The 105,018-nt window shown below is 42.7% G+C and overlaps 3 protein-coding genes across 3 annotated transcripts; 2 read left to right on the plus strand and 1 right to left on the minus strand.

Moving 5' to 3' along the window:
• The first annotated feature begins 5,721 nt into the window (after nucleotides 1-5,721).
• SUPT20H (SPT20 homolog, SAGA complex component) lies at nucleotides 5,722-32,829 on the plus strand. The gene is made up of 22 exons (XM_084274783.1): nucleotides 5,722-5,820; nucleotides 7,593-7,628; nucleotides 8,746-8,804; nucleotides 8,889-8,955; nucleotides 10,299-10,428; nucleotides 11,064-11,167; nucleotides 11,711-11,827; nucleotides 11,960-12,013; nucleotides 13,150-13,289; nucleotides 14,525-14,681; nucleotides 14,764-14,820; nucleotides 15,811-15,882; nucleotides 16,784-16,941; nucleotides 18,121-18,153; nucleotides 19,810-19,918; nucleotides 21,507-21,615; nucleotides 21,854-22,012; nucleotides 23,782-24,094; nucleotides 25,139-25,293; nucleotides 27,604-27,659; nucleotides 31,141-31,228; nucleotides 32,670-32,829. Exons 1-22 carry the CDS (start codon nucleotides 5,818-5,820, stop codon nucleotides 32,768-32,770), a joined length of 2,277 nt encoding a protein of 758 aa, XP_084130909.1. The 5' UTR covers nucleotides 5,722-5,817; the 3' UTR covers nucleotides 32,771-32,829.
• Nucleotides 32,830-33,201: 372 nt separating this feature from the next.
• On the minus strand, nucleotides 33,202-44,485 carry EXOSC8 (exosome component 8). Its single transcript, XM_084274772.1, has 11 exons — nucleotides 44,467-44,485; nucleotides 42,268-42,304; nucleotides 41,149-41,212; nucleotides 39,378-39,451; nucleotides 38,796-38,841; nucleotides 37,639-37,744; nucleotides 37,506-37,551; nucleotides 37,168-37,264; nucleotides 35,832-35,952; nucleotides 33,741-33,847; nucleotides 33,202-33,344 (listed from the first exon to the last, which is right to left on the minus strand). The coding sequence occupies exons 1-11, from the start codon at nucleotides 44,481-44,483 to the stop codon at nucleotides 33,229-33,231; spliced, it is 831 nt and encodes a 276-aa protein (XP_084130898.1). The 5' UTR covers nucleotides 44,484-44,485; the 3' UTR covers nucleotides 33,202-33,228.
• A 274-nt stretch (nucleotides 44,486-44,759) lies between these two features.
• On the plus strand, nucleotides 44,760-68,259 carry ALG5 (ALG5 dolichyl-phosphate beta-glucosyltransferase; the record flags this gene model as incomplete). The annotated part of the gene is made up of 10 exons (XM_084265786.1): nucleotides 44,760-44,831; nucleotides 45,798-45,969; nucleotides 46,893-46,939; nucleotides 47,577-47,645; nucleotides 48,915-49,007; nucleotides 50,519-50,632; nucleotides 51,908-51,967; nucleotides 55,112-55,263; nucleotides 66,580-66,665; nucleotides 67,839-68,259. The coding sequence occupies 10 exons, from the start codon at nucleotides 44,760-44,762 to the stop codon at nucleotides 67,949-67,951; spliced, it is 978 nt and encodes a 325-aa protein (XP_084121912.1). The 3' UTR covers nucleotides 67,952-68,259.
• Between the last annotated feature and the right edge of the window lie 36,759 nt (nucleotides 68,260-105,018).

The raw sequence follows: 105,018 nt of genomic DNA on the forward strand, positions 1-105,018 counted from the left end.
CAATCTGCACAATCCCAAAACCATCACCACAAATCATAAAATCCTTCCAGGAGAATAAGAACTTGGATTGAATTCCCAAGGGATTCTTGCTACATATTTTTAATAGAATTATGAGGAAATTAGTAGTTCTTTATTTACATAGATGTTTTATAACTCTAGGTTTAATGATCTTGTTATTGTCATATATGTTATGTTTAGCTAGCTAATTACACTGACAAATTACCTGCAGTGAAAAGACTAAATTTCAGTAAAAGATCTATGACTAATGTATATCAAGAAGGTAAAGTAACAGTAATAAACTTAGACAATGGCATGGGTTTAAAACACTGTAATTACAATATTCTTTAGCATTGTGTAAAAGCTGGCCATATGTTCATCATGTATTCCATCTGCATACAATAAGGAATACATGTTAATTTGTTTCTGATACGGGTATAAGGAGGGCATAAAGAAACAATATGTTTAGAGAATATGCAAAACCATCTGTGATTCTAAGACATCTAGTTCCTTGTTTGAGAAGAAAGCCCATTTCCAAATCCAACACTGAGATGCTTTTGTAAACAAAGGGTCACACTGAAGTAACAGCAATATGCTGTTTCTCAGACACCACAGTGTTATCTTAGGCAAGCCAAAACCCACACACAAATAGGTAGACTGTGGCCAGACTCTTCATCGTAGACATAACCTAGCTTGGAGGTAGCTCCAAAGGAAGGTTATAGGCCCTCCAAAAGGCCGAGCATAACACAGGTTACTGTCCAAGTCTGAGAAGACACTTCTGGCTTGGATATAAGGTATTCTGGTGAGTCTTCAGGCGTTATGCATCACACCACTCTTGAGAAGCTAGCAGAAAGAAGTGAACTTTAACAGTGTTCAGAAACACAAGAGCTTTCTGCAGATCACCACTCAGGTGATGAGTCAACACTCTACAACATTGCTCTAATTCAGCTGAGATGAAATGAGATGTTCAACTCTGACAAGTCATATTTAAATACAGCAAATTACAGACTTAAGCAGAAACACACACAAAAAAAAAATCCTTTCAAAACAAAGTCTAGCTAACAGTTCAGCTCACATTCCCTGTGTTATTCAGCTCACAGAAAAAAGCAATGAAAACCAGCATTCATAATGACAATTATGTTCTGGTAACTTTTACAGTTACTGGGTAGTGTGAAGCAGACAGCATAGAGCACAGAACAACAGAAAGAAAAATAAGTTGAAAAGTAGTCCAGCTGCCTGCTGAAAAGTGGATTAGCTTCAAAGTCGGATCAAATGCAGTGGCAGAACCACCGTACCATGCATCTATTAGGTGCCTGGAAGAACTGCCACCTGCATTCTTTTATGCTTCATCATCTCTTCTCTGGTGTTCAGGAAAAACACGGGCTCCTATCAAACCATTGAAGTAGCTTTTCACATGCTGAAATCAGGTGCTCATTTTGTTTGTCTTCATATGTGAAAACATTGATCCCATCAGTGGACAGGCTGGAGAGCTGGGCAAAAAGAAACCAAATGAGGTTCAATAAAAGCAAGTGTAGACTTGCACCTGGGAAGGAATAACTGCAGGCAGGGGGATGACCTGTTGGAGAGGAGCTCTGTGGAGAAGGACCTGGGGGTCCTGGTGGACGACAGGTTGGCCATGAGCCAGCAGTGTGCCCTGGTGGCTAAGAGACTAAATGGGATCCTGGGGTGCATCAAAAGGAGTGTGGTCAGCAGGTCAAAGGAGGGGATCCTCCCCCTCTACTCTGCCCTGGTCAGGCCCCACCTGGAGTATTGTGTCCAGTTCTGGGCTCCCTGGGATAAAAAAAGGCAGGGATCTCCTGGAAAGAGTCCAGAGAAGGGCTACAAAGATGATTACGGGCCTGGAGCATCTCCCCTGTGAGGAAAGGCTGAGTGAGCTGGGACGGTTCAGCCTTGAGAAGACTGAGAAATAGGGGGCCTTTTTCAGTTGTCTGTGGGGACAGGACAAGGGGCGATGGCCTCAAGTTGGAGCACAGGGAGTTCCACACCAATCTGGGGAAGAGCTTCTTCCCGGTGAGGGAGCCCTGGGACAGGCTGCCCAGGGGTTGTGGAGTCTCCTTCTCTAGAGATACTCAAAACCAATCTGGACACCTACCTGTGTGACCTGTCCTAGGGAGCCTGCTTTGGCAGGGGGATTGGACTCGATCTCTGGAGGTCCCTCCCAACCCCTACAATTCTGTGAATCTGTGAATCAGAGGTTTGTATTGTATATACTGAGAACCTCTGAGAGAATCTTGACATCATCAGTAATTACCACTAACTATGACTTCCAACATTTTGGCAGCCCAACAACTGTGAGACACAGGAGAGCTAAAAAGAATTCGGTGCTGAAACCAATACAGTGTCAACAGGAACAAGATAGAGTACCTGGGTGGTCCTACAGGAAACACTCCAGCATCGTTCTTTGCCCAGAGCTTCCCATATCTAAATTTCCTTGAGTTTTCAAGTCACCCCTTGTCAAGACATGTCAAGACTGCAAGGTTAACAAAGGCACTGAAGGGTAGTGCTAGGTGTGATCTCACATATAGGACTTGCTGCTGAATCATGGGGTAGCTCACTTGCTCATTGCTATGAACAAATAAAATTATGACTCAGACAGAAATGCTAGAAAGGCCTGGGAACAACAGGGAACACATTGTGTAACTGCTGAGACCGTGGACAGTGTGTGCAATGCATAGTACGCTTATACCTGGGAGAGCTTGGAAATAGAGAGTATGGATACTCTGAGCCCTCCTGCCACAGAAATGACCTATCACAGCACTGTAGGCATCTCACGTGAACCTGACAGTACTTTATCTTGGCCACATGTGTTGGTTCTCCTGTCCAGGCTGAGGGATGATGAATTTAAAATATCTTTTCAATTTTGAAATACTGATCCTCCTTAAAACTGTTTCCCTAACATGATGTTGTTTCAATCTTTTATCACAAATTTTATCAAGTGATTCTGATACTTGCTAATCTGTAACAACGTATTATTTAGTTTTGCTTGCAAACAGATGTGATCATTGTTAGGCAAAGATCTGCCAAGAACAACACAGGTGTTAACCTCTCTGCCTCCAATCCCTTTGTTAATGACTACGTAATTACAAGAAATTCCCAATATGTACATGACACATGTATGAAATCTGCTGGGCATTTCTGCTTTGTCTTGTCTGACTTGACAGTAAACTGAACATTCCAGAAAATCAAACAAACTTCCAAAACCAGGCAGTCGCTTTTTCACTTTACAGCCAGCAGGCTTTTAATGCAATATTAAAATTAGCTTTTATCACTTCAAGCTAATGAGTTCTTGCACAACGATCTGCTGAATCACCCAGCAGCTCTACCAAGTCAGCCAGAAGCAGCTCTAAAACACCACTCGCAATAACCTATTACTGAGAAGAGACGCTTAAGTGTTCCCAGTATAACTTTTTAGATTAATTCCTGTATGCCTCGGATGGGAATTATGAAAATATAGAGCATTATGATCGAGTAAAATTCCCATTCAGGCACTGAGCTTCCCCAGCCATGTGTCCACCGTACCTTTCCCAAGCAATCCTCTGTCATCGAATCGCTGTCACACCCTGTGACACCACCCACAACCCACCACTCCCCTCTGCTCTCAGAGAAGCGTTTCCACAACGCCCTGTAGCCCCAGAGCCACGAAACCTTCAGATATCCGTGCGGCACCCCTGAGGCACAAGGAAGCCCGTTTAGATCCTCGCAACAACTTCAAACCTCCGACCTTCAGAGGTATCCCGACACTTCACTACCGCTAAACGGCTCACGCCTCTCGGCTTTGTAACGCTCCCCTCCCTCCGCCGCCCGCTCCGCCGCCCGCTCCGCCCCAGCGCTCCGCCCCTCCCCGCTCCGCCTCAGCGCCCGGCCGCGCCTCTCCACAGCGTCCCGCCCCTCCTCGCCTCAGCGGCCAACGGCTACTCCCGGCGCGCGCGGGACCCGCGGGTTCCGGAGTCCCGCCCTCCCGTCTCTGTAGCGACGCTTCAACTTAACCCACCTCGTCGCCATAGCGACGGACCCGCCCCTTCCGGGAGCGACTCGGAAGCGGCGGGGCGGAAGTGGCCGGGGGCGCGGCGGTGGGCTGAGGCGGGGGCGGATGAGCGGGCGGCGGGGGCCGCTGTGCGGGGGGCAGGGCCCTGCGGGAGGCCGGCAGGTAACGGTGCTCGGCGACACGGCTTTTCCTCGCCGGGGCGGGGCGGGGAGGGAGTGGATGGTCGGGTAGCTGCGGTCCCCTCTGCGCCCTGCCGGACCGGGCCGGACCGGGCCGGGCCGAGCCGGAGTGGGCCGCGGGAGCTGGGGGCCCTGGCCTGCGTCCTTCGGTTCTGGCCTGCGTCCTTCGGCCCTGTCGCAGCGCGGCCTTGCGGCTTGGCCCGGCCCTGTCTGGCTGTCAGCTGTGGTCGGTGGCTCCGTGCGGTCGCTCTCCGCCCTCGCAGGTAGGCCCGTGACCGCGGGGGCGGTGACAGCTCTGGCGGGGCAGAGGTGCGGTTGGCCTGGCCGTCCGCCTGGCGGTGCTCGGCGGGGCACTTGCAGCAGGGCCTGGGCGATTGGATCGGGCTCCCAGTCCTTCCCGAGGCTTCCACCTGCGCCTCGCTCGCAGTAATGCTGGGAGTTCTTGGTCTCCTTGTCCTCGGACCTGGCTTCAGTGTGAGCCGGGGCGAGGGTGGGTGGATAGGCTTCTCGGGAGGCCGCTGGGCCAATCTGTGTAGTCTGTCTGCTTCTTTGCCATCTGCTAGAAGCCAGTAGGTCTCAGCCTTGCGGGGACCCTTCAGTCATTGTTTTGTTTGTTATTCTTCCTATTAAAATTGGTTTCAGGCTGAAGCAGCCAAGTAATGTTTAGGGAGGTGTGAAATAGCCGACGTGTGATTTAAAATCTAGGAAGGTGCTTGGGGAAAATCATGGCTGATGTGGAATGTAGCTGCAACAGAATTCTTAGTGCAGATTAAAACTATATGTGGTGGAATATCTTAAGTGAACTTTTTAAGTGTGGGGTGGCACCGTAATGTCCAAATGCAAAAGTAAAGTTTACCTGAATTTTCACACTTCTTCATTGGGAGTGATATGAAGAACTAGATTTAAAGATTGGGGTGTTTTTGAGCTAGTGTTTTCTTCATACAACTATCTGGCTAAATTTAAAAGTGAAATTGCATAGGAACATAGCATCTGAGGGCAAGGATATCAAAGGAAGGCGCTACTGCTGTGCGGAGTTTAGCCAGTTCATAATTGACAGCCTACTGTGAGTCAGTATTAAACTAACATCTCAAAATAGTGCTAGAAGGCAGTGCTAGTGGAGGTTTTGTCTGTAGACTAATACACTCATAAAAGCAAAACAAAAAAACCTAACAGGCTATGCTAAATATTCTGGTTGCTTGTCATTAAATGTTCTAGCCTTCTCTGCATCTGTGGATATGTTTGGAGTGTGTAGGTAAACTTCTGCAGTAGAGTACCTGGCTAAATAATTTTAATTATTTTGGTTTTGTTACTTTATTATTTAATATAACTACCCTAAACTTATTGCACAAAGTAGTACTGGAATAGTCAATAGAATAGGAACCTCTGCACTCACACTGAAGGCAAATTTTATTTCTTTGTTTGGAGGAAAGGATGCTATGGAAATGAGATATAAGTACAATTAATCACTGAAAGTGTGGTGTTTAAATAAAATGTTTATTTAGTTTCTTAGTGATTTTTATTTCCTTGATATTTTTTTTAGTACCCCAAGAGTGACCATAAAATATGATTCTTTGCCTGCTGCACCAAATTTATTAAGTTCTTCATTTGCCATTTGGTCACCTGGCTTCAACTACAATGGTAAGTTATGACTAAAATAATATATTTTCAGATTCTTTTGCTCTAGTCTGCTAGCTCTGTGGATGATGAGAATACCATTAACGTTTCTCACTTTCTTAAAAAAAACCCCAAACTTCTACTTGTCACTCCTGAACTCTCATACTTTTTTCAGGGATGTCTTCCTTTGTGGCTTCTAAACATTTAGTCACTGTCCAGTGCAACGTAGGAAATTTAGAGGTGTTTTTTCAGACAAGACTGGTGTTAGACAGTTCAGTACACATAAATCCTGCCTCCACGTAGTATTTTTCTATTCACAGGAGATAATATCGCCATAGAATTTTACCTAATGTCAAGCAGTCAGTGAAGTGAATGTCTGAAATCATGCAGTTATGCACTAGACATATGTAGAAAGCATGAGTCTTTGACATTTTCATATAAACACCCAGACATTTGAAAATTTAAATGTTCTGCAGTGGCAGGATCTAATGACTAAATAGCATGTTGTTAAGTGCTGTTTTTTTCTAAGAACAGGTAAGAAAACTTTTATTACACAGCAAGTAAATGGTGAAAAACCTGAGGTTTTCTGCTGTATATTTCTTTGTTGTTATATTTTTCTCCTCTGAATTCTATTCTAATGTATGAAAAAAAAGGATACTGCCAATGGAGGCCATAGCTCATATGCCTTCTCATCATGGAGATTTGAGTAAAGGTATTTGCTTTCGTGAACAGCTAATGGGGTGGGTCAAGCAGAGGAAACAACACAAATATCTATGTTGGAAGTACCTCTTAGAAATGTTTATAAGCTTTACTGAAGAGTTGAGTATTCACCAAGACACTCTTTTTTTTTTGTGTATAGTGTAGCCTATTTAAAAGATTCTGGCTGTAGGCATTACTTATAAGTTGGTTTTTAAGTAAAAATGGGGGTTTTGCTGTTATTAGAGCTTGTCATCAATACATTTTTAATGACTTTATCCACCTGCCACTAAAGTGAACGCATTGCTGCTCCTGACTTACCTTGAGTTGAATCAAGTCCTAAGCATTCTCCTAGAAGACTTTGGTTCATAGCATTGTCCTTTCTCTCCTCTCTGCCCCGAATCAGTTTCATTGTCTGGTTCATTCAGCTGCTGCATGTTATTCCTGTGCAAAGGAGATGTCCAAGCTGAAATGCCAAAGAAGGACAGTTAGGGGCCAAGAGAGACTGTCTCTTATTTTGCCACTCATGCTTGTTTATTCTGATTTGAAACATTTGTCAAATTTTAGTCCAAGAACTAATTACTCTTATCTACAAAGCTGTTTGCTCTTCTTGAAATACATTTATATCAACTGCAGGTATACTGAAGTGAAAGACATTCCAAAGGAGCGAAAGACATTAAAGTAAATGCTATTAAGTATCTTACACTGTGGGATATGGAGTGTTGTGTTGACCTAGGGTTAGGCATACTTAGCCTGCCTTGGAGGAAATCTGGAGTGGAGGTTGTATTTGTTTCTTAGCCACCTAATATCTATTGCTACTTTCATTAAGTGTAATCGCTATTCCTATTTTTAATTCTAATTGCCTTTCATTGTTATAAGACTTCATAATGTAACAAAAACCTTGCAAGTGTAGTGGGATTAATTAACTGTTGATGCAGCTGAAACATCATGTAACTGCAAAGTTTAGTATGAATTGAAGAATGTTTCAGACAGTCTTCTAACTATAAATTCATATCAGTGGTAATAGTGTTTTTGTGGTGGATATATGTATGAGGATGTTTAAATAGTTAATGTAATTTCACCCTTCATAATTCTTGCAGCAACAAGCTTTGGAACTGGCATTGGATCGTGCAGAGGTAAGGAGTAGCAAGCTGCTTGTTTGCACGTAATATATTGGTCTCACAGTTAAATTACTATTGCATTTTTATATTTCTTCTGAAACGCAGTGGAAGAGCATCTTATGTAACTATGTGTGTGTGCACAAATAATTGCCCATACATGTAATGCTGGTTTTCAGAATTCTCACTAAAATTGCTACATCACATACTTGCCTCTTACCCATTCTACGGAGAACATCATCAAGTTGCAATGATGATGGACTATGTGGGACTTCAGTTTTCCCCTTTAAACCAGGAAATGTGTATGTTAATGAAATAAGCAATGCTGTACAGTGGTGATTGAGACAGCTGGCAAAATCCTGTTTGTGTTTTCAAGGATAGCCCAGTGAAACAAAAAGGCAAGTGCCTTTGTGTTCGTGTGCTTTCATGCTGATATAATGGTTACTTAGAATCCTTTTATGGGTAACATATATTTGTGGGAGAACCTCTCTTCATGGAAATTGTGAACTAAGTTGTTCATCAAAATACTTCAGACAGACAATATAGATTTGAAAAGAAATGACTTGTTAAGGTATAAATTACATTCAATGTAGTATCGTGGATTTTTTTCTTTTTTCATTCAAATGGTTGATGTACGGGAATTATATTTATAGTGCAGAACTCTACAGAGAAGAGTAGTGTAAATGCAAGAGGCAAGGGGAAAATTCCTGAAGTTTGTTTTCTTGAGGAGTGCTTGATTTGTAAAGTTTAGACATCACTGATTTGATTGTCTTAGTATGTTAGCTTCAGGATGTTGTCATGTTAACTTCTGTAGTGTTAACTAAGTACAGTAATGTTACCGCTGCAGTAGTGTGGTTTGCTACTATAATTAAAAAGCATGAATGTAAAATCAAGGCTTTGCATGCAACTCATGCCACAGACATGAAACACATTGTACAGTTAAATTGAGCTGTGTCCTTGTTGATGGCTGTAACATACAGCGGGTTGTGTGTAGTACCCTTCTGAAACAGTCTGTACCATAATTGTTAATTACCTTCTGCATACATAAGACACTGGCTGCTAATAATCTAAAAGTTGCACAGTAGTTAGAATTAAATTGCGTTGTAATATATGGGGGTTTTGTTTACTTTTCTAGTATATCATCGAAAGTGCCCGTCAGAGACCTCCCAAAAGAAAATATTTATCCAGTGGAAGGTAGGAAGAGTTTTAATATTTACCTTTTAAATAACATTAATTTGATTTTTATTTTGGTTACATTTGAAACTCTTTTCATTTCAGAAAATCTGTATTTCAAAAACTCTATGATTTATATATAGAAGAATGTGAAAAAGAGCCTGAGATAAAGGTAAGAGGAAATTACTGTCTAAACAGGCAACTGCAGAAAATACTTTTTTTATTTCGCTTACTTCCTTTGTTAAAAAAAGAGATTAAATGCTGGCTACTGTAGCAGTTACCTAAGGCTACAGGAGAAACAATTACCCTTACTACTGGGGACTAAACTGTGTCATTTCATAGCTCCATCCTGGTTCCGTTTTAAATAAAAACAAGGTGATGGGAGGGCCAATGGCAATCTTTTCAAAGGTAATGAAATCGAATGCTAGCTGAGGATTGTAAAGATTGTGCTAGAGGTGCTTTTCTGCATATGGAAACAGAAGTTTGAAAGAATGATCTGGAATGGAGAGGTGTATCTAACAGGTTTATTAGATAGCAGTGCTATTAAAATAACTGCGTGATGATGTACAATGGATAGCAAGGCATAGGCTGGTTTGAGTTACCTGTCTTAATACTCTGTCACTGAAGAAATTTGTGGTCAAGTTCAGAGCCATTATCAATGCCACATGCATTGTTGTCAGTATCATGTTTCAGAATCAGTTGCTTATCCTGACTGCCGCTGAGGAAAAAAGGAGAGATTTGGGTGGGGTTTTTTTTAAATCTGTACTTTGTTGTAAATTTGGGTTTATTTCTTGGTTAATTGATAAACTGTAGGCAATGATTCTGCTTTCTATCTTCTCAATATCTCTGGAAAGATCAGCTTGTTCAGAAAGAGATACCCTGCTACCGCTTATTTGGGTGTATGTGAAATGAGTAATTGGGCAGCTTACTAAAATGCTACTGTTAACTTCCAATGAATGGCTCCACCCAGAAGGTTTAGAACTAATTGCTTAAAGCTCTGAGGGGGCTTTTAAAATGTTAACATTTTTAGGATGTACATAGGGTCTTTAAATCATACTAATTCTTTTTAAAATCTTATGTGTGGAAAAGATCGTTCTTAAAATTGAATAAGGGAACAGTCTCTTCGAAAGGAATATCTGCTTCTGTTAGGAATATTTGAAAGTGCTGAATATTTTGTTGTTATCAAACAACATATACCATTTGGTATAAATGATGATGATGGGAATGCTACAAAATGCATTGTAGATTTACAGTGTAGCACAGAGTCATTCTTGTTAACTGTGTTTTCTGTGGACTTACAATGAAAGGGTTTTTCCTTTAAATGAGTGATTTTGAAAAAAATTATATAAGTAATATGCAATGAATATACACTGCTGAATACAGCCAAAATAAATGTAACTGGGCTTGTTTAGATATAGACTTCAACATTAAATAGTATTCATGTTCTAGCAATTGTTTGTATTGCTACTAATTACTTGATAGTATTATGTTCATGAGCAATGTTTACTTTTAAAGCAGAAGCTGAGGCGAAATGTGAATTTACTTGAGAAGCTGGTTATGCAGGAGACGTTGTCATGTCTGGTAGTGAACCTCTATCCGGGAAATGAGGGTTATTCACTTATGCTCAGGGGAAAAAATGGTTCAGGTAATATTTTTGCTATTTAATGGTTTTGAAAATAATGGGAATACTCTATAAATAGTTAGAATGTGGTGTTGCTTACATTGAACTGCTTTGCTTGTAATGTAATCCCAAAAAATGTACAATTCAATTAAAAATTCGCATAAAGCTGTGAAGTGCTTATAAGGAGTCTCTAACTGTGCAATATAAATCATTAGCTGTGAGTCTTTTTTGATAGCCTTCCAGTAATACTTCCCTTAGCTTACTATCTATTCCCTTTTCGTTGAATTGCATAGCTGAGTTTGTCACCTCTGTTTCCTTTTGTCAGATTCTTTCTTTCACTGCTTCCTGAATTTAGGTCTGACTAAATGCATCTGTGTTGCAGTGTGGTTGCATCTTCATGCCATTGTGACTGTGATGTGCAATAAGAGCATACAGTTTATCAGCTGGAAGCAAGAATTTGGTTGTGTTACACTATAAAGGCATGTTGTCTCGAGAACAGAAATGGATTCTAAAAATTAATACTATGCAGAAACCCAGCCTGTTCAGATATGTTTCCACCAGCCCTGCTTTTTACTGGGGCAAGCTTGGTTTTGATTTCACACTGTTAAAAGATTGAACTTAAAAGACAAAAGGAAAGCATTTGTTTTGTTTGCATTCAGATTCTGAGACCATTCGTCTGCCTTATGAGGAAGGAGAGCTGCTTGAATATTTGGATGCAGAGGAGCTACCACCTATTTTGGTTGATCTTTTAGAAAAATCTCAGGTTTGAAAGTTTGTTTTCAAAAACAACTCGTGTTTTGTACCCAGATAGACCCTGATTTTTTTTTTTTTTTTAAAGCTTCATATAGGTGATTCCAACCACAAGGTGTAAAACACCTTGTATTTTAAGAGTGTAAACACCTTGTGTATTTTGAACTGTAATATCTTATGCAAATAAGTATTTCTATTGATATATAGGAAAAAATAATAAATATTTGGGAGAAAGGCTAAAAAAGATATTTCTGTAGTTACAAACAATTAACGGTGTGCTAAAGCAAAATATCCTTTGTTCTTTGTTATTATGAGACACAGCATGTAGTTTATTAAAACTATGTTGCTGGCATATGCAAACACTACATTGAAAGCTTGTATTTTTGGTCTGTCTACATAGTAAAGACCACTGGTCTCTTAAAATTAGTGATTAGTTTTAATTCCTAGTATCAGTGAATATATGATATATAACAAACTTATTTTTGTAGGCAGGGGCTGAGGCAAGTTGGTGAATATTTGTTTATCTACAAATTGGGTTCTTGTTTGTTTCAACTAGGTTAATATTTTTCATTGTGGATGTGTCATAGCAGAAATACGTGACTACAGGCAGTCTGGTAACATGAAATCTCCAACCTACCAAAGCAAGCACATTCTCTTGCGTCCTACAATGCAGGTAAGAAGCTCTTTAAGTCCTTCCTCGCTCTCACAGTAGTTCCAAGACTGGATATGAATTTAACAATTAATATATGTTAAGAAATCCTATTAATTAGTTGATACCTAATTACTAATATGTCTTTTTCATCAGACTTTAATTTGTGACGTGCATTCTATAACAAGTGACAACCACAAATGGACACAGGTGAGTCAGCAGTTATTTTAAAACTTTACACTGATGTGGTGAATGCACTTAGTTTAATACAATCTGATAACACTGATGATATTTTTGATTAATTCAAACTGTCAGTGATGTGCATAGTGCTGTATGGTATATGCTTCAGACAGCTGCCAATTTAACTTGTTAATAGCATCTTCCCATAAGACGCCACTGAAAAAACAGGATTGGCTAAACATTTCTTAGAATCAGACCTTTATTTTCTGTAATGCAGCATTACAGTAGTGGAGTTACTCTGACTCATTTACCATACTTCATCTTCAACGTGCAACCCCTGAACAGCAGTGACACAACTGCTCCTCATTTGAGCAGCAAAGCTGGTGAAGGATCTAGAGCACAAATCATATGAGGAGCAGCTGAGGGAACTGTTTTTTTTTTAATCTGGAGAAAAGGAGGCTGAGGGGAGACTACCTTGCTCTGTAAAACTCACTGAGAGGAAATTGTAGCCTCTTCTCTTAAGAAGTGACAGGACAAGAAGAAATAGCTTCAAGTTGCACCAGGAGAAGTTTAGATTGGATTTTAGGAAAGATTTTTTTCACTCAGTGTTGTCTGTTGCTAGAACAGACTGCCTTAGGAACTGGTTAAGTCATTGTCCCTGGAGGTATTTAAGACTGTATATGTGGTGCCTAGGGACATGGTTTACTGGTGGTCGTGGCAATGGTTGGATCATCTTAAGGGTCTTTCCTAAGCCAAACGATTCTGTGATCCCTTTGCTATTGATACTGTTAAAAAAAAAGTAAGTAAATAAAATTGTGCAGTTGTAGTAGTTGCAGTTAAATGCTGAATAGCATGGTGTACCTAATGAGCTCGTTGGATTTCAGAACTAAAATCCATTTCAAATTGTCATCTGAAGTCCTAGGTGATGTTTATGGCCAGTCCATCAGTCTACATCATTGACAGAAAATGGATTTCATTGCCCCTACTACCGTATTAAACCTCACAAACAAACAAAAAATAACAACTCAAAAAAAACCCCAAATCAGAACACTCTCTATACTCTTCAGAAGAAAGCCACACAGATTTTTTTTTTTAAGGTAATGTGTAAGTATCTATCAGTGCAAAAGTCTTCATATTTTTACATTTCTTAACTGTGTATATTGCAGGAGGACAAACTGTTACTTGAGAGCCAACTTATTTTGGCTACAGCAGAGCCTTTGTGCCTCGATCCTTCAATAGCAGTGACCTGTACAACAAACAGACTCCTGTACAACAAGCAGAAGATGAACACTCGCCCCATGAAACGGTAGCTTTCAGTATGAAGCATTTTGAAACTCTCTGAAATGTTATGAAGCGTTTCAAATACACAGCAAAGCTTTATAGGAAAATGTGGCTTCTCATATGCAGTGCTCAAAGAAATATCTACTGAAGTATTAGGAATATGAGGAAGAGTTAAGAAATTGTAACTTTTAAGTGCTCAATTTTGTACTATATTTCAATGAGTAGTGAATACTGTAATATGCTTACTTTTGTATATTGGAAGAATGTGTATATATATCTTACTTTAAGGTAATATGTTACATTGCACTTCTGATTTTGTCCTTTTTTTTGTCCAACTCGGATGTAAACTGAGTCAGATGGCAGCTTAATAACGTAAAACATCTAAACAGATACGTTACGTGTTGTATCCGATTCTTTAAAAGCCGTGCACAAGTTTAACCCAAAATGGGGAAATCAAGGGAAAATTACTTATATACCTCACATTTAGGTTAAACAGAAGTCTATACATATTAGAATCTTAAAAAACTTAGAAGCCATGTGGAATGCATTATATACAAAATATTGACATTTCACTTCTGTGCACTCTTTTCTATAAAAGCTTGAGAAGGTTTGCATTTTTGGTAAAAGTTACGTTCACTCTATAGAATGAAAAAGTACTAATGGTGTGTTAGAATTGCTGAAATATTTAAAACTATACTTGCATTGAGATACTGTGCTAATATACAACCAGTGGCAATACCTAAAGAAATATAAACAGTACAACTGACCAAGCTGCTCTTAAAATTAGATCTTGGTGGTCAACATTCTGTTAAAAATAGGCAAAGGTGTTAAATGAATGTGTAGGACAGCATTGATGTACCAATTGCATCGGCATGAGACAAGGAATGGAAGGTAGTTACTATGTTTATAACTTTGTAGTAATTAAGCTGTTCTGACATACATGGCTCTTCTGACAGAACTGAAGTCTGTGCTGATCTACAGGTATTGTTAGCTTGGTAGATTTTCAGTTAGTTATTTTGACAATGCACTTCAATGGTGCATTTAAAAAATAACCCCCTCTTAGTGCTGAAACATATGAACAGAATAGTAGTTAAAAAATATATATAAAACTAAGAGTTTGAGTTGTACAGTAATCTGGCATAGCAATTTTAAATGAATGCTTCAACACCTGTCTTCTAGTCTCGATTTAAGTAGCATTTCCCAGGCAGTGGGGAGTTCAATTTTGATGGTTTTACAGGCTTATCTATCATTTTACCACAGGTGCTTCAAAAGGTACTCAAGGTCTTCTCTGAACAGACAGCAGGAAGTAGCTCACTACTCAACTCCACCTCAGCTCAGAGTACTTGACTACTTACAGAAAAGAAAGGAGAGGAAAGGAACCCAGCAGTATGACCTCAAAATTTCTAAAGCTGGAAATGTAAGTGTTCTGAGACATAGGTGGGTATGCCTCTAACTGTTTAGAACATTTAATACATTAATACTGCTTTTTCATCTTCCAGTGTGTAGATATGTGGAAGCAGAATCCTTGCTACTTGACTGCACCCTCTGAAGTGGATGTAAGTCCAGTTGTTACCATTAATAGTTACTGAATACTGTATTATATGAAGAAGTGACTAAAGAGATGAGTATCAATGAGTGACCTTTAAAGAGTGGGAGTGACTAATATTTAAAGTTATTTTTCTGTACTGGAAGGTATAAATGCAAGCTAAACCACATTGGAGTATGTTGCAGTTGTAGTAAGATAATTTGGGTGAGATAATGTGAACAGATTTAGCATTCATCTGTGTGTTGAATGAGCACATGTCTGTTTGAAGTTGTCTGATTATACAAAATATAGAAAAATAAATTAGGTAAGGAAATTATTTTTAAAGCACTTCTCGGTTTGGTAGAAATTTGTCCTTTTTTGGCACGTTATACTATGGGATATAATAGTTTAATAGTTAATTGCTTATACAGAGAATTCTAGTTGGGACTTCTGATCACACTGTGTGCATTCTTCTATCTGGGAAATCCGCGTTCTTGGTTTCTGGCACTGCCAAAACACGTCACTAGCATACAGAAGGGACTCAGTATGTAGGCAAGATTGTAGTGTTGGACTTAGTGGGCTCTCTTGTCTGTCCTGTTACGCTCAAAATGATGCTCTAAGTTTGTAGAAACCTTTTCTCCCTTTGCACTTCTACAGTATTGTACCTGACCTGATGAGAGTTTTTAGAAGCTATGAGTGTTGTGAAATTTCTTAACAGTTCCCCACTGCAGGCAGCCATTTCAATCTGTTGTCTTTAAGCAGTGCTTCACACTTACATTTCACCACATTTGCTATGTGAAGTTTAACAGAGTAACCAAAGGTTCTCCTATTTACATTTTCTGAATGCATAAGATAAAGGGGGGGGACACTGTGCAAAGTATCAAGCCATCCTTATCTGTTTCTTTAAGTTGCTTTTTAAGACCCCCATGCTCTTAAATAAAAAATCTGTGGTAGATTGACTTTTACTCTGGCCCAATATGACAGTTTTTCTTTCTTTTCTGATATCTCCATTTTCTTTAAGGTGGAAAAATATGCCAAAGTGGAAAAGTCTATCAAGCCTGATGACTCACAACCAACTGTCTGGCCAGCACATGTGAGTAGTTTAAACCTTTCGCCGAACTTCTTTGTAGTTAAAATGCCTCTTATTTCAATAAAATCTAACTAATCTCCTCCAATTTAATCTTTCATGTGTTATAAAGACACAAAGTTTACCACGGATGCTTGTAATTTCATACAGCACATCATGCATGTGATCAGTGTTGTAATTTCCTCAGGTTTCCCCCAAATCTAAGGAAAAGCAACATTAATCTCCCACATAACACATGCTGTTGCTATATAGTAAAAAAAACATAATAACTCACAAGGAGGAATGCTCTGCTCAACAAGTTGCTTTCTTCACTCAGATACTCAAAGATAGATGGAGAACTTCTGTTAAAATCCAGATGTTAAATTTGGGAAGAGATGAAATAATACAAAATAACTCTTACAAAAAGCTTTTTGTGATATTCAAATAAAACATTAACATTTTTGGCACAAATTGCATGATTTGATAGGAAGTAGTCATTTAATTAGCTATAAATCAGTTCATTAATTCTTTGTCATTTTGGAGGCAAGATATTCTCTTTATCAATATGCTCTATTACGATGCCTTTGTGGTTTCATGTTAGCAAAAAGTAATACTTTCCCATAGAACTTCATTCTTAACTTCCAATATTTTACTCAGAACATTAATTTTGCATTGTCATAATTTATATAAAACTGCCTTTTCATATCTATCCTAGTTGCTTAGAGCTTGCAGTATTTTTGTATTTTTGAGAGATTATAACCTTTTTCCTCTCATCTCTTTAGACAATTTCTTTTCAAATCACTTTTATTCTAGGTAATGTCCTTGTTTCTAGAGTGTTTCACACTGTTTTGTATAGAACTGGCATATCTTACTGTTACTGGTATCACTTGTTTAAAACTTAGTTGGTTATTTTCTTCTGCGTTTTTAGGAAATAAAAGATGATTATGTGTTTGAATGTGAAGTTGGTAATCAGCTTCAGAAAACAAAACTGACCATTTTTCAGTCTCTTGGCAACCCCTTGTACTACGGTAAAATTCAGACACTCAAAGGTGATGAGGAAAATGACAACCTATTAACTCCATCACAGTAAGTTTTTTTGTGTTCTTTTAAAGTGTGCTATGATCTGATAGAGGAAGACAATCAGTACTTACCATTTTGAGTCTTAAGAATACTCCATAGCTAGAAATCCGTTTTAAGAGGGTTTTTTAAAAAAATTCAGCTAATTTATCTAAACATTTTTAACATTATTTTTATTATCTAGTCTCTAATTCCTATTGCTTTTTGTTAAAATCTTGAAAGCTTAATACTCAAGATGTTTTATTCCCTAGACTCTGAGACTTACTACGCTCCCTAGAACAGCAGTGAAATAAGCCTGGGAATTAGAAGGATTTAAAGGTGCTAGATGCCTGGGTTTGTCTGGGTTTTTTTAAATCACTGTTCTAGTCTATTATTTTTAAGGCATTACCAGTTGAAGTTCATCAATGTTTAGGTATTTCCTCCTTAGAAAACTGTCATATTAAATGAAAGGTTCAGAAGACATTTCTGTTGTTCTACTGTAAAATAAAGCAATGTGGGGTTTTTGAGCCAGAAAAACAGATAAAAGGTATGTATGTTTAAAACAAACAAAAACCAACTACAAAAACACCCACCCAAAAACATAAACAAAAAAAGACCAACCCCAACATGCCAAAAAAATCCATGACTGAAGTACCCAGTTTGCAGACGTAAGTATTAAGCAAAAGAGAAATGCTTAGTTAAGAGTTACAGAAACTCATGAGGAATCTGAATTTGCCTAAGTGAAATCAAACAATGGAAACATAATATTTGTTAAAATATTACAGATGGGGCTGGTTTTGACATACACAACCTTAAATGTCCCATGGGTTTTGGTGCAACTACACTGATACATTGATTTATACATAGCTTGCCCCTTGCTCCTTTTCACAATAGCAATTCTGTAGCAGTTACTTCTATTTTTTAAAAGTACAAAATATAAAACTTCCATTTTCTGGCTCTATTTTTGTAAATTTATGCCTAAAGGAGACCGTATTGGGCTGTGTATAGTATATGTGGTTATGAAGCCAAATTTGTATTTCAAGTACTAATTAATACCCAGTCTGTTAAGTGGATATGGTATATCCTGTATTAACAGCAGGTCTGAAAAAAGAGGAGCGTTGTCATTCTTTCCAAGTCTTGTGATGGTAGAACCAGTTATTTTATTCCAAGCTGTGGACTGAAAATGTATTACATGTTTTTACATTTCAGGTTCCTTATTGGTTCCAAGACTGATGCTGAAAGGTAATTTAATTTAATATGTGCAACCATTTGTCTTGGTGACAAATAATTTTGTTCCTTTTAGCCATTATGACTGCTAATGTGGTTATGGAAACATGCAGAAAAGATGAGGAAAATTAGATGAGGAATTAATCATCATATCAAGTAGGATATAATGTGCATTTTCTATATTTAACAGGCAAGGAAGACTCAAGGAAGGCAAGTATGTGAATATAGCTTGTCCCACTCTCTAAATTCTAAACAAGTTGTTGCTGTTAATTGCAGTTATTTTTGATAAAATTCTGAGAGTGCTTAGCAGGAATTTCATGTTGACATTTGTAGAGTAAATTAATAATCATAGAAGTTGTTCATGCAATCTAGGACTTGTATATACAACTTATTTTTGTGTGTTGCACCTTATTTGATTCAGCTTTCTTAGAGAAGCAAGTGACCAAAGAAGCTTTCTGGTCTATTTTAGTTGTGTGAAGAGTGAAACAGTAATACAGGGGTCTAGGTTTAACTGGGGTTGGTTTCCTGATGATGTTTGCCACTGAGTTGCACAAATCCTTCTATAAGGATAAGCAGTTGGATTTCAGGAACTAGAACAAGAAGAAACAATAGAGGAGGAAGGAGGGCAGGGCTACCTTTTTGACTACACAGCATTTTATTACTCTTAATTTCACTGTAGTTTTAAGGCAGTCTGAAACCTAATGCTGAAAAAGTACACTATACCCTTTGCCACTTTTCTTGGGAGCCTTGCTTATGCCTGCATTAGTCATGCAGCAGCATATGAAATCAGTGCTGCAGCAAAATCAAGTGTAGCACATAACATTTAGGTGTAAGCTAGTGTCAGCCAGTTTCTTATTCAGTCTGCCAGAATATAAGCGACAGCAGGTCTTCAGCTTGATTTTTCAAGTCTGCAAGGTCACTTTGTTCATTCTGCTCATGTTTGTGAAACAGCATTCCCTCAACTTAGTGTAAGAGTAGATATGTATTTGATTGGGTAGAACAGTATTTTAAACTTGCTTGCCTGATGCTATTGGTGCTTTAAATACCTGGATACATCACTGCTCATTAATGGACTGTCTGTCCTGGTACTCAGAGAGGAGCGATCGGTGTAGCTGTGATACCTAGTTCTTGGATGTACATTCAGCATGGACCTCTTCTTCATCCCTTGCTTTCAGAGTCCTTGTCTGACATAGGCATCAAGTTTAAGGAGGGTTAACACAGGGAACATAGGCAGAGGACAGATCTCTGCGTAGAAAGTTCTGGACCCCTGCAAGGGGATTGGGATTCTTACTGATTGACATCCCAAAGAACTGCGATTGGTTATGGGAACTGTTCTGTCTATTGTTTTCTTGTATTCCTCCAAAAGAGTGTTTCTTCAACTTGTTTCCTAAACAAACTGTATTTTGCCTTACAAAATATGACAGTGATTAAAAGAAAAGTTAAACCACAACAGATTTAAGAGAAGAGCCAAAGAACATAAAGCAGAAAAATACACAAAGATAGGGATATGTTTGATATATATACATCTCTCTATAGATATATACTTAAACAATATATATAAAATACATATTATATGACTATGGAATATATATAATTATGTCTTTACAGATATGTATCTACTTTAGAAATTCAAAGTTATTAATCTTTTTATGTCCTCATTATTTGTTTCAGAGTGGTGAACCAGTATCAGGAGTTAGTACAAAGTGAAGCTAAATGTCCTGTGAAAATGTTTCATAATTCAGTCAACCTTAGCCATCTTTCTCCAGGGAAGGAAATGGAAGTGAGTTTATCAAACTTTACATTTATTTGCACTTGAATTATTTTAATCTTTGCTATCCACATTTGAAAGTAAAATAACCTAAAAAATTCATCCTGGATGATTTTTAAAATGCTTTATTGTCATAAGCAGTCAGTGGGAGTATATTGCAAAAGTTAGAGGAAAGCACTTCTGTTTTCACTGTTCATATTTAGCCATGTCTTTTTTTTTTAATCATGCATACTATAGTTCACTCCAGGTTTTTGTTCTACCATATTCCCATTCATATGAGCCTTTCGTGGAGCAGTCTTATAAAATGCAGCTATTTGTTTTATTTTACAGGTCAGTAGACTTAGAAGCAGATGTAGTGGTTGACCTTGTTTTCTTTTACCGTTAGAAATTATAAAAATTATTTTGGCTTTACTTTGAAGGGGAAAACTTGCAAAAAAAAAAATCCAACCAAAAACCCCAAGCCAGCCCCAAAAACTTTCAAGTCCATATGTTTGCCTGCACACATCCAGTAGGAATTTCCTGCATTCCCAACTTTGCATGCCTGTTGGCATTGCCTGGTGTCAATGCTGCTTCTAGCTTTCTTGCTCAGATTCAGTCCTCTAGTGGTGAGCTGTTTCTAGGCTCCAGCTAGTAAAGGACTTATGTATTCCTTGACTATTTCCTTTGCTGCATCTGTGCCCTAAATACCAACTTTAAAGCTGCAGCAGCCTTGCTCTGAAAGTGGTAGTTCTTGGTGTCAGCCAGAAGGCCATGAGAAGGCCAGCAGTTGCATTAATGGAGAAGAATGTTTCTCCGTACGTGTATATACATACGGATGTGTACATCCACGTGTGTGTATGTTAACATTATAAAATAACTTAGGGTGGGGAGGTACTTCTGGAATTCATCTTGTCTTGCTGTCAGGTAAAGATATATGGACTACAACTGTAAAGGCGTTTTGTTGTGGAGTTTTTTGATGGTGTCAGCTATTGGAATTATGGATTTAGGGTCTGTGACTGAGAACTACAGACTTGATTTGCTGACGTTTGTTTATGTTCAAACAACCTGAATTTTAGGTTGGCTGCAAGAACAAACAAAACTGGAGCAGCTTTCCTCTAAAAAGACTAGTGAAATTCTGGTCCCACTGAAGTCAATGGAATTTTCCTGAGTGTATTTAAATTCCTGCTCTCTGAATGAGGAAATCTCATCCTGTTCTCTAAATCCATATTAGGTGGAAATGGCAGATACAGACAGGTGTTACATGAATGAAATTATGTAATGTTTCAAGTAAGACCAAACTGTCTCGTTATCAAAAGTCACTCCTGCATTTGTGACAGTTACTAAGAAGGATTTCAGAATTGCAGAGAAAAGTGTAACTCCAGAATCTCTTTTCTTTCTTGGCTTGAATTTTACCAGCTCTTTCAAGCTGCTTCTTGATGGTAAGCATTTTATATGAAGAGAGTCAGTCTTAGGTTATGTTTTTCAAAAATAATAATAAAATCTGGGGAATTTTCTCATGGTTTTGAGAACTCTGATACAAATGAATCAAATAGTATTTTCTGTCAAATATGTGGAAGCTCAAGTTATTGCTGTGGTAGTGTTAATTTCTCTTTCCTCCTAGCAGCCAGAAAGTATATCAGGCTCTGTTCAGTCTTCAGTATTGGGGAAAGGTGTAAAACACCGACCTCCTCCCATCAAATTACCTTCAAGTTCAGGAAGTAGCTCTTCAGGTAACTATTTATTGACTCGGGCATCTCCTTTTTATGTGTTCTGCCTATTGTAAAATGACACAATATTCCTTTAGTAAAGATTTAATAATAATAATAATTAAAAAACCACAGTATTTTATCTGTGAAAAGTGCATATTTATTATTTCTGACTATACGGTTCACAAATTTGTGTCCTAACAAATACTCAACTTAACATGTACTCACAGAACAATAATGTGTTTTAATTATGCTTTTTCAGGTAATATTTTTAGTCCACAACAGTCAAGTGGCCATCTAAAATCCCCAACTCCTCCTCCTCCTTCTAAGCCTCCTGGTCTTTCTCGGAAACAATCTATGGATCTTAATCAAGTTAGCATGCTCTCTCCAGCTGCCATGTCTCCTGCGAGTTCTTCACAAAGTGAGTCACGACCTAAATTCTCCATTAAATCTTAGGCTTTTGCATAAATGCTTCCTGAGATAAACTTCTTAACCTGTGGAATGATGAAACTTAAGTGTACAGTGTACCCTAAATTGTATAAATTGTGCAGCTTTAGGCAGGTCTCTTGTTCACTGTATGTACTTTGTTTATTGTAACTGTGTTCGTTTTATCTGTATATATATATGTATGCACCCTCTGTGTATACGTTTTAATACATTTTATGCAATTAGTGTGCTCTCCTCATTTATGAAAGGCTGGTAGATGATGTGATGAGATGAAATTCCAAAGTGTAGATTATTATTTTTTCCTCCAGTGTAAAAACAGTATGTCAGATCAGCTTGCCTTTACGTAATTTAAGCATCTGGTTTTTTAAATGTTATAGGAGCTGGTGCAGTTGTATCTCTATGTATGTATATAATCTGATCAGTTCCAAGGTGGTGATACAATAAACGATGAGATGATTTTTTAAAACACTCCTACACTGTTTTACAAATCATTGCTGATTGCAAGTGTGGTGGTGATGCTGATGATGATAGCACCATATTCTCAGGTGTTAAAATGTAAAGTTCAGTAATAAGTTACATCATAGTTTAAGTATTTTCATTAACACTGACAGGAGGATCATTGTAATCATAGCTACAGATCATAGTTTATATATCATAAACATTTTTTTAAGCTATGTATGCGTCTTGAGACATGTTGTGGACAGATCTGTACAAAAGAGAAATCACAGCTGCAGTTTCTCATTTTGCTATACTGCACATCCCAGTATCCTGCACAGTATTATAATATGCTTTTTGCATTAAATAATTTAAACTCTGGATAGCTCAAAAGGTGCAAATTCTCTGCCTTCTTGCTTTGCACAAAGAAAGAAAAACTTAGGAAAGTTCTAACATTTACTCTGTTTTTGTGTTAGTGCTACAAATTGTGTAATTCTGCTGCACACAGTTGTTACTTTAAGGCTCCGGTCACAACAGCTGGACAGTCACACTTATTTCACTTATTTCCTTTTTTTCTGCAGGACATGAAAGCTAAAATGATTAGAACAAAACAAACAGCCCACCTCATGCTTTTTGGGTTTTTTGTTTCAGTTTTGTATTGATAAACTGTGGTTGCTGCATCCACACAAATATTGGTGTACGTGCTACATTTAGGCAGAACGAATTACACAGTAACTTTTAAAGATGCAGTATTATCCTCTGGTGCTTAAATATTAAAAAGCATTTTTATTTGATCAAAATTTGGCAAATGGGAGTTTAGCTACTAGATGAAGTTTAGATGAACCCTGTGATTATTTAAATGTTCTTTGTTCAATCTGTTGTTTTCCATGATGTTTTTAACACGATGCTGTTGTGCAGACAGTGCATATAGACTGTGTGTTTAACATTTTGGGAAAAAAAAACATTAATTAGGTTAAAATGTTCCCTAAGAATTTTTTTATTTTGATGTAAGTATTTCCAAATGGAGTTACGACTTAATGTGCAGTAACTTATGGAAGGACTTAATGAGGATACAGCCGGGTGTGTGGCTTAAGGAGTTAAGCATGGAGAATGGTTTTGCTGTGTGATTACACTGCATCTTTAACCATGAGTGCGTGCTGCAACACTCGTGTCGTGTAGAAATTAACCCTCTCAGTCTGAAAAGTGGAACGAATTGTCAGTGCTAAGTAAGACTCCATTAACCTTATTCTACAAAAAGGACTGGCCTTTTATAACAAACTAGCACTTTTTATTTTTCTCAATGAGCAGGGTCTGGAACTCCTAAACCATCTACTCCTACTCCAACCAACACCCCTTCATCGACCCCACACCCTCCTGATGCTCAGAGCTCAACTCCTATTACCCCTTCTGCCACCCCTACTCCCCAAGATTCAGGCTTCACCCCTCAGCCCGCTTTGTTAACCCCGTTTGCTCAGCAGCAAATGTCTCTGAGCCAGGCAGTGCCTGTAATGACCATTCCTCTTTCCACCATGGTAACATCCATTACTACAGGAACAACCTCCACCCAGGTCATGGCAAACCCCGCAGGACTTAACTTCATCAATGTAGTGGGCTCTGTGTGGTAAGTTATGATGGTTTCTTAATTTGCCCTGGGTGGGGTGCTTGGTGGGGTGGGGAGGGTGGGAGTGGTACAGGGCTGTTCAGTGTCCATTAGGATAGATATTTTTTGGATTGGCGATACAAAAACCATCATTCACTTTATAACTGTAACGTGAAGAGCCACTGGAAACTATTTGCATTTCTCAAATCTCAGACAACTACTGTCAGAATATTGAAAAGGTCTGTTAAGAAAAATGTGCTTTCAGCTTTCTGGATGCATATAGCTGAATTTCATAAGGCTTAACCTCAATTGAAGTGGTTTCTAAGGTTTTACTCATAAAGTGTGAAAACATTTTCCTTATTGATCAGAGGGGATGTGTAAGATCATACGCAGGCCACTCTAAATGAAAAATGCAAAGAGATTTTATACGAAAGTGCCTGTGAACGAAAGGTTGTATGTAGAACACAAATGTGTTCTCTAACAATTTAAACATTGAGGTTAAACATTCTTTGATACTTAAAACTCCTTTAATGATTTTCAAAAGATAGTAAGTGCTGCTGTCAAGAATAGATTGTATGGTATAACATCAGCTGCTTTTTAGACCAGAGGAAATTTTGTGATCAATGTTAAGATGGCCAGTGCAAGGCACGTAGTGTGCTTCAGTGCAAGTATCAGACACTTTGCTCATCTAAGGTCTTCAGCAGTTGATCAGAGAGCTTTTTTTTATAGTGCAAAAAGAAACCATAAACCTATTTTTTAACTTTTTGTTAAGATAATACATCGCTTTTGAAGACTTGGTCTATCAGTATTTCTAGATAAAAAGAACCACTTGTGTTTTGGTGCACAGATTGCACCAAACAAAAAAAGTTTATTCCCAAGACTGGATTTATGTATTTGTTATACTTTAGGCATAATGATGTTTTTCTAAAATGCCTTGATGCTTTATGCATAATCCCATTTACAGCAAACAGTTAATTTACTTCTTATGGGCAGAGGGCAAGAATATAGTTACTCAAGTTTGCTTGTGCCAGTTGGGTTTGATGTGTTGTCTTTCCTCTTCTACAGTGGAGCGCAGACACTGATGAGTGGTTCAAACCCTATGTTGGGGTGCAACACTGGTGCCATAGCCCCTGCAGGTATAAATTTGGGTGGCATTTTACCACCAGGAGGTCTGGTACCAAGCGCGCTGCCCGCTGCCATGCAGTCCGCCTCGCAAGCAGGTTAGTGTGAACAAGCTGAAAAGCCACCCTTCAGACAGGGACAGTGTGAGAACAGTGGATGAAAGCAGCTGTTGTGTGACTGGATTGTGTCTCTGATGGATGGAGATTGGCAACAACAGACATGTTTTTGCAGTCAAAGTGTAGGCTGTGTTTGTGATAATTTGCTGTGGATTTTGAGGAGCTGTTCTGGGGGGAACATGTGGTAAACCTGGATTGTTTGGTGTGCTTAGTACGAAACTCCAAATTCACATAGATAATGATGACTGCCAGGAAAAAAAAGTATGACTAAACACAGAGGCATCACTTTTTAAATGCATGGGACATTTTATTCTGTCACTGGTACTGCTTTATTCTAGTAAAACATCTCATTCATTCCTTAATGCCTTCAATGTGGCTGTGTAAATTGTATGCCTCTGTTTATTAAAGCAGCATTTAAATGCTTAGTTTATATTTTATGAAAAAAATATTGAAGACAAAAAAAAACCTCTAATGTGTAATAATGGAATCAGGACTATAGAAAAGACTTCAGACTATTCATCCCTCACACCAAGGCAGAGTCATATCTGTCTAAAGGTTCAGTCTGTCATCAGTTCAGTATGCTTATCTAAACTGGCTTTCAATACCTTTGCTAAAGAAGATTCCAATCTCCCTTGCTAGCTGTTTGGAGTAGTTCATTATCCGTACAAAATGTTTACTTCTGATTGCAGCACATCTCCTTATTGTGAATTAATTATTTTTTCCCCTGTTCCTTGAAGACATTAAAAAAATAGGTGTTCACCCTTTCTCTTTACCTTCTAAGTATCAAATGTGCTGTCATGTCCCACATTTGTCTTCTCTTTCTGATAGGTCGTATTTTTCAAACCTTTCATAATCCTGTCACTCTCTTCTAGACTGTCCAATTTGCTTACATCCTTCTTAAAATGTGATAACCAAAACTGGACACAAGCCTGAGCATGGCTGATTTACCACTGTGGAGCACAGCAGAATAAATGCATCTCATCTCTTTCACAACATTCCTGTTAACATTTCCCCAGATGAGGTCTACCTGCTTTATATGTGTGTTTTTCACAACGGCTCTACTGCTTTAGGGCAAAAATCCCTCCAGTTTATATTCTGCCTCTGACAGTCATCATTAGAGGATACTTAAAGAGTTAAAGACGAGGCGAAAGTGTGAAGTGAAATATTCCTGGTATACTGCTGTACCTCTCCTGGCAATCTGCAGCTTTGAGACGATCTCAGCTGAAGACTATCCACGTGGATCTTTGTGCTTAGTATCCCATGCTAGCCTTCTAGTCTGTGGATTTACCTAATTCGGTTCTGAACCTATTTATATTTTTGGCATCTACAGCATCTCGTGACAGTGAGTTTTATAAATGTAAATTCTGTAAAGAGGTTCTTTTGTGTGTTCTGTAGCTTGTGATATGGATGATCTGTCTATGTTTGTGACTTGCTGTTTCTCACGTCCCTTCTCGCTGTATCGACATGAAATTAGTTACAGATTTTTGTACATTTTCATTTGTCTCTTGTTTTTTTAAGTCAGCGTTACTGATTCTTGGACCCTTTCTTCAGTTCACTAGGATCACTTCTAATTCTAATCCTGTCCTTTCCAGCACTCTCAGCCTGTACATGTTTAGAGTCAGATTTCTACACACTGTGCTGTCGCCTACGTGACAGGTGGGCGTAGTGAGCTGAGCTAGATCCACGGCAGACCTCTGGGGGATTCTCTTTGACAGCCAGTGTCTTACTGGAGCAATTTATCTGTTCTATATATAAGCTTACTACATATACATCTCTTTTTTTAACATAGTTTTGGAGAGCTCTATGTGGGATAATACCAGAAGCTCTACCAATCAGATACATCTTGCCAGAAGCCCCTGGGGGGACGGGCAGCTCCTGGGTAGGATTATTTCCCATTAATGATTGAGAAACCAAGAGCCTGTTACTTCATTGAGCCCTTGGACATTCCTGGATTTATACAAACAGTAAAACTTTTTAAAGCCAGAAGAAGAATCACTGAAGGATAACTACTGTGGTATTCTCCACTGTTGTGTAAATGCATTAACTGGTTATAGGTTCTGGGGTACAGTGTTTAGTAGAGATACAATTTTCTTTCCCTTTAGTTACCTCTCTTTAACTTTGAATCTAGAGTACTATGAACTTCGCAACATTACAGAAAACACAGCATTGTATTAAGTATAAAATTTAAACTTGCCAGCTTTCCACCTTCCAAATGTATAGAAATTCTCAGTGGAAAGGTATATTGATTGCAATAAAGACTTCTTACTAATAAAAAGATGTTTTCTTTAACAGGCAGCCCCTTTGGTTTGAAAAATGCATCAAATCTTCGGCCCTTAAATCTTCTACAGGTAATTGATATACTTGGACACAATATTCATAATAATAATTATATTGATTTCTTATATTTCTTTAGAGATTTGATTAGTGCTGCTTACTGCATTGCTCCCCCACAGATCTTTGAAGCCAAGTTGATCAGACAAACCATTTACTGCAAATTTCAATTGCTTACTTAAAACACTTAAGAGGTACTTCTATAAAGATACTAGGTGGAAATTATAATTTTAGTTCACAACAACACACCTAGTTCTCAATAATAATCTGAAAATTCTGACATCTGAATTGGAGAGATTAATCCTAAAATACAGCCTTCTGTTTTCAGTATTCTCATAAGCTTTTATTGCAAATGATTCTTTAAACTGAAGTTATGGTTATTTTAAAAGTACAAAACGGTACAGGAGAATCACTCAGGGGTTACACACATATGAGGCCTGAAAGCTGACCTGACCTTGCACAGGTAGGTGGCTTTAAAGAGCTGCTGGTGATGGAAACAGAAGTCGATGTAAGTTACAGAGTTCAGAAAGCCTGTAAGTGCTGCGGGGGGTTTTCCACTAAGCCTGCATACAAATGCAAACATGAACAGAAGTTGCTTATTGTGTCAGAGCTGTGTGGAGGTGTTTGTGGAATTGGGTGTCGTTTCTGGATCTTGAAGTCACCTGCAGGCTGTAGGGGCAGAATTGCAGCTTCAGTCTTCCACAAGTGTTGCATCATGCTTTGAAAACATAATACCAGTAAAAGATTGGCTGTAGCTTTGCTACTTCCTTCTCCCACCCTGTACATGCTCCAGAAACATGGAGAGGGGCAGGTGCAGGACACAGTAATCCCAGTGTAGAGCTCTGCTATAACATGAAATTCTTCTCTTGATGTGACTCCACATTGAAGTGCATCCTTTCAAGCTACCTCTGCCACTCACAAAGGCCAAGAATAATTTGGCTGAAATCAATGCAGTAAGAGCTGGGATAAGGGAGAGGAATCCAGACTGTTTAACTTATTTCTCACATCAGACCTTGCAGCTTGTTCATTGGAATCACGTATTGAAATTCAGTGGAAATTCTGAAAATGAAAATAATACACAGTGAAACACTTCCAGTATCCACATACTCTCTGTGCTTTTAATTCAAACAGTTAAAATGTATTTTCTTGTGGAAATACCTTGCTGTAATGCAGGTTTGTTTTCTGAGGCCTTGTCACAGGCAACAGCAATTGTAAACCGATTCATTTTTCAATTCGTTCAAGAAGCCAAAACAAACTTCCAAGGAGTACATCACACCACGGTCCTGTTCATCCTGGGACAGTGGGAAAGGCCACAGTTTGGTTGAAATAGACCTTTTGTTTTTAATCTTCAGCAGCTTCCAGGTGCTTCACTTACTTTTAACCCACAAGGGCAGCAGCAGCTGCCAGAGCATTCTCCACAGCAGCCTACAACCTGTAGCCCCCAGCAGCTGGGAGAACCAGTGTATGCTCACAGCCCTCAACCTGGCTGAAACACTTTCTCCCATTCTTTCCATGTCTACCAGTAAAACATGAGCCTTTGTAGAACAGGAGAGGGAAGGAAAAGCCTTCCTCCAAAGCCAACTCAAACTGCAAAGACCACAGTGGCTCCAGTGCCATGGCTGGAGCTGGGTTGTACTCCTTTATTGATACCCTGTAGAGAAGAGCCAGAACAAAATAAACTGGCCAAGCCTTGTCTTACTCAGGCATGGAGAGAGCCAGCCCGCTGTATGAGTGATGTAAAATCAGCCTAGTCTTGGCATGTTTATTGTGACTGGTGGGTACATGAGATGAACAGAGGAGAGACACAGTCAGGATCACCACAGAGTTACTAAATCTTCTTTCACTGCTATGAGTTGGCTTACGGTCCTCACTGCTGTAGTTCAGTGGAATGCTGCTCTTTGCACCAGAAACAGTATCAGCTGGTTTTAAAGCTGTAATGTTAAGACACCTGTAATTAGTATTAAAGGCTTTAATCACCAAAGGAGGCTGAAATCTTGGTGGAGCCTGATATGTCCTCAGAATGACAAATTTTAAGTGGTTGGTTCTAGCTGTGCTTTAAAATTGTACCAAGACTAATACAGCAGTTTGGGAAAACAAACTGCTCCGCTTCTGTGTTACTGTTTGTCACGTGAGTCTTCCCTTTGCCAAATAGTGTCTACTTGATGCACAGTTTGTCATTATTTTAATAGTAAAATCTCTTTATGGTGCATAGTCTCCTATGCCACAGTCCTTGCTCTGCAGTGTGGGGCAGCTTAATGGCAGACTCAAGATTTATTTGCAGAAACCAAATGTCAGTTACTAGTTGAGTTACTGAAAAACCCTCACACAGGCTCATACTATTGGGTTTTATTTTCTGGATGTAGAACTTTAAGGGCGTTTACAAAAAAGCTGATGTAAGCCTAGTCCTTGCAACAAGGTTCTCCTGGATGAAATCACTCTTTCTGGTTGGCTAAATTGCCTTAAGGACCTTCTCTCTTAACCACACTACAGAGTAAGGCTGGGGTCATTAGCTCAAATGAGCTGTTGGAGTACTAGGTTCCTCAGCTCTCATCAAGGAGTATGTTGGTTCACAATGGTGTGATCCAAGTGCTTTGTGGGAAAAAACCTAACCCCAAAAAGACCTGTGCTGCCAGCAGAGTCTCTACTTTCTCATTTCACACTTGGGGTTTTCCCCCTGGTGTTGGTTCTGTGACTTCATAAGTCTTAGTTGTCAAGATGGTGACGTCATCTTGATGTGCAATCTTTTTGGTCAAGTTTACCTAGATTTTAGTGGTGTTGTTTCATAGGGTTGTTCTAAAGCAGCATTGCAACTCCTGGCAGTGAATCAGCTCAAAGGCTGCTGCTTTTTGTTTTTCCCCCTGACTGCTAAGCAGCCTTACAGTTTACTTGAATGACATACTTAATTAATACTTTATTTCCCCACTTTATTAATAGATGCATAATTTAAGCTCTAGGAAAGGTCATGATTCGTTTCCCTTTGACTTCCATAGCCACTAGATCAGACCTCACTAATTCCATTCGAGTGGTTACGGTGAGAACTGCTCTGTGCTGAAAATAACATTTTAAAAGCTGGGGAGTTATTTTTTATGAAATGGAAGAGTGTGGGGCACAACATGAATGTGTGGATGGAAGTTTGAGACTTCCCACATTTTGATTTATTAGGACCTTTGCACGTGAATGGTTTCAGGTGTCACCCAAAGACACTGTGGTTGGGAGCGGGACAGAAAATGGTATCTGTAATGTTCTGCAGGGGAAGTTGGCAGCTACATGGGACTTCTACTGGGTAACAGGCATAATACCAGTTCTGCCACAACAGAGCTGTTTTGGGGCATTCAGCACCTGTTCATTCTACTGTAAGAGTGACTGTGTTATAGCCCAGGCGCACTGGAAGATGTAGAATTAAATGTTTTAAAAAGGCACTTCAGAAGTTTGGCTTTGTTTGCTTATCCATGGGTACCAAAGTGTGGTAATAAGGATGAAGCTTTTCGTTTTTGCTAGGGGTCTGACCAAGGTCCATCCACTCAAGATCAGGCTGCTGTAATTAACCTGACTGGAGTGGGGAATTTTATGCAACCTCAAGCCACAGGTATGTCCTTGCTGAGCCTCCTTTTGTATCTTGGTAAACTCACACTGAAATGAAGTTTGGTCATAAGTCTAAAATCATTTGCAATTTATTATCAGCACGTGGATTCTACAAGAAATAGTGAACTTTCACTTTCAAAGCACATGCTTTTCTGCTTTGTTTAGCAGTTAAGCATAGTAAATGGTGAGATCACATGAACGTAAGAACCACGTCATACAAAAAGAAAATCCCATGCCAGACTTCATTGAGGAATGTTTCTTTAACTCTGTGCTTAACATCCAGTACAAGAAACCTCTTTGTGTCTCCACAAGCACTTCATAATCTAATTGTGTTCTAACAGAGTATGTATGCCTTGTATACTTTAGTTTCCAACTTGAAACTAATTCTGTTGAACCCCCTTTTCTGTTACACTCTCTTCCTATGTCTTCCTTCCCCAACCCTGACAAACTCTACCTGATCTCTTTGACCTGCCTGCTCTCCCCTTCTCCTTTCTTAGTGTTGTCTCAGCTTGGCTCTGCCGTGAACAGACCCGGGCAAAGCCTTCCTCAGCAGAGACTCCAGCTCTCCTCTGCCTTACAACAGCAACAGCAAGCCTTGCAGCAGCAACAGATACAAGTAATCCAGCAACTTCACCCTGACTGTGTTTAAAAATAAAAATAAAATAAATTAAAATACAATTCTTGGCTCCAAAACCAAAAATGACTACTTTTTTCTTTTAAACTAATGTCTTTATGGTCTTGCCACTGAAAAAAAACCCCAAAACCCACCATGGGTCTTGGCAAGCTGTATCATGGAAGATTGGAAATCCGTGGTTCTCTCGGCTTGGAGCACTGAATTTGTTTTTGTTCATTTAAGCCATCCACCTTCCCGATTCGCTGGCATTCAAGGAGTGCTTGTGGCACATACCTATCGCAGGGAGCTCTGCCAGGTGCTGACACGTTCCAGCATAGCAGGAACATAAGGACATGTGGGTTCCAACGTAGCACTGCTGCGTACCCAGCAGCTCTGGCACAGCATTCCCTTGGCAGCCTGTCATGCAGATGCTTTATCAAAGCACCTGAATGTTTTCTAAGCACACGGTCTCCCTTTTGTGATACATATATCAAAATACATACTCTGTGAAGGTATTCCTTTAAGAATGTGCTATGAACCCAACCGCTCACTGAAGTTGCTGAGTTACTGCAGTTACTGCAACAGGGAGAGAGGGCGAAGCAACAACGCCTGTGAAGCGTCAGTTACGCCCTCGGGAGGCTTCTGTGCCACTGGTGCTGCTTGACTGTACTCCCTGCCCCTGTCCATGGTGTGTTCCTTTGGTCAGCCTGGTGCTTCCTCATCTTTCTTCCTTTTTATTTCCCCTGCACACCTTCCTCTCATTCCTCCCGCTGCGAAGCGTGTTTGTAGTTGTCACTAATGAGCTTTTTCTCCCCCTTCTCCTCCACGGCAGCAGTTGCGATTCTTGCAGCATCAAATGGCTATGGCGGCGGCGGCAGCACAGGCAGCTCACCTGCATCATCAACAGCATTCAGGCAGCCACTCAAAAAGTAAAAGGAAAAGAGGTGCCCCAGCCCCTCCAAAGTCCTGAGACTCGCCTCCTCCCCTTAAACAAAAAAGTCATTCAGAGGGTATTTTTTTTTCCAGATTAAAAAGGAGAAAGCTAAAAATAAATCTGTGCTTTATATTACTGGTGGGAAATTCAGCTTTTGACATTACACTGAAATAAATGAACTGGTTTTGGAAGCCAGTACTACAGAACTTAAAGAGATTTCATCTACAAAGCAGCTAGGGTCTGGCTTCCTTAACTCAAATTTTGTAACAGAATGTTTTATCTTGTATTTTTTACCACTCGGCAGCATTGTACATAGTATAAGGCTGACAAACGTTTTAGAAGAAAAAGACTTTGTAAATGTAGTATTGGTATTTGTTTATTTAGTATAAAAGGTTTGTGAACACTGTAACAAATACAATTTTTACAAATCCACTTTCGAAAAGATCTCTGCTTTTGTTTACTCGGGGTTTACACTTTTTATTACTTTGTCTATCAGCTTTTTTATTTCTTTGTGTCTTGTAATTGCTCTGGTGATGCAGTCCTGAAGCTTGGCTCCCGTGAGAGGACTTCCACCTAAAAATCAAAGGGAACAATTTGATTTTATACTTGCACTTAAGTATCCATAGCTGTGTTTCCAAAGGAAATTATTAAGTAACACATAGCTCTTGAGACCAACAACTTTCACTCAGCAAACATACAGCCTCAGGAGCTGGAACTGGGAATAAACTGGAGGTTCAACAGGAGGCTTGAGCAAGCTGTGCTTGAATTTAAGACAATTTCAGCTGGAGGGGCCCTACACCATCACTCATGCCACCTTTGTCACAAGGAGTTTCAAAAGTCAGTCCTGCAGTAAGGGCTCAAGCAGACAGTACCATAAAGCACCCACACCTTACATAGAAAACCAGGTACATCTAGGTCAGGAGAAGCTTATCACCACCACAGGTTCCTGCATAATGCATGTGGAAGTACCTGGTTTATGGACAGAGCAGAGTCTGCCTTCATCATCGGTTACAACAGTTACTGTTCCAGTTGCCAGGTCTTCTTCTTCAGCAGTTGGGTCAACAATGAGTAATGTGCTTGTAAAAAAACCCCAAACACATGCAGACATGTTAGTATATATTGTTCCATTAACATTACCACAAAGTACACATAACATTTATTTTTACTGTAGTTTTCAAAATACTTGTAAGTTGATTTAGTGCTCAGGCTTAACTCTTTTCTCACTAAAATGTACCGATTTTTAAAAATAAATAGAAACCCAAGTTGGAGATAACACTTATCCAAGGGTGTATGTCCATTAAAACACCAGCTTTATGCCTCTGTTCCACGTACTGCACAAAAATGCCACTAAACTGCCTTCTGCAATACACACTTCCTTCACAGATACCCAAAGAAAACAGCCTTGGTTTTAGTCTCTGCTAGACCTTAAGCAGAGTATTCCCAGATCCTTGTCAGAGAACTCTAACCCCACTCAGACTGGTGGGAGTAAAAAAAAAACTGGGAATAGTTAAAAAAATGGATTTAACTGGGTTCCTTAAGGCAGCCAAAACAAGCTGTTGTACATCACCTGTTGCAGATCACTGAAAGAGATCGAGAATGTTTGGAATCAAACTGTCTAATAAAAACAGAGCAAACTAAAGGAAAGAGGAAAAAAAAGGAAAAATCACACAAACCAGACGGAAGGCTGACAGAACTCACATGCTGGGCATAATTAAAGGTCATCTGGGTAATTTAAACCTTGATGAACAGCTTCAGATGGCCATTTAAGAGCAAAACTACCAGCAACCCAGATGTTTTCTTTACTCAAGGAGGGCTTTTACACAGAAGTGTCTCTGGAAGCCAGAGCACATCAAGGGTGGTGTCAACAGCTGTAGAGAAATGACTAAACCAGAACCGCACAAACCAACAAACAGCAGGACACAGGCACACCCACCCACCCCCTCCGTAGTGAAGTGAGTTATTGGATTTAAGGGTGGGTTTCAGCAAAGGGAACAAGCCCAACAGGCTGCCAGTGACAGCCTCCCTTTCCAAAGGCACCTGTTTCTGTCTGATGGTGAGTCCTCCTGGCAACTGCCCACCCAGTGTGCTGTCCAGACTCTCTGAAGCCTACATGCAACTTCACACCCACAAGAACTGGTACTAGAGCAATTAGCAGAAGCACTCTAAAGTACTGTTAACTTTCTGCTTTCATTCATTTTGGTAATCACCTAGTCAACGCTTGAGTTCAGTGCTCCTGGCTCCTGTCTGAATGAAAGGGTGGCCTGTGAGTCATTTCTGGGACTACAGATGAAGGGGCTGTCAAGCCCTGATGTCTCTGAATACACACAGATCTTACCTCACATTCATAGCACAGTGTGCATCATCCTCTTTGTCGCTTTCCCCTTTCAAATGGACCCCACCATAAATAACTGCATTCCTTATGACCAGCAGCAGAACGTGCACTTCACTTGGACTAGTGAAAAGCTGGTAAATCATTGCAGGGGAGGAGTCAGGTTACCAGGTGCCAGTATTCTGAACTCTCATAATCAGATGCTTTACCTACATGACTTCAGAGTGCTGATCATACTTCATCTTGGGTAATTATGTTTTCAGCTGTCCAGAGGTTCTCTTGTTCTAACTGGGCTGTTACTTCTTAATTCCTCTGCTGAGTAAATCCTCAGTACACCCCATTAACAAACAACCACCTTTTATAACAGCCATTACCAGGCTTCTAAAAAATTAATTGCTCTGGTGACATTCTCTCATCTCAAAGACGCTGCAAAAACACAGACCACCACCTCTTCCCATACTTTTAAGCGTATCTTCAGGTTGGCACCAGAGCTGCCTGAAGTCACAGGAAGAGGCTGGACAGACTTTGTTTTGTTCTGCAGAATCATTTCATGTCGTGGAACTACAGGTCAGTTCAACAACAGAGGTCTCGGATTTAAGAACAAGTGAAACAGCACTGCCCAAGACTGCATGCTCTTCACTAGCAGAAGTGAAGAAACATCACAGAAACATTCTCTGTTTTTTCACCATTTCTTTGTTGTTTTCCAAAGCACAGAACCGTTAGGAACTTACTCATCAAATACAGCAAATGATGTGGCAACCGGATACTTTCTGATAATCAAAGGATTCTTCTGCTTTAAATTGACTTCTGATAAGCCAGTTTCCTCATTGATAATAACTGATGGCAATTGTACTGAAGAGATGAAAAAATGACAATGATATAAGCATTGCTGGGTTCAGTTGGCCTAGAGATGTCATAGAATCATAGAATCACAGACTAGTTTGGGTTGGAAGGGACCTTAGAGATCATCTAGTCCCAACCCCCTCCCATGGACAGGGACACCTTGCACTAGCCCAGGTTGCCTAAAGCCCCATCCAACCTGGCCTTGGACACTGCCAGGGAGGGGGCAGCCACAGCGTCTCTGGGCACCCTGTGCAAGGGGCTCACCGCCCTCACACATCCAAGACTACTGCAATAGTTAAGCTGTTCACTTACCACTGAAGACAGGAGTTTTGGTTACATTACTGGTGTTCCATACAAAAAAAGGATCTTGAATTTGAATTACTTAGCTTAGAACTACCCAATCAAGGAAGTATTTCATTTTTCTCCTCAAGAAAAATGAAATTCTTCCTTACACAGAAGCATTCTCTGCTTCCAAAATGCAATTCCAATTACAATACATCTAGAGTAGTACTTAAAAAGCATTTTCCCAAAAAAAAGTTTACTGGGCATATGAAAAACAAAAATTAGTCTCATCTCACAAATTCCACATATCTGTAGGATATGTAGGCAACTCTTGCTCTGACAACCCACACTGTGTTGGAGACAGGGAAATCAAGAGCAAAGTAGCTATGGGAATTCAAAGGCAAAAAGAAAGGGAGGCCTGGCCATAAGCTGCTCTTTACACCCTCTGACACTTGCATTAATAACCCACATAGTAGTCAATAGTCACTCCATACACTGCATGCATGAAAACAGTTTTTTTCAAACTTTAATGCATTAAGGTAGGACTATTCTGTTGTGATAAGTAAGCAAAGCCCCCAACCACTTATTCTCTTATTCTGCTTACACAAAAGACCCTGATCTAGATACTGAAGTTGTTTATGGCCACTGCTGAAAGCCTCAGATTTCTGACACGGAGGAACACATGGAAGAACAGCTGGTAAGTCTTACAAGAGAGGAATAAAACCTCTACAAAAAGGTCCAATTCCCCAAGTGTCACCCGTCTGTGGCATCCAGTGCCATCGTTTCCACTTTACATTTGCGTTTCAGTAACTTGGCATTCAAATGACAGGGAAAGAACAGCCATAAGGAACTGTGAACTAGTTACCTATTCATAAGAACTCAAAACTAATGTATTTCTCCAAGCAAGGCTAATCAGTGTCTCTTGCTCCAGGGAACACTTACCATTTTTCAATGCTGCCAACAAAGCAAAGGTACTGGCATCCAAGATGTTTCCATCATAGTCCAGACATATGATATCACAGTATAACACCCAAGCAAGCTATCAAGAAAGGTTTGCACATGTGAGACATCACAGCAGCTGAGTAAATGGTGCAATATCTTAAGAAAATGCTGAGCACATGAACAAAAATACTTATTTCTACCACGCAATTTTAACACTTCAGAGGGAAACTAAGTTATGAAGACTAAAAGGCAACAACAAAACAAACTATAACCCCAAATTTAACATCTCAACACTGTCATCTTGTCAGCATGTCCATCTTCATTTTGAGATTACTCACCTTGCCGTTTGCGATACACAGATCTTCTTTCGCGATCATCTGTGAACTAAAATAAAACGAAAGGGTGAACCAGGAAACAGAAAATGGTCTTAGAGAGTTCTCTGTGTTTTAAATGCACTCACAGGACTCTTACTTTTCAATCACATCTGCAATGAACTGGCTTGCTGCTTGAGCCTCTTCACCGGGTGGTCCAGAGCGAAACCTCGTTGAACAGAGGGATGGCAGTTCTACATTGGGAACTGGGTAACAAGAATCATTAGTCATGAACTAAAGGAAGCAGGCACTGGGATACAAAACCAGAAATGAGACAATACATGTTCTTAAGAGCACTTTGTGTATTTCAAAAGAACAAGAATTCTTCAGTCAAGCCTTCCTACTGCTCCCCTCAAAAATAAAGTTACGCGTGAGTTGCTATTCCCAAACCTGTAGTACTCCACACGTGTAAACTGTATACTCCATGGAGAAGCACCTACTCCTACCTACCATTTTCTGTTTGTAATCCTGCTATGAATATCATGACCCCACACAAACTCTTCTTTAGGTGTTAAGCATTCTTAAGCAGATAAGAAACAACAGCATTTCCATTCCACCGCCTGACTTCCCTGGCATGCCGTCTGCCTCTCCTCAATGACTAAAACCTGATGCTTTAGATGTGAAGCAAACACATTTGTGAAGAAAAACCTAGACATAATCAAGTTCACTGAAAACAATGTACAGTGGAGATGCCTTATAGATAAAAGAGGATTTAATCTAAGCACTTTGTTCCATTATTTTATTTTATTTCAAAAGAATTATGGAATTTCGGTGGAATTATTTTATTTCAAAAGAAACTCCACAGAGGAGTGAGAATGTACCCCTGGGACTTCTACAGAACATAAACAGGGTTTATTTCACTGGCCTTAAGAGTTACATTTTTGGCCTACTGGGACTTCAAGACCAAAGTTCATGTGCCTTTGCACACCCTTGTATGCCATCCTCTTTTACAGACAAACTACCTTCCCCCTCTTATTATACATACTTCCCTCTCCTCCAGGTTTGTTTTCAGCCTGACCTGGAATTAGCAATAAGACTGTAGCTTTGCATGGAAAAATCATAAGCAGAGCAGGAGGAATTCTGAATTTTCTGAAGTACCACTTCCTAAATGTCAATTTGGATACTGATTTTAAGGAAATGAATAGTTTTTTATCCAAATTCCTTTTAAGAAGTCTTCACAACACAATCTGCCCATTATTACAGCCTTTTAGGTCAAGCAATACAAGATCAGACCAGGATCCATACTGAAAAGCTTACCAATATATCCCTTGTTAGCAGAATCTACTGTGGGTGCAGCAAGTTCCTGGAGAAGAACAACAACACAAAAAAAAAAGACAGAAATGAAGAGCTGAATTTTGTACCAACAGATTTTCCAGCTCTTCTGTATACCCCCTTCCCAGTTATCATTACAGTGAGATCTACAAAACCCATTTTTAATCAGCCCCCATCTGTATTTTTCCTATGGGAAAACTCAATACAGGGCTGTGAAGTGACTTGTCTCAGTTCATGGCAGGCCAGCAGTAAAGTTGAGGCTTATCAAGCCAACTAATTACCAATGCATGAACTGATCAACAGCCACTAACTCTTCAATTGTTTTGCTTTTATATAGAAATGACAGACTTACACTTTTTATCTATTTTTCTCCATGCACAACACACAAAACAAATTACACAGGTAGGGTTAGAAGAGTAAATTACATTTTAACTTTCACATCTGAAGGTAACTCAGGTGAAAGACTCCACTTGTGTCTGACTGGCATATCATTCTAAGTCTGCAGAAGATTCATTCCAAACACAAATGCAAAGTTCAGATAACAGCTCAATTAAAGCCCAGCCATACCGCTTTAACTCCACAAATCACTGTAGTATTTCCTAACTTCACCAGGGCAGAACCATCTGCGGTTGTAATTGAACCTGAAAGAGAAAGTGCTGTTCAATAAAATCTATTTTTTCCATTCAAAGGGATTACTTTCCATCATTTTTATACTAAACTCGGGCTAAGCAAAGTCTCAATGAATCCAGGGTAGGAACAATCACACAGAATCACACAAAATGGTGGAGGCTGGAAAGGACCACTGGAGGTAAGTCATCTGGTCCAATCCCCCTGATCAAGCAGGTTCATCTACAGATGGTTTCCCAGGACCATATCCAGATGGCTTTTAACTACCTCCGAGGATGGAGACTCTACGTCTCTGGGCAACCTGTGCCAGTGCTCGGTCAGCCTCCCAGTAAAGAAGTGTTTCCTGGAGCTTCCCGTGTAGCTGTTTGTCCCTGCTGCCTCTGGGCCTGTTACTGGGCACCACTGAAAAGAGCCTGGTTCTGTCTTCTTTGCACCTTGCCCTGAGGTATTTATACACATTGGTAAGATCCTCCTTGAGCTTCACTTCTCCAGGCTGTGTCACAGCTATATCAGACCTTCCTCACTGGAGAGATGCTTTAGTTCCTTCATCATCTTCACAGCCTTTTTTTGGAATCTTTCCGATATCTCCATGACTCTCCTGTACTGAGAAGCCCAGAACTGGACACTGCACTCCAGGTGTGGAGAAGGATCATGTCCCTCAACCTGCTGGCAGTACTTTGCCTAATGCAGGACAAGGTAGCATTGACCTTCTTTGCAACAAGGGCACGTTGCTGGCTCACGTTCAGCATGGTGTCCACCAGCAATCCCTGGTCTTTTTCTGTCAAGCTGCTTTCCAGCTGGGTGGCCCAGATCATACACTGGTGTCTGGTGTTGTTCCTCCCCAATGCAGGGCTTTGTGCTTCTCCTTGATGAATGTCACCAGGTTCCTGTCAGCCCATGTCTGCAGCTTGCTGAGGCACCTCTGTATGGCAGCACAATCCCTGGCCTATCAGCCACTCCTCCTAGTAGTTTGGTGTCATCTGCAAACTTGCTGAGGGTACCTTGCCCCACCATCCAGATCATTAATGACAAAGTTGAGCAGGTCTGGACCCAATATTGGTCCCCAGTGTACTTTTTAAAATCAGACATCATAGATGGTTACTGCCAGTCCACCTTCTGTCTGACTTACAGAAGACCTAATGGAAGGCAGTGTTGCACAATGGAAGAGACCTGCAGCATCCAGTCTGAGCAATAATCAGTGACCATTCCATGACAGTATGCTAACGTGTGTTTTACTTTTAGATATTACAAAGTTTAAGAAAAAGAAAAGCAAGTCAGGTGCTGCTGCTCACTGCATATGAGGTATCTTGCCTCTGCCTGAGACAGCTGCTCATCAAGCTCAGAACAAAGAAGCAGCCAGGAGTCACTGACCCTTTTCAAGGTGCCAGGGCATCAGTCTTGTGTTGATCAGTCTGTGCCTAGACACTGCCTTCTGTATCTGCAATACAAGCTGCTGATCTTAGAAAGAGCAAGCTTCCATCACCACCTAAATCATGCTGCACACATCAGCCCAGGAGCAGAGCTGAGTAACAGCATTTAAATACATGACTGTACCATGCATTCTCTTCACTGCTTGCTGAAACTATAAAGAAAAATCCTTCATCATTTCAAAATGGAATCACCAAAAAAACTAATTAGCAGGTCACTAACTATTAGTAATTAGTAACATTCCCCCCTCCCCCCACTATTATTATTCCCAATAAGCACTTGCCTATGTTGACAGTGGTTGCCCGGAATTCACCTAACTCCCTTCCATCAGGTCGACAGTTCTCTTTCTAAATGAAAATTACAAAGTTCAAATTAGAAAACATATTAAATGACACACCAATATGAGGTTATGTAGAATAGTTTTCTTTGTAGCAGAAATATGCAGTTATAAAAATGTTAGCAAAAACTTGATCACACCCTGACCAGCTTTTCATCAACTGACGTGTAGTTTGTGATTTGGCCCACGTTTTTTTTAATTTATTATAATTGATTTAGAAAATAAATATAACAATAGATTGTCTCAAGGGTAAGTACTACATGCTAGGTGCTGAATATGGCCTAAGAATGAATACTCACTGATCCCTTAAAATGAGTTTCTACCTGTCTGCATTGCTCAGAGTTTGTAGGCAATGCCTCCCCCCCCCACCCCCACCTAGGAGAAATCTTAAAATTAGAGTGAAATAAAGGAAAAAAACCCACAAAACACCCCCCTAAAAAAACCAGCATTGAAACACTGTCAGTCAGAAGCTGTACAATGCCTGAACCTTAGCTAGAAACTGCACCAATTCACCATCACGGTAGATGGGAATTATTATACATCACGATTTCAGGTGTCTCAAAAGCAAAGGCTTTTGGCTCAATTACAAGAACCAAAACTGACTGCAAAAGTACTGGATCCATCTCTAAGTCAATAGTACCTTAGTAACAGACAGACTAATTCAATATACCAAGAAGTCAGTGGTTTCCCTTCACAGTTACGGTAAGAACAGTTAGCAGTGATATTCTCCACTATTTATTTTTAGTAGCAGCTGAAGGCCTGGTCTGACACCATGACACAAACCTGCATCCTTCCCCCTGTCAAATTTAACTCACATTCCTTCTGAGGCCCAGAGAAGCTTTTACCCATCGAGCTGAACAGGGACACAACCTGCTGCAGCCACCGCCACAGACAGATGGAAAAACATGTTCTGAAGTGTGTGACCATCTTTTCCCCTGCTCAGGGAGCTTTAGGTATTTCCCTCATAGCTTCAGGTTTCTATACAAATTAGAAAAGCGGTACCAAGCAAGGAAAAAGAATAATATATTACAAGCAAGTTATAGGCATACATCATGTTTTACTCACCAAAAATCTTCTGTAATATTCCAAGGGTTCCACCATTCTAAAACATGTATAGAAAGACAAGTTCACATGCAAACTCCCAAGTAAGTGACAGCAAAAAAGATAAGCAAGCATGAACTTGTGACAACAATGTGAGAATCGAGACAGCTAGCAAAGCTAAAAAATAGATGTTGTTTCTACATTGACTTCCAAAATGCTTCTTCCTTGCAAGGAACCTGCCTGCACGTGCATCTAACACACTATTAGCTTTCACCTCAGTAACCGTCACCATTAGTTTTAACTCAAAAGGAGTGTAACAGGCTGCCCAGGGGGGTGTGGAGTCTCGTTCTCTGGAGATATTCCAGCCCCGTCTGGACGCCGACCTGTGTGACCTGTCCTAGGGAGATGCTTTGGCAGAGGGGTTGGACCCGATGGGCTCTGGGGGTCCCTTCCAACCCCTACGGTTCTGTGAGTCTGTGATTTTATTGAGACAAGCCTGCAGACTGCCTTTGAAGCAATGCAGGCAGGGTAGTTTCACTGAAGTGTCTGAAATATTTGTTAGTTCAAGGTTTGCACTCAAGTGAACAAAATGAATTAATCCAACTTTACAGTCTCGAAATGTTCCAGTTTTTCTTAGAATCTTTAAGAAAAAGTAAAATTAAGAAATATGCTTCAGTTGATAAATAATTAACACTTATTACTAATTATATGCTACTAACAACATTTGTACCTTGTAGTATTTAAGGCACAGAACATTAAGGTAAAAAACATTCATAAAAGCCTTCTCAGTTTTGTTAAAATAACCACTTCTGGGGAAAAAAAAAAAAGCGAACTAGAAAAAGCAAGTTTTCAAGACACAAACTAACATACAGGCTTATCACAACTCATGATGGCAAGGCATGAGTTAACTCCTGTTGGTTCACCATACGTTGCTACGTCTGTTTTCCAACATCCCATCGGTTCACACACATTCATCCTGTACTACTCTTTATTAAACCAAACACAGGGCCTGTTCTCTTTTAATTCATGTTAACGCACAGGCTAAACCTTGTTTCACATGTCCAAGCTGTAAATCTGGTAGAAGCAGGGACATTGGAAGAGGTTTCCCAGAGAAGCTGTGGATGCCCCATCAGTTAAAAGCATTCAAGATCAGGATGGATGGTGCCTTGGGCAACTCGATCAAGCAAAAGACGTCCCTGCCCCTGGCAACTAGCCTGAACTAGGTGATCTTTGAAGGTCCCAACCCAAACGATCCTACAATTCTACACAGAGCAGAAACTCCCTACTCTTCTAAGCTTCTTGTAATACTTCACACACCTAGTTCTGCTCACGCCTCTTCCCTTCACTAGAGAAAGCTGCCTTCCTTCACCTGTAAAGCCTCAGGAACCACGGCAACGTTCAGGCTGGCAGCGCCTCTGGAGGCTGCTGGGTCCAACCCCTCGCTCAAACCAGGCCCACACTGAGCAGATACATCACTCAGGACCTTGTCCAACTGCACTATCTCCTAGGACAGAGATACCACCGCCTCCCTGCCCGATCACCCTTCTCTGTGACCTCCTCCCCCTGTATCTGATCAGAATCTTGCTGCACCTATACCCACGGTCCGTTTCTGCCTTCCTCACACCCGCCCCATGAGGTAGCTCAAGCCCCTGCAGATCTCTGCACTCAGCCGTGCCTCTTTAAGACAGCACAAATCCAGCCCGCTCAGCCCCTCCGGGCAAACTTCGGGGCTCCAGCCCTCCCGGCACGCCAGCAGCTCCCCGCTGGACGTGCCCGGGCCTCACACCTGCCCCTTGCCGGGACCCCCCCGAAGCACAGCGGGCTGCCCATGCCCAGCGGCGCTGCGCCGGGGCGCGCTGCAGGAAGCCCCACGGGGAGCTCCCCGCGCCCACCCGTACGGCGGCGCTACCTCAGCCAACCGCGCGCTGGGACAGGCGGCTGCCGGCTCTCACACGGCCAGAGGGGAGAAAAACCACCGCACAGGAAAACGGGACTTAAAGAGAAGCAGCTGGAGCCCTCTCCCGCCCAGAGGCGCGCTGCCGGGGCGGAGCGGAGCCGCGGCGGTAACGCGGTAAAGGCCCCAGCGGTCTCCGCGGCGCCCCAGCCCTAAGGAGCGAGCGGAGCGGCGTCCGCCCGCCCGCCCGCCCCAGGCGACGGGGAGCGGGCGGGACGCGCCAGCGCCGCGCAAACGGGGGTACAAAGCCCATGAGGCCCGTCGCTTACTTGAAAGCCGTCGCCATGGTTGCTGCCCCGGATGTGCTGCCGCTCTGTGACCCGGCCGGTCGGCCGGAAGCCTTTCCCGGCGGCCCGGCGGTGGCGGCTGCTAAGCGGCGGCAATAGAGGCAGCGGCGCCGGCGGGCTCCTGCCGCTGGGGGGTGCCGGCGGCTCCCAGCGCCGCTCGCCGGCCGGAGCGGCCGCTCTTGGTGGCGGGCGGTGAGGTGTTCGCTTCCGCGTCGCTGTCGCTGCGCGATAGGGCGGCGCCCACCGCCGCCGCTGCCCTTCGCCGGCTGCGGGCGATGGCGCTGCCGCTGCCCCTGGCCGAAGCCGCGGCAGTCCTGGCGGCCCTGGCCGCCCTCCTCCTCGTCCTGGTGAGAGCCGCACCGCGGGCGCGGGGGACTTCCGCGGCGGGGGCGGTACGTGGGGCCGCCCGATCCCAGTCGCCGGTCTGTGGGACGGGGGCGCCTCCCGGACCCGGGCCCGCCGAGGGGGCCCGGCGGCCTGCAGCGGGCGCTGGGACGCTGCCGCAGAGGCAGCCCGGGCAGGGCTGGCCCGGGCCGGTCGGCGGCGTGGGGCGCGCCTGGCCCCGTGTCTGAAGGAAGCGGCGGGGCCGCGCTTGTGTGTGGCTGTGCGCGGGGTCTGGCCTTCGCCAGGCGCGGGGAGGAACGCCCTGCGGCCGTGATACGAACGGAGCGTTTCGTCCTTACAGCCCGTCCCGTGAGGTGTCCCGCAGCGCGCTGTTGCCGTGTCTGCTCGGGGGCCCTGTGCCTTTCTGAGCAGCTGAAGTTCTGCCCAAGTTTGAGTGAGAAGTTTTGACAGCTGGGCAGGGAAATCCTGCTGCCCAACCAGCAGCGCCACAGATGGGGTGTTTCCAAGTACAAATATTCCAGAAACCAAGTTGCACGGATCTATTTCAGCCCCGCACAAGGAGCGATCGGAGCCTGAGCTTTGCAGGCACAGAGGGGCTGGCTGGCTGGCTGCAGTGTCGCTGCTCTCAGTGGCTCGGTGCCCGGGCAGGGGCAGCACCAGCCTGTGTGGCAGAGATTACCCGGGCAAGGGGCAGTGGAGCTTGGGACACAGCTTTGTGGGCATCTATATGCTTTGCAGTTGAAAACAGCAGCAAGACGATGATGGCGACACTACTGTCAAATGGAGCGATCAAATGACGTTGAGAGGGTTTTGTTCCTGTGTGATTTGCTCAGCAGATGAAGTATTGTGTCCTTGACCCACCTCATTACTGAAATGCAGTTGGTTGCCCCTTGTAGCACATCGTGTAATAGCTGGGCACACCTTTAACAGAATGCTTAACGATGTTTCTGGTTTCCTTTTCATCACAGGTTTGTGTGATCGCTCATGTAACTGCCAGGAAAATGCCAACCATTCACCGACATGAAGAGGAGAAATTCTTTGTAAATGCTGATGGTGGGAAAGAATCTGTACCAAGTATACACGATCCCCCTACAAAGGAACTCTCTGTTGTTGTGCCTTCATACAATGAGGAAGACCGGTGTAAGATTTTTCTTGTTTCAAGAAAAAGAAGAAGACCTATCTGTTGTTAATGCGGAGGTCAGATTATGTTAGCAGTAGACTCTGTCCAGACAGATTATGTATCTGATTTTGGGCACCATTTCCAGAAAACAGTCCCAAGTACATTGAATTTCAAAATTAAGACACTGTGTGGCTTGGTTGCTGCTGTTAAAACCAGCATGGGGCACTTCTTGTTGCCCCTGTAAGTGCTGCAAGGCAAAAAGTAGAAGACGACTTTTAAAATTTATTTGAGACCTTCCCACTCTGTAAACAACAGCAGCAGCTTCAGACAAGCAGTAAAGAGGATGAGCTCATTGGTTTCTGTTTGACTTGGCCATATGTAAATATATATATGAGTACCTGATACTAAAATGTGAACGCTTTCAGATGTGATAGAAATAATCATGCTCCACAGATGTACTTGAGGTTGATGTGGTAGCACACGTTGTTGTTCCTTTTCTTGGTGAGTGAAAATACTGAGCAGTTTGGGATTCCATGAAGATGCTGACAAATAAAGTTTGTCTGGACACAATGTAGGCCTTGCTTAAATAGATAACGTCACTGCTGGTTTGCAGGGTCAGTCATGGAGAACTTTTAAAATTTTTTTTAATAGTATATAGAGAATTACATATTTCAAAATGGAAGGTTGGTTCTTACCTTCAGAAGAAATGCTTTTATCCTGTCTTACATGTGTGGTTTTCTTCAGTGTTCTTACTGCCATCAGCATGGACAGAACTTAGAGTTTCAAATGCTAAGATACTTTACTGAAGTGAGTCTTGTATGAAAGAGGAAATCTGCTCAGATTTGCTTTGTAGTTGTTTTCAGGTTCCTTGTGCAGGTGCTTTTGGTGTTTTTGATGCTTTGACTGTTACAATCTACTAACCTAACCTCCACCTTTTCTCTAGTACCTCTTATGATGGATGAAGCCTTGGATTATCTAGAAAAAAGACAGGTATTCTCCTTCAGCATTCAAAATTTATTATTTTTTAATGTACAATGCGTTGGTGACCTATTAGCTGTGTTACTTTGTATTAATTAGCCACCTAGAAGGAATGCTTCTATCTGTTATCAGTTATTTTTAGATTGAATGCCAGAAGGTGTTTTTAAATGAAGTAAAAATTTAATATACTGTTGCATGATGAAAACTCTTGGTATGCATGATATCTCTTCAACACAGAGATTAAGGATTAACCAGACATTTAGATTTCTGAACTAAATCCTGGGTTGTTCCAACAAGTTTCTTAAGCATCTGTTCTTCATTAGGATTTGTTGCCTAGGTACGAAGCCTGTTGTGAAGGTTTGTGGGTTTTGTTTTGTTGGGGTTTTCTTAAAAGTGTTATTGTTCTGAGCTTTCAACTCTGGCAAATGAATTGACTTTTCAGTTCCAGATGGCAGTTGAGGAAAACTATGACAATATTCTTTACTTGTGCCATCTTAACACATCATATTGGTGTGATGAATAAGTTAAAAACTGCTCAGCCATGAATGAGTTAAAAACTGCTAGGGAGAAAGGAATGCTGATGTTTGAAAGACCTACTACCCACTTAAGAAACTGGATGAAATGTATTATTTCTGTTTTTATTTTGAAGAAACAAGATCCTTCATTCACTTACGAAGTAATAGTGGTTGATGATGGTAGTAAAGATCACACTAGAAAGGTAAGAAAGAAGTAATCAGAGGTATGGATTTTTGTACTGTATTTGTGGAATATAACAATGTTTTGCACTTAAATTTCAGTACTTGAAGTAGTTGACAGTTAAAATTCATGTTCCCAAATACTTTCTGTCACTGTCCATCGTACACTGTGGGTATCACATGCACAGCTGCAGACACATGGAACTCTTCTGCAAATGTTCATGTTCTTGATGGGCGGCTGTGACAACCATTTTCCTGCAGATCAGAGCCTAAAAATTCTGTTCTTAACTTAAGGAAATACTCTACTTCTGCATAGTGTTGTGAACATGAGGATGCTAAAAAGCCTTTTAAAATAGGTGAGGTATACTGTGAGTGACAGAACAGCTGACATGCTGTATAGCTCCTTCCCGCACCCTCCATGGCATTGGTCACTTAACAATCCCTGTGCCAGCAGTAGTATCTTCAGAATACTTCTGTGTTCTTTCGACTTTGATGGATGTCACTGGAAAGAAAGGCTGGCCAGCTTTGAGGGGATTGTTTTACTACTGCTTGGAAGATGTTTGAGTTAGCTACTAAAACGAATGCTGCTTTTTCATTTACTTCCTCTAAGCTTCTCCCTTAATGATTGCTTGTATGTGTTTTTTGATTGCTTTGTGTTCCTTCTAGTATTATTTCTAGTCAAGCACACTATGGCCCCGGGTCTCTGGACTTATAAGGACTTGAGACAACCTTTAGAAAAAAATTAAAGGAGGAAACTCATGCTGTCTCCTCCCCACAACGTGGAACAAAATGTGTGCTTCCCTGCAGCATGAATTCACACTGAGTTTTTGGTAAAACCCACAGATAGCAGCAAGACAAGTGAGAAATACATAGTGGTAGTAGAAAGTTATTTTCCTTTGATTAACTAGTGGTGTTAGTGTAACAGGTCTGTAATAGTGTGGTGGGGGCTGGAACTAAATAATCTTTAAGGTCACTTCCAAAACAGACCATCCTGTCATATACATTACATTGGTGTTGAGCTTTTTGGAATTGGATGAATGGCCTTTAGAATTGTTTGGGGGAATATCCTACTTTGACTGGGCATGACTAGCTTTTTCAGTCTTGTGTTGACTGTGAACTGGTTTTTATTTTCCCAAACAGACTCCAGCAAACACTGGCAATGTATTTGTGCCGACAGAAGTGGTCATAGCTCTGTGCTACTAATTTTTTTTTTTAAGAAAAGGGTGAGCAAATGTGAACTTCTACCTTGATTCCTGGTTTTGTTTTATGCTGGTCTTTTGTGTGTCTATCAGGTTGCAATGAAGTACTGCAAGAAATATGGAAGCGACAAAGTGCGGGTGCTTTCTTTGGTAAAAAATCGAGGGAAAGGAGGAGCAGTCAGGATGGTAATTGATACTTTCATCTCCTTCTCTGCCTGAACTACCTGTGCCCAAATACACAGAAGACAAATCTGTGCTGATTTGACGTTTTGATTTCAATACATTAACAAAATGGTTACCAGAAAACTTGAGTACGGATTCTGTAAATTAAGGCAAAACCTTTTGCAAAACAAGCTTATTTTAGGTCTTGGAAACAGTATTTTCTTGCCAGGAAGATCAGTAACAAAGAATTCTTTTGTATGAGTATCCGAAAGGAAAAAAGAAAAACTACTTGAATTCCATGTTCCTGTTAGTTCCACTTAGAAATAGGCTTGCATTTAAAAAATCTAACCAAACAAAAATAGCCCTTTATGGGTTGAAGTAAAGCTTTGTAGAGAAAAGACATCTCAGTTTGCAAACATTGCTTTCCAGGCTGTAGTTGAGGCTTTAAAAATGGCCAGTGAATAAACACACTCATATAGCAGTGTATGCTTACTGAATTTCATGGCTATCGCCCACACTCTGTGGTAGAACCAGCACAATTTATACTTTCACATAGTAATTTTCACATAGATATTATCATAAAATCATCGTGGTTTAAAAACACATTGAGAAGGAACTTTGTGTCATAAGGTGGATGACACCTTCCTTTTTATGAAAAAGGGTGGTGTCATTTACAGGTTATCAGTGACTGTGTGTCGGTATTTTAAGCTCTATCTTTAACAGGTCAATTTAAATTTTTTTACAAAACATGAGTAGCTATAGCAAATGAAGAGAACATTAAATTAGAACTTGTGGAGCTTTTGTAAGGAATATATCTTTGAAGTTATTTCAAGAGAAGGAGAACTACTTGTATGTGTCATACTTTTTTTGCACTGCAGAATGTAGAGTGGATTTGTATACTACCACTTCCTAGACAGGCTTTTCCCAAGTCACATGTGTTTGGTGATGTCAGTACTTTTGACAGACCTTCCATTGTTTTCCTTTCTGGACCCCTTCAAAAACTGTCAAAGATGTCTCACCAAGAATGTGGCGACACAGGGTGTGAGACCTGTGCATCCCAAGTGTTTCTCAGTGATACCACGACTTAAGACTTACTTCTCAAACGTGAAAAATAGCACACTGCTTCCTCCTTTTCCGTAGCTCAAATGACAAAGAAAAGCCATCGAGTGCAGTGGCAGCTACTAATCACTGCGTCTTTGTGCTCCCCTGTGTAGCTGACTGTAGCAACTTCTTGTCTCTCAAAGCTTTTAGTTTGCAAGCTTCTCTGTTACAGGAGGGGTTGTTAACCTTTGGTGCTTATGCATTTTCTGTCACACTATTCAGTGTGTGAAATCTCTAGACTCCTGTAGACTACTATACTTACAATATAAATTGATACTTGTCATTAGTAGCAGAATATTAAGAGCGGCTGGTGCCTTATCTTTGAGATACCAACGTTCTAGTTAGTACCATAGGTTTTTAGACTGTCTTGCAGCTAGCTTAAGGCAAACACTGATTTCAAGGGTGTTGATTTTCATTGACTATTTTGATTGCAGGGTGTCTTCAGTTCTCGGGGGAAAAAAATCCTCATGGCTGATGCAGATGGAGCTACGAAATTTGCAGATATTGAAAAAGTAGAAGAAGGTCTAAAAAATCTTAAGCCATGGCCTGTGAGTATAAATTCGCATGGATTTGATTTAATATTCATGCATGCAAATTGATTCTTGTTATTCTCTGCGACTTGGGTTTTTTGAGGTCTGGTTGAAGATCCAGGTGTGAGTCTGCAGACCTGGGCATAGGCTTAGAAGGTGCAAGAATGGGCTGTCGGGAAGTAGTTTCCACAGGGCTCCCGCCAGCTTTGCATACACTGTGCCTGTTTCAGTGCAGTGTGAAATGTTCTATTTATCATTCTTCCTTTGAAGTTGTGCTACTCTGTATAAACACCACGTGCTGCCTACTCGGTTAAAAAACATTTTGTGTTTCTTTGTTAACTGTTTTGTATTTTCCTTTTATCTGATGTCATCCTTATACCTTTAAGGATGCATCTTAATTTCACCCTATTTTATAGAGGCTCTCTTTTCTCAGAGCTGTTAGTTTAATGACAGTATTTGGAAGAACCTTTATTGTAAATAAAAAATTCAAAAACCTGTGGAACAAGAGCTCCTCCCTGCACAGTAATTCTCTTTTGTGTGCTAGACTTGAAAGAAGTGGGGCTTATTTTTCTGCTTAAATGCACATGAGTAAATGCACATGAGTAAATGCACGAGTAGGGTGGTGTAATCTGCTTCCCAAAGTGCCAGAAGCATCGTGCAGCCTTCCAGCTGGAGCTGCCTGTGTGCAGAGTGCGGGACCAGAGTGCGGGAGCCGTGGGGCGGCAGTGTTTCCCTGATGCTCTCCCAGCATCATTCCTGCACTCTCAAATGTAGTAGGTTTCCTCAGAAATGTAGTGGATTTGAGAGAGGCCATGTGAGTAGTAGTAGTGTGAGAATAATTTTAAACCTGTTGTTTTGCTCACATCTTTGAGGCTATACTTTTGGCTGATACAACTGCATTTTATTTGTTTGAAGGCACCTCGGTGCAACAGTCACATCATTCTGTTGCCCCTTCCATTGTGCAACATTTAGGGAAAACTTACATCATAACATTAAGTGCCTGGGAAAGCTGCTTATCTGTGCTGTTTAACACATCGCTGCTAAACCAGACCTGAACAAATTACAGGGATTTGTATGCACCATATGCAAAATATGATAAACTGTAGATGATCTGTTAATTGGAGAAAAGACTAATTTTTAGCCTCAGAATCTAGCAGTAGAAAAAGTGCAGCTACAGGAAGCAGAAAAGCATACTGCTTTGAAGTTTTTTTTATTGTGTAGTTATCATGAGATTCCACTGATTCAGAAAATGTTAGTTTAAGTAATAACTCTTTCCTTTGTGTTCCTGTACAGAACCAGATGGCTATTTCCTGTGGCTCTAGAGCTCATCTGGAGAAGGACTCAATAGCAAAGGTTTGTTTCCACTTACTGCTGTGTACTAATAGTCAAATACATCCATTATTTGATTCCATTCTACCAATTTTACAATTAAATAGTCGATATTTGTAAAAGAATGGCAACTATAAAAAAAGCTTGTCATAAGTGGAGCATGTGCTCCATCATACACAAAAGATGTGTTCTAGGTTTCAGGGAGTTTCAGCTGGTGTCCGATTTATGGATTTAATTTTCCTAGTTGAGAACATCTCAGGAGCAGAGCTTCTAATCCCTGACAGAATGGATAGCTACTAACCAGTACTCGGGCTGGAGTGGAAGGCAGCTGATGAGTTCATTTTTATTGATTCCCTTCCAGTGCAAGAGCTTGATCTGCAGATCTTAAAACCTGCTTAAAATTAATGAGGGGATAATTAGCAGCAAACTGAAGAGTATCTCAGTTCATGGGAACGTACTGTAATCTTTCCACATTACTCACAGTAAAATTTTGGAGTTTTGAACAGGCAGCCGGTACTGTTCTGTGTGTTGCTCTTGTGGGATAAACAGTGATGCACAGGCACACAGTCTTATCTTGCATCTGGTTTTCTGATGTCTTGGCAGACAGTAGTTGACAAAGCACAGGCATGGAACTTGTATTGCAACAGACGCATTGCTGGGCTAATTTTTTCATCATCATTGGATGTGCTCATCATGTTGAATGTTCTCAAGAGTAAGCTTTGTTTATACTGATGTTTAATACTTGAAATTATTCTAAAATACATACACAACTACTAAAATAGTTACAAAACTTCAAAAGAAGTTACAGTTGGTAGCGTTGAGCCCCAGTAGATCTTTTTTTTTTCTTCTGGTTTATCAGGTTGAATTGGAGTTGTTTGTTGGGAAAAGTTCTTGTAAATACTGCTGTGTATAAATACTGCTGTGTGTATGTTAGCATCCTCACAAAAAACAACCAAACAAATCCAGAACCTTCATCATTAACAGAAATTAGGATAAATCCTTGACATGGTGCTTGCATGCTTGTAGCACAGAATATACCACTTGCAGGTATTTGTTACTTGTGCAGCCAGTGTATCCTGGAAATGTTGCTACTGCAAGGAGGCTGTAGCTGATAAATTTGAGACCAGAGAAAGTGCTTCATTGTGTGGTCATGTTCTGAACTTAGATAAACTTTATTCAGTGCATGCATATTTCTTCTTTTCATCTTTGAAGGTCTTGCTACATGAAGGAGAGAAATTGGAACAGGACTTCTAATGCAGGAGTCCAACTTTTAGGATTTTTCTATTCTTTGCTTGTTGTTTCTCCCTGTATTTCTGATTTCTTGATAAAATAATCACCAACTGGTTATATAGTACCTCTCTGTTTGAAATATACAGTCCCTTTTGTCAGCCAGCTGTCCCTAAAGTGGAAAGAAAAGGCAGCCTTTACCACATTGGGAAGAGACTGTTCTGTAGTGTGATAGGCTTAAAAATACTGCAGAGTAATTTTGAGAAGCTGGGATTTCTCTCTGAGCTTAATGACATCTAAAACAGTAGAATGAAGCTGGGATGAGCAGCCAAGTGGGATTTATTAAGACCGGAATTTCACCCTTAATTTCAGTCTTAAAACATGAAGAATTTTCTGCCTCCAGAATTGTCAATGTACTTCAATGCATCCATAGTATGACATGAATAAACAGTCTCAGGAGGGATGAACATAACCCAGGAACTCCCTTTTGTGAAATAACTGGCTGACAGTCACGCAGCCTCTTAAAGCTTCCCTTCTGGGACCTTGTGTTCTTGGTCACAGAGGGATTCCGCTTCACCAGAAAAGCCAAAGAATCCACACCAGGTTCACCATTAACCACAGGCTAGAGCAGTTTTCAGAGACACAAACTATGAATTCAAATTTCCTTAAGCCAAAGGCTATTACTTAATAAGCTGAGCATCTTCTCATTTTTTCAACTGAGGTTTGAAATTATTAGCTTTAAAGGCATCTCTTATCACCCAGAGATGCTTACCAGTTAATTTGTTGGCTCCTAAAGATTTTGCATGGTATTTGGCTTGCGGTCTTAGATGCAATCACTTACACTGAGCTCAAGACAAGCAGTGAGTTCAGAAGGGATTGGTGGATCAGGGTTCTAGTCATTTAGGAGCTGCCTTGATAAAAGACGAGGAAGGACCTCATCAAACCCACAGTCCAGCCTCTGAATTCCCCAAACTTAGCTGATTATTATGTCAAGAACAAAAGTGCAACCGAAGAGTAGTCTGAGAGGATGTTTACCAGGAACATAAAATATAATTGTGAAAGCAAAAGAAGAAAAGAAATGACTGTGTAACATTGCTGGAACAATGATATATTATTTTTCACAGCAGCTGTTACTTTAGTTCTGGTTTTACTTGCTCCATCTCATACTGCAAAAAAAGTACACTGTCTAATTGTATTCCCTTAAGTGCCTTAACATGGTGTGTGCAAGCTCTGGAGATCATGCAGTCTTGAATGAAAGAAGAGGGTAAGCAACAGCAAGAGATGCTCACATTTCTGTTGTTTTCACAATATAAAACTTTTGATTCTTACTGTGTCAGAGTAGGAGATGGAACCTGTTCAGGTTTTGTATGTGTTCTTAGGACTAACAGTCTTTATGCAGTCCTGCTGGCTTATTTTCCATTGTTTGTCCAGGTAACTTTTAATTTGTTGGACCTGCTCAACCCAATTTTTAGGAAAACAAGAGGACTAGGCAGAAAGAAAAAAATAGCTTGTAAGTGTCCAGTGGAGTAGAGCACGTAGCATGCCATCCCACTCCTCCCTCACACTTCTCTTCCCAAAGAATCATGGAGAAGATACCATGGCTGTCCTGATTGTTAATTGAAATCCAGGTTTGGGTTCCTGCTGCTGAACAGGAAGCTGCTCTGAATTAGGGAAAAAAGAAAAAAGAATTTAGGACTTCTCATATCCTAGGCCAGCTCACTAAACAGCGGGCTTGGCTGGCAAGTCTTTCCTTTTCAGCTGTAATTTTGTTTCATTGTAAGAACTGAAAAGCTATGGTTTCATTCCGCTGCAAAACAAAACCAGTTTACAACCTTTGAAAGCTATCACGAAACAGGACTATTGCCCTGAAAGCCAGCCCAGTTCCAACTGTTCACTCATCCCTTAAATGAAACCATCTCACTCTTTGCCTTTTGTCCACAGCGCTCTTATTTTCGAACCCTTCTCATGTACGGGTTCCACTTCCTGGTGTGGTTTCTCTGTGTCAAAGAGATCAGGGACACGCAGTGCGGATTTAAACTCTTCACCAGAGAAGCTGCTGCACGGACTTTCTCAACTCTTCACATAGAACGCTGGTAAATTCTTTTTTGTTGGATTGTGGGGTTTTTTCCTTAGTAAACACGAGTTTGCAAAAGCAATCTCAGTATTGTAGCTACTGTGAAGCATGTGTTATTAAATCCTAGCTGCTCAGTTCAACTAATTGTAATACTACTTGCCTGGCAAATTTTATATTTTTTTTTAATGCTGAAATATCTTGGCAATTGCTAGGAATTCTATTTTATTAAGGTGTACATTAAGAAATACTTGGCTGTTTAATTTTAGTCTTCCTTATGATAATCTGGTGAAGGGGAACAGATGGGTCATGGGCCTACTAAGTCTTGATTTTAAGAGATCCAACGTAAACTGCAGGAAGGATTTTAAGACTACCTTGTTGAGATCTTGGGTAGCAATAGTTGATCCTTACAAGGTTGTTTTATTTTGTCATGTGGAAAGAGTTATGTAATACTTAGAAGGACAGTTTGGATTTGCCTTGTCAGAGCAATTGGTTAGGAGAGGGGAGAAAAAAAACCCCAGAAAATTCAGTAGCTCTTATATCTTCACCTCTAAAAGGCATTCCAAACAAACAATGTCTGATTTTGTTGTAATCCAGTCACTATTTTTGAGAGTCCTCTCCCATTTTACAGATAGGAGCCATGTGAGCAGAGTAAGAAATGGAGAGGAGCTCTTCTTAAGAAAAGTTAAGCGTTACTCGTTCTATTCAAACATTTTATCAGTCTATTTTTATGCATTATGACCTCACAATGCAGATCGGTTTAACCAAAATGTTTTGCCTACATCTGGTAAGATGCTTGTAGTTGCTGAAGGCTCAAAGTGAAAGAAGATGCCAACCCTTTACTGATTTTCTTACTAGAATATGTAATGAGAGGAGTACGGATAGATCTCATTAATTTAAGACAGTAGAGAATGATGCATAGTTTTTGAATTACTTTAGAGCTCTCTAATTTAGCTCAGCAGTTCCCTTATGAGAGTAATACAGTCATGACTACTGTTATAGGACTCAAACACTGCTTCCACACAAATACCATAATTCCTGTGAACTTCCTACACCACAACTGTTGCTAAAAAGGATGGCTTAATTAAGTATAACCAAATCTTTTCAAACTATTGTCTTCATCCCAGAAAATGTCTCTTGGGCTACTGCTTGCTGACAGGGGACAGAATCATTGAATAGTGTTCCTATACAAAAATAATCCTGTGTAATCCTACAGTCCTAGTCAGTTCCAATACATCTAGTATTAGGCTGAGCTTTGGCAGGGGTAGCTGAGCTATATATTGCTCCCTCAAAATGGAGTTGTGAAGGTCGTGTTTGGGCACACACATCTAGTGCAGAACTTAGAGCCCCTGTGCAGCTGAATCCAGAACTGTAAGCAGACAGCACTCAGAAAATCCCTTTCCTAGCAGAGTGTTTGCTTATTGCCCTACAGGAAATGACAGCTGAGCCAGCAGTATGATTTGTGCTGCTACCTCCAAGCTCAAGCGTGATGTATAAATTTCCTGTACGTTTCGTATGCAGGATTTGTTTAATACATGGTTAAATGCATATGGGAGGCCCAGAAGAGCCCCTCTCAAAATTACCTTCTTATCTTCACTTTATAAATTAAATACTTCAAGAAGACATACTGAAAGAAAGGAATGAGGGTAATCAGGTTAATCTGTAAAAACGCAATCTTCAATCTTACTCTCTTATAAAGGGAAGATTTTGAATAAAATTACACATAATGGCCAGAAATACTATGTAGTATTCAGGTTTCTTATTAAAAAAAAAATCATAACTAGCAATAAAGTAAAAATAATTGTGCTGTACTCTCTTATCCAGGATTACAGGCAATGAAAAAGGGACATTGCTATCTTATTTTATAGTAATAATATTGCTGGTGTGGAACACACCAGATCTTCACATCTTGGCATGTTAATTCATTGTGCTTATATGTGCTGCTATAAAATTAGCCTTCTGTTCTTGCTCTTTTATTTAGAGACATCCATAAACTGAATCCCCTGAGTGTTTTCTTATTTATCTGAAATGTACTGGTTAGTGATGAAGAAAGTTTTTGTTTGTCAAGAAAAGAATAACTCATATTCTTCCAATAAACAGCTCTTCAGATGCTTTTAAGTCACAAATTTGCCTAAAACAACAATAGAGGTTTCATTTTCTGCCAGAGCAGGCAATATATTGTTTGCTTGTATCCTCATGTGTCCTTCATCAGGCTCTGTGCTTCCCTACCCTCATTTTCATACTTACTGGATAATTTATACCAAATCAGACAGAACAGTAGAGATTTCAAGATGGAAAGCTTTGGCATGTTTTGTGCAAACTGAAACCCCTGTGGAAGGGAGATTATTGCCACTGCTGACAAAAAAAGTTATGGGATGGACTCAAAAGTAATTTACCAGCTTCACATCTAACCATTTAGCATGTGGAACTGGAAGATAACGTGTCAGTGCACAAAACAGTGTACTCTCCCTTTCCCAGTTAATATTTATAAGGTCTGGAAACAGGCTGGGGTATGGGGAGATACAAGTGAAGAAAGTGAGTACATTAGAGGAGACAGTAGTCGTAAGGGAAATGTTGTACAGGCAGTCATGATTGCTGCAGTTGGAAATTATATAGGGATATCAAACATTCATCCCATAGACACATACATTGGATTCTTTTGTATGTAATTAGGTTGTCCAGAGAGGCTCTAGGTATCTCCTCCCTGGCAGTGTTCAAGGCCAAGTTGGATGGAGCTTTGGGCAGCCTGGGCTAGTGGAGGTTTCCCCCCCCTGCCATGGCAGGGGTTGGAACTGGATGAACTATGATAATAATGTAAGAATCTAAAATAGCCCAAGAATGGAAATTTCTTATTTTAAACATGATTCTATGATTATATATATATGATTCTATGATTAAACAAACTGTCCCAAATACCTTAGCATGGTGACACCCATAGTATGGGTGTGAAAAGAGAAATAAAAACTGGTTAGATATTGTGCAGTGGAGGTTCTGTACCTATCATGAATATGAAGATACAAGAGGATGAAATAGTCAGTATTATATTTCTGCTGACACAACACAATGGGAAGTTGTTAACTGGGTCACAGAACATCTCATTCATACTGAGACCATCAGCAAAGAGTTGCAGAGAAGCCTCTATTTTGATACTGGACAGGAGTATCTGAAATCTGGGTTTATTACCACCTCTGCATCGCTGCATTGGGATTATTTGACATCTGGAGGAATTACTTGATTCTTTTTGAATCTTAAAATTCCACTACTGAAGTGCAGCTTCGTTAGGTATTGAAATGAGAATTCAATTCAGTCCAGTATGGTCAGTGCTCAGATACTCTGGTAGTACTGGAGGAGACTGCTGGAGAACATTCAACAAACCAGCAGCGTCTAATAGGATAAAAGCTGTCTGCAAGCCAGCACCCTGGTCACTGAGTCTGTTGAGGGCTCCCCTGCTGTGAGCTGAAGCCTGTGGCGAACTGTTGAAGGGAATGGACATGATTTGGTTTTCTGCAGAAGCCTCATCTGTCCTGTCTGCTCAAGTTTCATCAGGCTCAGATTTTTCTGAGGTGCTACAGTCTTAAGTGAAATCTTATGTGAGGACATAATAAATATTTAGACTAAACATTAATATGCAACATACTTACTTATGATCTTAATATAAAATTGGCTATCTAATCATTCTGGCCTCGAACTGTGAAGCTTACTGCTCAGAAGAGAAATATGCACACCGAAGGGACAGGATTTGCTTCATCACATCTAAAGGGCATCTACCTGTCATCTACCTTAGACTGTTAGGGTATAATTCATTTCATCCTCATAGCACAGAATGTGTTAGGCTGGAAGGGACATTTAATGGTCATCTACTCCAGCTCCCCTATAGTGAGCAGGGACATCTTCACATAGATCAGGTCACTCAGAGCCCGCTCAGGCCTGACATTGAATATCTCCAGGGATGGGACCCCCATCTCTGGGCAACCTCCCACCCTCATATTGAAGAACTTTTTCCTAATATCCAACCTAAATCTCCCCTTTTCGAGTTTTAAACCATTACCCCTCGTCCTATTGCTCCATGCCCTTGTGAATGTATAATACAGATGTAATAGAGACCCCTAAAAAATGCCAGATGAAGTCCAGCCTGTTTTCTGCCCTCGACTGTAAAGGGACTCAATGTAATTTGTATAGAAGGGACAGTCTCTACTGTAGATGACTGAAGTTGACCAGGGTAAATTCAACTCACAGCATAGTAATATGTAGGAAAAAACCTGAGTCAGGCTGCTGGTGCCTGAACCGCATCAGAAGGATTAACTATTCAGTAAATCCTGGAAGCAGAGTGTTAAAAGAAAAACTACTCAAGCAATTTGGCATCAAAGGCAGCTCCTTTTCTGGCCTGTGTAGGCAGCGCCAGTGGTTTCTGTAGACAAAAAGCCCCAAGAATTCTTCCCTTTGGATAAAGGAATCCAGTAATGTCTGCATACGGGACCCCATCAGCACTGAATTAGCACTGGGCAGTAGGAAGCTGCTCTGAAGTGCTGGTTATTGTCAGCACTGCTCCACAAGGCAGAGCAACACATAAAACACATAGTCAAGAAATAATACAGATTTTATTTCTACAGCTCTCAGCAGGTTGATAGCATACCTCACTCAAAGAGCAACTATTAGGAGCCCAGTCTCTTTCCTGGAGCTGACTGGTAATAGAAATGTCACAGTAGATAGCATGGTGATCCTGCTGCTCGGTTGGACAGGCTGGAAGATTTCTAAGCTTCCGTACCTTGATAGCTGTCAGAGACACAAAAAAAAATGCCAGTAAAATGGAGTCTTGTGTTTCCTCGTTCACCTTTCATATGAAAAAGGGGAGGACATCAGTAAAGAGAAGTGTGAGGTCCTGCACCTGTGTTGGGACAATCCTGAAAAGCTGGACATGAGCCAACAATGGGCACTCACAACCCAGAAGGCAAATCACATCCTGGGTTTCATTGAAAGACATGTGGCCAGCAGATCAAGAGAGGTGATTCTCCCCCTCTACTCTACCCTGGTGAGACCCCACCTGGAGTACTGTGTCCGACTCTGGAGCCCTCAAGCACAAGAAGGACGTGGACCTCTTGGAGCGGGTCCAGATGAGGGCAACAAGGATGATCAGGGGGCTGGAGCACCACTGCTGTGAAGGCAGACTGAGAGAGTTGAGCTTGTTCAGCTTGGAGAAGGGAAGGTTCTAGGTGAACATTCCAGTACATGAAGGGAAAGCTGGAGAGGGACTGGTTACATGGGCATGTAGCGACAGGATGAGGAGCGATGGTTTTAAACGAGAGCAGGGTCAGTCTGAGAGTGAAGGATTTGAGGAGCATGTTTTTCATCATGAGCCTGGTGGATCACTGGAACAGGTTGCCCAGAGAGGTGGTGGAAGCCCCATCCCTGGAGACATTCAAGGTCAGGCTTGATGAAGTTCTGATCTAGTTAAAGGTGTCCCTGCTTACTGCAGGGGCATTGGAGTAGAAGACCTTTAAAGGTCCCTTCCAATCTAACACATTATATGTTTCTATCAAGATCTTCCTTTATATGATCTCACATGCATCTTAGAGAGTTTCAGCAGGAGTTCAATCTTAAGGAAACAATCCAATATCAGCTGCGTTAAGAATGGAAAGCTAATTGCTTAGAACTTCACTTTTTTCTGCTTTCTTCATGCTCTTTCTATTTTAGTTGACATTGAGTATCACCTCTTTAATGTTAAAAATACTAGAAAACTGAGACCACAGTTTTCTTGGTGTGCTGAGTTTGGTTTATAGGTGCTTATATTTAGGTAATTTTAAAAGCATGCTGAAATACACAGGGAAAAATACTGTTACCCTTATGACAATAACGATCATGTAACACTTTTTAAAGAGAGACCAAGATGTCTCTTAGCATATTTTGTTCATCTAAAGCTAGACTTTAGAAAGCATTTGAAAATTGTTAGATACTGAAAACTGTTTATATATTTGATGCTAAGAAATCATGCTTACATCCTAAGCTAGGGTTTTTTTTTTTGTGAGTGTTCTCGCTGACTCTTTTGTTTAGCTGTCCTTTGGAGAGCTGGCTGTGTATACACGAATACAAACCAAACCTTCTTGAAATTTACTTTCTGAATAGCAAAGTTTTGACATTAGTTTGAAAGGAGAGGAACCTTTTGAACAGAGAGCATATGCTTTGCGTTTTAGGTTCTGAATCCGATTACACCACTAATCTATTTTTCAGAAAAGGATGGAGCACATTTTTTAAATTAAAACTTAAAAGAAAATTAAAAGGGATATTTTAAAAAACATAATAGAGACAGTTGGAATGACTCGCTCTCAGGCTCCGAAAGAAGCTTCAGTTCTGCATCCGCAGTCTTGACCTGAGAAATTTTAATGCAGAGGAGGAAAACTGGAAAATGAAGTGGTCTCGCCAGCAGAAAGTTCATTCCCCTAAATTTGGTCACTCATTTCTTCTGACTACAAAAAAAAAAAAAGCCCATAACTTTTTTTCTAGCCAGAAAATACCTTTCCTTAACTAGGAGAACTAGACATACTTTCCTACCTGGAATATTGTTAAAATGAGGGGAAATTCAAAACATAATTCTAGTCCTGGTTTGACTGACATGCTCTCGTAAAGTGGTGATTTGTAATGACATTACACAAATCAGCAGATCACTGATTAGATCAAATTGGTGCTATTACTTTAGTCTATAAAAATTTCCCTGTGCACTGAGAGAGCCATACTGTTTCACATTTAAAACACGAAAGCTTAATATAAAAAAAACCCATTTGTTTCTGCAGTTTGTCACTAATCTCTAAATGTGAGTCTCTATATAAAATTTACAGAAAAATAAGCATTCATGTTGCTATGGGGATGTTTTTTTCCACTCCTTTGGCATTGTAGACCAACACAAGCAGTGGAATAAATTGGTTTTTTCCTGGGTTTGTGCACAACAAGTAGAATTGTTTATGAACATCTAATCAAGGCAAAAATATTTTGCTGTTATAACTATGTCTGTTTTGTCTTGTAAAAAATCCTGCTCCTGGCAGACACAGACAGACTTTCAAAAGCCCCAGTACAGCTAGAGCAGTACTGGCAGTCTCACCGACTTGACATCCTATTTCATTCTTAGGCCTCTTTGGCTGCTGAGAGTTTTCTCTTCCCCTTAACACTTTGCTGGAACAACGTATCTTGGGTGAGAGAAGCCGTAAATTCCACGTAAAACAGTATAACCAAGGGCCTAATTTTGATATTTGAAAAAGTATTGGACCAGCAAAACAGAGTCCTAGTGCAGTTTTGAAATGCAGAGTAATTTGGCAGGATAGATACAAGCTGAAGCATTTGAAGGGTTTGGTTTAAAAGGGTCAAATTCAATTGAATACCCACCAACTTGGTGTTCAAGTGAATTTCAGTCAGCATCTTCTTAAATTGTAACTTAACAATTAAACACAGCCACATGGAGAAGTGTTTCTTTTGCTGTATTTTATGTTAATTAACTCATAATGGAGCCACTATTAGAAATCGATGGGGAAATTGTTCACACCATATATTTTTGGGTGTCCATCTTTGGGTACTTCTATTGGAACCTGACTTCATTCAGGCTGGAGCCAAAGACAGGTAGTTTGAACTGTGTCCCCCCTTCCCAGCAGCACCTACTTTCAGTGTCTGCAGCAGGATGGGGTGCAGTACATGGTGTGACTAATTCCCTGCTGTTTCTGAGAGCAGTTCTGTCACATGGTAACTAGTCACAAATGGCTTCATGTCAAGACACGTGTATTTCACTCACCAGTTCATCCTCTGGCGTTGCTTTGATCTCCTCTGGGGTAGGCTCCAGCTAACGTACCCACGCTCAAACGCTGACTATGGCAACTTCTGCTTGGTCCTTCTGGATCTGGTGATCTGCCATGTGGATGTAATGCTGTCAGTATTGAAAACACTGTGGTCTGTATCCCCCCATTAACTACTCTAGTACGTGTATGAGGGGGACAGAGGAAGAAACAAGGTACCCCAGCAATATGCCACAGAAGTCATTCTCCTTTCAGCTTGGAATGGGTTTTGTGGGTTTTAATTTCAGGATATAGTCACTGCTACACAAATGACAACCACATGTAGCAGTATTAGTGCTCGACATGATTATTAATTCCTCTGCTTTTCATCTTTTACTTTGAGCACCGTAGTTCACCAAACTGTCTAACGTTGTTGTGCTGTGATGTATATGCTGGCATTCCAGTAATTGGTTGTCCATAGGAATTGCTGCAAATAACTATTAGTTCACTAGGGTAATACTTCATGCAGTAATATTTTTAGAGCAGCTCATGTAGTACAGTTCATCAGACGGTTATTCTGTGTCTCTTAAGCTTTTTAGTCAGTTAAGTAGTAAGCATTACAATATTAGATTTAGTCTGAATACACATGACTCATAAATGTTCAAAGGTGAATACATGGAGTTTTGGGCTACAAATGTAAAATGTCAGCAAAACAGTAAATAACACAACTTCAGTAGAAGAGACTGGTGTAATTAATAAAATAATATTCAACCCTCATTCAAAGAAAGCTGTGGAATGGCAAGGCTGCTAGGAGCTGCCTTCGGGTCACTGAGGTAAAAGAACTGTGTGTGACAGTGAAAAGGTTCGTGTCCTAATCAAAATCAGATCTACAGAGTGGTCCTAAAATCTCCATACACAGTAACTGTACTGTCTGTGGGTAACCTCTGTTGATGCTGCCTTGGCTTGCTTCAGTGCTGTCCAGGGTGATGCCAGTAGCACTCTCGTAACCTCCCTGCACAGCCAGGTTCAGGTTGGTATGTGTCTGGTGATGCTTTCACCAGCAAGCCATGGTCTGCACTTCAGCAGGAACCTACCTGTAAGTGTTGTGCTGGAGCACACGTTCCAAAGTGGACGTCAGTTGTTGCATTCGTTAATAGTTTTGCAGAAACGGGCTGCACTGCTGAGAAGGAGAGGGGAGAAGGGAATAACATCTGAGCTTGGCTAGCAGCCTGCTGAAATATGTCTTCTTGGCTGTTCCTGATCACCTCTCTGTCACTTTCTACCCTTTCTGTAGTGTTAAATGGGATTACCAGTGTCTTAAGCAAGAACAAATAATGTTATTCTTATTGCATACATTTTCTCTAGTGGCAAATTATATTATTTTTCATGTCAACAGAAAATTGCCTTGGACTGCACAATGAGAATTTCAGGAGATGTTAAATTTATGAAGTTACTGAGTGAAATTGTGGAGTGCTGTTGCTTCACAGACGGGTTTTCACAACTTCTGTAAGCTGAGCTGGAAAATCTGTTCCCTTGACTTCAAACTGGAAACCTTACCAAGAGCTTGGCTAAAATGTTTCCAGTTCCTTAACATTCGAGGCTTAGTTCCCTGGGGAAAAAGGCTCTGTGTTTGAATGTGTGTTGGGTCTAGCAGAAATCAGAGTATTTTTAAAAAACTTTTTATTGGAGGTGGGGGCATCTCTAGCTTAAATTCCAATTACTAGAACTCATTTCAAGACCAAGAACATCCCTGCAGGCATTTGAAGACTACAAAGAGGGGGCGACAAAATACCTAGAAATCAGTAAATTTAGGAGACTTAACCAAAATCACCAGAAACTTCATAACTGTGATCTGCATTCACCCTTGTCAGTAGTAGCTACTGGTAGTTTCATATGCTGATTTCAACACAAACTTTACATGCTGTAGTTGCCAAAACACTTAGACTCCTTGGATATGGAGGCAGTGACCACTGATAGACCTGTTCAACATACACTGCTACCTGGCAGTGCCATACAAGGAATGCAAAGGAGGAGAAGTGTCCTTAACTGCACTGTTCCCAACCCACCAGGTCTCTGATGGCCACGTCTGGCCCATGTACTTAAAGCACAGGAAAGAAGTGGAGGACAGCAGCGTTGATGTTGTTTATTTAGATGGATTTATTAATATCAAAAGCCTCAGTACCTGTGATCCAGAACGCCTACTCGAGCATGCAGTTGCAAGAATGAAACACAAAATGAATTCTCTGTGCAGAGAACTGAGAGGTTTAAAATGTATTTTGGACAAACTGGGCAGGGGAAGCGGATGACTTAGAGTAGGATCATGTGGCCAGTTCATTTTGCCACATGACCTACAAGCAGTTGTGCCAGCAAAAAAGACAGGCCTCCCAAGAGGGTTTTGGTGTTGTACATTAAATGATCAGTGGGTAAAGTACAACTGTTGTCAGGTTTTGTTATGCACAGTAACATAAATAATTTCCCAAGTCACTGCTGTGCTGCTGCCTTTATTCTAAACTTTAAAAGTACAAGGAGAAAGCCTGAGGTCAGGATAAAGCCATCATCTCCTTTGGTGGAACTCCTGGAGGTGTAGATTGGCACTGCACATTTGACTGCTTCCTCTTTAAGAACGTCTACATCATTGTTATGACAGGATGAAAAGTGAGCAGTATGCTGAGCACAGCATGACATGTGCCTTCAGAAACAGGATGTGGTGAAGTATTGTTGGGTCACAACAACCCCATCCAACGCTACAGGCTTGGGGAAGAGTGGCTGGAAAGCTGCCTGGAGGAAAAGGACCTGGGGGTGTTGGTCAACAGCCGGCTGAACAAGAGCCAGCAGTGTGCCTGGGTGGCCAAGAAGGCCAATGACATCTTGGCTTGTATCAGACATAGTGTGGCCAGCAGGACTAGGGAAGGGATCATGTCCCTGTACTCAGCTCTCGTGAGGCTGTACCATGGCCACACACTACAGGAAATACATTGAGGTGCTGGAGTATGTCCAATGAAGAGTCTACAGCACAAGTCTTCTGTAAAGCAGCTGAGGGAACTGGGTTTCTTTAGTCTGGAGAAAAGGAGGCTGAAAGGAGACATTATTGCTCTTTACAACTACCTGAAAGGAGGTTGTTGCCAGGTGGGTGTTGTTCTCCCAAGTAACAAGTGATGGCACAAGAGGAAATGGCCTCAAGTTGTGCCAGGAGACATTTAGATTGGACATTAGGAAAAATTTCTTCACCAAAAGGGTTGTCAATCGCTGGAGCAGGTTGCCCAGGGAAATGGTTGAGTCACCATCCCTGAAGGTATTTAAAAGAGATGTAGATGTGGTGCTTAGGAACGTGGTTTAGTGGTGGGACTTGAAGTTCTTAAGGGTCTTTGCAACCTCTCAGTGTAATCTATATATTAGCTGTGTTCTGAGCTGTTCAGTCAGGGAAAATAAGTTCATTTTCATGTATGTCTGACCTGTAGAATATTGCTGTCAACTTCCTAACTGAACACCAACCTCCTTAAATCAGGCTAGGGATTTAATTAACAATGGCACCATCTTTATTTTAGATCTAAGTGTGATTGTATTTGCTATTTCCTGTTCTACTTCAGGGCGTTTGATGTGGAACTTCTTTATATAGCTCAGCGTTTGAAAATACCTATAGCAGAAGTTGCTGTCAACTGGACTGAAATTGAAGGTATGGAAATTGTTTATCTTCTTTTAAGATTCCTTAATGTCAATTCAGAATAAAATACCCAATGTTCTTCCCACACTTTACCCAGTTCTGATACCACACAGCCTTCTTTCTGAACAAATTCTTAACTTTGTGTCCTTGTCAGCCTTCTAAGGTGCAGGAAGAGTAGGTGAAGGGGTAGCAAGGGAGAGAAACTCTGCCCTCCCACTGGAGACAAGAGGAGGTGTAGTGCTGGGACAGAGAGATACTTTGGCACGTCCTCTTGCCAAAATGTGTTAATAAAAATATTGCAATTATAAAACACTGTGCAAGAAGTCTGACCATCATTGTTTATTGATGCAACTCCACTGTGTCTCACCTTTCAAAATGTTCAGCCCCACCTATTAAGGCCTTCTCCAGGACTCCCTCTCTTCTTAAAATGTGTTGGTCTTTCAGACCTGTAGGGAGGTCTCTGTTACTGGAGAGTTGAGCTCTGCATGTATTTCTCCATAGCAGAACCAGATTAAGAGTTACTGCTTCCTTCTGCTCACCCCTGCCTCCCATCAAATGCAGTTCCTTCTCTTTTTCCCTTTTCCTGTCACTTTATTTATTTAATCTGAATCTCCTCCCAAGACAACCCCAGAAGAACACAAAGTGTAATGTACAGCAGCAGTGATGAAGACTGCAAGTAAAGAATGTCCTAAGCCAACTTTATTAGTAATGTTTTCTTTCAGTGAAGTTCCACAGGTATATTGCACCTCACACCAATGTTAGCAAAGATGGAACAGGGCTTGGTTTCACAGTGTGCATTCCTTACCTTGCCTGAAGATTGGCATGCTCATACTACTGCTGTAAGACAGCAGCAGGTGGCAGTCCCCTTCTCCAAAGTCGCTAAGAAACAATTTGTTTAATTACTGCTGTCCAGGCTCCTGTTTCCTTGAACAGAGCTTTGTCACAGCGAAGACTGCGTCGCGTGACATACATGGAGTTACTGTGCTGCTGGCAAGCTGGAGTCTCCCACTTAGGGCGTGATGTAATTACTGGAAAGCAATAACTTTGGCAATATAAATTTTTATTAATGTTAAGGTCTGGGTTGTGGAGCTGAATGTGCTGAGAACGCAGAGGTTCGTGACTACTGCTGCCAGCGCTCGTTTTTTCTAACAACGTCCTCCTGATTTTCTTCTTCATTAATCACAGGTTCTAAGTTGGTTCCCTTTTGGAGCTGGCTGCAGATGGGCAGGGATCTTCTTTTTATACGACTGCGATATATGACCGGTGCCTGGCAGCTCGAAACAAGAAAATGTAATTAGGTTGTTTACATTTTCCAAATATATTATTATACTTAATGGAACAGGAGAACAGTTTCAATCAAGTGAAGTGGTGGTGAAAGCTGAGGTAATTCTTCATTGCTCTTGTTGTATGTTTCATTTTTGCAGCATGTATGTGGTTTATAGCATTGTCAGCAGGGAATGTGTACAGTGCTTTGAAAAGAGAAAGCGTTTCCAAAGACTCCCAAGGTTTTCTTATCGGGTAATTGTGGGTTTATTTTATTAAATAATAGCTTTAGCATGTCTTAGAAATTCATTCAAATAAATGTGCCTGCTTTTGTTTCATCATACATTTGGAATTTCCTTATCTGTATTGAAAAGACCCACTCTGTTCTACAAGGTGCAATATTGTGTTGTGAATGTCCACAGCCATTTGCTTTACTCAGTAGTTTCTGGAAATCTCTGGCCGTGTTGCGATTTGTAACGATCGATCATGGTTCATGCTGATTAGTGTTCACATCCAGTGTTATGGGGAACACTGGTGTGTTGGGGTTCTTCCTGAATTCTAACAGTGGTGTTCATGAGGCTGCTCTGAGAACTTTGAGTAGACTCATGACATTCCAGAGGTTTTTGTCTGAAGCTGAAGTAGTTTGAGATCAAACTGCACATCACCTCCAGACTGTTGAGGGTCCAAGAGAAAGCACACTGTGTTTTAAAATGTTGTCTTTTATAAATATGTATTGTTTCTATGTACTAATTGATACTGCATGCTCAAGCCCAGGAGTCCTTGGTGTCTCCAAAGCTGTAATGGAAGGGGTGTGGAGAGCTAATTCAGCACCCACAAAAATGAGACCCCATGTACGCTGGGGGCCTGTGCCTTAGCAATGACAATTGGAAGTTCTTGTGCTTCCGATGAAGTCAGAGGGGCAAGGAGGAGTCTTGAGTCTTTCTTAGTAACGTCATACTCTGTCACAGTACTGAGTTGCAGTAGCATCTTCAGAAGAGCTGTGGTTTGCCAACAGACTGAGCCAATCTCTCTTTCAGAAACATACAGATTTAAAGAATGAGCGGGTGTGGGTGTGCTTGCACAGATGATTTCAGGGGTGATTTTTCTTATTCCTTCTGCAGTACTGAGTTTCACTCCTGTTAGGGTTGCCTCAGTTTTCTATAAATGGAAATGTTGGAATAAATTGTCAAAATGAATCTCCAGTTTGACTTCTCAGCCTTTTTTCTCGTGCCTCGTCCACATAGATCTCTGTCACTCCCGCAGCATCGGTCACACCACTCCTCGTTGCCATTGCTAGAACAAAATACCAGCCTCACAGTGCTGGTAAAGTGAATTCCCCTGATCAAACCTGGATAGCAATAGCTCTGCCTATAATTAAAGTTGCCAACCAGTTCTCAAAAGCAGATTCCTCATGTTTTCTTCATGACTGGCCTTAAAATTGAGCTTATTCAAAACTTTAACCAAAATATTTCACCTTTTTCAAGTGATGAGGCTTAGATCATGCTTTTTTTTTTGTTTCCTGCACAGTAAGTAAATATCTTGTGACATCTTTAAATATATTCTGCTTCTCAATTGGATGGCAGAACTTGGAAGGGGGGATGCTAATGGGTTGGGGGTTTTTAATTAATTTGTGCATTTTCTACAGTTGATCTTTAAAAATTTGCAGATAGACTCTCTGGTAACTCTCCTTACTGAGCAGCCTCCATTAGCAACTGTGTGTATGTCATTGATCTGATCAATGCTTTTAAATCTCTCAAGGGTGGATGTCAAGGGGAAGGGGCCAGACTCTTCTCAGTGGTGCCCAGTGACAGGACAAGGGGCTACGGGCACAAACTGGAGCACAGGAGGTTCCATATGAACATGAGAGAAACATCTTCACTGTGAGGGTGACAGAGCACTGGGCCAGGCTGCCCAGAGAGGTTCTGGAGTCTCCATCTCTGGAGACATTCGGAACCTGCTTGGACGTGTTCCCTTGCAACATGGTCTAGGTGATCCTGTTTTAGCAGGGAGGTTGGGTCTCCAGAGGTTCCATCAACCCCTACTGTTCTCTGACTCTGAAAGCCAACTATGAAGAGCAAGGGAAACAGAAGTAGCCTTTCTGACACGTTCCCACATTGTGTACATGTGCTATGAGAGGAGATACTTATTTGTTTTATTGGCCTTCTGTTTAGGAGATGGAAGTTTGGATAGTGCAGGATTTAAGAGAGGCAGTAAATTCAAACACATCATCTCCTAGTCCATACAGGTTAGGAGATGATGTGCTGGAAAGCAGCCCTGAGGAAAAGGACTTGGGAGTGCTCGTGCACAAGAGGCTGGACACGAGCCACCAATGTGCATCTGCAGCCCAGAAGGCCAACCACATCCTGGGCTGCATCAAAAAAGTGTGGCCAGCAGGTCAAGAGAGGTGATTCTGTCCCTCTGCTCCGCTCTGGTGAGACCTCACCTGGAATACTGCATCCAGCCTTGGTGCCCTCAACACTAGGACATGGACCTGTTGGGAGCACATCCAGAGGAAGGCCACAAAAATGATCAAAGGGCTGGAGCACCTCTCCTGTGAAGACAGGCTGAGAGAGTTGGACTTGTTCAGCCTAGAGAAGAGAAGGCTTTGGGGACCTTAACAGTGGCCTTCCAATACCTAAAAGGTGCCTGTAAGAAAGCTGGAAAGAACTGTTCACGAGGGCATGGAGCAGTAGGACGGGGGTAATGGTTTTAAACTCAAAAAAGGGAGATTTAGGTTTGATATTAGGAAAAAAATCTTCAATGTGAGGGTGTTGGATCACTGGAACACGTTGCCCAGAGACACAGTGGAGGCCCCATCCCTGGAGACATTCAAGGTCAGGCTTGATGGGGCTCTGAGTGACCTGCTCTAGTGAAGATGTCCCTGCTCACTGCAGGGAGGTTGGACTACATGACCCTTAAAGGTCCCTCCCAACTTTACACATTCTATGATTCTGTGATTCTCCTTTATCAGATAACGTTACAATAAAAAGGCATATGGTTCTCTTTCTTCTTGCCCAAATAATCAACACATTCAAAGAGGGTATTAGAGGTACAGGTTCAGTTCCTCTGTTGTTTAAGCCCACTCCTCCACAGACTGGTTCAGTTGGCACAGGACGCAGCAGCAGGATGACTTCTCCTTTTGACAGCTGTGGACTCGCCACAAGCTTTAAGAATGAATTGACACTTGGAGGCTAGGACACTTCTCTAAGGTAGGAAATGTGAATTTTAATTCCCCTTTTTTTAAGCCTGGACAAGACCTGAGGTGTTGTTGCCCACTCAAAACGGGCAAGAAAGTCCTGGCTCTATCTCCTGATATATTCCTGAGCCTCCACTTGATGTTATCCCGTGCCACAACACGGAATATCTAGGCTTGGATGAAACATTTCCTGGTTGTTCCTACTAGGAGAAGAGCTGATTGATTCACATTTGATGCTGTACTACTTAATCACTGGGACTGCATAGAGAACCAAGTTTCTCTGAGTGCAAGATGACAGCCTACCTGGCCACAAAACCTGTCATTCAGACCAGTGCTCTGCATGACTTGTCCTTACCTCTCTACAGACCAACAGAGATAGGTTGGATCTCCTCATTCATCTTTCAATGGAATCTCAACCCTTGCCATTTCTTCCTACCCTTGCTTCTACAGGGGTGACCCACACAGATTCAGTTCTTCTAGACTGCCTGCTGCCCTGCGTGGCCCAGCCCTCTAAAGACACATCAAAACCAAAGGAATTTCACAATTTTGTTTCCTTTTCTAAAGGAAATAAAAACAAGCACAGGAAATCTAGATGGTAATTCTGCAACAGTCTTTAGCAACATCAATGCCTGCACAGTTAGTGCTTCCATTAGTTTAGATTTCAATCAAAAAATAATCTCTGCATAAAAACTTACTTTTCGGTGCCACTTTATTAACACTTCATAGAAACCTGTTCAATAGTCTGCTTAATAACAAAGCTCTCTCAAAAACAACACACAGAACCAGGTTACTGAGAAAGGCTCAGTAGTTAACACACGTTTTCTTCACTGGTACCATTTTTTATCTCAACCTAACGCAACAGCAGTGCAAAATCCAGACACACACTTGGCATTTAGCCTTACAAGTCATTGTTTAATTCCTGTTTTGGATATGGACTGGAAAAAACCTGTAAAATATCTCTCTTTTCACACTCAGACATGTCCTGCTCATGCACAGCATGTTTTCAGTGACAACTGAACAGTTAACTCAATGCCCCAACTGGTTTCAGTGACTCTCACCTTGAGTACTGGGTGCAGTTTTGGGCACCACAGTACAAGAGGGGCATAAAGTATTGGAGAGTGTCCAGAGAAGACTAATGAGGAAGGTGAAGGGTCTGAAGGGGAGGTCTTCTGAGGAGAGGCTGAAGTCCCTTGGTTTGTGCAGCCCAGAGAAAAGGAGACTGAGTGGAGACCTCATCACGGTCTGTGGCTTCCTGACAAGAGGAGCGAAGGGGCAGGTGCCGATCTCCTCTCTTTGGGGACCAGTGATAGAACCCGAGCAGTGGCTCTCCAATAGATAGAACAGTATGAAGCTGTGACAAGGGAGGTTTGGGTTGGATGTTAGGAAGAGGTTCTGTCCTGAGAGGGTGGTCAGGCACTGGAACAGGCTCCCCAGTGAAGTGGTCACAGCCCTGAGCTGGGCTGAGGGCAAGAAGTGTCTGGACAATGCCCTCAGTCCCATGCTCTGACTTGTCTGGCCCTATGTGGAGCCAGGAGTTGGACTCAATGATCATTAAGGGTCCCTTCCAACTCAGGAGATTCCATGATCCTACATGTCCGCTTTAGCCTCTCTACACTGCAGCATGATCACAGAGCAAGGTAACTCTTAACTGGGCAGTAATGCAGAAGAGTCTGGGTTAGTTTTTCACCATCAAAAATGAAATTGTATCAATATGTATAAGCACAACATCTCGAAGGCATCGAACAGATGCAGCCAGTATTTAACTAGAATCCTCTGCTAATGTTTAAGGCTCTGGAGACCTGTCCATAATTATTTATGTACCTATTGTCCAAGTGTTCCTTGGGTTCACAATCATAATGCTGACTGCAAACTAAAAATAGTCCAAATGAAGAGACAGGCAAAGACAGAAGGCTGCGATGGAGCTTCTGTATCGCAGTGTTTATCACTTGAAATAACATCTAACCTTATTTATGATCCGTGTATGTTTCTTAGGGATGCAGTGGCATGTCTGTTGTAGCTCAAGGGGCATGAATTAAAGCAGTGTTCCAGCACTGTTGAAGGCTGCAGCCTGCCAGCTGAAACATAAGTTATCTACCTCTTTGGGGTAGGGATTCAGAGGTTAAGAATTGGGTGCTACTCCGTCGTGCCTATTGTGTTAGCCAACAGCACGTAAGGGAGTCTCAAGCACAGTAGCCCAAGGGGTCATCTAGGCTCAGGGGAGAAGCTACAGACAAACCTTTGTTTCTTACTGGGAAACGAGATGGTATTTTTATATGACCAAGCTTAAGTAATAGTTGTGAGATCATAGCTTAGGTGGGTGTGCTAGAATATGATTTCATTTAAAAGATCCGTCAGAAAAGAAAGAGCTAATTGGGCCCCATTTTCCTGAGTATTTTTAAATCCATTTTCTTTATGCTGTCCTTAGATCTGTCCAGCTGCCCTCACTGAATAACCAAGTGATTCACCAGTATGAAAAAAAACCAATAAACTTTTCCAGTCCCACTTGCTTGGCACAGTCCTCCAAGGGCCGGGACGTTTTTGCGGGTAGCAGAGCATCGGCCTGTAAGTTGTCCATCCATCTGCACACACAGACACAGAAGCAGCACCCCAGTATGTGCACGTCAGTGCAAAGGGGAGAGCTTTTTATTTTGCTAAAGCCATCAGCCCCACATCTCTGTTTCTGCAGGAGGAGGTGAATTCCTGCTGGAACTGGGATCCACTGGTAACAGCACTTGATACCTGATGAATACAGGACACCCATTTTAAAAGAAAATTAAACTGTGTAGACCTTTTCAGACCAGCAGCCAGCTCAGCAGTGGCTCTCCAACGTGCTGGAAATGCGTGGCTGCAGTTAGCAGGAATAATGTGTCCCACTGGAGGCCAACAGCCACAAGCAAGCTGTGGTGGGCAGGGAGTGGGTCAGCTGGGCATGTTGACCAACTGCCAGGTAAGAATTGCTACAGAGGGCCAGCAGGGCCAGGGCAGATGCTGCTGACTTCTCTCAAGGGAAGCCATGCTAATGGGGAGCACTCTTCTTTGGAAGGCCTCCTGATTCTCCTACCTTTTCTAAGGACCAGCTACCATCGGCGAGCAGCGCTCAGGCTGTGGGCAGTTACCTGTTGTCTGCGTTTATTCTACCTCACTTCCGGCACTCTCATGCAAATAGCAAATTCTACAGCTGACTTGCTCATACAGACTCTTGCTACACGTGCACTCGGTATTCAAGGAACAGCTAGAGACCAGACAAAGGTCCTTCCAAAGTGGCTTAGCCACTGGGGATCTCTCTTACCTACATGACCTTAACTCCCTCTCAGCTCCACACCTTTGCATCAGCCAGGCTCTACCTTCTGTCCTGGGCTCGGGTAGGAGAGAGTTAATTTTCTTTCTAGTAGCTGGCCTAGTGCTGCGTTTGGGATTTAGGATGAGACCGATGTTGATAACACAATGATGATCGGCGCTCCTTCTCCACCAGCCCCCCCGTACGCTGAGCGTGATACCACTGGTACGGAATACCCACTCTGGTTAGTTTGGGCCATCTAACCTGGGTGCCCCCTCATTCTCATTAGCAGGGCAGCAGGAGAAGCTGAAAAGTCCTTGACTGCTTGGCAACACCTAAAAACATCAGTGTGTTATCAGCACTGCTCCCATCCTAACTCCCAAATGCAGCACCACGCCAGCTACTAGAAAGAAAATCAACTCTACCCTAGCTGAGCGCAGGACTCCTTTCTTTGGTTTGCATTTTCTGCCGTCAAGATCACTCCCCTTCTTTGAATTTCCAGCAGTTTGTGGCATTATCAGACTGAGCTTCCATATCTAGACCGAGTCCCAGCCTCTGTCTCTTGCACGTTCCATGCAATATTCTTTAAGAATGAGGTGACATTAACTCTGGAATCCTCATCTGGTTTTTGCCATGTTCTAATGTTGCATCTGGGGTTATTGTGAAGCTGTGTAAAGATACTGTTCCAAAACAAAGGGAAATACTGAGTGTCTGCTTTTGGGCTGGAGATCAGAAGAGCTGTTTGAACCACAGGATGATGAAGAATCATTGAGTTCTGCAAACAGTTTTGGCAAATTCACTTGGCATGGTCCCTGGAAGGCAGCCTTCCACATGTGGGACAAATCTTTATCCTCTTATCTTTGTAGAATAGAGAAAGGTTCAGCTAATTATGTCAAGGACAGGCTTTATCCTGTAGCCACATTGCAACCTCAGTTGCACAGGCTGTCATAAACTACCCCTCCACATATTCTCAATCATCTGCTGTCAAACGAGGAACTAGGTCAAAAACCACAAGGAATTTCTAACTCTTTTTGGCTGACTAGGTCTTATGCCATTTAAGGTCTCCACAACAGAACGGCTGATAACTCTCATATCTTGTTGCCAAAAAGCAAAACAAAACAAAAAAACCCAAAACCATATCCATGGCCATCTTCCAGTCTTTAAGCCAAGTCATAAGTTCTGGAAATAGTAATCAACTGTGTCAGCTCTTCCTCTGGTGGTTTTGCAAGTTCTGCCTGGTAGAAGGTTTTGTGATAAAGAGAGCTTAAGCACAGATGAGGTTAAAACAAACTTTACCATTTTTTTAATCACACAATAAAATTCTGGTCTCACAAAAATGTTTTCTGGTGTTTTGTCTCATTTTACTCTTCTTGACAATTTATTTCCACATTAAAGTGCTTCCTAAGAACAGGAAGAGAAGAAAAATAACCAGTTTTCTGCAGGAGTACTGCAGTGGGACAACAAAAAGGGACAGTTGTTATCCTCATAAAGGAGACAGCAAATAATTTCATGCCAGCATTTGCTAGAAAGCTTGAGAAAAAGAATTGTTGACTGCACAAGAATGTATTAGATTTAAGGAACTTCTATGTGCACTATTCATGTTTTCATGCATTGCCTCAACTTCCACAGTACCTCTGAAGTTCTTACACCCACACCCATATCTGCATATAGCACAAGCGATCTCATGGGTGAAAAAAAACCTGGACCTTTTCAGTTCACTTACCAAATGAATTAATTCTGGGGAAGGACCATTTACCAAAATGAACCCATACAGCTAGATGACTTCCTACAGCCTTTTGTTGTTAAGTGGTAAATGAGGAATAAGAAGGGCTGTGATTTGTCACAGAAATACTGCAGAGCAGAGGTGTCTGCTCACCATTTTATCTACATGTGTGCTCTTTGTCTTTCACACACTTGCCAGTGCCTTCCTAAGCCTCATGCTAACCAAAGAAGAGCTAACTTCATACCCTGGACATTGCCTTCATAGAATCACAGACTCATAGACTGGTCTGGGTTGGAAGGGACCCCAAGGATCATACTGTTCCAAGCCCCCTGCCAGAGGCAGGGCCACCAACCTCCAGGCCTGGAGCTACACAAGGTTGCCCAGGGCCCCATCCAACCTGGCCTTGAACACCCCCAGGGATGGGGCACCCACCACCTCTCTGGGCAGCCCCTTCCAGCCCCTCACCACTCTGTGAAGAACTTCCCCCCAATATCTCATCTAAACCTTCCCTCCTTTAGCTTTAATCCATTCCCCCTTGTCCTGCCATTGTCTACCCTTTTAAAAAGTTGATGCCCCTCCTGTTCCTCTGCTCCCTTCAGGGACGGGAAGGCTGCAATGAGGTCCCCCCCCAGCCTTCTCTTCTCTAGGCAGAACAACCCCAGCTCCCTCAGCCTCTCTTCGTAGGGGACATAAGGTCTTCCTTCTCCAGACAATAGAAGAGGATTGTGATTAAAGCCCAAATCCAAGATCACTGCTCAGGTACCCTGAAATATGCCCAATCAATCATTTGAAGGTGAGAGAATGGAGTTGCATCTTATACATGAGAAAAGTGAAGGAAGGAATATCCAGTGCAGGGCCCGCTCCATTCCCTGAAACCACGGGGATGCTCTGTCTCCGATACTGAAAGAGTTTCAGAGACAGTAGGGAGGGAAGGTTGATCTTGCTGCACACCCTCCCCCATCGCAAAGGAATTTCAGGAGTGGCTTGAACAGACCTGCATGTTTAAGGGAATCTAATTGTACATATAGTGATTTCTCTGGGTTGTAAAATAATGAAGCATTCTTTCTATTCCTGGCTACTTCTGATTTACTCGAGATCGCTCCGTACATCAGTCTACCTCTAATCTGGAAGATGGGCAGGATAATTTATTTACCCTCAAGAAACCTCTGAATTTTCCAGCAGCAGGGCAAAAGATTTTAATATGCTGCACTAGAAGCACCTTGCTGTGAACGGCACACATTCACAGGGGGGTATGGAGTGACTTTATTGATCAGCGGGGACCCTGATCACCCTGCCTGCAGGCTGCTCTGAAACCCTCTGTTAGGCCCTGCGCACACAGCTCGGTAGGTGCACAGTCAGCACCAAACAGTTACATTTCCTGATTTAAAGAAGTTTTATTATGCACAGCAATTACTGTGGGGAGAATCCCATCTCTGCAAGTCTAAGATGTAAGAGTTGCACGTGTTTGAGCAATGTACAGGAGCTTTTATTTTTCCATCAAGCAAGATGTTTGGGGAAAACACTTGCAGAGAGGTCATTCATAAAGCCACCGCTGTGCTCAGTCGGATACCTAAGAATTAGAAGTCAGCAGGCATGTAGACTGCTACTCTCAGCTGTGCCTACATAATGTAGTGGTCTGTGGGGACAGGACAAGGGGCAATGGCCACAAGTTGGAAGTTCTGCACCAATATGTGGAAGAACTTTTTCACAGTGAGGATGACAGAGCACTGGCACAGGATGCCCACGGGGTTGTGGAGTCTCCTTCTCTGGAGATATTCCAGCCCCGTTTGGACGCCGACCTGTGCGACCTGTCCTAGGGAGCTGCTTTGGCAGGGGGGTTGGACCCGATGGGCTTTGGAGGTCCCTTCCAACCCCTACAGTTCTGTGAATCTGTGATTCTGTGATAATAATTTAGAAGGACGCTGAAAGTTTATTGGGAAACTCACACTGCTAGGTCTGCAAAAGGTTCATTCCTGTCATGTTTGTTCTGCTGACTCATCAATGTCTTGCCCCGATTTTGATCTGCATTCATACTCCCTCACAGTTGAACCCCATACAGTCCTGCCAGATAGGGCTGTGTCCCCTGTAGATCAATTCTTCACCCTCAAAGAAGAGCAATGCACCTAAGATGGCTGCTGCCTTTGTGGGCAGTAATACACTAAAAAACTTCAAAATAACCTTTCCCAGGGCTTTGCTTCACACAGCAAAAATGCTTCTAGGAAACGTTCACTGGATGTAAAGTCACTGGCAAACATTATCAGATCATGTAAATTGAAAACTGAAGATGCAAACCTGACATCCACGTGTTATGTGGAAACACATCACTTGTCTTTGATAAGCACTGCTAAGTGAGAGGGCACAGACCCTCACGCAGAAGAGGGTTTTTTGCAGCACAGAAGTTTCAGAGAAGAAACTTGGCAAATGCTGGAGCAGAGCCACAACGTGGTAGTGCCACCCGTATTTTGGTTTCTCCTGTGAAGCCTTCTACATGCACGTGGTATGTCAAATCTAGATGTCACGTAGGAAATTGATTGCATTAGTGCAAGGCTTCTCAAGTTTTACGATGCTGTGGCTTCCTCGCCAGCGGGGAACAGTCACTCTCACAGATCTACTACGGTTCTGCCAGAAAAGAAAAGGCTGGTGACTTGGAATACAAATGCCCCAGCAAGGCGGGTGATTAATAACCACTGAGTAATAAAATCATTGCTGACAAAATATGGCCAATGAAAAGTTTAAATCTTTCCCAATGAAAAGTTTAAACATCCCCTTGGGAACGGAGTCCTCAGTCTTGTTCCGTGTCCGCGGAGGCATTTTATTCAATGGCTCGTCAGGCAAGTGTTGTGCAGCGGTTCCCAGCACATGACAACAACTAGGACTGCCCACCCTCAGACACATTCCTCTGTAAAAAAGGCGGTTCTGTACCTCTCCACTGACTCTGTGCCCTCAGGAGTCTGTCACTCTGCCGAACAGCACCCAATTTCAATAAGCATTCACTGACCCCATGCTAGACCTTTCCATGGCTCAGTGACAATTTCAGTAAGGAGGTACCAGAAATTAAATTCCTTTAAGCCAAGGAGGACCCAGAGCCCCTCTGCTCCATGGTGCTGTAGCCATTATGCTGCTGTGGTAACACAGTCCCTATTTCCTACCTTCCTCAGAAGATGGTCTGGTGCTTGTTCTCCTACAAAGCAGTGTGAGTCCCTTGTGTAACCCTGAGTCACGTGCCCCTTGAAGCACGCTCTTCAAATGTGCCATGTGTTTTCCAGCAGCCCACTCCAAATGGCTTCACTCCCACACACAACACAACAGAACAGAGGCATATGGAGTCTCCATACCATCAAGATATGGTCACATCACTAAGCCTATGTAAGGTACCCCTACTGCTGTAAGCTGTGGTCTTGATCTTCTTGTCATCTTCATCTCTTCCTTCACATCACTACTGCACAAGCATAACCTACATCAGTATGTTGTCCAGCTGAATGCTAACACATTTGAAGCATGCTTCATTATTAGCTGGACCTGTTACCCATCAAACTCCCCACACAGAGGCCCATTTGTAAATGCCTGTACAAGGGGAGGAACAAGAAGGCGCAGCCAGGAAAGGTGGGGCTGTCCCTACTGATTGCAGCCCTGCTTTGATCAGTTGAAGACCTTCATAGAGCTGCACTGACCCCCAGTCTGTGGGTCACAAAGACCCAGCCACCTACCTTACACTGTGAGAACTGCCTTGCTGTGACCCAGCACCTAGTCTCATGCCCAACAACTTTCAACTGAGGGGCTAAGCCAGGCAGGGAGAACTGTTAAATTGCCACCAAGGCTTCACCAGAAGGGAATTATACAGCCATGTTATAGAAATGAAAGCCAATCCCAAGCTCTTTATTAAGGCATAATTAATTGGGAAACCATTGTTTTGCAGCACAAGACTAAAAGCAACAGAATGATCAGTTACTTCTGCTAGAGAAAACTAGATTGGGAGTATCAAGGGAAAAGAAAACAAGCTAAGCAAAGACATTTTTCCAAATTATGGTCACTCCATGGTCTCATTTCTTCATCCCCTGATGAACAACTGTGCAGCAGCTGTTCAGAGCAGTCAGTCATGAGCCCTGTCTTGTCAAGGTACACAGTACAATAAATGGCACCAGCTCACTGCAAGGACCATGTAACATGAAGGAAATCTGAAGAGAGAAGTTGCTTCAGACAAGGAACATGAGCCAGGTGACCGACTCCTGCTGATGGAGTGGCTGCCCCTGCCAGAAGGCTCCTGACACTGACCCTCACGTAGTCAGAACACAGCACCCTAAGCCAAGGCAAAGATCTGACCTGGCATCTAGAGACAGAGGGTATCACCACCACATCCTGGGCCCTACCTTCACTTCTCATGTTTCTTAGCCTGGTGCCACCCCAGTCTAGGCTCAGCTAACTGGGCTAAAAAGGGGAAAGCAGCACCCAACTTTTCTTTTAAGGCTTTTGATCATTGTCCTTGCTCACACCAGTTGGTCTCTTGGACCTGATACAACAAGCACCAAGTGCCTGCACCTCATCTTTCCCCTCCCCCTCTCTTTCCAGCATTCTCCACAACCTGGAGGCTTCTAGGAAAGACAGAAGTACCTCACGTGTGCAGGTGAAGAAAGTCTTCATTGATTTTATTAAACCTTGCAGGAGAAGAGAGTAGCCCCATCTGAATACCGACAGTGGGACAGCAGGCCCTTACCCTAATCACCTCAGAAGTACCACCCTTCTAGACAGCCCTCCATTTCCCAGGCCTTCCCCACGTGAGCTTCAAAAAATAAGTAAACCAAAAATCACTCACCCCCAGGATGCCATTAAAACCTGCCAGCTAGGACATAAATTCCCACACCAATTCCTTAACACCTGCAACCCAGTTTTTCTACACAGCTGGCCTGCTGGTGGCCTAGATCATTAAAGAGCCTAGATGCACTATTTCAGGCACGTGTCAGTACAGGCTAATGCATGAACTGAGTTAGACAGCCAGCCCTTAGCACAGCAAAGGGTAACTCAGTTGTGGAGCTGCTGCAGTGTATGTTAAATATAAGGTATTGTGGTGGGTTGACCCTGGCTGGAGGCCAGCTGCCCACCAAAGGTGCTCCATCACTGCCCTCCTCAGCTGGGCGGGGGAGAGAAGATACAGTGAAAGGCTCCTGGGTCAAGCCAAGGACAGGGAGAGATCCTTCAGCAACTGCCATCACAGGCAAAACAGACTCAACAAGGAATAAAACGCATCTAATTTATTGCCCCATGAAAACAGAGTAGAGCAATGAGAAATAAAACACCTCCCCCACATCCCTCCCTTCTTCCTGGTCTCATCTTCACAGCAGAATTCCCTACCTCTTCCCTCAAACAGCACAGGGGGATGGAATGGGAGCTGGGGTCAGTTCATCACACATTGTCTCTGTTGCTCCTTCCTCCCCAGGGGGACAACTCCTCACACTCTTTCCCTGCTCCAGCGTGGGGTCTTTCCCACAGGACAGACCTCCACCAGCTTCTCCAATGTGAGTCCTTCCCACTGGCTGCAGCTCTTCATGAACTGCCCCAGTGTGGGTCCTTTTCATGGGATGCCTATCTTCAGGACCAGACTGCTACAGCACAGTCCTTCATGGAGTCATAAGTCCTGTAAGCAAACCTGCTCCAGTGTGAGCCACTCTCCATGGGCTGCAGGTCCTGCCAGAGGCTTGTTCCAGTGTGGGCTTCCCACTGGGTCACAGCCTCCTTCCTGTATCTCCACTCTGCTCCAGCTTGGGGTCCTCCATGGGCTGCAGGTGGAATCTCTGCTCCCTATCATCTTCCATGGGCTGCAGGGGCTGCCTCACCATAGTCTTCTTGGTGAGCTTCAGGGGAATCTCTCTGCCTGGAGCACCTCCTCCCCCTCCTTCTTCACTGACCTTGGTGTTTGCAGGGTTTCTCACATCTTCAACCCCTTTCTCTGGAGGCAAAAAGCTGCTGCTTGAGGTTTTTCCCCCTTCTTAACCCCAATATCCTAGAGACTCCACCACTCTTGCTGGTTGGCTTGGCCTTGGCCAGCAGCAGGTCCATCTTGCAGATGGCTGGCATTGGCTCTGTCAGACGAGTGAGAAGCTTCTAGCAGCTTCTCACAGAAGCCACCCCTGCACCGCCTCAGCTACCAAAACCTTGTCATGCAAACCCAAGTCAGGTGTCTTTTCCTGGGAGCCGGTACTTTGCACAGCGCCAGGATTCGTTGTCCACACCAAGGCAACGATGCCCCGGCCACGTCACATTCTCTCTCTTGAAAGGGCCGAAGAGCACTGGCTTCCCTGAACATAAGCAGAGAGTTTGAGGTACCACGAGCCTTTGATGTGTGTGGGGAGATGCAATGCATTTGGCAGAATATTTTAATTATGTCAATTACAAGAGGGCAGCCTGCTCGCCTGCTCTTTCTTTCTCTCTTTTTTTTGGGCTTTTTGCGTGCTGAGTCATTTCCAGTTGGACTCTGCAAACATGGACCCATGCACGGAGTGCCTAAGTATTTGGGATAAACTATTAATGCTGCGCTCAGGCTTTGGCAAGCCCTAAGCCAAAAAAAAAAAAAAACCCAACCAAAAGAAATCACTCCTTTTCTTCTTCATTTCCCTGAGCTTGTCAGTGCCTCTGTTGGAAGAGACCTGAGGTAGTAGAACGCCCCGGTTTTGAGATGCAGAGTGCCAAGGGCCAGTATGGTGAAAGCATCTCGTCCGGTTCCCAGGGACTGACTTCTGAAGTATCTCTGAGGCTTTCAGTTGCCATCCAGTCTCATTTGTGTACAAAATACAGAGAGATGAGTCAGAGCAATTTCTTGCCCTTTGTGAAGGAAGCCTGGTACCTTGTGCAGAGCTGTGGTATTTCTGCACACAGTTTACTTACTCGCCACCAACCTACTTTTATTTTTTCTCTTGATTTTGGGGGGATTTTTGGGTACGGTAATTGGTCTGCCAAAGTCTGTAGCTAAACGAGGTGTTTATTCAGCATCTGTGTGTTCTAAATATTTACTAATGAAGATCTTTTTAAAAACATTTTCCCCCAGCCTGTTCACTAGGCAGCATAACTTTTTCCATTTCTTTGATCCTGAAGGGCCCCCCTGCCCCCTTATTTTTAATTATTCTTCCCTTGGCAGCTGAAGGAAGCTGTGGCGATATATACCAAGCCCTTCCCCACCCCTCCAGTTAGCAAAGATACCGGTTGTACATCAAAGAATCCATCAGAACAAACTGCTTCCTATGCAATAAGCCCTCTGTCTCTGGAATAAGCAAGTTTATCTTCATTGCGCATTCCGATAAGATGTTATTATGGTAGTGACTTTAATTACATTTCTCATTATTGCATTAGTGTGCAGTGACATAGGGTTTCACTGAATCTAAATGTGTTAGTTTGTAGAGTATGGTGCCTTTAAGTCTTGTGATGGAGGGAAGTAAAACGTCGGCAGCCACAAAAAAAACAACAACAACAAAAAAGGTTCATTTTACACTCACTTGGGCAGATGTCCCTGTGGAAGGAAAGAGGAAATTTTATTGGAATATGGACTGGAAGGTGGAAAAGGATGGAGACATCACAAAAAGGCAACAGTATATGCACCCCTGTTCACCTCGGTAAGGCAGATGTGGTAATATTCTAGAAAATAATCAGCTGCTTTATGACTTAAGAAATAAATACTTTTTTGGCACTAGTGATATACCTACTGGACCATCTTTAAATGCTGATCTGCTTTTCTCCATAGGAAAACAGATCCTTCTCCTCATATTTCTTTTTTTTTTTTTTTGCTTTAATATAATACTAGACACTGTCAGACTAACGCAGCTCCCTCAAAGTATTTAGTGTTAGTATTTAGGTTAAAAACTGCTTGTAGGTATAAAAATATTCTGTGAGATTTTTACATTCTGGGTGTCCAACTGATCAGTCCCTGAACTGATACCGAGTCAAACAGATCTTCACGTAACAGCTTCTCTGATAACTCGATTAAATGTGAAGCCTGGTATTTGGTGCCAGGTGATTCCCAGGGGAGGGAATTTATCACATGCTTAGTCTTGCAATCCTTACTCAATAACTGCTTGATCTGTAACTTATTGAACATGGCAGTAGTTCCCATGAACTGCAGTCAACTTTAAATCAGGGCATAGATTATCACATGCACCTCCCCTTGAAAGGCACAGACCTCCAAACTGACTATTGCCATGGGTCCTAGGGAGCAGAAATAACCTCGTGATCTCCAAGACTTATTTCCAAGGAGTGGACTGGAGAGCAATGGTTTTCTTCTTGGAACCCCTAGGCAAAATATTCATTTGGTCCCCAACTTGTTTTAAATGTAAAATGATGAATTGCTTGACCCCTCTCTTGCTTGAAGCAATGATAAGTTTATGAGGCTCTTTTTACTGCTGCCAGATAGTGAAAATGCAGATAAATCTGATCCATATAAATCAAGTTTTTAATTAAAATACAGGGAGTTTTCTAATACAAATGGCATTTTCCCTTCTACTCACTGCATCCTGCTTCAGTGCCAACACTGAACAAATAAGCTGTGCTTATCAGTACAGTGTTCTTGTCTGTCAGATAGCAGTGAGGGGTGGCTTATTTTTTCTTCTCGTTATATTTTGAGTTTTAAATAACCTAGTTTAGAATGATGCCTTCCTCCCACTCCCCCGGAAGGCACATATACTGTCTTTGTTTAAACCGTGGGGGTGTTTTAAAACAACACACTACTGGGGAGATGTTTGCCATCAACATTAATTGTGAACATCTTTTCAAGGCCGAGGACACCATGTAGTGAAGAGTTTCAAATGACATTCCAAGACAGGCTTTCTCAGAGTGCAGAGCACATCTTCACAGTCTCTGCTTTGAGACATCTGTTGATCAGCTCACAAATCCATGAAAAAAGGGGGAGAGGCAAAAGTTACTGGCCTGTTGTTGTGACCACTACAGCAAGGACCCAAAGAAACTGTCTAAGTGTGCAAGGATCTGAATAACCAGACCTTCTCAATAAGCACAACGAGCGTGGGGTCGTTAGGGATTACTGCTGCACTACAGCTGGTTTATGAAGATAAAACATGGTGAGAACTTTTAAGAAGTTCATAGGCCATTAACATAACACTTGAGCCTGCCCATCGCTTAACATTATAGAGAGAAAAGTATTTTGTTTCTGTTCCTTTGCAGGTGGAGATGTTTAAGCTAAGTTTCAAATGGAAGAATCACAGAATGACAGAATGACAAGGGTTGGAAGGGACCTCTGGAGATCATCTAGTCCAACCCCCCTGCCAGAGCAGGATCACCTAGAGCAGGCTGCACAGAACAGCATCAGTGTGGGAATTTAATGTCTCCAGAGATGGAGACTCCACAACCTCTCTGGGCAGCCTGTCCCAGTGCTCTGCCACCCACACAGAAAAGAGGTGCTTCCTTATGTTTAGGTGGAACTTCCTATATTCAAGATTGTGCCCACTGCCTCTTATCCTGTCACTGGGCATCACTGAAAGAAGGTCCACAAAAAACAAAATTAGCATGTCAAGATGCCCCTGCTCTTAGTATTTCCAAAACATGCTGTTCTTCACACCACTTCTTATCTGATAACATGGCCAAGTGAAAGGACCCGCTTTCAAATACATTTTCAGGAAGGGTCAGGAAGGATATCCTGGCAGGCCAGTAATTTCTTGTGGAAAGTTCTGCTCACTAAGGATGGTTTCCCTGGCCCCAAAACATGAGCATCTAACATGAAAGCGATACGTGCCAGACTCAGTCGTGACTGGTAGAGAAATCTAATGCTAAATTAAAGAAATTGGTTTAGTGCAAGGTATCGTGACTTGATTGCATTTCTGGTGTGTGACCAGAAGGTAGCTTGGACAACTATGCAAGTTGTTGGTAATATAAAAAAAAAAGGAGAAAAAAGGAAAAGAAAATATAATAATCCAGTCTCACAAATCTGAAAAGAGTTAAAAGCTAAATCAATTGAAAAGAAAGAAAAGGGAATCCTAATTAAGACCTGTGTAAAACATTCTAGGAGATGCTTTCAAAACCACAGTCCAGCTGAGAATGGAGGCTATTCTGGTTAACAGAGAACAGACAGACTCAGAAGGGATATGAATGCAAATATATCCTATAAAACACGGAAAGACAAAAAGAAGTAGACATTTTAGGAAAAAAAAAAGAGTGGGAACATGAGGATAAATCCATGGCTAGCAGAATTAACAGTAAGAAAGGAGTCGAGCATACCAGAAATTAAAGTAATTCAAACAATAATTTGTACCAGTACTAGGTGAATAATAAAGCAAAGACTTAAAAAACAATGGGGAAAAAAGTTATATGATACAATACTTCTACTGCAAGGTAATAACAGATTTTCTATTATAATAACAACTGAAGATGATGTTAAAAAGTAAATCCTAACTTACACCATTTTGAAATCAGCAGATCCTGACACCTTGCTCTCAAGGTTTTCAAGTGTGAGCACTGAGGAGCTCTCTGACAGACACACACTGCTTCATCAGATTTTGGAAGGCTGGGAACATTAAAGAGGAAGGCAGCTAATACTATGCCAGCATTGTCAGAGATATATGGAATAGGTGGTGTAATTATAGGTCCTTCAGAGATAAAACCAATTCCTGGTAAAACACTAAAACAGTTTACATGGGTCATAGTCGTTAAAAAATTGAGGGAGAATAATGTAAGTACCACCAGTCAACAAAAATATCTGGTGAAATTAAAACCGAATTAAAAGGTTAGCTGATAAAGGAAATGGGTTTGATATTATAGACTTTGCAGAGATCTTCAGCTTCACGCTACCTGACATTTTAATTAGGAAATTAATGGAAGGCTGTATTGAATTTGTATTATTCTAAATTGATTAAAAACTGACTAGTTCCTAGGTCTGAAAATGTCACCGCAAATGGGGACATGCTTATCAACCTGATGGGTTTTTAATGAGGGCTCAAAGAGATCATTTCTTGACCTTACAGTATTTACCTATGTCTTTAACAGTGATGCAGAACAAACCATGAAGTTGTCACTGAAAGCTTTGCCAGTGACACAAATTAAGGCATTGTTGAAAAGGGAAGAGGCAAAAATGAAAGGGACGATGTAGTTGGATTGTCAGGAGGGCAGGTGAGGACCTTGAGGTCACTCCATCCCTCCCCATTTCCATGGAAGGACCAGCTGCCTTGTCAGATTCCTGCCTAATCTCCTCTTCAGGGGGAGAGAATCCCTCCCCCTCCCATCCATAGGGAAGTTATTTCAATATTTGCTTGTAAGCTCAGTGCAAGAAAACCAGGTACACTCAAAGTAACTTGACTTGCAGGAGTGAACAATGTTTGTAGGCAGAGGTACGAGAAGATGGGGAGTCTCACTTGGAATCTAAAGAGATCTTGGGCATCATCTCAGCAAGAGGCAGAATTATTAAAATGCTAATGTGATCTCTAGAGGTTGAAATACCAACACAATAAACAAGGCTCACAAAGTTGGCTGAGCTCTGTGCATGTCCCCTGATGTCTGGTAGGGCTGGAGAACCCTATGTTCTTGATGTCCACAATTCAAAGAGATTTTGAGAATTTGGAAAGGGCTCAAAGGAGGGCCCAGCAACTCTTAAAATTATTTAATCACCTGATACTTAAAGCCATTCTCAAGCATATGAAGAAAAAGGTAGCACAAGCACATGCTGTAAAGGAACAGACATGGAGTAATAATGAGCTTCTAGCCTTGTGTGAAAAGGTGCAAGATGAAATTGCTAGAAGCTGAAGCTAGAAAAATTAAGAGTGGGCAGAGACATTTCTCTTTACAGAAAAATAAGCCAAACCATGGAACAACTTAGCAAGGTTTGTAATGGATTTTCCATCACTAAAGATTTCAAAATCTATGTTTTTCCAGATTTGCTGTAGCTCAACCATAGCTATTGGCTTTGATGTCAAAGTTCAGGGAAATCCTGGGACCTCTGGGTATGTGTGAAGCCAGAGGACAATGGTTCATTCTTACTGTTTATGGATCTTTGTATACTCTTCCATACTGTTTCTTTTCGTCTGAGCAAATCTTCAGCAACAAGAAAACTGTTCAGGTTAGTAAGACAAAAAGTGGACTCAGATGAAACATCTGACAGTTCATCTGATTCTTTCCAACATTAAGTGCGAAGTTCAGAAGGTGAAGTGAAGGCAAAGGATTACAGTGGTTCTTGAACCAATGCCAGCAGAGACTGAGGCACATAAATATTTCATCCAGGTCAAGCAAACAGCAGAGAAGTGTTTTCTTACTACACGTTTCAGCCAGTGCTGGCTAAAAAGAATGGAGACGGAATCCTTCTAGAGTTTCCCTTCTAAGGTTTACTAAGTCATGGCAGTGACCACATGGCCCCCTACATGGTCTCTTAGTCTTGAAGAGGAAGCAACAGACTCTGTCAATGGGAAGATCTTGTACTTCAAACTCATCTTGGCTAGTCTGGGGTCAATCCACATCTCTTGGAATAAAAAGACATCCCAGTAGTCTTATTGCTCTGAGCATCGCAGAGTCTTATTCTCTGCAGCAGAGAATAAACCTGGCACAAATAACAGTACAGGCAGCTGAACCTCAGTGCCTTAAAAACTTTGGTGCATCGAAGTCACGTCTTTGCATGCAGATCAAAGAAAAGGAAAAAACCCAGGGGAGTCTATGGGGTTTTGGTATAAGAAGATGACGTCAAATTTCACTGGAATTACTTAAAATTTATGTTCTTGAAGCTCAGAGCAGAATTTGCCCCCAAAATCTTTAATCACAAATAATATGACTTCATTCTTATGCAGCTACTTCAGCAGGTACTTAAAATACACATAATAACAAAAATCTTCAGCTCAATTATGGTGCTAGGTAGAAAATTACCCTTTGCAGTTCTAAAAACTGTAGTAAACTGGCCAGTTCAAACGTTTTCCAGAGTCTTTTCTGGTTGGTAATTGAAAGCTACCAAGAATGTTTTAAGTTCACTTGTCCATATCACAGTATGCTCACTCACTTCTTGACACCTCTTTCAACTCTGAGTGAAAAGTGACATGGAGCTAAACGATGAATTTTAGATCTTACTGGTTGTCTGACCCAAAATGGACAGAACCCACATGAAACCCCTCAGCCTTCTCACCTCTCTGTCTCCCCACTTTTTCTGAACTATTGCTTCTCAGGTGCTCCTTGTTTCGTATCAACTCCACTGCTGATTCCCTCTTTTCCTTTAAGCGTGAATCTCCAGACCTGCCTGCCTACATCCTTCCTCTGCCTCTCTGAATTTATAGCTTCACTTTTAGAGTCTGAAGCAAAGAGCAGTGAGACGAGCAATTCCACTGCCTTTGCTGTGAGGGAACAGAGGACCTGGGCTGCCCAGCACAGCCTCTGCAATGCTGCATTCACTCACATGTTGCACAAGATTGCAGCTGCTTTTTCCACCTGTTTTTTCATCTAAAGAATAGCATCTCAAAGCCACAGACATGCAGAAAATTGACATGAGCAGCATGAAACATGTTTGTACGGAGCAAATGTTTTATCTTGCTTGTGCTGGAAAAGATGGGGGACACAAGACTCCTTGAAGTGTTTATTGTTAACCCTGAAACACATACGTCCAAACTGTTCAGAGCTTACTGAGATATCCACACTCCCTGTGAATAAGAAGCAGGGTAACGTGAGCAAGCTCCAGGCTTCTTCTAGACAGCACAAGCAACCTCAAACTTAGCCAGAATCAAGGGTGAGTAGTTGGGGCTGGCTCAGCAATAGAAATGGGAGCAAAAGGTCTGGAGCAGGGCATCCTGCCAGGGTTTGTGCGTGTTGTTCATGCACCCACTGAGGGAGTGAGATGGGAATTGCTGCTGCTTGAATACACGGTTTCTACTTCTCGGCACCGCTGCCCTGCACGTCTGACTCCACCCTGCGATACAGGAACAGCTCTCGCTTTCCAGGGCTCTGGCAAAGGCAAAGCGGGCAGCGGAACCACAGCTATGCTGCTGTTCCCAAGAATCTGCTGCCAGAGGCAAGTGCCTGCTGTGTCTTTGCCTGGAGAAAGCCCATGAGGAAAACCTAACTCAGGCAGTAAATCCGTGACACTGTGGCTAGAAGCCTCCTCGTGCCCGCGCCAGCAGCCTTGGAGCCTTCAGAGGTGTCTCCACCCCGCAGCACAGGGTGCTGCTGCTGTAACAGATATTTCTCCTTCGGTGGTGGATGGTGCCAGTACTTCACCGGAGCCCCGGAGTGGTACATACAGAGGCAGTATATTTACAGCTCTTAGGAACTTGCCATTCCCTCCAAGTGGAAAATTCATGTTATTCTGTGTGTTTTACACAGTTTCAGTGCTAAAAGAAATCGGAACCCTTCCTTCCCTTTCACAGCTACATCCAGTCTTTCCTATTTTCTACACAGCCTTTCACTGATGATGTTCTTTACAGAGCTATCCAGCATGAAAAGACAAAGTACAGACCAGAAGCAGAGAGGATGCACTCAGATCAGAGCCTGCTTTATGAGTGAAGGCGTTTGGTCCGTGCTCTACAGGCTGGGGTTTGAGGAGTAAAGTTACACCGAGTGCAGGCTAAGGCAGGGCATTTGCGCTTACAAGGGGCAGGATGGGAAATGAGGCACTTGAGAGGGATAACGGCAAACGAGCAATGGAATTACAGAGGAGTGACAGGTGATGAGGCACGCCAGGAGGAGGAGGGGAGAGCAGAGCCTTACAGTGAGGACACAGGCTTTGAAACTCACACCGACAAGGGTTTGGACTGGGGGGTGGATCTAAAAGAGTGCGTGGAGAGAGGGGAAAGGAGAGGTGGGGATGTATCAGCACTGCTCCTGAAGATACATAGTTAAACAGCAGATCACAGGTAATGCCTGTTGTAATAAACAATGCCACATGATGGAAAAGACAACTGTATGCAAAGAAAAGCATCCCCGCTGTATGATCTGTAGTACATCAAATTCTAGTAGGATGTGATCTCTCAGAGGGTATGTGGGTATCTCAGTAAGGTCTGAGCAGTACCCATGTGAGCTCTCTTAGCTAGACTTTTTAAAAATGGTGGTTAGAATTGGCACCATGTGAATATGAATGCAGTCCTGGGCATTTCACAAATAGTTTATGCCTACTTAACCCGAAGCTACTGTCAAAGTAAAGATTTAGAAAATACCTGGTAAATCTCAGCAGTGGCTCTGCCGCTATCCCCCACTGGATGAGATCATACCAGTAGCAGAATCGGCATTTTAATTCATCCGACCCACAAAGACAGATGGCTGTGAAAGTGAGAGGTGAAAGTACAGACCCACCTAGCTCCTCCACCTCTTTGCCAGCACCAGCAACTGCGAGCAGAGGTATGAGAAACCAGAGGGTTCAACACCCAAAAGAGATACAGCAGAACTTGGGGATGAGAGCCCTACGATTCATGATCAAGAGCCGTGCCTCATTAAGTTACATGCTACACCTCACCTGAGACACCCCAACTGTCCCCATGTATAGCATCTGCAGTAGTGAGGTCTTAAGTCTGTTAAGTTAAAAATAAACAGCATCATGGATACAAAATCTCAAGCCATCCTGTGTAACTGGCATTTTATAAATGTTTACAGGGATTTTTAAATAACAGCATCTCTTCTGCTACTCACCTGTCAAGAAGTCTCCTGTAGAAGAAATGAGGCAGCAGTGGGAAAGATGCTGGTATTTTAAGATGTTTGGGGCCAAAATGGGAAAAATGGGTATTTGGGGTGTTACATTCTATCTCCCTGATCCCTCACACACACGCACACCTCGATAAATTGGCGCTGTGGAGCTGTAATTCCATTGTGGCTTTTTTTGATGTCTACTCAAACATTGGCTTTTCTGTCATTTTTTACAATGTCAAGAATTCTGGTGAAAATGTCAGCAGGATGCTATCTTTAATCATGTTTATTGATTGACCTCAAAAGGCTCAGTGCAGCAACTGAAACCCCTCAATGCGACCAAGGCCAGGTACAGCTGGTGCCTAATCCTAGTACTGCCCTGAGCCCGAGTTCCACAAGTACCTTTTATTTCTAGTGTCCTTGAAGCCACTTGACTTCCCTGATGTTTCTCTTTCAGCCACTCCTTATTATAGCTAATACAATGTGCTACATAGCTAGAAATGGTTATTCATAGGTAACACGAGGGTTTAATTGGTAATATCTAGAGTAGAAAATACATCTGCTCACCACTAACAGCTGCGGTTCACTGTTCCCTGACCAGTCCCATAAACTGATGGGATCATTCAAAAATCCCATGCAGATACTATTAACCCTGTTTCCAAATTGTGGGTGGGGGTGTTTGCATTGCAGCTGAAAGCCCAACGGAGGTTCTATGAGCCCGGGTCACAAATTTGCCCGCCTGAAGACTTTTCAGCACAGCAAATTCAAGACTCTGACTCCGCAGCGGGTGGGAGCGCAGCAGCTGGCTGAGAAGCCAAGGGCACACCTGGGGACAGCCGCTGTCCACCACACGGTCCACTGGACCCCAAATCCCTCCTCTTTGTTCAGCCGACCCCGAGAGGCATCTTCCCAGTCTCTCCTAACAGCCGGAGTTTGTCCCGTGTCCGAAAGCCGGGGCAGCGCAGGACGGGGGCGAAGCCACCCTGTGCCTCACTTGACTGCTGCGGCTCTCCTTGGGTGCTCGGAGGCTTGTGGCAAAGGGCGGCCTGTGGAGGCACCGGCCTCACGCTCTCCCCGGGGGCGGCCCCGGCGGACACTTATAAAAGCCTCGGCGACCCCACACACCCCCAGCCGCGGCCCCTGCCGCCAGCCCCGCAGCGGGCCCTGGGCCGCGTCGGGCTGGGAGGGGATCGGGGCGCCCCCTCAGCGGGGAGCCGCGGGGCGGGGAAATGGCGGCGCCTGAGGCGGCTGTTCTCCCGCGGGACGCGGGGCTGGGGGCGAGGGTGAGCGTGTGTGTGGCGGGGGGCGAGGGGTGGGTGGGTGGGTGTGAGATGGATGTGTGTGTGTGCAGAGCGGATGCTGTCCGCGCGGGTGTCCGTGCGGCGGGGCGCCCGCTGGAAAGAGGGTGCCCGCTGGGAAGGGGGTGCCCGCACCCCTGTGTTTGAGGGGGTGAAGTCAACGCCCGTGGAGGGGGCGAGCTCGGGGGGGGGGGAGGGCGGGCGGGGGAGAGGGCGCCTGCGGCGCAGGCTGCGCGGGCTGCAGAGGGGCGCACGCCGTGTGTGTGTCTGTGTGCGTGTGGGAGAGCGGGGCGGCGCGGCGGGGGCGGGGGGGGCGCAGGGGCGGGCCAGCGGCAGCGGCGCTGCTGGCCGCGGTCCAGCCCGGCGCACTAATACAGGCTGGCGGCTCCCGCCTGACTGACGCCGGCCGGGGCTGCTGCTGCCGCTGCCGCTGCGCCCTGGCCCCGCCGCCGCCGCGCAGCTGCAGCCCCGCTCCCGCCCGCGGCGCGCCGAGACCCCAGCCCGCGCCCGGTGGCAGGTAAGAGCCGGGGCTCCCGGGGAGGGCGGGGTGGGGGGGGGAGACGGGGCACAGACAGGGGGAGAGACGGGAGACGGTCCCGCTGCTGCCGCCGCCCCAAACTTCTCCGCATCCTTTCCCCGTGCCGCGCCTGGTCCCGGGGCGGCGGCGGGACGCCGCATCCCCGCCGTGCGCCCAGCGGGGCACCCCCGGCGGCGCCCCGGGCCGGTGTCCCCGCGGCTGCCGGCCCCGGCCCCGCGGCGCTGGGGCGGTGTGCGGGCGGGGGCTGGGGCCGGGGCAGCAGCGAGATGAGACAGACCGACGCCAGGACTGCCAGGGAAAGGAGGAGCGCGGGGAAAAAACCCACAGTTTTATGGATGGCTGAAGGCTGACAAGTCTCCCCGCTGTTAGGGTTTCTTCTCTTTTAAGTAAGAGGGAGAGAAAAAAGCCCACAACAAAGCCCCGCATGACACGTTTGGAAATACTTTTCCTTTCAGAGGTTATTTTGTGTTGAAGAAATGCCGCTCCTGGACACGCTCCCGAGCAAATCGGAGCGGAATGGCTGGGCTTCGGGTTTGTATTCCAGCTAGAGACGGGGACTCCCTTGTTTTTTAGGGGGGGGGGGGTGGTGGTGTGCGTGTGTGTTTGGCTCCGAAGTTAAGACGTTACTTGTTACAACAACATTTCCAAAAACAATAGCCCCTCAGTACGGCAGATTGTGAATTACTGGCATTTTATCTCCGTGCCCGGGCAGCTCGAAATGGAGGAAATTCAAGAGTTCATCTCGCTCGTAACAGTTCGGATGCTGTTCGGTAACTTTGTGTTTCCCTGCCTTGGTTTTAGGGGTGAATTTGATGCTGGCCAGGTCTGCTTTAAAAGGGGCATTAGCAGGAATAGAAATAAATGAGACACACACGCACAGGGACGCGCAGGCATGCACACTGTTCTGTGCTGCGCTCCGTAAATCGGGCACCAAAATTGTCAGCCCAGGAACCGTGAACTTGCCAGTGCGTGAGCTCTCCCGTGGCAGAAGTGGGAGGTGATGTGCAGGGCTGGGTAACGTACCCGGGTCTGCGGCGATTTGGGAAGGACACTGCAGATAACCCAAGTTTCAGCACTTGGTATCTCTGGTGGGCGGAAATGTGCATCTTCATAGGCCCCTGTGTTTGTGTGGTAGGGGTCATCTTCTCATCTTCGGGAGTGTAAGCTGAAGAAAGCGCTGCAAAATTCTTCCCCTCAGCAAGGGTAGGACGAGTGTCATCACTCAGAGAAACCTCATCCGTTTTAATCTGGCCAGACAACTCCCTTCTTTGAGATTTGATAAGTACCAGTGTCTGGCTGGTTCATGTTTGTTTCCTGTCAGATTTTTAAAGCAGAGGCTGGGGATGTTTGTGGTTTGTTTGTTGTTTTGGTTTTTTGTTTTGCTTTGGTGGTTTTTATTATTATTATTATTATTATTTTGGGATAATTTGACGTAGTAGCTAAAATAAACGTGTTCAAAAATATACTTCTAGTGAGTTGTATCAAGAAGGAAGCCTTGTATTGTATTTACTGAGTTCAGCAGGAGTTCCCATTCTCGTTTGTCCTTTTGGATGGAGTTATAAATGTTTTCTTCCTCGCTTCGTTAACTTGCATATAAGCTGATAAACACTCATTCCGTAAAAATGCATGGAATAAGGGTCAGGTGTATTTTATTACGAATCCTTTTGATAATCAGGATTTGTAAATTGATAGAAGTTGGAGATCGAAGCTTTTATTTACGTACAGCAACTGAAATGAATAAGCAAAAAACTGTCAACTGCCCAATTTTGTGAAGAAGTTCAGTATTAGCATTTTATTAACACTTACCCAAGTCTAAAGAGGAATGCACACATCTGCCAAATACCTGCAGAAGGTGAGGACGTGTGTAGAGAAACCGGGTAGTACCTCTGGTTTGGAAGCTGCTCTCACCAAAACTGGTAGTAGTGCCTCATGTTGTCTTCAGTGGGTACCCAACGAGGCCTAACTCACTAAAGCAGGAGTGTAGAAGTGTCAGTATAATGTATCACGTAACATCTGGATAGTTAATCCTCCTTCCTCTCCTTTTATTCTTTTACAGACTTTCTGCATCTCTCATTTGAATCCTTAGCTATCTGCTGTTATCAGCCCAGGGGATAGTGTGTCATGTAATCCTCTCCCCTGATTGCTAAAGTGCTGTAGTTTTGATGGCCAGGCTAATCTGTCTCGATAAAGTTTTATTTTTCCATTGTTAAATTCAAAGGACAATGACTACTAATTACAAGTGACCTCTAACCAAAACACTAGCTGGGGTTTATCACCGGTGCTGATACTGGCTACCAGTAATTCCAGCATCAACAGTACTAGGCACCCTGTTTCAAAGAAATTTAACAGAATAAGGGGAACCAGAAGAGAAAAATCATCAGTTTCTTGAGTAACTTCTCTGCTGCAAAACATATAGTGAAAATGTACGGTGATTCCTTTTGTGTGCAATGTACCCCTTACAAATAAAAATTACAGGGGTGGGGAGGAAAGAAAAAAAATCATAAATATTTTAACTGAAAACACAGCAAAAACATACATGAGACGGGTTGTCATGGTAGACTGCCTGGTTTCCTGCTGCAGGCAGGTATAAAGAATCATTAGTGTTACTGCACATTAACAGCAAAAGATAGTAATAGCGATGACAATTTGAGAGACTCATTGCTGTCCTATTACTGTCTTTGAGAGCATCGGTTGTACGGAAGCATTAGACTCTGAATATGGCATAATAAAATTAATTTTTCAAAAATACCCCAAATTATTTCCCATCTTACGTTTTGTCTGTAATGTTTGAATGGTTAATACTGTGGGAATTTTACAGATGAAGAGGTGAATTAAAGTGTCCCGGGCCCTGTGTATTTATTATAGCAACTGAAATCCTTGCTGTGCTTTTGCAAATGAGTGGAGCTAATAGTCTGTGGGATCAGAGCCCAGACTGAGATCGTGACTAATACATGTATGCGTTTAAATCGAAGCAAGCACAGCGTTATCTGCCCAGGTTTTGTGCAGATACCTGTGATTTTTAGACAGATTGCTCTGCAGGATCACTTGCGAGTTTCCACAAGAGCTCTTGCAACATCTTTCGACAGATGTAAGGCTGAATGGTTTGCATTGAGGTTCAGCTCTTCTGGACAAGGACACAGCAAGGACACGATGGAGGTGGACATGGACGTGGAGTGCAGTCCATGCTTAAAGTCTATGTAAAAACGCAAAGCAAAACAGAACCCAAAAACCTGGTAATCAGTCTGCTTTTGTGAGACAGCATTAAGATCAAGGTGTGTTTCTGACTGAGAGGAGAAATGCTTTATCTTTCCCTGATCCTTCTCTCCAGAACTTGTTTTCTTCCCACTCTTTTTTTCCTTGTCAGTAGCGTCACCATCCTCCCCTCTGCCAAACTTAGCATCATCTTTTGACTCTTCAGTTTCCTCACATGCCTTGGTACTCAGATGTCTCTTGACGCTTTTTCTTCATGTTGCTTCTTACATTCCTCCTTCCTTTTGTTTGCAGCTGCCAAAGCATTAGTCCACACTGTGGCAACCTTCCAGCCTGATACTGCAACCTCTCCTTTCTCAACAAGCTCTTTTCTCCCACCTACATTCTGCTCCCAGTCAGCGTGACCCCTGCCAAAATCCTGCGTCTTTTGCTTTTCTTTCTGAAACGTCTTCATGCAGACTCCTGTTCTGGAGTCTCTCTATGCTGGGCCTTTGTTTAAGCTTTGAAAATGTTTCCCACTTTCAGATTTCCCCAGAACTATTTGCCTCAAACTCACCATCCACTGAAAGAGAGAAATGAGGAGAAAGGAAGGTCAGCAGACCCGTGGGTCGTTACAGATGGTTCTGCCTCAAGCTTTCTCATCACTCCCGTTACCTGGCTGCAGTAGGAGCCGGACTGGCCCTTTCTTACTGTTCCTCTGTGTGTGTTTGGTCTGATGGTGCACTGGGTCACACAGACGTGCTGTGAAGGATGGCATGCAGGGTGCTGGCACTGGTGGTACCCTTTCCAGAAAACGGTGTCTGCTAATAGCAGAGCTTTGTCTAATGAGGAATCCTTTGTAAAGCAAACTGCTCTGCTGCTGAGATCAGTACACTTCAACAATACTTACTGTTTTTTGGGTGTATTGGGGTTTTTTTTAAAGCATTCCTGCGCAGCAGGGTTCCTCATCAGGAGAGTCCCTCGTGCTTTCTCAGGCTGTACCCATCAGGGTACCTGTGTGACAGATGCAGAAATCGAGGCACCTGAGGGAAAACCGTTTACCCAGAGGCTGGTGGCAGGATGTGATCCCATACACTGCTTGGTAGGCACAGAACTAGCTGGGGCCACGGGCACTTCACCTGACTTTTCAAGACTCCTTGCTGGTTACTTGCTGGCCTGGCCTATCCAAACCTACTTGTCTCTGTCAAATTACTCTGTCACAGCTGCCAACGTGCAGCTTCTTACCCTGCAGTACATATGAGGTAGCTAATTTATCTCTCTCATCAACAGATCTTGAATTACTTCACACAGAGTTTGAGGCCTCCACAGGGACTTGTAGAGTAGAGAAACCAAAAAGCATTCCTGTGCAAGGCAGCAGCCGTGGCTGCCATGCCCACCCTGCTGCATGTCCTGCAGGACTGGTGCTGGGACCAGGGCTTCTTGGTGGTCACCTGCTCAGGACTTCTGTGCTGGAGGGGCTGCGTGGGGCAGAGCTGAGCACTAGGAGAGGAGAGGAAGGGGTGAAACGGCTCTGGAGAGGTGAGGTGTTCCTTGGACTCCTGGGGTGTGTCTGCAGAAGAGAGAGATGTTTCTTTTAAAGACTCGGGGCCTTAGTTCTGGGTTTTCCTTGGTATTCTGTGTTTTCTGAAGCTGGTTGTTAGCATGGCACATCATCTTACGTGCTAAAGAGAATGCAGCCCTCATTTTACACCCAGGCTCAGTGTAGGTCTGTGCTGCCTGTTTAATCTCACAAGCAAGTGTTCTGGTTTGTAGAGAAGCCAAGCACCCACATCTTCAGCTGAGGTCACTGGGAATGGCCAGTCACCTCTTCCTTTTCCCCCGCAGGAGGAAACTAGAGAGTAAAGTTCTTGCTCCTTTTGATTTTAGTCCTGTTGCTGTGAAATGACTTACATAGAGACTCCAAACATATCCAGATATTTTTTGTGGAATATGGCCTCAGAGCTGTTGCTTGGTAGCATTGCCCCCCTGACCAATGCTGTCCCTGCCACTGAATCGGGTCTTTACATGGATAAAACACACTGATATTACCTGTCTTCCACAAGTATTTTTGTTGCACTTCTCCAAGACATAGGCCCTGTGGATACTCCACCCTTCCTCCCCCCTGCAGGGTTTCACAAGCCACTGAGGGCTCAATTAGCACAGATAACTGCGGATGTTCATGCAGAAGAACCTATATGTCAGTCTTATTGCATTAGCAATTTCCCACAGTGATGCACAATGAAAGCCTTTTAGGAAAAACAGATTTGGATGTGATACGGTTTGAACACAAGGAAATACTAAGTGATTCCATAGAAAACTGCTAAGGTGATGTATATGGAAAGCCTTTTGTGTGTGAAATACATCCCTTTCATATCCCTTCCTTGGCCAGGCTTTCTCACCTGGAAGGAAGGAAAGGTGGTCGGCAGTACTTCTGCTCCCTTCCCTGTCCAGGTCTGCTGTCTGTCAGAGACTAAGCACTTCTGGAAGTTCTTCCTTGTGAGTATTTTATTGATGATCTGTATGTTCTATTGATCTATATTTAACTTGCCAAGCTCTGTAATGCTAAATCTTCCGGAAAAGATGTCTGCTGTGTTAACGCTGTGAGTGAGTAACCCTGCAGGCAGACCTCCCAGATGTGTCTCTCTCTCTGGAACCTCGGGTGTCAGGCAGGGAGCTGCTCTGCCAGGCTACAGCTAGGAATGTGGCTGGGGGTGCCCTGTCAACCTAGGGTGCTCAGAGACAACACACTCCCCAGCTAATTCCTGGCGTCACGGGTTATCTCTGTCTTTGTGGCATTAGATACCTGGCACAGCTAGGCAGCAGATCTCGAAAGCATGAGATGCAGTCCTTGCATGGGGAGAACCAGGCACCAGAGTTTCCATCACCAGGATCAGAGCTTGCAGGTCTGTCAGCAGCAGCCAGCCTTGCGTCAGCTCTCTGTATTCCCCTGAGAAATGGAGGTATTTGGCACTGTGCTGAGCCTCCCCAGCTCGCCCTTGGGTCTCCTGTTAGGTAGATGGTAGATTTGCTACTGTACAAGACGAGGAGAACATTTGCTTTATCTGTTTCCCTTGTGGTGCACTGTAAATGTACAACCAGGGCTTCAAAAGTGCATTCCTTTCTAACAACTTCAGACACAAAACTTTGAGGGTAGGTTCCCATCAAACTTGAGCTCCACATCCTTGGTGAAGTAATTGTTCTTTAGATGTATCCTTATTCACAACATTCTTAATATCTAACTCTAAGCAAATCCTTTTCCTAAAATGGGTATTTGGGAATGGCTCCAAGAATGCTAGTGATTGATAACAAGGATTACAGGATCCGATTAGTGTGGATATAAACTTTAGGCAGGCAATGAAGCTGAAATTCTTTTCTAGTCCCCTTCTTCCTTTGTGAAGTGTTTGTTCTGGAGGCCCTCGGCGGCATGCTTTATATTAGAGACAAGTCAGCGTTTATTTTAAAAGCAGGAACTCTATTTTTTGGGTATTTCCAACCATTCCATATTTAGAAACACCGATGGGCTTTGCTACAGTTTCTCTGGGAATGGTGAGTATGTGAGGAATGCAGGACCGACTGTCTATAAAATGGGGATAACCAGAGCCACAAGAAGACGTTTTGGCTCTCCAGGGCAGGTTGATGCACTTACCTGTCATGTCCCGCTGCCTCCTGACTTCTCTCAGAGATATGTCCTGGGACCTGCCCTGTGGCATGTGTGCGCCTTAGCCCCTGTCTCTGCAGGAGGAAGGCAGCAGAGAGAAGGGCTCTTCCTATGAACTGCTGGCCTGAGCAAGGAAGGGATAAGGCAGGGACTGGGTGAATGGGCCTTCTTCCTGCCTGTGGGGAGCAGAGCGTGGGGCAAAGAAGAGGACGTTTCCTGGTGGGATTGCATCTCAGAAACTTTGGTGTGGCCCAGCCAGGGAACATGGGGCAGTTCATTCCATATAAACATCAGTCGCTGATTTCCTTGAAGAAGTAATACTGAGGAAGGAAGTGCAGTCAAAGAAAGATCATAGTGATAAGTTGGTCCAGTTCCATATTTTTGCACAGACTTCAGTTGTGGTAATTTTGTGGGGTGCCTTCAAGTACTGTAGGAGGTCTTCAAGGACACAAGTCAGTGAGAACATCTAGCACTCTGGTTTGGGTTTACCCCGAGCAGCAGGATGCACGTAGCCCAGAGGCCACAGCCAGTGTAGCCATGTTAGCCTGGTGCTGCACCTGAAGAGAGGGGCTCTTTTTCTTCATCATAGTAGGGGACATAAGATTGGAAGGGATTGCCTTCAAGGGGTTTTCTAGTTCCTTTGTCCTTCCTAAGGCCAGCACGGTTATTCGTGAAGAAAACTCTGCAGTCTGCCCTCACAGAGCTCCAGCAGTGGTAACTATCCCAACACATGGCTATCCTATTCATTTATTCTCCCTGTTTCTTCAGGTGGAAACAAAAGGCAGATTTCCCCTGTCCTCCTTGCAACAGCCTCTTGCACGTCAGTGTACTGTTACCATGTCCATGCCCCTCTCTCCTCCCCATCTTCAGTCATGTTAGCAAAGCCTTACTGAAGCATCTGTCAATGTGTTCACCCAGAGCGGTCCCACCACAGGAACTGGTATATCCCTTTCCAGTTAGACATCATGGACGTACCAAAAGTGTGCTGGGTACTTCATTTTCTTTTGTGACTGAATTTATGCCTCTTACACACGACCACGAGTGTTTGGCCTTTGGAAATTTGTGTAGCTGTGTTAAGGTGTGCAGCCTATATACTCAGACCCATCCTTCTCTTTATCAAATGAGAATGTGTCATTCTTGTCAAGAGAAGCTGGACAATGCTGACGACTTGAGTTATTCCACAGGCTTTGAGAATTTTTTTTTTGGACATTTTTAGGCATTGGCATCAAATTTTGTCCTTATTTTATTTGGGAGGTAGTGAATTCAGTGGAAAGTCCACAGTGTGGATGAGCGGCCGGAGAGGCATGAAGTGCCTTTGATCTTTGATATTGATGGCTTCACATAAAGTTCAATGTTAAAAGGCTTTCAGCACAAACTTGAAAATAACTTAAGAAAATGAGTTTCAGAAGTTTGCATTATTCATTTGAGCTTGTGGGAATAAACAATGAGACATTGCCAAGGCTGTGTGAAACATGGATAAATTTGAGTCTCAAGTACTTTACCTCTTATCATTGCAGCTGTTTTCAATTGGAACAGTCCAGGGTCAAACCAGGAAGAAATCCAGTTTCTTAATTAAAAAATAACCCAAAACCAACCACCTTCTTTGCATCCCATTTAATTAAAACCCTGGGTGTCAGGTTCTGTGGTTGTGGGAGAACTGGGTAACAATGTAATGAATAATTCATTCACTGTATTTTGTTGGGTGCAAAAGAGAGTGGTTTCAGATAGGCTCATAACAGCACCCTTGTTCGGCTGGTCCCAAGCACAGCAAGAAGCCCTCGGGGATCCCAAACGATGTTGTGAGTCCCACAAGTGGAAGATGAGCCTTTTCAAGTGATTTACGTGCATCAAGAGCAACGTGTGGCCACTGTTGCTGAGCCGTGAGCGGGCTACAGGAGCGGCAGCAGCGGTGGCTGTGCAGCTCAAGCACTTCCACGCAGCCCTTGCAGAGTGAAGGTGTCTCTGAAACCTCTCCTGCCCAGCACGTAGCGGTGACTGTGTGACCCAGAAAGGCCTTGGCCAGCCCTGGGTGCACATTGGCTGCTGCCAGCTGGGTGGGTCCGAAACCCAATCCAGACTCCATTGCACTGGGAAAACTCATGTGCTTCTCTCTTTTGTAGGAGGTGGAAGTAACTGAATCAGTGCTAGGTAAAAATAACTGGCCGAGTGCGTGCTCACAGCGTTCCTCTTTACGTTGTTTGACTGAAATAATTTTCTCCCTTCCAGTTCTGCTGTGATTTAGTCACCGACCGGCAGACTTCCAGCTATAATTGTCTCACTACTCCATTTTCCAGCCGCGTGCATCTCCAAGAACTGCACAGCTTGTGTCTAGACGACCCTCTGAGAAATCTCCCTCTGTGCCCTTACTTAGCTGTTACAGTGACACCGAGACTGATGATGTCAGCCATTTTCAAGACTGATAGCCATGCCTCTTACAGCTCAGTTAGCTGAGGCTGGCGCTCTGAGTGGGGGCAGAGGCTTGGAGCTGTATTCCACACGCACACATCTGCACACACATGCACTGACACACCTGCACAGATACGCTTTTGAGGGAGGCTGGGCGCTGTGGTCTTATACAGTTACATTCCAAGCTTGTTTTCACTGACATCCCGAGTTTTGTCTTTCTGACCTCTGCGTAAGGCTGCGGCACCCGTGGGAATTGAACTAGAGGGGTACTTCATCGGGGTGTTGGCCTGTGCAGACATTCTCTTGAGGGGCGATGAGGGTCTTCCCCATTGCAGCGAATCCTTTTCACATCAAGCAAAATCTAAATTTAAAACAAATCTGAGACACAGAGGAGGGCATGTTTAATTTTATGAGCTCTGGAACCCCTCTTGCTGACCTCAGGAGGACCTGGCAGAGGTCAGCAATCTGCAAGCCCATGATGATGGTGTTCCATCTGTTTTCCCTGCTCTTGGCATGTCAGGCTCTTTAGTAGCACAGTGGACGTTACTGTAGTGGAGTGCCTGGAGATACACGTTTCTCCTCCTGAGGACCTACAAGCTAATTCTGGGGGCTGAAAAATGGGCTTAGGAGTAGGAGGAGGTATTCCAGACCCCTTCTCTCTGTGTCCATGTTGCTGGGTTTTAGCCTGAATATTCATTCAGACTTGTGGTGAGACTCATCTCCCCCATTTAGGTCAGATATGTCAACAGTTTAGACACATTTATGTGGCTGAGTAAATTCTACTGAAAGGCTGTTTCCATACTGATAAATGAAACATGCCTGATACTGTCCTTAGCCTTGAGACCAACTGGGATGGAGAGGCTTGCTTCTGTGCAACGGTTGCCTCACACTCCACAGCAGGCTGGCTCTATGCAGACTTACTGGGAGTGACCCCTAGTCCCTCCTAACTCCTGAACCATGCACAAGAGTTATTCGGGAGAATGCCGCTGACACAGACCAAAGCCACTTTGCTTCATGTGGTAATAGTTTTTGCTATAGATAATAAAGTTTCCATACCTAGGAGTGTTCCCCAGCACAACTGTAGCCATAGCTAAGGTAGGCACTCTATATTTAGGGAGAATGAAACAAGTGCATTTGTTGAAGCCCCATCTTCTCCTGCTTCTGCAGACCACAGAAACAAAAGGGTGGGTCCATGCTTACATGCCCTGTCTCCTGTCTCTTCCACAAAGCGAGCTTCAGATCTTAGTCTGAAACCAGCAATGGAGTAACGATTTACAGCATGGAAAGTGACTGTGTTTGTCCTGACCTGTCACTTGCCTGACAGACAAAGCCTGCCTTGTAGTCCCAGAGGAGGAAATCGTGTTAGGGATGTACCCTGAACAATGCCTGACTTATACAGGTGATAGTACATCATATTGTCACCGGGCAAGGTAGAGGTGTCCAGACCAGAACTTCCATCATGGCGTGCCTGATACGTGTGGTGGGGTTGTGGATGAAAACCGTCACACTTCCCTCCCCTCACGCCACCCTCCAGCAGTGAGCACTGAGAAACACGATGGGTCATCAGCACAGAAAATAAATCAGACGTTGTTTTTGAAACTTTTGCATGCTGGAAGTTTCCATATGGGTAGGGAAGTGGCCTGTTACAAAAGGCATACAACTTAAGCAACTCCTGTCCTGAAAGATTGTTAAAATTAAATTGTGAATTGACATCTCTGTCATTACAGCCCAGGCATTTTGTAATGGAGTATCTAAGCCTTGCAACACGTGGCTTAGGCTGCTGAATGATATGCATCATTATGTAACTTAATAACATTAAACTAGGATGTTCTGATAATAATACTATTTGAAAGCTGTTTAGTTTATTTAATACCATTTATATTTTGTATGTCAGTTGAATTTGGGACACAAAAGATTCTAGAAGAAAGCGGGGGGATGGCGGGGGGGGGGGTTGTGTGCAGCGCAGTGGGAAATTGTGCAATGTACTTATCTGAGACTGTATCACATGGTCTGCAAAGCACGGCTTTTGCTTTTATACACATAGTCTTGGCCAGTCTCCCGCGAGCAACAATAGTGCTCAGACTCGTACTGATGTCACTGTTGAGTTATTTAATTTGACCCAACGAGATTAATGTGTTTATTTAAAACCTTGGTCAAAATGGAAAAGAAAATCTCAGGACAATACTTCTACGTGAACGTGTATGTTTTCCTATCTGATGATTGCAATGTTGCTTTAACTTATCAGGGGATTGT

This window comes from Gallinula chloropus (genome assembly GCF_964237585.1).
Source record: "Gallinula chloropus genome assembly, chromosome: 1".
In the NCBI taxonomy this organism is placed as follows: Eukaryota; Metazoa; Chordata; class Aves; order Gruiformes; family Rallidae; genus Gallinula; species Gallinula chloropus.

What these genes read in the sequence shown, in the direction of transcription:
- EXOSC8 (XM_084274772.1), bottom strand. An exon ending in AATATTACAGAAGATTTTTG is followed by an intron (nt 41,213 to 42,267) that starts GTGAGTAAAACA and finishes ATTTTCATTTAG; the next exon opens with AAAGAGAACTGTCGACCTGA. An exon ending in CTGCTCTGTCCATAAACCAG is followed by an intron (nt 33,345 to 33,740) that starts GTACTTCCACAT and finishes TTTGATTTTTAG; the next exon opens with GTGGAAGTCCTCTCACGGGA.
- SUPT20H (XM_084274783.1), top strand. An exon ending in AAAAAGAGCCTGAGATAAAG is followed by an intron (nt 8,956 to 10,298) that starts GTAAGAGGAAAT and finishes TTACTTTTAAAG; the next exon opens with CAGAAGCTGAGGCGAAATGT. An exon ending in ATCTTTTAGAAAAATCTCAG is followed by an intron (nt 11,168 to 11,710) that starts GTTTGAAAGTTT and finishes TGTTTCAACTAG; the next exon opens with GTTAATATTTTTCATTGTGG.